The 144,179-nt window shown below is 36.8% G+C and overlaps 1 protein-coding gene across 1 annotated transcript; it reads left to right on the forward strand.

Moving 5' to 3' along the window:
* The first annotated feature begins 23,296 nt into the window (after window positions 1–23,296).
* On the forward strand, window positions 23,297–73,413 carry LURAP1L (leucine rich adaptor protein 1 like). Its single transcript, XM_036079439.2, has 2 exons — window positions 23,297–24,393; window positions 71,725–73,413. The coding sequence occupies exons 1-2, from the start codon at window positions 24,091–24,093 to the stop codon at window positions 72,097–72,099; spliced, it is 678 nt and encodes a 225-aa protein (XP_035935332.1). The 5' UTR covers window positions 23,297–24,090; the 3' UTR covers window positions 72,100–73,413.
* The last annotated feature ends 70,766 nt before the right edge of the window (window positions 73,414–144,179 follow it).

Genomic DNA, 144,179 nt, shown 5'->3' on the forward strand with positions numbered 1-144,179 from the left:
ATAATCTTCAATTAGGAAGAGAATCTGGAATAGTGTTTGGCAAAAGTAATTCGATCTACCAAATAAGGGGTAATCTTGAGGAAAACATATAGTCTGTCTGTATCTCAGTTTCCTCATCTATAAAATGATAATGCAGTGATAATAGTGATTACTACAGAGGGTTATATGGATTAATGGAAATAATGATACAAAACACTTAGCATAGTACCTGGCATATAATTATTACTCAACAAATGTTTGTTTATAAAATTGAAAAGAAAGAACCTCAGTTTCTCTGTAAAATAAGTAATAGACTAATAGAGCTCCATGATATCTGGAGTTTTACCTGGATGGTTTGAATAGCTAGAGATGACTGGGATGATGGCTTAATTTGGGACATATGCTTAGGGTCCTAGTGGAGTTTTCGGGCTAAAATATGCAAGATAACTCCTTCACTCACATGTCTAAACCTAGGCTAGGACAGCTGTAACTTCTCGGGGCTGGTCACCATCACCCTCTAGCCACACATGGTAAACTCAAGTAGCCTTACAAGTTAGGTGACAGCTGGCTTCTCACTGAACAAAAATGACAAAAGTGTATATTTTAGATTCAGTTTATCTAAAGGTACAAAAACCATGTTGGTATTTTGATTTGTATTGCATTAAAACTATAAATCAATCTGGGAAGAATTGGTATCTTAACTATGTTGAATATTCTAATCCATGAACCATAAATGTCTCCCTATTTATTTGGGTGGGTTTTTTTTCTTCTTTTTAAAAATCAGTATTTTGTAGTTTTTGGCATACAGGTCCTGCACATTTTGTTAGATTTATCCTTGAGTATTTTCCTACTTGGAGATACCACATAAGGTATTTTTTATTGTAATTGTCAATTATTCATTGACAGTTATAAAGAAATATGATTGATTTTTTTATGTTGACAGTGCATAATAAGACTTGTTAAATTTGGGGCACCTGGGTGGCTCAGATGGTTAAGGGTCTGCCTTTGGCTCAGGTCATGATCTCAGGGTCCTGGGATCGAGTCCCGCATCAGGGTCCCTGCTCCTTGGGAGCCTGCTTCTCCCTCTGCCTCTCTCTCTCTCTCTGTCTCTCATGAATAAATAAATAAAATCTTTAAAAAAAAAAAAAAAAAGACTTGTTAAATTCACTTATTAGTTCCAGGAGTTTTATTGTGGATTCTTTGGGATTTTCTATGTAGACCATCATGAAAAGAAGAACTATTTTAATTTTCCCTTCCTGTGTGCATCTTTCTTTTTCTTTTTCTTTTTTTCTTTCTTTCTTTCTTTCTTTTTTCTTTCTTTCTTTCTTTCTTTCTTTCTTTCTTTCTTTCTTTCTTTCTTTCTTTCTTTCTTTCTTTCTTTCTTTCTTCCTCTCTTTGTTTCTTGTCCCAATGCACTAGCTAAGACTTCTGGCACAATGCTAAACAGCCACGGAAAGGGTGGACATCCTACCTTGTTCAATATCTAAGTAATTTGGCCTTTCATCATGAAGTTAGTCAAGGGCTTTTTTTAATAGATGCCCTTTATTAGCTTAAAGAAGTTCCTTTCTGGGGCACCTGGGTGGCTCATTCAGTTGAGAGTCAACTCTTGATTTCAGATCAGGTCATGATCTTGGAGTCCTGAGATTGAGCCCCATATCAAGCTCCGTGCCTAGGGGGGAGTCTGTTTCAGATTCTCTTTCTCCCTCTCCCTCTGCCCCCTCCTGCTCCAGAGCTTGCTCTTTCTCTCTAAAGTAGGTAATAAATCTTTTTTAAAAAAAAGAAGTTCCAGGGGCACCTGGCTGGCTCAGATGGTTAAGTGTTTGCCTTCACCTCAGGTCATGATCTCAGGGTCCTGGGATTGAGCCCTGCATTGGGCTCCCTGCTCAGCAGGGAGCCCCCTTCTCCATCTCCCTCTGCCCTTCCCCTCGCTCCTGCTTTCTCTCTCTCTCAAATAAGTAAGTAATCTTAAAAAAAAAAGTTCCCTTCTTTTCCTAGTTTCCTCAGTTTTTTTCATGAATACATGTTAAATTTTGTCAAATGCTGTTTCTGCATGACAAATAGTTATAAACGTGTGGTTTACCTCTTTAGTCTATTAATATGGTTAATTACATAAAATGTTTTTCAAATGTTGAATTAGTCTTAGATCCCAGGATAAAGCTCACTTGGTTGTTACCTACTATTCTTTTTATATGTGCTAAATTTGAATTGCTAATATTGTAAGGATTTTTGTGACTAAGTTCAAGAGGGAAATGGGTCTCTAGTTTTCTTTTTTTATACTGTCTTTTGGCGTCAGGGTAATTCTGTCCTCATAAAATAAGTTGGGAAGTATTTCCTCTTCCTTAATTTCCTAGAAAATACTGTTGTAGAATTGGTGCTATTCTTTCTTCAGAAGTTTGGTAGAATTCACCACTGAAACCATCTGGGACTGGAGATTTCCTTTTTGGAAAATGTTATACCATAAATTCAATTTCTCTAATAGACATAGATTTATTCGTGTTATCTACTTTGTTGGTGAATTCAGTGTTTTCTGGCTTTCAAGGAATTGATCCACTTCATCCTCATTGTTGAATGTATGTTCTTGGTATTTCCTTATTACCATTTTAATGTCTGTAATAACATTCCTCTTTTTGTTGCTGATAGTGATAATTTTGTCTCTTTTCTTACTGGGTCATTTCAGATGGAGGTTTAACAACTTTCTTAATCCTTTATAAGAAACAGCTTTTGATTTCATTGATCTTCCTCTATATTTTTTTGTTTTCTATTTATTTATTTCTGACCTTACCTTTATTATTTATTTCTTTATGATTTCTTTGGACTAATATTGCTCTTCATTTTCTAGTTTTTTAAGGTTAAACTTAAATTGTTGACTAAAGACTTTTCTTCTTTTTTAATATAAGCATTTATTGCTATAAATTTCCTTCAGAGTACTTGATATAGCTTCATTCCATACATTTTCACCTATAATATTTACATTTTAGTTCAGGCCAAAACATTTTCTAATTTCCGTTAAGCCTTCATCTTTGATCTCATGAATTATTTATAAGAATGTTTTTGTTTGGGGATTTTCCAGATTTTCTGTTATTGATCTCTAGTTTAATCATATTGTCAGAGTATATACCCTGTATGAATTCAATCCTTTAACATTTGTTAAGGTTTATTTTATGACATGGGCTTTGGTCTACCTTGATGAATGTTTCATGGACACTTAAAAAAAGAACGTATATTCTAATGTTGGGTAGAACATCATGACTATCGAGTACCTCCAACTGGATGATTGCATTGTTCAGTTTTTTATACTTGCTGATTTACTGTTAACTTTTTTCATCAAACACTGAGAAAAGTATTGAAATCTTGGATTTGTCTATTTCTTGTTTCAGTTCTATCAGTTTTTGCCTCGTGTATCTGTAAGTTTTATTAAGACCATACACATTTAGAACTGTTAGGCCTTCTTGGTGAATTGACCCTTTTATCATTACATCATACCCCTCTTTATTCTTGGCACTTTTCCTTGCTCTGAAGCCTATTTCGTCTGATATAATATATCCCCTCCAGCTTTTTTTATTGGTGTTTGAATTGCATCTTTCTCTCTCCTTTTACTTTTAACCTATATTATCTGCTTAAGTCCGCTGGAGAATGTTGATTTGTTGCAGTTGTTTGTGCTGTTGTTTAATAGACCAGCTAGATTCTTTGCATATTTTTACTCACATTCTGTGGACTATGGTTCCAATATCAGTTCACCATCCAAAACCTTTACCATGCCATCTATACTTTTCCTGTGACACCATCACCCAGGAGCCACTCTGGGACCTGGGTTATTGTCTACCCTGTAAGTTTAGTTCTCAAAGTATTTGATATGCTGTTTAGGATCAAATCCATGCCTGGTTTAGGATTGAACCCAAGAGTTCATATCCATTTTATGGGATTGTTTTCACAGGCTGTCTCCTCCATTCAGTCTCTGCACTGCTCTCCTGCTCTCAGAGGCACTCCTCTCTGGTCTTGTGCCTACAGAGTCAGGGCTGGACTTCCCCTGCTCTACTGCACACTTCCCATGACTGAGTCAGTTGTCAGGACCTGGTTCTTTGAAATATATATACACACACACACACACACATTACATCATTTTCTTTTTTCTTTCTTTGTATTTTTTTTTTTTTTTTGGATGAGTGCCCCCTTATAATCATCAACTTTGTGTCACCAGGGATCCAAAGAGTATTAAGAATCTTCTATCAGAGACAACATAGAATAGAGGCAGGAACACAGACAGAGACTTTTTTTCCTGGCTCAACTGTCCATGTAGCTTTAGACAAGTTGTCTTTCTAGGCTCCCAGTTTCTCTTCTGGAAGACCTGAAAATCTCCGATTCTGTGGTTCCGATACTTTACCTATTTTCAGTCTTCTCTGTCCAAACTAGGACCTGTAGCCGATCCTTTGAACCTTATTTTTGCCAATACTCCTAACTTCTTTACTTATTTCTTGAAATTTAATCCCACCAAACAGGCAAAACATCAAACTAACCATCCTTGTTCCTCACTCAACTTTACTTCTACCGAGGCTGTTAGATAAAGTCACCCAAACTCCTAGATCTGTGCTTCATGGTCTCCCACTCAATTCCACCCTCACTGTCTCTTCGGGATTTATTAAATGTTTCCTCTTTCCATTTCTCACTCCAGAAATGTCCAAACAAGACAAGACATTTCTCTCCTGGCCCAGTGACTATTCTTTATCTATTATCTATCTATCTTCTGACAATAGTGATTATTGTCTAACTATGCTTTGATCTTGCTTTCTAAATCAAGTTCATCAGAGGAAAATGACTTAAACACTCAACTGGACAGCCTTTCACCTTTTCATAAACAGTGAGCTATGTTATTCTTTGTCCACATTATAACTGAAGAGCCCACCATCTGAATACTAGAACTGGTCTGGTCCTAAATCAGTGTTTAAGTAGAAGATGTATCTTCAGTTGCCTGCCTCACTCTGCCTCTGAGGGCAGGTCCTCTTCCTGTCCTCTTCAACACTTAGTTCAAGCTATTTAACTGACCAGAATTCTCAGATCCTCGGGTTGTGGGCTCTCTTGCATTAGTGGGTGGGGGGTCATTAGGAAAAATGAAATCATACTGAACTGCTAAAGTCATTCTCCTTCAGGGAGCATTCGCATTTAAATAAGCTTGTCAAAACAGGTTGCTCCTTTATCTTAATTCTAGATTTTCTAGCATGCTGACACTTGAAAGGAAGGACTAGTATGAGGCAGAGGCACCCCTAAGAAAATCCCTTCTGCTAATATAAAGGACTGAAAGTGAGACAGTATTTTGTCTTAATTGGGGAAGGGGCCTGCATGAGTGTGTGACAGACAAAATTTGTACATTTTGTTGCTGCCCACATATTTTAAGCTTCAAGCTGCTTATAAAATCAGAGAAATGAGTGACAAAAGATTTATTACAAAAAAAGATTTATTACATTTCCTTAAAATGCATCTCTGATTTACCTACTCAAACTGAATACACAGAAACTCTACACAAACTGTGTGTAATGATAATATAATAATGATATTCAATATTTTGTAAAACATTTCCTATTCTTCAGTCATATTAATAGTCTTACAAGTACACAGAAAAGATCCATTTCACCCACATATAGCAATCATAACTGATTACATATGAGTGTTATACATTTTTACTTCAACTTTAGAAAAGTATTTCACAAAGTGTTTTATGTACAATAATAGTCTTACAAAGGTTTCTTTTATTTAATTTTTTGTTGTTATGTTAATCACCATACATTACATCATTAGTTTTTGATGTAGTGTTCCATGATTCATTGTTTGTGCAGAACACCCAGTGCTCCATGCAGAACGTGCCCTCTTTAATACCCATCACCAGGCTAACCCATCCCCCCAACCCCCTCCCCTCTAGAACCCTCAGTTTGTTTTTCAGAAAAGAGAGCCCATGGTGATATAAGTTTAGGAAAAGCTATAAACTATATCCCCCTTGGAAATTTAAAATGTATTTAACCACATAAAAGGCTCTGAGTAGCTCTGCAGTAAGGAAATCTAACTATTTTAAGCAAAATTTTCCCCAAATTGAGTAGACTACTAAACTCTTCTTTTCACATAATACCCATTAATATTGTGAGCTAGTGTACTGCACAGCATATTTTGGGAAACATTTTAGTGGATTCTTGTCAGTTGGGAGAGATATATTCTGTAGCTTTTATAAATCCTCACATACACGAATACCATTGTATCATATAATTTCTGTCATAAAATGCACAAACATTGATCCTTATTGTAAAAGGCACTGGAAGAGTTTGTTGAATCATTTTTCCTATTCCTGTGAGGAGTACATGGTAAATTCATTTGTGTCATAAATTCCAAATACCTTCCACAGAATTAGGCTTTAAACTGCATTTACCTCAAACTTTTTTTGTTTAAAAACACCTCTTTTTAAAACTCCTTTATTCTTTTCTTCACTTCTATCACAAGGATAGCAGAGGATAATTTTGGGGACAATTTCTGTCTCTCTCCATCCTCTGTTCACACACATATATACATACACACAATTTTTGTGTTTTTATTTTGTTTTGTATTCTGTGGAGTAATAAAGAGTGGAATAAACTGTGGCCTTACATACTACATGTATATAAGCAGAAAAAATATGTAAGCAAATATATATAATCAGCCTTACTCTTTAAGCAATATGACCTACCCATAAAACAGGAATTTGGGGGAACCATTTGTGTCATATTTGAGATGGTTTTGGATTCAAACAGAACTGGTTGGATTCTAGGTGACCCTCTTCAAGTTACTTTATCTCTCTGGGATGTGCTGTTCCCATTTGTTAAACGGTATTATAATAACTATTTGAAGAACAATTGGGATAAGATATGTAAATGTCTGGAACCTTGTAAGTTATCATAAGGCAGTAGCAATCATGTGAGGAAAAGCCTCATGGCAGAAATGTCATTAAAATCTAAGTCTTTAAAAAATACACGTATGCCGTGTGTATAGAAATCAAGGCTAAGAGCACATTTGATTTTTTTTAAGATCTTTTTTTTTTTATTATTATGTTATGTTAATCACCATACATTACATCATTAGTTTTTGACATAATGTTCCATGATTCATTGTTTGCGTATAACACCCAGTGCTCCATGCAGAACGTGCCCTCTTTAATACCCATCACCAGGCTAACCCATCCCCCACCCCCCTCCCCTCTAGAACCCTCAGTTTGTTTCTCAGAGTCCATAGTCTCTCATGGTTCGTCTCCCCCTCCGATTTCCCCCTCTTCATTCTTCCCCTCCTGCTATCTTCTTCTTTTTTTTTTTTTGTACCTCTGAAACAAATAATACGTTAAATGTTAAAAAAAAAAAAAAAAAAAGCACGTTTGATTTTGTCAATATGTTTTGCAAGCTAGTTCAGATTTATGCTTATTGAAGATTCAATAAAAATCTACTGGAACACTCTTTTCCATCCCTAAATAGAGAGGATTATATTCTTTGACACAAATTCTGGAAGTAAATAACCTCCCATACCAGTCTTCCTTTCTGAAACATGACTTTTCTGAGTAGCTGCAAATTGGACACTAATTTTATTTATTTATTATTTATTGATTTATTTACTTTATCTATCTATCTTTCTATCTAATTGAGAGACAGAGAGGGAGAGAGTACGAGTGGTGGGGGTGGGGAGGCAGAGGGAGAAGGAGAGAGAATCTTAAGCAGGCTCCACACTGAGGGCAGACCTGAGATCATGACCTGAGCTGAAATCAAGAATAGGATGCTTAACCGAATGAGCCACTCAGACCCACTGGACACTGATTTTACATACATCTCCGTAGCTTGTATTTCTCCAGGATTTAGTAATCTTTTTCTTTGCAAAGATACTCAGATGCCAACTTTTCTACCTATTCCTCTTCAGGTCAGCACTCAGTATATTTTTAGTAAAGAAATGAATAATAGATAAAATTACTAACTATAAAGAGCAAGGATGACTGACTGAGGAAGAAAAAAATCATACCCATATACCCATTTTCCTAAATACAAGTTATTCTTTTTTTTTTTCTTTTCATATCCTCTATTTTACCTCTCAAACACTCTCTATATAACCTGAAACAAAACAAGGTGTGAATTAAAGCATGATAGTAGAAAACCTTCATATTTAATCTCCTTCTGTTTAATTTCCCAATCCTGTGGCAGTGAAATGGGACGGAATCTCTCTGACGCAGTGTCACAAACGGCCGAAATATAATGCTTAATGCACTATCATTTCTCTCAGTCTTACATACACATACACACGGAAACTCATCGCATGGTAGATAGTTCGTCTGACTGAAATCAAACAAAACACAAACAGTGGCTAGATTACTATGACAACAGAGTTCATGCCATGGTTTCTGAGAACCTTTGGCAACTGTCTTCAATTTTAAGTATTTGCTCTGCTACCTTATATCATGTTATCAGCTCTATGGGACTCAGACTGTGTGCCTTGCCCATTTAAAGAAGTTTCATTCATTCTGTGTGTTTCTAAAAATACAGAAATAAGACCAGAGCAAATGAGTCATATTATGAGCGAGCCACTTCCCAAACCTCACTCAAAGAGAACCTAGAAGTTCTTCTTATTGTCCTTTACATTGTGGAAAAACTGCAGTGGTGAGACTGTGTTTGTCATATTTTTTTTTAAATTAATTACCACAGAATTCCTAATTTCAGAGGGGTACAGTGGGGGTTTTACGTGTTATTATCTTTTCTTTCATGGAGAAAAAACATTCTGATATGACATAAGAAGTCACCTTTCTTAAACAAGATCATTAAGTAAAATCAATTTAACTCTCCAAACAATCCTATAAGGTAGGTATTATTAGCTTGATTTTATGAATAATGAAAATTGGATTCAGAGATGTTAAAAAATTTGTAACAAACCCACAGTTTAAAAACAAGAGAGCCTAAGTTAAAACATAGTTACTCTGAAATCCTATTCGATTCTTTCCAATTTGGACCTTTCTCTTCCTTTTACTGCGTTCGTGAGCATTGCTCAGACAATAACGTTTCAGGACCATCTTTGCCTAAGAAATATTTAATGAAGGCAAACAGTGCAACCAAGAATAGCGCTATTGTTTTCAGCCTCCACTAGGTCTGCATGTATATGTGAGGAGGAAAAAAAAAAAATTCAGTGAATGCTTTTGAAAGCTGATAGATGTATTTAAAAAACAAATAATAATCTTTTTTCACAGACATCTCCAAAGAATCTTAATGGAAAATAGGAAGATGTGAGTGTTTTGATCCTAGGTCACATTGAGAATTCTTCTAACATTACCAAATGATAGTTGATAGGTTATTTTATTCATTTACCCATTGGTCGTCCCAACTGTACACTCAAAATTGTACAACTTGGGTGAGATGTAAAAAGAATGAGTAACTCGGTGGTGATAAACTTAATTTCACAATATTATTGCCTGTATAATACAATGCTTATACACAATCTACTTTCAATCCTTTATTGCCCAAGTTATTCTATATGCTGTAGGAGATATTAACAAACACAGGACACACACACCATCCTGGAGGAGCCTACCAGGAAGTTGGTGAGTCAGAATTCACAGACATAAAGGAATTAGAATGCCCTGGAAGACAATACAGAATCAAATGATATGAAACATCTTGCTCCCATCGAGCTACTATTGTTCGTCGCATTTTTTTTTTCAAAACAAACAAACAAACTGAAGCCCCATTTATTCTGTGAAGTCTTCCCTGAATTTTCTTTTTTTTAATTTTTTAATTTTTTAAAAAACAATTTTTAAAGATTTTATTTATTTACTTGACAGAGAGAGAGAGAGAACACAAGCAGGGGGAGGAGCAGAGAGAGAGGGAGAAGTAGGCTTCCCACTGAGCAGGGAGCGCAACCATGCAGGGCTCGATCCCAGGACCCCAGGATCATGACTCCAGCCAAAGACAGACACTGAACCGACTGAGCCACCCAGGCACCCCCTTCCCGAATTTTCTAGCCCATAGTTTCCTCCCTTGATCACTTTTAATTTGAGTCACATTTTGTCAATTATCATATATATGTTTGAATTTCAAAATTTGTTAAGATATTACCTGCTTTCCCAAATAAATTGTAAGTGATCAGGAATGATCAGGAATCATATGTGATTCTCTCTTAGATTTTCAAAGCCAGACACTTTGTTTTGCACAAATGGACAATCAGTTTAGATTCAGCTGTGATAATGTAACCATGGAATGATTTGTTTTCCTGATTATCATTAAAATTATGACAATCGTTAGTGGAGTATGAATTCACAGAATGGAGCAACCACAGGGCAACACTTGTATGAGGCTATGGTGCAGGCATTCTGGATGCACTTGACTATGAGTTCCTTAAGCACAAGGATTATGTCTTTTTCACATATGCCCCTTGTGTTTGTCCTAGCATGATACCTAACACAGAAATAGCAATGTTTGATGAAGGAAAGTAGAAAAGGAAGGTGAATTGAAAGGAGGGAGGGATGGCTCTAGATATTGAAGAATGGACTCATATATAAGAAAAAAGTGGGGAATTCTAGACAAGAAGGGCATCATCAGCAAAGGCAGAGTGGTTGAAATTGGTGGTGTGTGAGTATGTGTATGTGTGTGAAACTATGTGGAAGCTATTCTAACTGGAACAAGAAATTTGCTTTACGATGGCACAAGACATTATGTTGAATAGGAAAGATATTTTTCATGCTGTGGAGGTCATAGTGTGAAAAGTTAGAATGAATAATTTAGAATTGGGATGGAAGCAATGGAGCCATTTCAGGTTCCTAAGATGATGAAAAGCATTTTTAGGAAAACTACTTGGAAAGAGCATCATGCAAGGCAGATGAGAAAGGAAACATAAGGAAAATCAGTTTAGATTCAACTGTGATAATGTAACCATGGAATGATGAATCCTAACAATATAGCAGTTTTACCAAAATACAACATATTTTTATTGAAAAAAAAAATCGGTGGGCTTTGATGATTAACTTAACTTAGAAGTGAAAAAGATAGAGGCATAGTAAATATTCCTAAACTTCTAACTAGTGAGGGAGGTTGACCTTACAAGTTGTGGTGCCATAAATTAAAATAAGGAAGTACGGAAAATAGCTATTTGAGGAAAATGTCAAATTTAATTTTAGACATGATTTTATGTAGCATGAAGTTGTAAAAAGAACCTTATATTGGAGATAAGCAAACCTTGAGTTCTATTCAGAGCATAGGAAAGGTACTTAAGATGTTGAATTATTATTTTCTTTTTTCTTTTAAGTTTTTATTTATTTATTTGACAGAGAGAGACACAGCGAGAGAGGGAACACAAGCAGGGGGAGTGGGAGGGGTAGAAGCAGGCTTCCCGCCAAGCAGGGAGCCCGATGCGGGGCTCGATTCCAGGACCCTAGGACCATGGCCTGAGCCGAAGGCAGACGCTTAATGACTGAGCCACCCAGGCGCCCGAATTATTATTTTCATTAAGTCCCTTAACATCTTTAGGTACTTAGGTTTCCTAAATGCTAAAAGGGCACATAAACTCCTGGTATAATTACTACCACATTGTGAGAATAAAATAAGATGGTGGTTGTTAGAATTTTTGGTTATTGTCAAATCTTACATTAAGTTATAAATTGGCGATCAGAGGCAGAGGTATACATTTTTGCCTGATCCATATAGAGGTGGTTTATCTGCTCGTTTTAGGATCTTACAGAAGGCTAGGGGAAGATTACCTATATCCACTTTCACATGGATGGAAGATAACAAAACTGGAGAGAACAGAGGATTTAATTTCTGAAAAATAAATCCTAGGATTGGCTGAGCTTTCTTCTGTCAATGAAGAGCCTCTATTTTCCTTACTATAAAATAAGAATAAGACATCCCCTATTTGATTTAACTGATTTGTTCTACAAGCTTCAGCAAACACAAGAGCAGGACTCTGAATAGGTAGAAAAGGGAGAAAGTCATGCTGAGTGACAAGGATATATGGCTCTCTGGATTATAGCAGATCAGCAAAGAGCTAGAACCAAGTAGAAGGAAAGGACCTGATCACAGGGACTTTAATTGGGGGCGGGGGGAGAAAATATTTGATAATGATTAAGCATCTGGACTCCAGGGTCAGACAGAAAAGTGTTTATCTTGAGATAAAACACAACTCCTAGCTGTGTGGCCATGGGAAAATTGCTGAAGTTAGCTAAGCCACAAATTGTAATATGAGCACGTTGAGAGGACCCACCTCCTAGAGTTGTGAAGACATGATGACATGCAGAGTAAGTACTAACATTATTTTATTTTATTTTATTTTAGCTAACATTATTAAAAGGAAGCAGCATTAAATCTACTTTAGTCAGCACAAGGACACCACTCATTTCTAGAACAAAAAAAAGAGAGAGATAGAAAATGGAGGAAGGGAAGGGAAGAGAGAAAATGGAGGAAGGGAAGCAGCAAAAATAGTTCAAGAAGGAGAAATGGGACAAAAATGAAGGGAAAAAGTGATAGGAAAAATTTTGTTAGAAGAGTGATGGCAAAGGGAACAGGGAAAGGATTCTTAAAATTAATACTTACGTCTGAAATTTCCATATATTGTTCCTTTATCATTGAAATAGAAGCAGAACAAAATAAAATACAATTCTGAATGGAACTGGAAACAAATGTGCACAGGAAACTCATTGGAAAGCTTAGTTGGAGAGCAGAAGTGTAAGGAAGGAAGGAGCCCTGGTGTTGGACAGAGAGAGATGGAATAAAAGCATGAAATATGACTTTATCTAATCCTTTTCTGTGTCTTGTTTTTCTTATTTCTGTAGCTATATATAAAAATGCTTGTTTAAATGACGTGCAACGTCAGCCTTCTTAGTCAAATATGGCTTGGCCTTTATACACTGTTTTAAACAAATTACGCTTATATAATTAGGAATGGTGCTATAATACAAAGCAAAGATACTGCATTACACGAGGTAACTTAAGTTCTATAAAACGCAGGCTACATTCCAGCCAACTAGCAAACCTTTTTTTATAATCCCTATTCATACCCAGTTCAGAATGATGTAATGCCAGGTTATAGATCAACTAAACCTTTCTTTTACTGAATCTCTGACCCCAAATGCCTGAAAAATCTGTCTGGCATTATGGCATGTTGAAGAAATGAATTAACTCTGTGGTCTATCTATTATATATCACTATAGTTCTTACACAAGGACCAAAAATAATCCAATTTAAGATGCTCTTATAATGCTTAGGAAATGAATATTAACAAGGGATACAAGTTCACTGAGTTAGGACTTAATGCAATTTTCTTGTGGGTTAAGAAATCCTTCATACAAACTGGAATATCGAGATTTAGTCACCAAGAGATTTTTGGCAAAATTTTCATGTGTAAGACATGTACATTTAGGGTTGACCACAGGGAAAATTATGTAGTACCTGCAGTTATATTTAATGATCCACCACCTCTAAACCTTGTCTCCCTCCCACACATACACAAGCCCAGATACACATAGCCAGAGACTCGTCTCTCCCTACACAGGGCTTCCAACTGAGTCCCTACACTCTAGCTTTGGCTTTGACCCCTTCCCATAATACTGTCTTTTATCTCAGTACCCCTACCCAGTTATTTGCGATCCAACATGGCATAACACAAATCAGGCTAAAGTGTTCCTGAACATTCATCTATTGAATTCTTTTCTAGTTAATATATTTGAAATTGAAAGGTAAAGTTTAAAAAATAAAGAAGTTCAGCAGTAGTGCTGTGGAGAAGATAATTTTGCTAGATCATTTATGAAAAATATAGAGGACTCATTTCATAAAAGTCACATGTAGTTTGCTTTGACTATTTTATTCCACGTTGCATCAGGCAATAATTCTGCCCAGTCTTTAGAGTTAGTCTTTGCTCTCTGCTTAAAGGCATTATTCTAAAATTATATGTGCCACATACTTCATTATGGGGGAAGTATAACACAAATCTGCCACAAGTTAGCCAGAGAATGATAATATTATGGGCATTATATAGAGATTATATAGGTTTTAATATTTAGTATTCACAAAGGCTCCTTAGAAAATTCCCTATAATGAAGATACAGACATACTCAGTAAATGACGTTTTTACTTCTTAAAACACCCAGGATTCTGCTTCAAAAATATTCTTAATTTCTTTCTTTAGGGTTAAAAAGACCCTACTTGTTATAAATAGTTTGCATAAACAGTTAAGAATAAAATGGAAAGTACTGAAAAGAAATTTTAAAAGCAATATTCTGAGTTATTTTTATAATTAATTAAGGTTAATAGAAATGCATAGACATTAAATTAAAACCCCTCACAATCTCATTCCACAGTATAGCTTCATCATTTGATAATTATACATATATATTTTATAACTAGTATATATATATATCTATACATGTATATGCATGCATATGTATATACATATATGTGTATATACAAATATTTTTTTGCTGAAACCTGCATTTTTTAGCTTATTTTTTTCAGTTAACAATATATTGGCAATATTACCCTCTCCACTAAGTATTCTTCTATCACCTCTCTTTTATTGATTGCAGAGTTGTCCAAGCATGGCTATACATAATTTATTTAACTAGTTCCTTATCACCAGACTTTTATGTAGCATCTTTTGCTTGCTTGGTTGTTTTCTCTTTGGATTTTGTATTGAACATAATTATAAATAAATCTTTCCGCATATTGCTGATTACCTTTTTAGAGATAAATTCCTAGAAAATTAATTGCTGAGTCTAATGTATGCCTAATTTTAAAACGTCATCACTGGCCCTCTAAAATGTTACCAATTCACAGATACGCCAACAGGATATTTAATTCACCCCAGATGTAATCACATCAGGTGTTTTGAAATTTGAGGTAAGTTAGTAAAGGAACACTTTGCTTTCTGTTTTTCTTGCAAAGGAGTTGTAACAACCTGCATAGAAATGATCAAAATTCATCTTTTCAGGATCCCACTATTCCCACAAATCATCACTAGCACAAAACCAAAATGGACCGAGAAAATGAGAATGAGAATAAGAGGTGTTTCTGCTCCAAATTTCTACACAGCTGTCAAGTGAAATTGCTGTTTAGCAGTGACCACACCCATCTGGGTATGCTCTTGCATCTCATATTTACGATCACATCTCTTCAACTGACCCCTCAGAGCCAGCATCGACTCACAAACTCAAAACAAACATGGAAGGTTTCTCATAGAACATGATGAAATTTAAGTAGAATTAGCAATGTCCTTAAAACACACACTGAAGTGTTTGAACTACCACAGCCAAAGGTTATTATGGAACTGCGGGTCAGCTACCATGAAATCAGCTCTCACACATGCTTGGGTATAGGAAAATCACAAAAAGAGAGAAGAGGTTGCGCAATTGCACTTTCAGCCCAGCTGCTTTTTATCTTCTGGAATGGCAGGTTGTGTTGGGCTTTTTGCCCCAGTGAATTTGCCATGCACTTGGCACTGGCATGGAGCAGTCTCACTGGCCAAGAGGTCATAAACCTTTCTGCCCAGCCCTGATTATTGCACAAACTTTCATACAGCCCCCTTTCGTGACTGCTTTGCTCCCCCATTTCCACTATGTTTTTTAGAACCATCACCTTGTGAACCAAAGAATAAATTTCCACTTCTTTTCAGATCTGGGCTCCACCAAGGGCCAGATTCAGTCTCAAATACCGGCCCCATGCTGGAGGGGAGTGATAATTCACACGAAACCAAAGGCAGAGAATGGGACCTGCCTTCTAGAACATCCTAATGTCCCTTAATGATTTATTGTGAATGAATCCTCCTTGAATGCATTTATCTTCTTTTTTTAAAAAAAGAAAAACCTCTATTTTATTTTTTTATCACTACCTCACTTGCAGTTGAATTTCCCAAAAACATCAGAAGCAGTAACTCAGTGTTGGCTTATCAAAAATATATGTTCTTCAGTGAAAACTCTTAACAGCCCATCTATAAGTATGAAACAATAGGACTTGGGGGCAAAATATAACTCCCTCTCTCTCTATATCATATATATATATATAATATAATATATATAATATATAACATATATAATATATAATATATAACACATGTAATATGTAATATATAACATATATAATATATGATATTATAATGTTATATAACTGTATAACTATAACTATATGAAGATATATGTGAATATATAACTATAACTGGCAAACCCCAGGTTCCCCACTTGATGCCAGCAGAACATTAGGCAAGCAGCTTCACTTCTTGGAGCTTCAAATTAATCCCGTGAGAGCAGGACCAGTAACATTTGTTTCTCTGGGCTGTTATGAGGATTCAGTGATATAAAACATGTAAAGAATCCGTCATAAAATAATGTTTAATACATAACAGGTCCCCTTGTAGCCAGCGTTTTCAGAGTTTCCCCCACTTTATTTTATCACTCTGATTTGTGCTGTTCTGATTTAAAAGTGTTTTTCTGTTTCAAAAGTGTTCTTGCTGATTCATCAAATGGATATAATAACCAGTAACTATCTGCCTTAATATTCTGAGGACATCATTATAGTATTTATCTTTTATATAAGGTGCACATACTCAATATGTCTCATTATGGTCACAAAAGTATTCTTATGGAGTCATACCTACTTCTGAAAGAAAATCACATTCTCAATCTCTCTCTTCCACTCTCTCTCTCTCCAATGCAGCAATGCTAGTTATTAGCTTAAGAAGGCTAACTTTCAACTGTACAGTAATGCTCTTAAGTCATAAGATTAAGATCTACAATTCTAATAAGGGCAGTTCTTGAGTTTTAATGCCCAAATAATGCTAACTAATTCATGTGTGCCTTTACATAGAATCTTTGTGATCTTTTTAAAATTAAAAAACATATAAAAACTTTCCTTCCTCATTCTCTGCCTCCCAAGACTTCTGAAAGGCAGTTCAACCTTTCCTTCTATACCTATAACACCAAGAATAAGGAGGAATTAGAAGCCTAACATATGGACAGGAAAGGAGCTATTCATAAGACATCACCAGAGGGGCGCCTGGGTGGCTCAGTCGTTAAGCGTCTGCCTTCGGCTCAGGTCATGATCCCAGGGTCCTGGGATCGAGCCCCGCATCGGGCTCCCTGCTCCGCGGGAAGCCTGCTTCTCCCTCTCTCACTCCCCCTGCTGGTGTTCCCTCTCTCGCTGTGTCTCTCTCTGTCAAATAAATAAATAAAATCTTTAAAAAAAAAAAAAAAAAGACATCACCAGAAATGGGCATTGATCACGAAGCCATGATATTCAGGTGGGAATCCTACAGCATATGCTATATCTGTCTGTCAAAACCCTTGTGGAAAATCATAGTTCTCTCTATCCTCCTTAGGTACTATCTTCTCTGTGAGTCTTCAACCTTGCTTTCCCCTACCCTCACTGGGGTTATAGTTCAATATGCTTGGTTTCCACGCTGTCTAAAAACTAATACTTCAAGTAAAATCTGTCAGATCTTCTTCAAAGCAAATTCGTAAGATTACCTCTAAACCAAGACATAGAAATAGCATATTCCTTTGGGCTTTTCATGTTTGTCTTAATGTTATATATATATATATAGATAGATAGATAGATAGATAGATAGATAGATAGATAGACAGATAGATAGATAGATAGACAGGGCAATCTACACGGCATACACATGTAAAAGTTTCTCTAGTTGGTAACAAACTAGATGATTTTACTTAGTAAAATAGATCCAACCCACCTACAAAATTATAGGTGAATTAAATGACTATAAACAGTATATATATATATATATATACACACTATATATCATTAGAACCCACCACAAATTCAATTTTAGAAATCATCAGGATATTTGGTGAAAGATATCAAAGGTTGATTATATGAATTATGTCCATGACTATGCCCCTGGATTGCAGGATAAGGGTGTTTCTGTGATCAAAGTTTTCTAGGCTATAAAAACATACTTTAAAAAAAAAAAAGCTAACATCTAGTATCATATAACTCACAGGTGATTATTAATAAAGGGGTAAACTAGACTGTCATTTTTAATACATGTTGCCTGATTGAGACAGTCTGTTGTCTATTTCTTCTCTGTGGCTTTAAGCCTTCAAGCCTACCTCTATAGCTCACTGTTAAATATAAAAAGAGTAACAACCAAAAAGAAGATGCCAATTCTCTCCTTTTATTCACAGCCTCATGTCTGGGTGAGCCCCCAAGACCGAACACCAGTCCACAATGTTATGAGTTGAATTGTCCCTATGCAGAAAGATATGTTGAAATCCTAACTCTATGCTCCCTCAGAATGTGACTTCATTTGGGAATGGGGTTCTTGTTGTTTTAATATGTTAAGTTAAACTATATTGGAGTAGGGATGGCCTTAACATAATACGACTACTGTCCTTAGGAGAAGAGGAAAATCTGAACTCAGACACAGAGGGAAGACAGCCATGTGAGGACACAAGCAGAGGCTGGAACTATGCTGCCACAAGCCAAGGAACACTTGGGCAACGAAAGCTGGAAGGGGTAAGGCAGGATCCTTCCCTAAGGCTTTCGAGAGAGCTTGGCCCTGTCAACATCTTGATTTTGGACTTCTCATCTTCAGAACTGCATTTCTGTTGTTTTAAGTCACTCAGTTTGTGGTATTTTGTTATGACGGCCCCCAGAAAATGACCACACACTTTCATGAGTTCCCTAATCTTCCTGCTTCTGACTTTGGAACTCATTTCCCCAAGCATCACTTTGCCCAACCTTTAGACCTTAACCTGCATGCTTTTTCTGACTTTGAATTTTTTGTTTCCTTTCTTAACTATAATTAATGATCATCCTCCAATATTTTATGAACCAGACATGCACTGGAAGCATCCCATACCAGTTTGCAGGAGCAGATTGTTAAATTCTTAGGAATTTTGCAACTTGATTGCTAGACACAGCCATTATTTCAAAAACTACACTGTATAAGCTTTAAATTAGGTAACTTACTCTAAAACAAAGGCAATAAGTAATCAAAATGCATCACTTCCTAATTATTTGACTACATTTTACTACGATCTGTGCTCTTGAAGCTACTTATGTCTAATGTATCTATATGGTGGGAATACTGTTATAATGCTGGGCTAGTGCCCATCCTTTCTCAACTCATACTGGAAATTTGAAATCAGCCATGGTGGGAATATTTACACCATGAAAACTGTCAAAAGCTATAAATCAGTTATTTTTATGTTTTCAGAGAGGCAGTTGCAAACAAGTACCAGCACACCATTGAAATAACCTCTAAGCCCATTCCATGAGCCAAACTGGAATGGCTACAGAGGAACTGACCAAGGTTAACTTCACCTAAGAGATCACTTTTCTGAGCCTTGCTCTGCACCTTTCAGTAGGAATTCAGAAAAGCAAGTAAAAGCAAATAAAGGACTCTATTACAAATAATGAAGACAGAGAGATTTGACAGGGATTGTGAAGAGGGGATAAGGCAGACTTAGATGCTGGTGACCTACTTTTAGTATTGTCTACTAAATCTCCCAGGGAAGTGTTTAGCTGTGATTATAAATATTAATTAGATTCCAATCAGGGTACTATTTAAAGGATCTGTGCTCCTTAGGGAGAGACATTTCAGATAGATAGATGATAGATGAATAGATAGATAGATAGATAGATAGATAGATAGATAGATAGATAGGGCAATCTACACGGCATACACATGTAAATGTTTCTCTAGTTGGTAACAAACTAGATGATTTTACTTAGTAAAACAGATCCAACCCACCTACAAAATTATGGGTGAATTAAATGACTATAAACAGGCAGGGTAAAGTCTTCCTAGCTTTAGCACATCTATAATTCTACTCTGTATGGATAGGATCAACATTCTTTAGTTTTGCGATGACATCGTTCTTGTCAAGCAGTTCATCAGATGAACAAAAACATTTATAGGAACAGCAGCTCTACACATTTAAAACGCAAATTCAAAGAATCTGATACCCATGAAATAGTTACTTCCTAAAATTCTTAGGCGTAATTTGAGGCTGTGAGCTGCTTGCTATTATTCTGCACTGTGGGAAGTGCAGTCTCAGATTAGAGACTCTGCCCTCGTGCTTGAACTCTCTGCCCGCCAGAGTTGGGAATGCTGCAAACTTTCAACCAGGGCCAGAGGGAAGGTGGAAGGCCTTTCTTCTTTTAACCACAATGCCAGCAGCAGATTAAGCAGGGGCATGACTCACGCCACACAGAGTCTTGCTGAGTCTACTTTTGCTGAAAGTACTGTATCTCATACCAGGAAGCGTTCTAAGGGTGGAATGTGTGAAGTGTGCATCACATCAACTGTTTCTGCGACTGAGGCATTCTTTTCAAACCTGTCATCTGAGTCCAACCATGTTCCTGTTTAATTAGCCACTATGTTTCTTTTTTAGTTTTGTTTTGTTTTTTGTAATGATAAGTAAGAGGCTCTCTTGCCTTTTCTGTGAACACAGTCCAACTGGGAAGGAAAATCAGTCTCTTATTCTCCATAGTTGAACACTCATGCTTAGATTTCTTAGGCATTCTAAATAGAAAAATAAAGGGCAAATCCAGTTCACAGTTGAGGCAGTCAGAAAAGGAAGCAGATAATAAAGTAGTCTGGATCTAAAAAGTTATAGCACAAACAAATAATATAAGAACTATTTTTTATAATTTTACTTTTCAATAGGTTAGTCTTGGGGAAACAGGAGGTGTTTGGAGATGGACAAGAAGGGTAGGAGCAGGGAGGGAATGCTGTTAAGAGTGAGAGCTGGGGAAATAGGAAAAGGTTATTGAGAAGAGTTTTTCCCTATTTCTCTCTGTTCTTCCTCTTTCTTATTTGTGATGACCTCACTCTCACCCCAGACCCCCATCTTAAACCCACTACTACAAGTTCTTGACAGCTAATTTCCCAAATCAAGATGTGTAATTAATATAAAGGCTAACATACAAGGTTAGCAAGCGGTTAAATCTCTCACACTTTTTTTTTTTTTTTTTTTTTAAATGACAGGAGAAGTATTCTCAAGACTCAAAGGTAAAAAACAATAGACCCTTATTTTTTAACATTTTGGGTAAGGAATGTCCTAGACCAGACCATATAAAGCATTAATGACAGAGTTAACACAATCTATAAGAAGCCTAATAACAGTTCTGTGATTCTAATATGTTTTGAAAATTAACATTTGGCATTCAAAATGTCTCTACTTTATTTTTTAAAGATTTGATTGATTGATTGATTGACTGATTGATTTGAGAGAGAGAGAGAGAAATAGCATGAGCAGGTCCAGGGGGTGGGGGGGTGGGGATGGGCAGAGGGAGAGGGAGAAGCCATGTCGGGCTCAATCCCAGGACCCTGAGATCATGACCTGAGCCGAAGGCAGAACTTAACCAACTGAGCCACCCAGGTGCCCCCAAATGTCTCTACTTTTAAATGACATAAACCATTAAACTGAGAAATTTTGAAAGGCTCAACATAACAGTTTTTCTTAAAATTTTTGCATTTGTTTTATATTGCACTGGCACAGTGTTACTTTACATACAGGCCTTTTTCTTAATGAGACCAGATCTATTTTGTAAACAAGAATCAAAAAGGAGGGTGACTAAGGAAAGAAATTTCATGTTTTATAAACTATAGGAAATATTTATGTTTCATAAATTACAAGAAAACTCCAGCCTACCTTTGTGAGTTATCAGATTCTGGTCCTGCTCTTCGTCTTTGAGGGTTTTTATCTATCTGTAAACTGGATCCTGCTGCCTTTCATATTTTGTCGGTCCTTACCAAAGTTTCAATTCTTCCAGTTCCTCCAGTATCTGGCTCTAACTCTCCAAATCAATGTTTTCAATTTTTCTCCCACCCTCCTGCCTTCAAGGTACTGAGAACAAAAAGCTGACCACCCAGATCCTTAAGGGCATTCTAGGTTATCTTGAATCTAACAAAGCCCTGTAAGCTGACGCTGGATACATTGGGGCTTTATTTTTATTTTCTGAGGAGTTTTCTCAGCAGACATTCAAAATGAAAAAAAAAAAACTTTTATATTTTTGAGTTCTCAACTTCAGTATCAAGTACTAACTTTACTGTCTGTGACTCACAGCAAAGGAGGTATTCCCTTTTTAGACATTTATACTGATAATTTGACAATACACTTTTTTTTTATTGACCAAGTGCAAGCCAGCTATTGTGTTTGTGAGCTCCTCTTCTCAGCCAGCCCTATGCTGAACTTTGTAAGGGTTTAAAACACACACACACACACACACACACACACACACACACACAACCTGTTCTTGACTGAAATGCAAGCCTTCCATGTTATATGTCACAGAGTGATTCTTATCCAATGAGTTTGTGGTTTTTCCAAATTTAGGACAAAGCATGTTTTATCAGTGAGTTGAGATTAAAATGGGCCACTTAATTTACAACTATTTTCTTCATTAATTTCTAAGAGTGAGAAATAACACACAAATTTCTGGCATGTTGATAAGAGAACTTTAGCAATTTTCTCCCTGACATGAAACATTTCATTCTGAAGGCCTATATTCTCTATCCTTATAATTCTTAGATGAGGCTATACTAAGAACAGACTCTGAAATGTATTTGCCCATGTGCTCAGTATAAAACCTGAGTGATGTTTGGGAATGGAGCCGAGGAAGGAACAAGAACACAAATATTTATTTGTCCCAAAAATAGAGGAGCCCGTATTTTCAAACATTCCAATGGAACCCCAAAATGAGAGTTTACTGAATTGAAAACAGTATCCTCTACTTGAAGATTATTAACACAAATTCAATGTTGAGTCAAACCTATAATCCGTGTAGCTCATAGTAACTTACTTGGTAAAAGTATCTCATAAATTGTATGCTTTAAGTCTCTTCCAAATAGTTAAAAAATATATAGATAAATTATCAAAGACAACTTTTTCACTAGCTCCGTTCAATATTTTTTTCTCCATAATGAAAAGTAGCTCAGCAACTTCCTTCCTTTAAAACCCACTCCTACCTCAGTAGTCATATAAATTATTCTGACTATATAATTCTTCACTTCTTGCAGTGAAGTACTGTAACATTTGGTAAGATAATTCATTCTAGCTATACATTACTACTGAACTTTTGGTGAAATAATTTCATTTTTTACTAGTGTAAAAGTTGGAAAGCCTTCTAAAGCTAGACTTTTGCTTTATAGGAAGATAGGGGGTGGGGAATGACACTACATTTAAAGTCAATCTTCTTCCTCCAACTTCTGTTCACTGTTTTAAAGGTTGTGGCTATCATTGGGCAATTTCGCTGGGAAAACTGAAACTCTATCACCCATATTAGCGTACTTCCAACTAAAGCAGTTCGCCGAACTGGGCTAGCAACAGGGTGGGAAAATTTCTGTTGCTCTTCTTTCCTATGACATACGGTAGAAGGGTTGGCCCTGGTTTGGTCCACCTGCCAGCGGAGTTTAAAGTTTCCAAGGCTCGGAGGAACACAATGACTTGGATCAAACTCCCTAAATGAGAAGAAGGGCATTTCTGCTACAACAAGGAAGCCGTTAAACTCCTGCTAAGCTAACCATCTCTTTTATGCGTCCATGCACACGACCGACCTCCTCTATCACTGACCAGGGATTATTTCTGACAATCCAGAATATTCCGAAAGCTTGGAGACATATGGCTGGAAAATGAAACGACCCTGGAGTGTGGCCACATCATTACTTTGTGTCGCGTGGTACCAGATGGGCAACCAGTGAATGATGCAGAGATGTGAACGGACAGTTTTATAGTGTGAATTTTCCCCCCATAAAGCCAAAGCAGACTTCATTTCCCTCTCTTTTCTTTTGGTTTGTAATACTCGGATTTTGTCCTCTCTGCAATATCAATTAACTCCGTTTGGCAGTGGGGTAGCCAAAAAGGAAGAGGATGAAGCGATCTCTAAAATCTTAATAAGTGTCGAAGGAGCCACAGCACCCAGGAAACTGCGGCTGTGAGCCGCCTCGTCCTGCGCGGATTTCAGGGTTGAGAACAGCGCAAGCGGTTATGGAGCGGACGGTGCACTCCATCCGCCGAGAATAGAGACCCCGGCGCCGGGAGGGGTCCGCTCATTTCGCCGCAGCCTTGGAGGCCGCGGCTGCCTCGCATCCGCTGCGTCTCATTACCATTATCCTCGTTCTTGAAAAGTCATGGAAGACGGCCCGCTGCCAGACCTCAGAGACATCGAGCTGAAGCTGGGGCGCAAAGTACCCGAGAGCCTAGTGCGCTCGCTCCGTGGGGAGGAGCCGGTTCCCCTGGAAAGGGACAGGGACCCCTGCGGGGGGAGCGGCGGCGGTGGAGGCGGCTGCAGTGGTAGCAGCAGCAGCTGCAGCTTCCCTCCCTCCTTGTCGTCCTCCTCTTCGTCCTCTCCAACCTCTGGCTCCCCACGTCGTAGCCACTGCAGCGCCCTGGAGAGGCTGGAAACCAAGCTGCACTTCCTCAGGCAAGAAATGGTGAGTGCGGTGCGCCCGCTGTGGGAATGAGGGCCCTGCCGAAAGGTGGGGCGATCGGAAGATGGGCCCGCAGAGACAGGGCGGCTGAGGCTGCAGAGCTGAGAGCGGGGCGCGTGGGAAATGCGGGGTAGGGAAAGCGCGCGTCTGGAGGCTGCTTTACCCCGGACTTTGCTCGGTCAGGGTTTGCCAGGATAGCAGAGCCTGTTTTACTCTGTGTACTTTCTGATAGCGCCGACTCGGTGCTTCCGACTCTGACCATTTAGCTGCCAGCCCGCAGCCCCCTCCCCCCCCCGCCCGGGCACCCTGCCCGCCGAGGGTTTGCAGTCAGTAAGCCCATCTGGGGCCTGCTGTGTGCCGTTCACACTTTCGGTTCAAAAGGCGGCTCAGTCCTTTGCACTTAAGCAGAACTACTTCCTGGTTTGCCGAGAGGTGGCGAGGCAGGGTCCCTGCCAGCGATCCTTCCTAGCTCACTCTTCCACCACTACCGCCCCCGCCCCTTGGTGCAGCCGCCGCAGCTGTTCCGAGGCCACTCTTAGGCTGATTCTCCACAGCTGGTTCTGAAAACAATGGCCCACTCGTCCTTGAGGTCCTTAGGAATAGCTGGTTTCAGTGTTTTGATCCTAGCGAGCAGGTGACCCCCAGGCCCAGGGATTTGCTAATGACCACTTCCTACCCTTCCCCCCTCAGTCCTCAATCTGCAGTTGTTTTCTGTGTCGCTGGTAAACATTACCTTAAGGGTAGGACAATGAGACTAGTACAGGGTCTGAGAATCCTTGTTATTCCGGATGTACTTAAACGGAAAAACTTATTTACTGGCCATGAGTTCTGGGGCAAGTCACTTGGCCTCTGTGAACCTCAGTTTATTTGCACAGTGGACTAGGGGGAGGAAATAATTCCTTCCTAAATCCTTTGAAGAAACTCACCGCAAAGCACCAGGATTTTCAACCGCCTGGAGCAGAGGAAAGTTGCAACGGTGGTCTCAGTCAACCCAGAGGATGGTGAGGATTTTCTACATACTAAAGGATCCTGTCTACTAGGGTTTTGCATTAAAAAGAAGTAACCAGAGGTGTTTCCCTAGTTCCCCTCTTTCTGCATTTGGAACACTTGGGAGGTAATAAATTCCACAGCATAATCTTGGCAAATATGTAAGTGTAAAAAACCGGTCTTCAGTGATCATGTCCTGTGTTCAGAATTTTCACTGTGTTATCTACAAAAAGGTCCCAGGATATCACCCTAAAAAACCTATCTCAAGATCTTTAAAGTTGGTCTACCTAAGGACTTTAGTTTTATATCTCAAGGATCTATTTTCTTCCTACTTGGAATGTTCAGATGTTGAAAGCAAATTACACACACATGGCACCTCTACATGTATGGGTCTATATATACGTGTGCACATGTGCATTTGTGTGTATATATTCATGCACCGTGTATATTGCAAATTATTTTATTCATGTTTCACTGTCTAAATACACACAGGTTATATATCTTAGTTATTCAAAAAGTACTTATTAAGCATTTACTATGGGTGCTGAAAATACAAAATGAAAAAGGCAAGAAGTTTGTTTAGGGCTCTCCAGTCTCTTGCACTCATTTGCCATTTATTATTTGTAGTAAATCAAACCAAGTGTGTTGAAGAACTCCATGGGGGGGGTGGAAACTGGTTCTTTTCAACTAAGGACACTTTCTAGACTTATCTGTTTTTCTTAATGAAAATATCATAGACGTAATAAAACTCTGTCTCCCCTAGCCAGATCTTGCTGTGTGTGATTAGGGCATATTAATAAATACATTTTTAAAAAACAAACAGAAACCCCAACAACAGCAGCCGCAAATTGCTAAATTGACTGTTTGTTATATCTTCTATATGAAGCATCAGTAGCTCCAGGAGAATTTATGCCAGAACAGATGTTTTGTATTACAACTTTGTGCTCCACTGAAGGTCTCCAGGAAGAAAATAAGAACATTAGCCATGAGACATTAGAGAAGAGATGAAGACAGGTATATTCCCCTGCCAGTGAGACCCGTTTACCCCATTTTACACAACTCTTTTGGGTGCTAAAACCCCCAGCTTCAGCATGACTGGGAAGCAACAGATTTGTTTTTATGTAGACTTGGCAGTTTTGTTATAAACACTGAACAGATGCAGTTCTTCCTGTCCCCTCCTCGGCTCCCCATGTAGAGAAGTAAGAGAACCAGAGTGGAATAGGACTTCTTCATTGTGAGTTTCCTGTTCTTCTCTGCCCTATACTATGGGCACTGAGTTAACCTCCTCTGTATTATGCATGACCCCACATTTCATGTTTATTACTTTTAGTTGTCCACAGATTGTTCTTCTGGATTGTCTGGAATTACCAGGCTTTGGGCTTGCCCTCGGAACTCCTTCCTAAGAAACACCTGAGCCAGGCACAAACCTTTCTAGAGACTTCCAGGAATTAAGCCTCCCTTCTTTTCCTCTGAGATGGATGTGTATACCATTGACACAGGATTGCATAGACTTGCAGGGAGGCAGTCTTAACACAAACTTCTTTACATACGCATGATTTCATCATTGTCTCTCATCTCCTTTTATGCCTTCATGGAGAATTCCCTTCACTCTTTTTTTTTTCCCCCTCCCTACTATCTTCTTCTTTTTTTTTTTTTTTTTAACATATAATGTATTATTTGTTTCAGAGGCACAGGTCTGTGATTCATCAGTCTTACACAATTCACAGCACTCACCATAGCACATACCCTCCCCAATGTCTATCACCCTGCCACCCCATCCCTCCCACCCCTTCACTCTTATTTGTGATGTTACAATCAGTGCTCTTAGAGGTCTGAGAGATGCAGTTGTAAAAAAGGCAACTTGAAAGAGATTGAAGAGTGGGGAGAAACTGTTTCTGTTGCCAGACGTCTTAATGGTGAAACCCTTATTAACAACATAAATAGCACCACGCATAATAAAGCTTGTGGGAGGGAAAATATTAGAAAAGACAATTTGCAGGCATGCATTTGGTACAGGAGGCCAATTTAAGGTAATGATCGGGATGTTTGGGGGAGGAGGCAGATTTTCCCAGTATGTAAGCATTTTTATTTTGAATTTAGAGATAAGGAAATTTGATAATACAATAAACAGACGCAGAGATGTACATATGAAATTTATAATGAAATCAGAAAGAGATGTCAGGCCCAGTACGTGTTCACTACTTTTCTGTTCAGAGTGTTTTAATAACTGTCATCATTTGAGTCTAAAGTCACACTGGGAAAGAGGAAGTATTTTCATCTACGTTTTGCAAATGAGATCATTGTGGCTTAGCCGGCCAAGGTCACGCAGCTAATTAGTGAATAGAATCACAACTTGAACTCTTATCTGACTCCCTGTACTGTACTTTCCCCCTCATTCCAGTCTGCATATGAGCTGTGATAGCTCAGCACCCCCTAGAGTACTAAGGGATGAAGAAAGGAATGCATGTGAGGGGTTGTTTCAGATATAGGTTCGTTCAATAATCAGTGATATATTGAGTACCTACAATATGCCAGATCTATCTCCAGACCTTGGTAATATACAACAAAATGGCTACTTTAAAAGTCAATTTTTTTATCCCATGTTCCCAATAGCTTTCATCCATGCAAAGACTCCTTTTACAAATGTTCTTAAGAATGGGACTTTCAGGGCGCCTGGGTGGCTCAGTTGGTTAAGCGACTGCCTTCGGCTCAGGTCATGATCCTGGAGTCCCGGGATCGAGTCCCACATCGGGCTCCCTGCTCAGCAGGGGGTCTGCTTCTCCCTCTGCCCTCTTCCCTCTCGTGCTCTCTGTCTCTCATTCTCTCTCTCTCAAATAAATAAATAAAATCTTTAAAAATAAAAAAAAAATAAAAAAAAAAAAGAATGGGACTTTCAGCATTGCTTATGAAAAATTACTCTAAGTTTTCTAATATCTCCAAAATATATCCAAAATATCCAAATATTTTCCAATAAATGTAAATAATCTCTGTCAAAACCATTTAGTAATAGTTTTACACTGCACTTTTACAAGATGTTCAAAGAGTTTTACTGTTATATCAGTATATCTGTGAAAATTATTTTTATCAGTTTTTCTCTGAGAGAAATTTCAAATTTGCCTAAGACAGAAGCAATCACTAAAGAATCAAAATCTGGAATTGGAAGGGGTCTAATGCACCCTCTCTAGTTTGCCTTCCCAGATAATTATTGTTCAAAAAATCAAAGAGTAGTTTGGAATGAAGTATATACTACCTGTCGATGCCACATTGTGGTTCCAATCAGTTCTGTATTATGTCGGGATGATTACTAATCTTTAGGTAATACAATGCCATTATGAAAACTACCATGGAAATACTATGTTCTGATTTCCATATTTTTGGCAATTGTTTGCACAGAAGCTGTATAATATATCTAATAGAATAAACAATCTCAAGCTAGTTACTCATCCTTTCTTACTATTAATGCATTCAAATACCCCACCCTGTTCCTCAACTCTTGCTTTAAAAAAGTTTTCTAGGCAATTCCCAAGATGAGACACAAACACACATACCCTCAGACAAGTACGTATATGATACTAACAACATAAATCAAAATGTCACAGTTTTTATGAGTGGTAGATTTATACTTGGTTTTTGGTACTTTCTCTCATTGATCTTTTCTATATTTTGCCCCCATGTTAAATGGCTTGCTGACTTTGTAATAAAAATAAAAGTTATTTTAAATTCCCTCAAAAAATAATTTTAACTTCACAGTTGCTTTGGATATGCTTCAGAATAGGCTAGGAGATTTCTATCACTTGTTCTATCATTCATTCATTTTTCATAACTAGATAGTTTCAATAATATTTTTACTATTTTATCATTTAGCGATTTCTTTTTAAGTTGGACAAAAATCTAAGAAAAACCCTTAGGCATATAATTGAGAAGCTATAAAGCGGAAAGTACCTTCTTTGATGAGTTCACAAGATAGTGGAAAAGATAAAATGGGAATATAATTTGGCCAGAGAAAGATTACAAACTAACACATCAGCAGGTGCGCAATGTCGTAGCAGAGATCAGACATCAGTGTTGAGACGAACAGGTAAAGCTGAGGAAATTTTTGACAGCGCCCTGGACAAGGACTTAAAAGTGCTGATAATGATGCAAAGTAAGAGCTTAATATTAGTGATAAAGACATCAAGGGGATGAGGAAACGGATTCCTAATAATGGTTTCTTCTGTTATTACACACATGGAGTGTTATTATGCTTACTTAAATCTGACAAAAATCTTGTTGAAACAGGTTTCCTTGCACAGTGGCTCAAGAATTGGGGGTAGTGCACACAAAGGTAGTAATGTCATTTTGCTAGAAGCACAGAGACACAATTTAAGAATTTATACCTAACTTGAAAACAGTGACATTTCCAAAACCTTATGGAGCCCTGCCCTGTACCTAGGAATGTACATTGAACTATCGTATCGGTACATACTTGAAGAACACTTCTTGACGAAAAAGAATTCCCTTCCATTCCAGTCAAGTTGCACAACCATGCTGGCCTGATCTTGAGAGGCCACAAATATTGTGAGACTTTTTTAGACTGATTATGTTCATTTCCATGACAGCACAAAAAAACATATCTTTAACCTTCCATTTTGTAGATAATAAATCACAAACGAATTTGTCACATGTTAAGACTTTAGGTTTTGTTTGTTTGTTTGTTTGTTTTTAATACTACTTCTGAAACTGGGATTTATGGCTAGAGTCTCTGGAGTCCCTGAGAACTTGTTATTTTTTGTTGTTGTTGTTTTTCTTTGAAGGATGGTCCTTTTGTTCTTCTTTAAAGGTTATTCTTCACTACTCAAGGGGCAGGCTTCTGGTTTGGTGGAACCTTCATGGGTTTGGAGCTAGACAAGCTGAGATTCCAGTCAGGTCTAGAGCAAGTCAAGATGCAAACCAGCAGGGCCCGGTGCCCCCTCCCTATGGAGACTCTTAGCCCACCTTCCTGACAGGAGGCCTACCTGGCTCTCAGTGGCCCTCTTTCTAATCTTGGCTCCCTCACTCCCCACTGTCTGGCATTGAGCAAGTTATATAACTGCTCTAGGACTCAGCTTTCTTGTTAACATAGGGATACAAGCATCTCTGTTAAGGCATTGTAAGCATTCAGTGAAATTATATAAGAAAATCGACTATTACATGGGCATTCGGGAATAGTAAGGACAATGGCAATAAGAGGTGTTATGTCAATGACATGGCTGTTCTTTGATCTTACATGAGTAGCCACAGATGGGCAATGTGGTTTTGGGACTGATTCAGATTTAAGCATTTCCTCTACTTGACTATCCTAGCACCTCCCATGTGATCACATGTTCTACAGAGACTATGTTTCTATACAAAAGTAAAAAAAAAATATTCATGGGTTTTGCCTAGCTTCAGTGCAACTGGAAATCTTGATTTTGATTTCAGGCTTCGCATTTATGAAGCAGATACTATGAGCTAAGCATTCTGCAGAGTATAGTAGCCTAGATTAAAGAGCTGTGGAACCAAATTTTGGGTTTAGCCTAGGAAGTCTGCCAACTGAGACTAGTATTTAGGTGTTTTTTTTGTTTTTTTTTTACAATGAAAGCTTTCTATGGGAAAAGCACTATGTTAGTTAAACATTTCAGTGCATTATCCTACTGAAACCTTAAAATAATCTTAACTAAATATAATTTTAATATCTCCTTTATAGATAAAACATTGCAGGTTATTGTTAATGCTCAAGACTACCTACACAGTAAGGGCATGAGTGAAGTTGAAGTCAGAATCTGAGCTTTCAACCGTGACTGTACAATTACTTCTCATGCTTTAGAATATCTTGATGCACATGTTGACACCCAAGATTAAAGGTATATATCTGCTCTTCCAGATTTTCAAAACATTAAACATGTTAAACTGTATGTTTATTTACTATAAACCATCCAGGAGGAAAAGGATCTAAAGATAATCTTGTCTTAGGAACACTCAAGATGTGAATGAACGTATCCAAAAGTCACCTGGTCCCCAGCAATTGTACCCTTTCTTTTTTGCCACTGTCATCAAGATCTTCATAAATACTGGCCGCCTGGGTGGCTCAGTCATTAAGCGTCTGCCTTCAGCTCAGGTCATGATCCCGGGGTCCTGGAATCAAGCCCTGCTCCCCGCTCAGCGGGAAGCCTGCTTCTCCCTCTCCCACTCCCCCTGCTTGTGTTCCTTCTCTCGCTTTGTCTCTCTCTGTCAAATAAAAAATAATAATAAAGATCTTCATAAATACTTTTTCCCACTCCACAAAAGCTGCTGATGAAGGATTCTCTGCCCAGACCGGCTCAAGGCTCAGAACTCAGGACTGGAGCTCAGTAGTGTTCATGACCCAGAGTTTTACAAGCTTGCAACTGGTAGCATTTTGTTCCCTGAGAAATTCTGTTCCAGATAAGCTTGGAACTTAGATAACTCATAGAACTAGAAAACTGGGAATCTGACACCATCTTGTATCCATTTTAACAGCACCTTCAAGTTGCCGTTCTTCTAACAAAAGCTCTATTATCTTATTTTTCGGTGCTGATACCAGTTGCATAGTACTGTGCTGGGACTTCCCAGATTGTGTGGTTGAAACACATTGATTCAAATTGAGCCCAATGTAAATTGTATTTCTCGAATTCACAAAAAAATTTAAATTTTCAAACATACATTTCAAACATCTCAGTCTAAGCATTAAAAATAAAATCTCAATAATTCATTATTTTTAAAGATTTTATTTATTTGACAGAGAGAGAGAGAGACAGAGAGGGAACACAAGCAGGGGGAGTGGGAGAGGGAGAAGCAGGCTTCCCGCTGAGCAGGGAGCCCGATGTGAGGCTCGATCCCAGGACCCTGGGATCGTGACCTGAGCCAAAGGCAGACGCTCAACGACTGAGCCACCCAGGCACCCCTAATTCATTTTTTAAAGGGATTAAACAAGGGCGCCTGGGTGGCTCAGTTGTTAAGCGTCTGCCTTTGGCTCAGGTCATGATCCCGGGGTCCTGGGATCAAGCCCCGCATCGGGCTCCCTTCTTCTCCCTCTCCCACTCCCCCTGCTTGTGTTCCCTCTCTCACTGTCTCTCTCTGTCAAATAAATAAATAAAATCTTTTAAAAAAATAAAGGAATTAAACATTGAGCTAGATTTTTATACATAGCTATTATTTTGTTCATCTTACAGATAAGAAAACTATGGCTTATAGGGGTTAGATAATTTGACTGTCTCTGTAAGTGGTTTCCCAACTATTCATTCAAACAACAACTTCTGTGAGCCTGGCTATATGCTGGATCCAATTCACTCCCAAACCGTACTACATGGACATACCATGGGGCATACCCAGTTATTATGAATGAACATTTTTACAGTAATTTCATCACACTTACCAGTGGATCTTTTGGTATTCCTTTAAAAACGTTATTGTTTTCTTTTTAGAAGTTAAACATATGCTTTCTCATTATAAAACTTCCAGAAATGTAGACCTACTATAAAAAGAAAAACAAAAGTCCCCCTTCACCTACTCCTGACACCACCCCTGCTCCATATTACTCCGTACCCCAAAGGACTCATTTGCTGACAGTTTGGTGTGAATCCTGTGAGGTCTTTTGCTGCATTTTGCTGGCCTATATATGGCACATACACATTTACGTAAATTGGGCATGTTTGGATTTCATTTTCCTTATTTTACACAATAACATTTTATTTGTTACCTGACAATTATTAGATTGTCATGCCAGTTAGTATCCTAAACAGTTTTCATGTATTACTTCTTTCTCCCTCCTCACCCACTTATGACATAGGCGCTATGGGATGTTGGGTTATATAAACAGATTCCTGATATATCTTGAGAAATGTTTACCTAGTCCATTTTTATCTTATTCTGTCACTTTTCCTATGTGCAGCCTAATTAGTTACCAATTAAAAAGAAAGGTGATTACTTCACTTTTCATAATAAGAGATTGTCCAACTTTTAACAGTTCTTTTAGAAAGTAAATTCTGTTCATAAATATTGGACTTAATCAGACCATTCTTCAATTCAAGAAATAACTAAGTCTTCAAATTGGAATATGCTCTTCCTCATTCACATACCACTTTAACATAATCTTCTTATTGAGTTTTTTTTTTTCTGGTAATAATAATATAAATAAAAACAGAAAGTTGGACCAAAAGGCTAACATGGCACAAGGTGATCCATGCCATGTGGAGAAGGCAGAATGGCACCCCACGGATTTAGTGTGCCTTCAGTCTTCATGGCTCAAAAACATCTTAGATTTTCAGATTTTGGAATGCTCATGATCACAAAACAGCTTCTGTTCCTAGAGATTAGACGTAATCAGATTGTTTGAGCTTTCAATTAAAGAAATATTATCTTCCAAATTGACTCTTACAAGAAAACGATGTATAAAAGTAGAACTATAATATATCACTGACGAATAAGTCCTCTCTCTGTGGGTCTATGCAGTGGGAAGCTAGAAGACTGGAGAAGCAAGGAATCAGGACAGGAGTGAGATGAGAATTTGATTGTGTCGTGGTTCTGCTGGACCCAGCGCTTCATTTGGCAGCTTCCGGACAGTGTCCTCTTTTAACTGCCTTAGTTGCGTCGACCAGCATGGCCATTGCAGTTCAGCCTATGTTCTGATACATTTTATTATTCAAAATGTTAATTCCTTTCAATCAGGAGGGAGTCATATTGGACTGATTTTAGGGTATGAGTTCTCGACCTGACCTCTGATGTCTTATAATTGACTTCAGATTTTTAGAGAATGATCATTTCCCTCATTTCTAAGTTCTAGGTGGCATGTCACATTCACAGGCATGTCCCCACCCCTCTACCATCAGCGTAGCATTGCTTTTGTAGAATAATTTTTATTTATTTTTAAAGATTTTATTTATTTGAGAGTGAGAGAGAGAGGGAGCCTGAGCGGGTGTGGGGGGGTGGGCAGAGGGAGAAGCAGGGAGCCTGACATGGGACTTGAACCCAGGACCCCGGGATCATGATCTGAGCCAAAGGCAGGCACTTAACCCACTGAGCCACCCAGGTGCCCTGTAGAATTATTTTGAATTAAAACATTTTTGCTAGATAATATGGCTTGCTCATGTGTGAACTAAAACTTACTAGCATTACTACTTTTTTTTAAGATTGATTGATTGATTGATTGATTGATTTAACAGACAGAGAGAGCTAGCACAGGCAGGGGGAGTGGCAGAAGGAGAAGCACGCTCCCCATGGAGCAGGGAGCCAGATGCGGGACTTGATCCCAGGACCCTGTGATCACGACCTGAGCCAAAAGCAGACCCTTAACCGACTGAGCCACCCAGGCGCCCCAGCATTACTACTTGTAATTAAAATTATGGAATGTTCTTTTTTTCCTTTGTATTTTAAATTAGGCCACCTGAAGTGAGCTAGAATTAAGTCTTTGACTTTCCATATATTTGATGAGCAGAATAAAATTATTGCTATATTAATACCCAACCATCAGTAAATTCATAAAAATATTGTAATACCAGCATCCCAAACAGTGAGCTATGTCTGTTACAACTCTGATTTCTGGCACAGGCTATTATTCTAACAGGTTCCCTGATCTTCTTCTGTTGCAAAACTTGTCTACATCATTGTTGTTTTAGTGTCAACTAAACAAAGCTTGAGATCAAAGTTGAGAAGGAAATTTCTCTCCTCATGGTGATGAAGTTCAACTTTCAAGGCTGCTTAATTCAGAGAGCTACCTCCCCTTTGCCAATTTTCACTCCCTAAAGATGACTACTATGAATATTTTATGTATCCTAAGAATTTTCTCAACATATGTGAGCATACCTAGAGTTTCTTTAATACCTTTAGCTGTAACTATAGACATATATTTGGAAAATGTGTGTAGAATTTTAAAATTGAGACTCTTAGGAGCTCATGTTGCAGCTAGTTTTCTAGATACAGCATTGGTATATATATATATATGTACTATATATGATACATTGATATATCTATGTACTATATATGATATATATATAATATATATGTATACACACAAACACACACACACACACACACACACACACACACACACTGCTTGAAAGGACAATTTACTGTGCTGCCACTTTGGACGGATTACTGGCAAAGACAGAAGTTAGAGTTACTCTATTTGTATAAAAAGATGGCTGTTGATGAGGTAGAGGCAAAGTCAATAATCTCTAGAAATAGAAGAGAGCATCGTAGCATCCTAGGGTGGGAAGAAACTTCAGAGGTCCTCTGGACCAATTCCAGATGTCCTCCTAGCTAGCTGATCATGCATCCTTTGCTTAAATTTCCCCAGCGGTGCGTCCTTCACTGGATCCCAAGGCAGAACATTCCATTTTCAGACATGTCTATTCATTTATATTTGTTAATTGACAATTCCAGTTATTCATCAAAAGACACTCTATAATCATTCACCATGGGGAGAAATGCACCAGCATGTCTGCCTACAAGCCATGGATTTATAATTTAAGATGAAAGCTCTATCAGGTATGAAGTACAACAAAAGGTCAGTGGATTTCTCATAGGTTTATATGCATGTGGCTAAAATAAAAGACTTTCTTGCCTTTCTTGCAAAATGAAAAAACAGCAATGCAGAGCATTGGTGAGGCAGGAGAGAAACGGGACTCTCTTGCATGGCAGGTGGGAGTGGATGTTGAAGGAACCTTTAGAGGTAAACTTGATGCCATATTAAAAGAAGAAGAAAACAGATTCTTCTTGACATGGCAGTTCTGATGCCGGTAATACTTAGGATAGATATAGAAATCTACTGCAAGGAAACAATGAATTTGTACAAAAATTTAAGTTTATACATTTGGTATTATGTATGACTGAAAAAACTGGAATAATCAGAATGACAAATAATGACGGGTTATTTATGTGCGAATGATAGAACTTTTTGTAGCTTCAAAATTATGTTGCAAAAATATTTACGGAAGAGAGAAAATGGTTATGGATATATTCACGTATGGAACAAAAGGCTGAAATAAAAAAAAATAACACAGTGTTAACAGTGGTATCATATGATAGTAGGGTTATACGTGGCTTTTTCTGTTTCTCTGTTGAGATCTTTTGTTTTATCCAGTTTCTCTGCACGAAGTATATATTGTGTTTTGATAAGAAAAAAATTATAGGTAGATTGAACTTTTTAAAAACTAAAAGTCAAAGAGTATGGGCTTTAGAATAAGGTAGAGCTGAATTCAAGGAATCACAGATCTTCCTTTAACCAGCATTGTGTCTTTAAGCACATAATAAGTTTAATATATGGAAACTAGCTGGGATTCTGCCTGCTAAATAGTAGGCACTTGTTAAACATTGATTTTTTTTTTTTGTCCTTCCATTTGATTAATGACTTAACTCTTTGATTCTTTGAGGAAAGGATGAGACTAGAATTTTTCCTGCTATTCATCATTCTTTTTCTTCCTTTTATTCTATTTCATAGAAGAAGGAACATGGCAATATGTAAAATATCTTCTTATCTTGCATATACTACATCCGAGTTGCTAAATTTGGCATTAGTCATCCCTGCACAGAAATAATACCCAGAATGATTAGTGCCCATGTAAGAACCGGCCACTTCAAACTCTGGTACATCCTCTCTGCAGAGTAAGGTGAATTACTAACCAACTGATGGCTAATCATGGACAAGTCCACATTAAGAAGGTAATGGAATTGACAGCTCCTTTCAGAAATATTCGCAAAGCATTCCTCAGTCTCTTCATATGAGCTTACAGGAATTTTATGCTTCTTGCCAGAAATAAGTGGGTAGCACTCAGATGTTCACATAGGTTTTCAGAGAGCCAAATTGTCCAGAATGCAGAAAAGGATGAGAAATAACTGATTATAGACAAAGACCTTTAAAAAAAAAAAAACAAAAAACAAAGACCTTTTTAGGATTTCACAGGAACCACAGGCAAGAACCTGAAACCATACTTTAATCTTCTACCATTCAAAAATCTGATGAGGGGACCTGGGTGGCTCAGTCGATTTAAGTGTCTGCCTTCGGCTCACGTTATAATCCCGGGGTCCTGGGATCTAGTCCCGTATCGGGCTCCCTGCTCTGCAGGGAGCCGCTTCTCCCTCTCCCTCTGCCTGCCTCTTTCTCTGTCTCTCATGAATAAATGAGGGAAATCTTTAAAAAAAATCTGATGATAAAATTGTGAGGAAATAATACAAAAGGAGCCACCAAGTATAACTTAATTTAATCACTTAGATCAGTGATTTTTAGGCACACTATAAAACTTAATGATTTAATGGTAGACGAAATATTGTGCATTGACAAAAATCTTTCTGTAGTGAAAGCACACTATTATTTAAAATATATTTATACAAAATAAAATATATTTCTAAGTCTCTGGGGCTAAAGATTTCCAAGGGTGAAAGTCTTGACAAAATTCTATATACATGACTTCACTTGTCACTTTCCTAAACTTTAGGCTTTATATTTCAACTTGGTTAATACTATTGTTCACTGTCTTTTTCCCCCTCACTATAATCACCATGTGAACAGAGACTCTGACTAATCAATGCTTGTATTTCCCTAATGTCCAGCCAATTATTTAGGGACCCCCATTTGTTAAATGTGTGAATTAAAGTACACTTTAGGCCTGCTTCTAATTTTTGTGTTTGGAATGCACTAGCAACCTTTCCTTCTTGGACTTGAACATAGGACCTCAGTCCCTCCTCTGCATCCCAACAGCTAAACCCAGTCACATGGAGTGTAGGTTCTTGGTTAAAAAAAAAGATTAAAATACTTTTCTTCAATCTGTTATTGTGACACTTGACTAAAAAAAAGAATTTTCTGCCTGCTTAGAGATGGAACAGCAAAATTTCTTCTTGGTTGCAGGAAGATATCTTAGATATAGTCAGTCTCAGGAAACATTGTTCCCAGGAGTGCCAGCAGAACATAAAAATAAGAAGAGTTGTTTTTCTTCTCTGATAAGTTAACAAAGGACGTACACATTTTAGGTTTTGTCATCCTCTTTTCCTGCTCTAGAGTGAGATTTTGAAGTTTCAGAGTGAAAAGAAAGAACTTAAAAGAAAAAAAAAGACATTATCATAACATTGTAGTATAGTATTTTATGTATACTGTATTGATATATGGTATGGTCCTATATGGTTTTGGTTGAAAATAATAATCTTTGAATTTGGCAGCCTAATTTAGTACATGGATAGCATTAATCACTAGGGCATTAACTCTCTATCCTTGGCGCAGCCCTTCATATAGCCTCGAAAACTTATGAGTACAATGTGACTTGTATCTACGGTGTTTAATCCAGATTGGTACTGTCCAGATGGATAAACTGGATGAACAGAATGAGGAAGACTAGGTTTCTTGAGTAGCCTTATAAGATTCTAGAATTGAAAGGAATTTCAAGGAACCGACCCATTTTTCTATTTTTAATTTGGAACTAGAATCAAAAGATAAAAAATGGCCACCAAATATTCTGGCATTGCTACTAAATCAGCAACTAGATGGGTGGGTTTTCTTTTGGATTGTTGTGTCCTTACAAGAACTTTTCAAATATTCTCGTCCTGGGGCACCTGGGTGGCTCCGTCAGTTAAGTATCTGCCTTCCCCTCAGGTCATGATCTCAGGGTCCTGGGATTGAGCCTGGTGGTGGTGGTGGTGGTGGTGGCAGCGGGCGGAGTCAGCTCCCTCTTCCTCGGCCCTCTGCCTCTCTGCACCCCCCCCCCCCCCGCCCACCGCCACCCCTGCTTGGGCTCTCTCTTACTCACTTTCTCTCTCAAATAAATAAAATCTTTAAAAAATAAAAAAAATAATTAAATAAAATACTCTCCCCAAAGGTATTCGTTTTATCACCTTCCAAGAAGCTACACTACATGAGCTTTTGCTGCTTTTAAGCTTGGTCTTTCTTATTTATATCATCCACAGCAGGAGTTCCAAATATGTGGCAAGCATTTTTTAAAAACTTTTTATTTCAAAATAATTGGAGGGGTGCCTGGGTGTCTCAATCCTTAAGTGTCTGCCTTGGACTCAGGTCATGATCCCGGGTCCTGGGATTGAACCCCACATTGGGCTCCCTGCTCCGCGGGAAGCCTGCTTCTCCCTCTCCCACTCCCCCTACTTGCATTCCCTCTCTCGCTGTGTCTCTCTCTTTCAAATAAATAAATAAAATCTTTAAAAAAATAAAACAAATAAAATAATTGGAGACTTTGCATAAAAGCTACAAAAATCACTATATACCCCTCACCCAGATTCTCCCACATGTTAATATCTTACATGTCTTTTCATTCACTCTTCCTCCCCTCTCCTTCTTCTTCCCCTCCCCTCCCTGCTGTCTCTCCACACACATATTCTTAAACATTCTTAATTTAGAAGTTGCAGAAATGATATTACTTTACTTCTAAATACTTCAGTGACCATTTCTCAAAATCAAGAACAGTTGTGGGGCTTAAGTGGTAGCCTTCCTCCCTCCTGTATACGGTGTAGTCATAATAACTGACATCACTGCTGAGTTCAGACATGTCCTGAGAATATTTTCCAACAGAACCCTGTAAGTGGCCACTCCGCATCAGTCGGAAACCTGCCAGAGGCTAGTATTCAGTTAGACCATAGAAGTGGCTTTACCAGAAGCAGAGCAGGAGCAATCAGAAGAGCATGCCCTCAATTTCTCACTTTCCTATTGACTTAATGCTAGAAATCCTGTTCTCACAAAATCGTCTTTCAGCCAGAGCTCCGGATCCATATGAAAATATGAAGTAATAAGCGGAAGATTTGGGACTAGAGGCGGTATTTAGTAAATATATTTTAAATGTTGGATGTAGTTATAATACGATTGCCTTTTATTTAAACTGTGTGCAAGTAAGGATTTGAGAGCCAGGTTTTTTAAGTAAGGAAAAAGAGAAGGACACAGGAGAAGGAGATAATATTTGGGCATTTTTGTCTAAGAAGATATTTCTCCTGTGAGTGATTATCTTGCACTGTACACCATTGTTTACAAAGCATTTGCATATATGCTATCCTCAGTACTGGGGTTATGAGGTTACGGTGATAACGCATCGGTATAGCATTTGCTGTATATGTTTCAATACAGTGTTTATAGTAATATTTTCTAGAATACAGTATTTGCCCAATAAATGTGACTATTAATAGTAGCCACCTGGGACGCCTGGGTGGCTCAGTCGTTAAGCGTCTGCCTTTGGCTCAGGTCATGATCCCAGAGTCCTGGGATCGAGTCCCACATCGGGCTCCTTGCTCAGTGAGGAGCCTGCTTCTCCCTCTCCCTCTGCTGCTCCCCCTGCTTGTGCTCTCTCTCTCTCTCTCTGACAAATAAATAAAAAGAAATCTTTAAAAAAAAAAAAATAGTAGCCTCCTGCCTGATATTATAGTTACTCGGTCAAGGACGTAATGAATCAAGCTATACTATTACCATGTGCTGTATTAAATTCAGTTTAAAAAACTCAGACAAACTCCTTTTGGGGATTATATTTAATAGTAAAATCCATATGTTGAATTAACTCGTGAAAAATATCCACTTCTTTTCTTTTAGTCTGGCTATGTTCAGAATTTGCCAGGAACTATGACCTGGACAACCCTGATGAAATGAAATAGAATTTTAACTTTTCTATTCTGCCTCTAAACTTTGAGTTTATTTACTTCATTTTTAAAATTCATTGTGTGTGTGTGTGTGTGTATGTTTTGGTAATGTAATACTTGTTTCAATTATTCCTTATTTGGAAGTTTCAAAAATTAGTTTGGAAATGCCAGAGTAAATATGGGAGAGGAAAGTCTGGATAAGTAAGAGATTTATGGTGTTCTCTATATGTGTGTTTTTGTCAGAGGGGGAAAATGAACTAGTATGTGACAAGGATTATTTTAGTATACATTGGACACATGATGAATCCAGATTACATGTTATTTTATTTTATTTTAAAGATTTTATTCATTTGTCAGAGAGAGAGCACAAGCAGGGGGAGCAGAGGCAGAGGGAGAAGCAGGCTTCCCACCGAGCAAGGAGCCCAATGTGGGACTCGATCCCAGGACCCTGGGATCATGACCTGAGCTGAAGGCAGACGCTTAACTGGCTGAGCCACCCAGGCGTCCCTATGTGTTATTTTAATAAGGAACAAATTTAAGGACTTAGAAATGGATCTTGAAATTTCCCCCACTCTGTCTAGTTCCCCTTCCTCTTATCACCATCCACCAGTAGGCTGGAAATTATATAAATTACCACTGTGTGTACCAGCATGCATCCTGCTGGAAGGTTAGTCTAGTGCCATGGGGAGATAAAATCTGGATTCTCCACACAGTATGCTTAATAAAAAATGAAACAGTTTTCTTAGATGTTCATTTTGGTATCATTTCTTTGGGTTGTCAATCAAGTTGATTTTTATCAGCATATGTATTTGCTGTCTATGACCTTGATCTGTACTTTGGAGGAGAGTTAGACTGATGAATATCCTATATGTTCTGCTAGACAGTTTTTAAACGTGTTTGGTTACTCAATGACAGTACTTTTTAATTGCCTTTCTTTTCCAACCATGTTATAATTAACATAAGTTGGATTTAGAGATTAATTTTATAGAAGCAACTACTTCCACTCTGTGAAATTGAAATCTTAAATGGATTCATATATGATAAGATCAGGAATTTTGAGATGCTCTTAATGGTTGTCATGTATTGTATTGATATATACTATAACTTTAAAAGACAATTTAAAAGACAGGGTGAAAAAGCTTCTTCAAGCAGTGTTCCTTCCAGTTATGATACAAAGCAATCTTTAATGAACCATATCTTTACTTGGCACCAAACATAGAAAATCAACATGCTTTGAAGGGCAGTACCAGAACAAGGAGCTGCCCAAACATTTTGACTTAATTAGTAAATAAAATGAGTTCGGAATATGGTTATTAGCCATCAGTAAATAAATAACAAGGCTGAACTCATAAGTGGATACTACTTTCTGTGTTGGAGACTTTTAAATAATCGTAGCTAACCATCTTACCTTATTGGCATTAGTAAGCAAGTGGGTTGAAACGATTATTGTTGGAGTCTGTATACTGTTTTATTCAAAACCCTAACCATTAATTAGGCCTCCTAGGAGCACTATCAAATGCTCACAGTGCTGAGTTGGAAATGGAGATATAGAGACTGAATGATTTACAGTAGATCAAGACAAGGCCAGATTTACCCCTTTCCAAACTGGTTGTTCAGGATACCATGGAGCGGCCACTGTAAACAGGGGAAATGCATTTCCAGTTCAACTTTAATTCCAAACTTTAAAAATCCAGACATCATTACTGAGAATGCTCAGCAATTTCATAACATTAAGTGTTAGGTTATTTTTGTTTGCTTTCAGTCTTAAGACAAATTGATTCTATTTCAATTTCACCCAAAATTCTTTAAGGAGAAAAACACTTTTACTTTTTTTTTTTTTTTAACATCATTGAGTTGATTTTGTGCAATAGGATCAAATAACTTGAAAAACTTATCCTCTACATGGAAATAACCCAATGCCTTTTTGTAAGCAGAATTCGGTGCTGCTCAAATGTTCTAACTCTTTTGAGAACAAATAAAATAAGTTAAATATACACTAAGAATGTCACATTGATTCACACACTTGGAAATGAGTCTAATAAGAATCTATTTGCCATCTTGACCTTACACATAAATTAAATTTGCTTTATCAAAAGTCTTGGTTGCTTGAATTAAATACTGATGATGAATAAATACAAGCGTCCAAATCCTCACTCCTTGTTGGGCCTTAAAGACAAATGGAAACTCTCAGCTGCACACTATTTGACTATGTAAATATCCACCCTGGACAGTGCTTCAGGGGAGCACTGTCCTTCATTCTTCCTATGAAAGAAAGAAATATTTCTTTCAAAGGAATGAAGTAAATGCAACACATAACTTTAAGAATCATCTATATCCCATTCCTGTATAAGCTCCAGAAGAAATACAAATGAAGTTGAAGACATGGATCTCAGGTTATTGACAAACACATCAGGTAAGGCATGAGATTACTACTAAAACAGTAATATGTAACCTCCATGGTATTGAAAATTGTGGTTTAATCCCAAAGTTCCATAACCTTAATAAAATGTAATTTTTATAAGAAACGAATTATATCATAACTATTTAATACTGTGCCTAGGAACTGCTCATCTACATCTTGATGTACAAACCCAGCCCCATTTCAGATGTGTCTTGTATGTATTATTGACTCTCAACATGTATACATGCTATTCCTTTTGCCTCTATCTTTCTTCCTTTCCCACCCCTATGCCTCACATCTCATCCAGTTAGCTCTACCTTGAGATCCTTCAAGTCATCTATTGATAACATAGTATTTTGTTTTCGCTTTTTATTGTTTACTCTTTTATATCCCTCACTAGACTATATGTTCTCTCCTGGGTAGAATCATGTCCAACATATATCCTCTCTAGAATTTAGCAGAGTGTAAGCGCTCGGTATTGGAGGAATAAATTAATAAAGCTATCTAGGAAGTGACCTTCAAAGAAGTGATTAGAGAGGGGGGAAACAGTAGGTAGAGATAATAGCTTGAGCAAATTTGGGGATACTGTAAGCACTTACTGCCTAGGAAACCATAATGAGAATGATTGAAGTAGATGGAGGGTTATGTTGGAGTTAATGAAAATAAGATTGAAAAGGTAAAATAATCCCAATTAATGAGAATACTAAGCTGAGAAATTTGAGTATGGTTTGATAGGCAATAAGGACCAATTGTAGTTATTATTTTAGGGAAGTTATGTAATGAAAGCTGTTATATTTTCATACACTTAACATATTTTTTTCTTACAATTCTCTTCTTGAGAACTAAACAGTTTCCATGTGTTTTATATTATGGGATCCTTAAAGTATGTTGTACTTTTGAAATGCTTATAAACAAGAAAGCTCACTGAAAACTCACTGATTGCTGAGGAGTGAAAGTTTGCAATAGAATAAAAATGATAAAAATATTTTTGGAACAAGGAATGAAAGATTATACTGGTACAAGATATAAATATTTCAATAATGTTTGTTTTCTTCCTATCAGGTATAATTCCATAATTACATAGGTATTATTGATTACAAAATATGCCCTCAATAAATTTAGGTTGCCTTTGTTAGTATGGTGACATTTTCTAAATGAAAAAAATTTAAATGTTTTAATCATCCAAATGACATTTATCCATGATTGGCTATTTATATAATTCTGTTTATGACTCTTTGATTTATTTTGTAATTAATGGTTTTCTGATTATAACATACGCTCCTGAATGATATTTTAGAAAGTACATAAAATATAAGGAAGGAGGGGGACAAAAAACATGATTACATCACTCTGAGGCTGTTATTATAACATTTTTGTCTTATTTTATTCAAATATTTTTCTTCTGTAATTTTTCCTTTACATTGTTGAAGTTATAATACATACTTTATATCTTTTTATAGTATCTTTTTTGCTTTACACTATATCATAAATCTTTTCCTATATGATTTTCCTAAACCTAATTTGCACTGCATGAGAAATACTCTTTTATGTTCATTTCCTTAATATTGGGTAACTTGTTTCTTATATTTTTGTTGTGATGTTATAGTATTTAAGGTTATTTCTTTAATAATTCTTAAGTTGGGGGGATAAGTGTCTTTCCTTTTGCAACATGATTTTCCAACTCTTGATCTCTTTTTCCTTTGTCACACTGAATATTTGAGTAGTTTGGGTTTTTTTAAAGAGATGCATGAATGCTGGGTTTTTGAGCTCTTGCATAGGGAAAAGGAAGCAGGTAAGCACATGGGCTTCAGAGCCAGAGAGATCTAAGTCTGAATCCCAGCTCCATCACTTTCTAATTGTATGATGCTGGGAAGTTATAGATCCTCTCTGGGTTGCAATTTGAAGATAGTAATATTTGCCATTTAGAGTTTTTATGAAGACTAGGTGAAAAAATACATATAGGATACTTATCATGGTATCTGGAACTAGTGCTTTTTTTTTTTTTTTTTTTTTTGTTTGCATTACATGTCTTTATTCTGTAGTTTTTAACCTATATTATTTCTCTTTTTTTAAATTTTTTATTGTTATGTTAATCCCCATACATTACATCATTAGTTTTAGATATAGTGTTCCATGATTCATCAAACTCAACACCAAAAGAACAAAGAATCCAATCAAGAAATGGGCAGAAGACATGAACAGACATTTTTCCAAAGAAGACATCCAAATGGCCAACAGACACATGAAAAAGTGTTCAGTATCGCTCGGCATCAGGGAAATCCAAATCAAAACCTCAATGAGATACCACCTCACACCAGTCAGAATGGCTAAAATTAACAAGTCAGGAAATGACAGATGTTGGCGGGGATGTGGAACTAGTGCTTTATTAAAGGCTAGCTCTTACCATTTTTGTTATCATTATTGTTGGTATTCTTTGTTGTCACTTTGGAAGTTAACAAGTTAATGGGTTTAAATTTCTATGTGGCATTACAAAAATAATAAGAAAATATTCAAAATAATAAATGCATTATCAACAACAAAAACCTACACTACCTTGAAACTACATTGCTCCCGGGACTCTTCCTATTTCTGCCTTCAGCCAGAGGGCTTTACTTAAGGGTACCATGCTTATTTCCCAGAATTCAACATACTACCTCCACCTGCTCTTTATCCTACTTCCTGAGCAATGAATTCTGATAATTGCAAAACTAGCCTAAAAAGATGCTATTGCTACTACTGAAGAGTGGCAATGGGAATCACACTCAGATTAATTCATAAAAGCAGCACATATAGAGTGTTAGGAGGGACCCATTACAAGTTTCAGTTGATTGCAAAAATTACGTTTCTGAATGAGGAAATAGACAGTGGGGAAGGAAAACAGCCCTTTTTTCATGACTTTTAGAGGAGCCTAGGTACAACATAGATTATATCTTTAAGTTGCATCTTTGAGGATTTTAGTTAGTAGAAAATAATCTCAAATTCTAGTGATAGTTTGAAAGTTTAAGCTTTTATTGTGGTAATGTTGTCTTTTTTTCTGTATAACAATTTAGGATGAGGTTTTGAGTTTTGTATGAATTTCAGAAAATTCCTTAGGGATTTTATTTGAATGAGAACTATATATTTTCTTTAATATATTTCAAATCCAATCCAAACATAGCCTTATTTAGAAAATTCACACTCAAAGGAAAATATGACTTGGCATCATCTTTGCTACTTATACAGCAAACAGCTATATCTATTAAAATCCATCTATTTTTTGGTATAACCTGCATGAATATACTTTTTTTCTTTTTTAACATTGGAGTTCATGAATTATATTTATGAAACCAACTCCAAAAGGATAAAGGAATATCAAAGTTTTATCATAAGCATCATTCTTGTTTCTAATTTATAATTAAAAGCATGCATAATTATAAAATTATAAATTATTCACAGATGAAATTTTTAGTGTAATGTTAGGATAAAGTGTCATGTGAGCAAAAATAGTAAAAAAAAAAAAAAAAAACCTGGTATGATTATGAAACTGAGTGCTGGGACATATCCTGATGAATTCATCATGTACCATCTGCTCCAATAATTCTTGCCACTAGCAGCCATATTTTGCCAGTGGGTATTGTAGGTCCTTACTATATTTGCTTGACTCTCTATTATGGATTTTTCTACATGGTTATTATAACAGTACTATGACATGAAACTTACTAGCAAACTGCAAGTCCTGTATTTTAATAGGACACTTAAAAACCATAGGAAAATTAGGACCTAATTAAGTCTATATTGTTTTGATTATTTCTTCTCCATCCTTTTTACCTTATGTGATAAGAATTGAGAAAAGTGAACCATCCTATTCCCAGTAGCTCTTTTTAAATGTTGTGACCCATCTGTTGCCATATGCCAGGCATCTGCTTTTATCACTCTCATTTGTGGTCCTTCGGTGCTAGAAGTGATGAATTAACTTTGAATTTATGCTAATTTTTACTACAAGAGAACAGCTTATTTGCAAACCGTTTAATCTGGCAGCAGTGATTTTCAGATGTAAGTGAATACAAGAAGATAAAAATAGGAATCAGCAATGTATACTTATTCCCAGCTACCTTTTTTGAATAGGTGTATAACTTTTAGGTAATTGTAATACCTCTAGAGCTCCATTTCTTTAATAAAAAATGTGAGGAGTGATCCTTGATTATAAAATATGTATTGCATTTACATCAAAGAAAATATGACATCAGATATAACAGGTTAGAATTGTTCATGGATGCTTATTCAGTTCAGTGCGTGTTTAATCCAAGTTGTTGAATTCTTTCTTTTTTTTCTTTTTTAAAGATTATTTACTTTTATCCAATCCTAAACTATTATCAGAAAATGGTGATGTAATATTAAAGGCTGATACCACACTGATAGATCTTAATGTAATATTTCTCAATTCTTTAGTTTTGTGGAAATATCAGTGAATTGGAATCAGATAAGGTGTCAGTCCTCTTTCTTCCACTAAGTAGTGATAAACTTGGGGCAAGTCATCAATCCTGAGTCTGCATGTCTCATAGAATGGTCACCTGACTTGGTTATTAACTATGTTATCTTTTAGCACTAACAATTCTTATGCCTGTCTTTAGGACATATATTTCTTTATTGAATGGAATTAATCACATATGAATTCATCCATCTAGTTTTTCATGTATACACTTAATTCTGAATGCAATAGATAGGATATCAATGATATTAGATATTTAGATTAAAATGGCATTATCTTTAAAAGATGAAAATAAATAGGTTGGCTGGGTGGCTCAGTCAGTTAAGCATCCAAGTCTTGATTTTGACTCAGGTCACAATCTCAGGGTCATGAGATTGAGCCACGCCCAGCATGGAGCCTGCTTAGGATTCTCTCTCTCCCTTTCCCTCTGTCCCTCCCTGGCCACCCTCCCCACCGCCATCACCACTCATGCACTCTCTCTCTCTCTCTCTCTCAAAAAAAAAAAAAAAGAAAAGAAAAGAAGATGAAAATAAAAATGACTTAACTAATGTGTATTGTGCAGGTTTTCTAAGCAGAATCCAACATATAAATAATCTTTTTAAACAAGGGAACAACCAGACTTACTAGAAACCAATTCAGTTTCATTGGTCTGCTTAATTACATTGAATTTTAGAATCATCTAATGGGGCAGGCGTTTTTTTTGTTGTTGTTGTTTTTCTTTCAATTTAGGTTATTTATTTATTTATTTTTTTTACTTTGTATTTTTTTTGTTGTTGAGAAATAATTGACATACATCGCTGTATAAGTCATACAGCATGATTGTTTGATTCACATAATGTATTATGAAATGGTTACCACAATAGGTTCAGCTAATAACCATCTTCTCGTATAGATACAATAAAAAAAAGAAAAGAAAGGAGGAAGGAAAAAAGGAAAAACATTTTCTCCTTGTGATAAGAACTCTTAGGATTTACTCTAGCAACTTCCTATATATTATACAGCAGTGTTCACTCCAGTCATCAGCTTATACATTATTCCCTAGCATTTATTTATCTTATGACTGGAAGTTTGTACCATCTTTGGGCCACCTTCCTCCAGTTCCCCTTCCTACCACCCTCCAACTCTGGTAACATAACTCTGATCTCTTTTTCTGTGAGTTTGGGGTTTTTTGTTTGTTTGGTTATTTATTTGTTTAAGATTCCACAACGAAGTAAGATCATACAGTATTTTTCTTTCTCTCTCTGATTTATTTCACTTAGCATTATGCCTTCAAGTTCCATTCATGTTGTTGCAAATGGCAGGATTTCCTTGTTTATTTTTATGGCTTATTCACAGCATATTATAATCTAATATATATATTTCAACTTCTTTATCCACTCATCCATCAGTGGACACTTAGGTTGTTTCCAAGTCTTGGCTAAGTTATACTGCTGTGAATAAGGGGGTTAAATATCTTTTGAGTTGGTGTATTCATTATTTTGGGATATATTTATTTCCAAAAGTGGAAATGCTGGATCATATGGTAGTTCTATTTTTGATTTTTCAAGGATCCTCCATACTATTTTCCATAGTGGCTATACTAATTTGCATTCCCACCAATAGTGAACAAGGGTTCTCTTTTCTCCCCATCCACACTAGCATTTGTTATCTCTTGTCGTTTTGATAATGGCCATTCCAGATGGCCAGATGTGAAGTGATATCTCATTGTAGTTTAATTTGCCTTTCCGTAACGACTAGTGATATATTTCATCTTTTCATGTGCTTGTTGCACTGTCATATTTCTTTTTTGGAGAAATGTCTCTTCAGATCCTTTGTTCATTTTTTTTTTAATTGGGTCATTTTATTTTATTTGCTAATGAGTTGTATGAGTTCTTTATATGTTTTGGACATTAACCCCTTATCAGATACATGGTTTGCAAATACTTTTTTTCCCATTCCATAGATTGTCTTTGTTGATGTCTTCCTTTGCTCTGTAGGTTTTTAGTTTCATTTAGTCTCACCTTCAGTTTTTTATTTTGTTGCTTGTGCTCACGGTGTCATAGCCAAGAAATCATTACCAGGACCCATGTCAGGGAGCTTTGTTCCTTTGTTTTCTTCTAGGAGTTTCATGTTTTCAGGCCTTATGTTTAAGTCTTTAATCCATTTCAAGTTACTTTCCATGAGCGTTATAAGATATGGGTGGGTCCAGTTTCATTCTTTTATATGTGAATATCCAATATACCAACACCATTTATTGAAAAGACTGTCCTTTCTCTATGAGTATTCTCGGCTCTCTTGTCAAATAGTAGTTGACTCTATATGCTTGGGTTTATTTCTGGTCCCTCAATTCTGTTCCATTGATCTATTTCTCTGTTTTTATGCCAGTACTATACTGTTTGATTGCTATAGTTTTATTGTATAGTTTAAAATCAGGAAGTGTGATACCTCCTGCTTGTTCTTTCTCAGGATTTCTTCGGCTTTTTGGGGTCTTTTGTGGTTCCATATAAATTTTAGGAGTGTTTTTTTCTATTTCTGTAAAAAATGCCATCGAAATGTGGATTGCATTGAATCTATAGATGGCTTTTGGTAATATTGATACTTTAACAATATTAATTCTTTTGTTCCTTAAACATGGGGTGTCTTTCCATTTAGTTATTTTCTTTGGTTTCTTTCACTGATGTCTTACAGTTTTCAATGTAGTGATCATTCACCTCCTTAGTTAAGTTTATTCCTAAGTATTGTTTTTAATGCTATTGTAGAGGGATCTATTTCTTTATTTCTTTTTCAGAATATTTGTCATTAGTGTATTGAAACGCTACTGATTTTTTGTGTTAATTTTGTATCTCACAACTTTCTGAATTTATTGATTAGATCTAACAACCTTTTAGTTGAGTCCTTAGGAATATATATATAAAATCATGGCTATTTTAACATTAGTAAGTCTTGCAATCCATAAACACAGACTGTCTTTTCATTTATTTGTTTCTTCTTCAATTTCTTCCAACCTTTTTTAAGGTTTTCAGTGTACAAGTCTTTTACCTCTTTGGTTAAGTTTATTCCTAAGTATTTTATCCTTTTTCATGCCACTATAAATGGAGTTGTTTTTTTAGTTTCATTTCAGATTGTTCATTGTTACTGTATAAAAATGCAACTGATTTTTGCATGTTGATTTTGTATCCTTTGACTTTGCTGAATTTATTAGTTCTAACAGGATTTTATTTTTGTAGAATTTTTAGAGTTTTCTACATGTAAGATTATGTCATCTGTGAGTGGAGATATTTTACTTCTTCCTTTCCAATTGAGATGTCTTTTCTTTCTTTTAATTGCTCTGGCTAGAACCTTCAGTACTGTGCTGAATAGAAATGGTGATACAGAAGGCATCCTCCCCTTGTTCTTGATCTGAAAGGGAAAGCTTTCAGCTTTTTAGTACTATGAGGTGGGCTTTTCATTTATAGCCTTTATTACATTGAGGTAATTTTCTTCTCATCCTAGTTTGTTGAGTGTTTTTATCATGAAACGGTGTTAAATTTTGTCAAATGCCTTTTCTGCATCAATTGAGATGATCTAGTGGTTTTTGACCTTCAATCTGTAATGTGGTATATTTGATTGGTTTTCCTGTCAAACTATCCTTGCATTCCAGGAATAATTCCTACTTGGTCCTTTTGAATGCATTTTTGAATCTATTTGATAGTATTTAATTGAGGATTTTTGCATCAGTAATCAGAGTTAGTAGTTTATAATTTTATTTTCCTGTAGTATCTTTGATTTTGGTATCAGGGTAATGCTGTCTCATAAAATGACTCTGGAAGTGTTCCCTCCTCTTCAATTTTTTGGAAGAGTTGAAAAGAATTGGTGTTAATTCTTTTTCAAATGTTTGGGACAATTCTTCAGTGAAGCCATTTATTCCTGGACTTTCTTGTTTTGGGGAGGTTTCTGATCGCTGATTGAAATTTTCTAATAGTTCTAGGTATAGGGGAAGAAAAAGTTTTCCTCAACACTCTTACATCCCCAGCTGTGTCTGAAAATTATATTGACAAAAACATATTTACAGGAGTAAAGCATACAAATTTATCTACCATAAGCTTTGCATGACATGGGAGCCTACATAAAGAAATGGGGAGAGCTGAAGAAATGGCTAAACCTGAGTATTTTTATTGTTAGGTTTGATGAAGAGTGGACAGTCATGGAGAAATATGACAGGTCAAAGGGTATGACCTAAGTGTAATAAACTGGGGAAACCTAACAAGGCCTGTTTGTTCAGATTCTTCTCAGCGTTCCCTTGTCTTTGGAGATAAGAATGCTTTCCTCTGGAGACAGGGAGGGCACCTCTCACATGAAAGTTTATGACCTGTTTCAGGAGAAGAATGAAGGAAGGTGAACAGAGTGACCTTTCTGCTTCTGCTGTTTTCTCAAACTAACTTCTTCAGCTTAAAATATTCAATAAACCAAGGTGCCGGGTTGGGGGGCAGCCTGTCCTAAATGCCATCATAGGTCTGTTCACATTTTTTCTTTCTTTTTTTTTTAAATTTTATTGTATTATGTTATGTTAATCACCATACATTACATCATTAGTTTTTGATGTAGTGTTCCCTACTTCATTGTTTGCGTATAACACCCAGTCCTACATTCAATATGTGCCCTCTTTAATACCCATCACCAGGCTAACCCATCCCCCCACCCCCTCCCCTCTAGAACCCTCAGTTTGTTTCTCAGAGTCCATAGTCTCTCATGGTTCATCTCCCCCTCTGATTCCGCCCCCCTTCATTTTTCCCTTATTTCATTATGATCCAGTCTTGGTGGGTTTTGTGTTTCTAGAAGTTTGCCCATTCCATGCAGATTATCCAATTTGTTGGTATCTAATTATTCACAGTAGCCTCTTACAATCCTTTTTATTTCTGCAGTATCAGTTGTAATATCACCTCTTTAATATCTGATTTTTGATATTTAAGTTTTTTTTCTTTTTTCCTTAGCCCAGCCAACGGTTTGTTACCTTTTTTTTTTTATCTTTTCAGAAAACCAACTATTAGTTTCATTGATTTTATTTTCTATTCTCTATTTCATATATTTCTGTTCTTTTTTCAAATGCCCTCTTTTCTGCTAACTTTTGATTTGTTTTTCTTTTTCTAGTTCCTTGAGTTATACAATTAGGTTGTTGATTTGAAATCCTTTTTCCTCCTCTGATGTAGGTGTTTTTACTGCTATAAACCTCAGGGGTAAACTGAATTTTATTGAGCACCTTTGAGCCAGGCTTTATGCTATACGTATATACTTTATCTCATACAGTTGTTCCAACCATACTACCCTACTAATTGAGTAGATAATAAACACTATTTTATGGATTCGAAAATTGATGTAGAGAAAATATTAAGTTATATGTCCAACTGATCAAAATACAAATTAAGGGAAGAATTATATTTTATCCCTTGTCTTTTTTTTTTTAAGATTTTATTTATTTGACAGAGGGAGAGAGAGGGAGAGTGCACAAGCTGGGAGAGCACCAGGCAGAGGGAGAGAGAGAAGCAGCCTCCCTGCTGAGCAAGGAGCAGATGTGGGACTTGATCCCAGGACTCTGGGATCATGACCTGAGCCGAAGGCAGACACTTAACTGACTGAGACACCCAGGCACCCCTTATCCCTTGTCTTTCAAGATGAAACCCATGTTCTCTCTAGGGTACCAGTCTGTCTGGGAGACCATTTTCCTACAGTGTGTCATTTGGAACTTCATAAGGATATAACAAAGAAATTCCCAAACATGCCCAAAGGAAAAAAAATATACAAAATAAAACAAAATCTATTGTTCCTTAGTTGATTTTAGAGAAAGCATATAGGTAAAATCTTTCTATAAAGTGGTGTAATCAATGTGTGAGCAACAATCTGTTAAAATCATCTGAATGGCTGATTCTTTGTAATTTTTACAATGGAAAAGAAATAGTGTCTCTCTTCACAAGCTAAAACAGAAACTGGTACCACTAATTTTCTTTCAGACTAGGCATAAAATTAATTGGGAAACTTAAGGGGTGAAGGGAACTGAAAATATTTAGGGCTTTTACATAATAAGAATCACATTCTTATTCTTCGTACAAAAATATTCTCCCCAGGAGTTGCATAAGCTGAGATGTGATGTCCTAATTATAATAATCACATGGTAGTTCCACATAGCCCCTTTCATCCAAGAATATCTTTGATCCAAGAACATCTAATCACTCCACAGTCTATAACTAATTGAGTTTAGCTACATCTCTCTGAAGTAGAATCAGGATGTTATTTTAAAGGTGGTTAAGTATATTAATGATGGCTAAAGCTGTTAAGAAACCTGCTTCTGGTGAAGTGAATTAGGAATTATTGGAAGTATTTCTTAGAAATCTGTGTTCTTGTTCCTTAGAATGGAGCAGCAGGCTTTTTTTTTTTTTTTTCGAAAAGGAAACATGAGATTTTCAAATCATCTATCATTTTAAGAAATTTTTACTACATTAACTTCATTAAACTGATAATAAGGATATAATTTAAAAAGGAAATCCTGCTTTAACATTTTTGAATAGACTCATTCAAAACAAAGTGTGTTCAGTAATTAAGTTAGGAACATTTAATGTTACTGCCCTGGAAAGTCATGTAACAAATTTCCTTTGTGTCCATCTAAAAAAAAAGGCAGAATAAACACACACTTTAGAAAAACTTAAGTATGTCCCCAGATAGGGAGAACAAGTCAAAACTCAAGAGGAAAAACATATTTGTCATGAGAATTTTAAAAACAGTAAGACTGAGTTTATGGGTGGAAATGAGAGATCAGAAGAAGAATTTGGAGTCAAGACCTCTGGGCCTTTCTGTGTCATATACTTGAAAAGCACTTCACTCTATCTTTGCTTCTGATTGAAAAAAATGCAAAGCAGCCTTGCTTCACATATACAGATGAACTCTGAATTCTCATCCCGATTCCCCCTAAAACTGAATCTATCACTTTGGATTCAGGAGAATGAAATAGTACTTCAGCCAAATTAATCCATTCCACGAAGAGCTGAACATAAAGTTGGCCTGATGTCAAGAACATGTACTCCTTATCTAACTTCACTATACAGTCAAGTTATGTTTTCTTTAATATTCTTTGCTGTTTGCAATTAATAAATTTTTGCCCACACTAAAGAACAGGCCCAAGATGCTCATGAAACCCCTTCAGGTTCTTTGGAGGGCAGCTCAAAGTCAGTACCCACAGCACAGCAATGAGGTAACCGTCTCATCAAGAGCTTCCGTTCAAGACTATGGGATGGACTGTCACAGCATTTCTCAGACTTATCCTTGCTCAGCATTCCAACCAGAATTTGCCTCCAAATTACCTCTCCACCTTCACCTCCCACCACATTCTAGGCCCTCAGCCCTTCTGATTGGTTTGCCACTTCCTGAGCATGAAATGAACTTTTACATCTCTAGATCTTTCCTTATTTTTCCCCATCACAGGCTCAGATTATAACATCCTTCTTGGTATAGCCCACCTATACCCATCTCTCTATATCCAAACTATCTTATTTTTTTGTTATTTAACTGGCATATCTTCCCAAAAGCAAATTAATCCATACTCATTCTCTGCCACATTATCATATATGTATGTCCCTGTTTTTTTTCCCTTTCATAAATTTTCTCATTCAATGTGTTCATTGATTTGCCACATACTGATAAGCAGTTAGAAATTAGGATTAATGGACAGGATAGACCCATTGCACTGGAGGAGTTCATGCTTACTACTTCTTTGTTATTTTTCTATTCTGTTGCCACGGATGTGTTTGTTTCTCCCATATCTTGAAAAATTCTCTATCTTGAAAAATCCACTTGTTAATGTGTAAACTCTTTCTACCAATGCAGCCATCTCCCAGACTCAAACTGAGATCATTCCAACAGTACTCTATTGGGCATCATGGAGGAGCCTTCACCTTTCCTTGCAAACTGTATACTCATCATACACTATATTGGAGGGACGCCTGGATGGCTCAGTCAGTTGAGTATCTGACTCTTGATTTCAGCTCAGGTGTTGATCTCAGGGTCCTGAGTTCAAGCCCCATGTTGGGCTCCACGCTGGGCATAGAGGCTACTTTAAAAAAAAAAAAAAATGCACTGTATGGAGAATCAGGACATTTTAGGGCTGGAAGGAATTTTAAAGATAGTCTCCAATATTCTCATCTAACAGACAGGAAAATGGAGACATGGGAAGGCTAGGTTACTTGTTACAAATCACAGGTTATTAAGGGAACCAAGACTTGAACAGAAGTTTTAGGGATCCTTGCCATTGTCACTAACACATGCCATCAATGGGTAATTAGGTCAGAGGGCATCATAGATGTGAATAAAAAACAAATCAGCCATCACCTCTTTGTTAAATTTTTTTGTATATAATTTTTGCTGGAAATGGATCGGTGTAGATATAAACATGACAAATTACATCACATTCAAAGGAGAACAAAGTCTCAAATATCCAGGTGAAATCATCCACATTAATTAGCGTAAAATTCTAGGAGAAGCCTACATTGGATAAATGAGCACATTTTAGGCGACATTATTTCAATGACTGTAACTAATCTCATTTAAAATAAATGAAACAATTTTTCAGAGTGGTATCATGCAAAGGGACAATTTAAATCCTATAATTTCTGAAAGACTAAAGTTAGAAGTACATAAATTTAGTTACTGGTAATCTGCTGTGCCAGAGATATCATTAAACTAATTGTAGAAAATAAAATGAACAGCTCAGTAAGATTCTGAGCACTAAATCATCACAATACTTGGTGCATGCTGAATCAAAGATAATCAGATAATTCCATTGGAAATAAAGAGCAAATCCATTCCTTCTTCATGGAATTCACCTTGGTTCACACTGAAAAGACAAAGATTATTTAGTCTAATTTGAAGTATTAAATTCAGGGTATGAGTGTTCTCTTATGCAATAAGGGTAACTTTTTTCCTAATAAATAGGAGATAAGAAGTGATTAAATAAAAGTAAAAAGGAGTTGAAAACCTAGGGATGGATATTTAACAGAAACTTGCTCACACAGAGTCACATTTTTAAGTTGCTTTGCATTTATCTGCATTATCTGTACTGTTTGGGACCCATCTGTATTTATGCCAGTTCTAACAAGATTTCTGTCTGTGGCGCTGTTATTTGATTCTTTCCAAGTACACTTTTCAGGAAAAAAAGTAAAAAAAAAAAAAAAAAAATGACTCATACCAATACAAAACAAGCATATGGCAAAGATTTATTTAACTCTTTAATGAGGAGAACCATCACGATGGATAAGGTGGATAAACAGAGGAGCAGAAAAGGCAAATAGTCCATTAGGAAAGATATGCTGAGTTAGATTCACCAGGAATTGTCTTTTTTTTTTTTTTTTTACTACCTGTAATACTGGGACCCTGACCACCCACTGCCTAAATTCAGCTTGCCTGTTTTTGTAAAACTGACTGGAACCCAGGCACGCCCACTCACTTATTATGGCTACTGTCCAACGGGCTTTATTTAAGGCAACGGCCCCGGGGCCTCTGCAGAGACCCCCCAAGAATAGCTTGGGTATAAAATACATCTCAAATTTTTCCCTTTGAATTTAGGTTCTTCTTTTGGGAAGGCAAAATTAAAAGGGTTTAAGTTTCATTAGAATAGATTATTTGATTAAAACACTATCACCTGTGCCTAGAAACAATAAATGGTTATAGTTTGGAATAAGAATACAACACAATTCTAAGTAACTCCCTTGTTATTGGGTCAAGGACGTGCCAAAGTCAACACAAAGTACAGAAATTTTTCAGGTTAGATAAGGAATCTCTACTATCTGAGCAGATTACATAGAAGAATAACCTTTTACAATTTCTTGGTAAGAGCAAACTAAATTCCTTCCTACTAATTTTTCATTCCAACAGAGAAAAAAAAACAAAATTAGTTCTAGCTTTGCATTAATATGATAAGCAGTAATTTATTTACAAGCTCTTTCCAAAATTTATCTTCTAATGAATCCATTCAAAACTCAGCAAAGTTTACCAACATTTTACACATTTTACTGCTTTTCGGAATCATTCTTTGTAGATGATATAATTCAGGGCAAATAAAGAGGGTTTTTTTTGTTGTTGTTGTTTTTGTATTTGACATCAGTTTTCTATATCAAGGTAAGTTCTATCCTTCACTATTTCCTGTCACATTCTGGAACAAATAATTTTGACAAGAAAAATATTCCCCTCTTTAAAAAACAAAACCACATTTTAGTTACAGTTCTTTGCCATGATTATTTCTAGAGTAGTCTCAACCATCCATATAAGCCATAATTTTTAATCAAATTTACTAATCTTTTAGAGAAAACTGGAAAGAGAGTGATCACTGCTTGCCATAAACAAGCATTTTAGTAGATGAGCAAAGCTTACACAACTACATTATAAAATCTCCACAGCAAAAAACATAACCTTTCACACCTTTGTAGGATCGCAAAATTAATAACGTTCATTAAAATGACACCAAAATATAGTCGCTTTATTACTGTTAAAATGAAAAGCAGATGGGGCGCCTGGGTGGCTCAGATGTTTAAGCGTCTTGCCTTCGGCTCAGGTCATGATCCCTGGAGCCTGGGATCGAGTCCCACATCGGGATCCCTGCTCAGCGGGGAAGCCTGCTTCTCCCTCTCCCTCTACTGTGCCCCCTGCTTGTGCTGTCTCTCTCTGTCAAATAAATATAGAAAATCTTAATAAATAAATAAAAAGCAGATATTCATAACAATTGGTGACCCATCTTTCATTTTCTGTCTTCCTTACAAATTATACAGATGTTAAAATTTTTATTAATTTGATTTAATATTAGTCTAAGTTCTAAAATTAGTAAATATCTTGCAAATTATGTTCAAGATGACACAGAAGGAATATAATTACAGTTGAATTAAAACTATTAAGAATTCTAGGGGTGCCTGGGTTGCTCAGTCGGTTAAATGTCTGACCCTTGATTTCGACTCAGGTCATGATCTCAGGGTCCTGAGATTGAGCCGAACATCAGGCTCCATGCTAGGCATGGAGCCTGCTTAAGATTCTCTCTCCCTTTCCCTCTGCCCCTTTGTGTCCCCCATTGTGTCCACTCTCTCTCTCTTTCTTTCTCTCAAAAAAAAAAAAAATCAAGAATTCTAATTTAATATAGAAAATATACAATATTTTCTTAATCTTAAACAATATATGGAAGAAACATTAGCCTATCTCATCAATAAACCAGTACAACAGATTTAGGAAGTTATTAACCTAGTCTCTTTCACTAGAAAATAATTCAAATCTTAAAAAATTAAATTAAATTACAGTTGACCCTTGAACAACACAGATTTGAACTGCAGAGGTCTATTTAATATGCAGAGTTTTTACAGGACAGTACTGTAAATGTATTTTGTCTTCCTTATCATTTTCCTAATAACATTTTCTATTCTCTAGCTGACTTTATTGTAAGAATACGGTATATATTACATACGTATAATATGTGTTAATTGTGTTACCAACAAGGCTTCTCAATAGTAGGCTATGCATAGTTAAGTTTTTGGGGAGTCAATGTATACATGAATTTCCAACTGTGCAGGAGTCAACACCCCCAAACCCCCTCACTGTTCGGGGGTCAACTATATATGTTTATTCTCCGTACTGACAAAAGCAAGGAAAAGAAATTTATCTATTTATGACCTAAAATTACCAAACCAGTTAGTGTCTAAATCACTTGGATTCTGCTATAAATATGCTCCTGAGTTAGCAGTATCTATGAGAGATGTTTTTGTTTGGTGGTTTTTCTCCCTTAAAAAGGTCAGTACAGGGGCACCTGGGTGGCTCAGTTGTTGGGCGTCTGCCTTCAGCTCGGGTCATGGTCCTGGGGTCCTGGGATTGAGCCCCGTGTCGGGCTCCCTGCTCGGTGGGGGGCCTGCTTCTCCCTCTCCCACTCACACACTGTTCCCTCTCTAGCTGTCTCTCTCTGTCAAATGAATAAATAAAAAAAAAATCTAAAAAAAAAAAAAGGTCAGTACATTCAGTGTATCAGAGTTCAGTTTCTTTATTTCCCTGAAATTCTGGGAATATTAAATTTTTGCAAGTATTTATTAGCCTCTGTATTTAGAAAAGTCTCCTTTTTCTTAAGGGACTTTAAAATAATCAATATACTCTAGAAATGGGAAAATACATTATTTTCTTATCAACAAGCAGTAAAATGGTTTTTTCTCAATTAGATGCACAGCCTCCCACAGGACTTGAAACTTCAATTCTACCACCTCAGGCACAGAGCATGTTTTAGAAAACACAGAACACCCATTCTCAAAGGGTTATCTTTCTCTTCAGTGGAAATGGAGTATCTTCTACATGGATTTGAGCACACCAATAGACAAACAATATAGCCCAGCCATATTCTGTGTTGTCTCTCATCCAACAGAGAACAGATTCACATCATCCTAATAGAGATCACCTAGTGATCCCATCATGAAATCAGGTTGCCCATTATTGCCACCCCAAATGGGGAATAACTTATAGATTATGTGACCTTGACTGACCTAGTGGTTCAGTACCCATCAGTCCCTGGAACTGGCTGTTTGCACACATTTTATACATGAGGATTCAGTATCCAGTTGTGGAAATGGACATGACTTAAGCAATGAATTAAACAAAACTCATAACTATTGGCTAAGGATCTGAAACAACAGCAACAACAAAGCAAACAAACCAGAGCAGAAAGTACCAAATCAGAAGAAGAAAACAGAGTCAGAAAAGGTAAAGTTCTATTGCTATTTGTGACTGACTCCGGAAGCCTGGGCAACTTCATTTAACTAGTTCTAGCAGGTAAGCCCCTCGGCCTCCAAATCTATCAAAGTATAATTTTCAAGGAATTTTAAACATGGCTCTCATATAAACATAGAGGGAACACATGTTGAAGATTTATTTAGCTCATTTAATGAGAGAACCAGCAAGATGATATCAACTGTCTCAAAAGAATTGTGGGAATGGTTCACCAATTTTCTCAGAAAAGACATGAAATCATTTTAAGTTAGAGACAAATTGTTTAATGTCCAGTAGGACAATAAAACCATAACCTTTGAATTTTTTTTCAACTGGAGAGAAGTCATTTTCATGTCTTCCAGACACAAATCTACAAGTCAGCTAACAACTTTATGAGTCTGGGCCAAAGTAGTAGTAAATACCAGGTCACACAAGGTGTATCCACATAGATAATTAAATAATGCTTTGGCTATGATTCAGCATATCTTTGAAGAGCCATTCAAACTGTTTATATATCTTCAAGTTTACTGACTCTTTCCTTGGCTTTGTCCAGTCTACTGATAAATTCATCAAAGGCTTTCTTTACTTATATCGCAGTGTTTTTGATTTACACCATTTTCCTTTGATTCTTCCTTCAAGTTTTCATTTCTCTGCTTACATTACCCGCCTGTTCTTGCATGATGTCCACTTTTTTCAGTAGACCCCTTAGCATATTAATCATAGTTATTTTAAATTCCCAGTCTAATAATTCCAAAACCTGTATCATATCTGAGTCTGGTTCTGATACTCTCTTTGTCTCTTCAGACTTTGCTTTTGCTTTTTAGTATGCCTTGTAATTCTTTGTTGAAAGCTGAATATGATGTAAAGTAACTGGAATAGGTAGGCCTTTAGGGTGAGGTGTTATATTTATCTGACTAGGAGTTAGACTGTTTATTGTTTGCTGTAGCAGTAGGTGTCAGAGACTAAAATTTTCTCTAGTATCTTTGTTTTTGTCTATTCTGCTATCTTTGGGTTTTCCTAGAGACTCCTGAAGTAGAGTCTGAAGCCTGTGATACTTCCAGCTGAAATCCCCTGTTAGTACCCAGGAGCCCTATGACGTGGTAAGTTGTGGGGAAGGAGAAGCCTTCTATCGTCCATGATTAGGTCTCAATTAATGGGTATTTCCCTTCCCCCACATAGGTTAGGCTCTGGTAAAATAGTTTCCCTTGATGACAGGCCTCGTTAAGGGAACAGGAAGCTCTGGGCATATTTCAGAATGGTAACTTGTCCCCTTCCCCTGTCAGAAGCATAGGGGACAGTGAGAACCTGATGGGGCTCCTGAAGGTGACACTCATGAACATGTAGAAGTTCCCCCTGAAACTGGGCCTTTTGGAGTTTTTAACTCTCAGTCCAGTCTATACTGAACCTCCAGCAATTCATCAGAGTTCAAAGTGTTTCTACTGATACCAGTTCCACCTGGGGCCTTCTGATTCCGGACTTAGGATCTCAGTAAGCCATGAGTCTCTGTGTCTACCTGTTTATCTCCCAGGGGCAGCCGTTTGCCCCATGACCTCAGTTGTTTGCTGAATCTAAGAAGAGTTGTTGATTTTCAGTTTGTTTAGCTTTTTTTCTTATTGTGAAGATAGGAATGATAATTTCCAAGTACTTAACATGTCAGACTGGAACCATAATGAGAATAATCGGCCTCATCATATATTTGTTGTAACAATGACATTAAATTTATTAGACACATTAATGTGTAAGGCCGTGGCACATAGAAAGCATTCAATAAATGGCAGATGTGTCTAATTCTTAAAACTAATGAAGCAAAATTAGTGAGACAAAATAAATCCCTAGACAATCCCTGACTGCAGTGTATCATCAGCAAATGTTGAAATAGTGGCAGGTGTTTCTCACTGGCCACTCTTTAGGATGTGAGATCACTGCTCTAACCGGTCATCTGGAAAGCCCCACCCAAAGTTCCCCAAATGAAAATAGTCAGTGTTTAAGCATCATTTACAAAACAAAATGATCTTCAGCATCATGAAGTGAAACATTTCAAACATTACCAAATTATCAACGTTGGTTAAAAATGAATGATTGTAACAAAATGCCAGTGTCTCAGTTATGTTTCCTACACAAAAGAACCTTTCTACAGAAGACCTTTTCTTTTTTTTTTTAAGATTTTACTTATCTATTTGAGAGAGAGAGAGCATGAGTGGGGTGAGGGGCAGAGACAGAGGGGGGAGCAGGCTCCCCACTGAGCAGGGAGCCCGACACAGGGCTTAATCACAGGACCCCAGGATCATGACCTGAGCCAAAGGCAGACACTTAACCAACTGAGCCACCCAGGCGCCCCCAGAAGACTCTTTCTAAAGAAAATTGGGTTAATGTGTGAAAAACAAAATCTGGCTCATAAGAGGCACTGAATAAATCGACTTTAATCCCTACCCTAATCTCCTCCTCCTGGCTTTCCTCTGGGGAGGCCAAATCAAAGGGAATTCTTCAATTTAAATGGAGAATTATGAAAAGCAAGATTACTACTTGGTAGATACCTCGGTATTGAAAATTCAGTGATACCAGCTTCGTTAATCTCTTATTATATTCTAAACTCTTAAAATTATATCTGAATGCTATTATGTAAGTTTAGTTGATTATTTTATCATTGTATACACTACTTTTTATGACTCTCAAGTTATAGGAAATATATTTATAAGTACCTCCATTGAAAGCATCATGTGTCACATACCAGAGGTATGAAATGTTGTTTCTCCTTCAAAGTAATAAATCACCTTTTCTTTTGGGAAAAAGGGTTATCCTGTGGGAGATGCAGATGGCCCTCTCTTGAAGACCTTAACTTCCTTGGACATTTTCTGTCTCCATCAATAAATATTTAGCTACTCTGCTTTTTTTTTTACTTTTTTTTTTTCAAACTATAAAACAGTGAATCAGTAGAGTAGCATTCCACGGACACTGTGGTCCAGCATCCATCACCCAAAATCATCCACAAGTAGAAAGATCTGTAGGCCCTTGCTACTCAAAGTGGCCATAATCCCAACAGCACTGGTGTATTAGTTGGTTCATGCTGAATAATAAATACCCCAAAACTTAGCAATGTGAACAACAGACATGTTTTATGTCACAGCTTCTGTGAGTCAGAAGCCTGGGCACGGGTGAACTGAGTGTCTGTGGCTCAGGCTCCCCTCACAAGTCTGCAACCAACATGTTGGCTGGGGATGTGGTCATCTCAGGGCTCAATTCGGGGAAGATCTATGTCAATCATATCTCAAAAAACCTTAAATTATGCATAGAAACCTACAAATTAAGAAGTTATATGAAAAAACGAAGATTATAAATGCTCAAAACTCATCACTTTTTATTTTACTATATTTTACTATTAATAATTTTAACGGGCCACAGGCTTTTCTCCAGGGCGCCTGGGTGGCTCAGATGGTTAAGCGTCTGCCTTCGGCTCAGGTCATGATACCAGGGTCCTGGGATTGAGCCCCACATCGGGCTTCTGGCTCAGCGAGGAGCCTGCTTCTCCCTCTCCCTCTGCCTCTCTCCTTGCTCGTGCTTTCTCTCTCTCTCTGTATCTCTGTGTCTCAGTGAATAAGTAAAATCTTAAAAAAAATAATTTTCTTGAGGTTATTTAAAATATGTACTGTATCCCTAGGGTGACAATGTTACATAATGCTGGGCTACTGAGCATCTCTTCTCAAACTCAGGTTTAGTGACATCACATTGGTAGCTTGAAATTAGCCATGGTAAGAGTATTTACAGCACAGAAATTAGAAAACGCTGTAAATCAGAGCTTGATTTTTATTTTGTTGACTGTCTTAAGACAGTGATGGAGAAAATGTTAATATTGCAGATTAAATTTAAAAGTGTGTCACGGGGTCCCTGGGTGACTCAGTCGGTTAAGAGTCTGAATCTTGATTTCGGCTCAGGTCATGATCTCAGGGTGGTGGGCTCAGGCCCCCGAGTTGGGGGAGATCCTCTCTCTCCCTCTGCCTCTCCCCGCTGTGCTCTCTCTCTCTCTCTCTCAAATAAATAAATCTTTTAAAAAAAAAATTCAGCAAAAATGAACAAAGAGCATTCTCTGAGGGCGCCTGGGTGGCTCAGTCGTTAAGCGTCTGCCTTCAGCTCAGGTCATGATCCCAGGGTCCTGGGATCGAGTCCCACATCGGGCTCCCTGCTCGGCGGGAAGCCTGCTTCTCCTTCCGCTCCCCCTGCTTGTGTTCCCTCTCTCGCTCTCTCTCTCTCTGTCAAATAAATAAATAAAATCTTTAATAAAAAAAAAAAGAGCATTCTCTGAGAATCAATGAGTTATATAAAATTTATAATAAAAGGTAACATGTATTTTAGTATTTGTAAGGTGTGTACTACACATCTATCAGCACGATTCCTATTGCATGTATGTGTGTGTGTGCGTGTATAGTGTTCCCAGGGAACCGGTTGTTAAACATGTATCAGCACGCCACCCTGCATCCCCTGCCTTCCCAGCATAAACACAGCTACTACATACCACAGAGGAGCGCATCATCGTACCCTCATCTTCCGTATAAAAATCCCACCTTAAGCTCTAAATTGGAAAAATGTACATGCAGAAAGAATATTCGTTATAACTTAGTGGAAACACTTCTTGTCGGGTCTTTGTTCTCTTCATGTGATCTGACCTCCTACAAATGTCTGAAGTCCATGCTTTTGTTCAGTCTTTCCAAATGCATTTCTCCTCAGGTCATTTATAGTCTCTTGCGTTAGCCAGTGACCCTTGGCATATACATACCGAGAGCTCTCAGGGAGACGATTTTCACCATATTAGAGTGCGGACAAGAAACTGCCATCACAGGCCTGAGTACCGACTGGACCAGCACCTGTGGGATGGGACTGAAAAGCTCCCCGGTCTTATTTTGGCCATCAGAGGAGTCATCAGCAGGAACTGCGTCGAACCCAGGGGCAGGCGTGGTGGCAAGAATTTATGTCTAAGATTCAGGGGAGTCACCTGTGCCCCTTTCAAATAAACCAGGTGCAGCTTTCTAATTTATCAAGACATCAGTTAGCTGTGCTGATGCCAGTGTTTTTATGTATGGAGCTCGGTCTTGGGGGAAATTACTCTTCTAGCTATAAGTTTTGGGAAAAGAGAGAACTGTTGTCTTCGTTATTGTTCAGTTCCACATATAAACAATACAAATGGAGGAAGACAAAGCTGACTGATAGAAAAATGGAATCCTCTGTTGCCCAATTAGAAAGAAATTTTGTTGTAAATTTTGAGCTGCCTGAGAAAGCAGAGACAAGCTCTGGCCGAACAGCACTTGTAACGGGCCACAGGCTTTTCTCCAGAAGCATTTGAAACCAAGAGCAGTGGGTGGAAATGTTGTACCATGTCTTCTCTGACTGCAAAGGGACAATAATATCCTTATGGATCCTCTGAGAATATAGTGAGAGAAGTGCTTTATAAATACAGCTCTTAATAAAACTGCTGGAAATTTTAAGGATGGGTGGGCAGAAAATCTGTATCATCAGATTGAGGATGTGGTGAATTTGGACAGGGAGCAGATTTGGACTCAATTCAGTTATGCAAAAGGAACACACAAATAAACTGGGATAAACTGCTAGAAAAACAATATTCCAAGCATTGTTATAGCAGCCTTTTAAGAAGGTGTAAGTTGATATGTTAATTTATTTGTAAATTTGGAAATAAATATGACTAGAAAAAAAAGGCTTTCCATCAATTACAAATTTGAAAAATTTGTCCCTCTGAATTAGGAACTAGGATTAGAGCCTCACATTAAAAGGCAAATCTAGGGATGCCTGGGTGGTTCAGTCGTTAAGCGTCTGTCTTCAGCTCAGGTCATGATCCCAGGGTCCTGGGATCAAGTCCTGCATCGGGCTCCCTGCTCGGCAGGGAGCCTGCTTCTCCCTCGGCCTACCACTCCTCCTGCTTGTGCTCTCTGTCTCTGACAAATAAATAAATAAAATCTTTAAAAAAAAAACAAAAAAAGGCAAATCTAATCTGTTTTCCTTCATGTACATGATTATGGATTTATAAAGTAGTCTTTCTCCCTTCTAATTCATATTATAGCTTGCTGGACATTTGGGATTTAGGTCATGGATATTGTGGATTTTACATTAGAAGTACATAATAACTAGGAGATGGCTGGCGTTTATCTGACTAGTTGATTCTCTTAAACAAAAGGATAAAAATAGTGAAGGAGAGGTTTATGAGAGACAAGAGTACATGGTGCTGTCCAAGCTTCCCGTATGCCAAGATAGAGTGAACACTGCCCCTATTTGGAAGATACATTCCGCAGCTCATGTACACATTTCAGTTAATAAATAGGCATATGAATGATGATACGTATGTTTATCCCGGAGCAGAACACAAATAAGATTTTATGTAAACCCAAATAGCAAGAGCCAAAATTAAAAATTACCATTACCACACAATTTCCAATAAGAAGATTAAAATTCACAAAGAGCTCAAAGTGCTGGCTTTGGCCATGAGATTTTCCTAGCTAAAGATTTTGCTGGAGCTGTTGAGTAGCAAAATTGATTGTTCTGTCTCATCTATATATAGCCCACATGGTTTTCTCAAAGCAGAGACAATTTGGTAATCAAACGGTCACCAGAATGACGAAAGAATCAGAGACTATGTCAAAGTGGAGGGAAATCCTGAGCCAATCTGATCTGCAGATTCTTTGCATCAAATAACATCCTAAATAAATCCTCAGTATGAAAAGCAGACAGAAGTGATAGGAGGTCCCTCAGTCGAATTAAATCTTCAATACTGGCAGAAATGAGCCTTTGTTCACAGACTGCTTTACCACGTCCACTGAGGCCTGTGGTTCACTGGAGCGGAGAATAAAACCTCATCCTTTGTCTTCATGAATGCAGAGGCAGAGATCCCGTGTGCCAAACCACTTTGCCAAAGGTCACACAGGTAGACAGTGACAGTGGCAGGCTAGAACCCTGTACCATGTTCCTCGGACAGTGCTACAAAAAAAGTTGACTTGTTCAACAACTCCCTGATTAATTGAAAATTTGACCACCTCCTCTCCTTCCTGGATTCCATTGTGCTAATTTATAATGTTTGTCTTCTTTCAGCATTAAAATGATAGCCAGGAGGAAAACACAGATCTGGGAAAGTTTATTATTAAGATTATTTGCTCTTTCAGGATCCCTCATTTCCATTTCTGCCACAGACCCAGTTCACTACTTGTCCAAAAATGATAGGAAATTTCAGCATTTACCAAGTCTGGAGACCTATGTTACAATCCTAAAGCATGAGAGACCTCAGTTAAGTATGAAGGTGAACCACATTGCAATAATGCAAGGACCGGAGTGGGGGGTGGGACGGGTAGGGTGAGGTAGGGGAAAAGAGGGAAGGACATTCACATCTCTTTCGATCAATCTGTGCAAAACTTTTTTTTTCTTCCTTTCTTTCTTTTCTTTCTTTTTCTTTCTTTCTTCCTTCTTTCCTTCCTTCCTTCCCTCCTTCCTTTTCTTTCCTTTCTTTTTTCTTTTCCTTTTCTTTTCTTTCTTTTTTTTTAATAAATGTCCTGTTTGTTTGTTCCCTTTGTTTAAATCATTTCATCGAGTATTTACAGAACCCTGTGCCTGTGCTAAGACCAGAACCAGTTATCACCTCGGAACAAACAGAATAATGTTTGGAGTATGATTCACACCTTGAAGTCCATTTCCTTTCAGAGATACTATCTCGATAATCTGTACATTCAAGCTAGGAATACCGTGTTTGAATCCTGTGAATGAATCAGAATGGGTTGCATGCTGGCAATGCTCCAGCTCTGAAATGCTCTTTCCAGAGCCTTTCCAAGCTGCCGCTTTCTTCCTCTCAAGTCACATATCACTGACCCACCGCAAAGCCCAAGGGAGGGGTGTTCTTGACAGATGGTGCAATCTGAAACAATCAGTCAGCCCTTGAAGAAATACGAATTGAGCCCCTACTATGTGCCAAGCACTCTTGCAGGCCTTGGGCACAGAGTGGTGAACAGAATAGACCAAATCCCGTGCATTCTGTGGTGCTTACATGCTTATGAGGAACACAAAAAGTACACACACGAACAATAAGCAGGATGATTTCCACTAGCCATAAATACCGAGAAGGGAACAAAAAAAACAGAAATGTAGTATTCAACTAGGCATGGAGACTGGATACCATGATGGATCAGGAAGGAGTTCTCCAAGAAGGGGAACTTAAACTCAGACCATGAAAAGGGCCTCCCAACTCTCTATAGCTTTAAAGTCACAAGACTTTGTAAGACTTTAGGTGAAAGAACCGGACACTTTCCTACCGACGGGGTAGGCGACTGTCTCCTTAATAGATGGCCCCACTTCATAAACACTGACATGAATAACAGGGAGGAAAGGCGGGGCAGCAACCAGAGACAGAAGCAACATTGTGATTTCGTCCTGTGGTGGATTGCTCAGACTTTCAGGGTTCATTGGCAACAGCATAACCACACTTCAGTTCCAGGAGCGAGCAGTGTGGGGCAGCCTGGAGCACCAGGTATGGGACAGGCAGCCGTGTGAACGGGCGGCCCTGCGCTCCCACAGAGCAGCTGTTTACTTTCTCCCCAGCAGGACAGAGTTAGAAGTTAGGTCTGTCATCATTAGCAGCCAGATCAACGCGTTCTATCTGACTCGCTTTCGTCATTTTCCCCCCCAGCGGTGGTTCAATGGCCTGTGAATGTTTGCCTTCAGAAGAAAAAGATGGTTTCTAAATAAATCATTTCATGGTCAAAGGAAGCTTTTGTTACTTCATAGTCTATTCCTCTGATTTGCATTGCTCAATAAGATTGAAAAAATTGTGTTTGAGGCAGCCACGGTGTAACTCAGACAAAAATTGCCGGAAAAAATTTGTCCTGAGTATGTTTTAACCGCAGAGTGACACAGTCGTTGGGAGTGTGCATTATTACTGCCTTAAGAGCTGAACGTCCACAGATCTAAATTTATGCCAGTTAAAAAAAAAAAAGAATCAATCAGTGCTTACCTAGGTCAGGCCTTAAGATATGGAAAAATTGTAAGACATTTTGTACATGGGCCAGCAGAGGAGGCTGGAATCAGCAAGTAGTGCTTAGAGGACTTTAGGAATGGGGGGGAGTGTTGAAGAGGAAGAGAGAAGTATTTCAAGTGAGGAGACTAACAGGGAACACACCCACAGCTGGGCGCAGACCAGAATGTTTTCATGCGACAGGGCGGGGATGTGAACAAATGCAGCTGTGGTTCATTTGGGGCGCTGACAGGAAATGGTCCCATTTATATGGCACCAGGCCGACAATGGGCACAGCATGTCTCATCGGCTACAGACGCCTCACAGAAGAATTTTGTAAGACTTTGGCTCATATTGATTTTCTAGGCTCTTCAGTGGACCAGGACAAGTTGTTGATTTATAAATATTTGTTGTGTTACATGTAACCTGAACAGTATGTTGATGGCTCATGGGGTGTGGGGGTGAATTTGAACATAAAGACTGCCAGAAAGCCTCCTTTCTCGATGCAACATCACTGCAAGGTCACTGAGACACTGTGTAACTGAAAAACATCTCAAAACTTAATAAGTTAACATTTTTCTGCTCACGGACACCCCAGAGACAAATGATTTTCACAGTTACCTTGTATACAGTTTGTTTTTGGTGCTTTCCTCAGAGAAGATAAGGAAGTCACTCATGTCACTTTATGTGATAGCCTAGCAAAATTAAGAGTTTTAAAATCATACCTTATGCTTTTTTAATGTGTATTCATACATGACCTGTAATCTTACATCTTTGAAGTCATTGGTAGAAATTCCATCTTCTCCTAATGTTTGTTCATCACATTCACTCAACCCAAAGTTCACCTTTGGTTATGGATTAACTCCTAACCAGGAAATATTTTTATAATATGAATGCATACATTTGAAGACAATAGCTCCTTTCTCCTTAAAGGCTTGAGTCATTCATGACTGAATGCCTTTAATAATTCTAGAAACCCACAAATCTGAATTAGCCTTGGATCTTAAAGAAACAATTAGCAAGGCCCAGCCTCTTGGGTTAAAGACCCCAACTGAAAAAAAAAAAAAAAAAAAGGAAATCTATTTCAAACCATAACGAATGTGACCTCTGGTGGCCAAATGTATCCCTGACTCCCAGTCCAGGTGCTAGAAGCTTTATAGGAGCCACATCTCTTCACTTACAACAAGAACGTGGGCAGTCATGAGAGTTCGTGCAGCCTGCCTCTCTCCACCTTCCACAGAAACACCACACTCTTGATGTTAGCAAACGTTCCCATTTAACTATAGGACCTACAAAGAAATTCTGCTTTGTGCTGTGAGGACAGGTTTCTTTGAAGTAATTTAGAACTATCAGAAGGACTACACACCTAGAAGGTATCTGAGGGAGTTCTAGAACTTTTTCAGAGTTCTATATACCAATTTTGATTGAGGCTTCCCCTGACCTATCTGAGGCAAATAATCAGATCTATAGAAGACATCTGAATGCTTCATCTTGTAAAGTGGATGGCATCCTTTTGGATTCAAGGAATTGTAAAGCAATTTGATTCTTAAAAATAAAAGCATTATTTAGAACTAGATATATTTCCATATAGTCATAGAGAGTGCAGACCTCTTCCATACTCCTTTCTGTGGATTTCAGTTTCTTCACCAGTATAATGGGGATAAAAGTAATACCCATGGTCCAAGGTTGCTACAATATAATGAAGGTTGGAATTTGCATAATGATGTCTGGTACATCATCACTCAAAAACTAGGAGCAGCTACAATGATGGTGATGCTGATAATTGCTTAATTACCACACATTTCTCTTCTCCCCACCTCACAGCATCTACATGCATATTCCCAAGTAAACATGGATTAACTATTAATCTGGCCAGAGAGAGAATGCATTTCTTAGCAGAGAACCTGACAGTCAATATGTTATTTCCAGGCAGCTGAGTTAGGGTCAGGGATGCAGTGCGAGTTTTACTGTCCCCTTTGGAGCCTGATGCATGGAGGGCAGGAAGTGAGTTGGTTGACTCTGCCTTTTGCCATTGGCCAGCAGTTTTCAAAAGGTCATGAGATCAAGTGAATTTATATTTTATTCTGTGCATATAAAGTTATGGCCTGCAGAAGACAGAACCCAAATGAATTTTGAGTCTTTCAAAAATGTAGAATAACCGGCATGTCTTTGCTCTTTCCGCCCTCCGCACAGGTTAACCTCCGAGCCACAGACGTCAGGCTCATGCGCCAGTTGCTTGTTATCAATGAGAGCATTGAGTCCATCAAGTGGATGATTGAAGAGAAAGCCACCATCACCAGCCGAGGCAGCAGTCTCAGTGGCAGCCTGTGCAGTTTATTGGAGAGTCAGAGCACCTCCTTACGTGGCAGCTACAATAGTCTTCATGATGGCAGCGATGGGCTGGATGGCATATCCGTGGGGAGCTTTCTGGACACTTTGGCGGATGATGTCCCAGGCCATCAGACCCCATCGGACTTGGACCAATTCAGCGACAGCTCCATAATAGAGGACTCACAAGCCCTGCACAAGCACCCCAAACTGGATTCTGAATACTACTGCTTTGGCTAATGACCCAGTTTTTTGCATGGGATTGGTGTGCAATTAACTTGTATTTATCCTTCTCCGCTGCTATATTTTTGGTGTGATTTTTTTTTTTTTTTTATATGACAACCTTTTTAAAAGAAGCTTATTTTGAAACTGCTTAATGATAATTCTGTTGCTCCTAATCTTTCTTATCTGGACTGATTTATCTTTCTCTCTTACATCTCTATTTTTATTTATTACAGTGATTTTTCTCCCCTCTTTTACAGTGGAACAAATAAAGTAGGGGGAAAAAGAATAAGCAATAATCATGTTTTTGCTTTTGTTTTCAGAGCAAGGGGTCAGGGATTACCAAAAAAAAATCTTTGCTAAATTTTACAATAAACCAAAGTCTGATAACAGTACATTTTGTTGTTTGTATTCTTAAATGATTCAAAGTTTCACTTTCCAGAAGATACTGAGGTTTATTATGGTTTGTATAGTAGGTTGAACGAAATAGTTGCAACAGACTTAGGCATTATTTCTAGGCAAAAATTCCTGGTGTAAAGTCAACAGTACTGTTAGTCACACACTTCTACATGACTATTATTTGGAAGTCACAACTATATGCAATCTGCTCACTTCAGCTTTGAGGTCATACTTTAGATCGTACTTTTGTCATTAGTGATTCTAACTCAAATTTTATAGGGTTAGTTGTGTGATAATATATATGATTCTCCCAAATTTCAAAGAATAACTGAGATTAGGTATATATAGGTGATTAGAGGTTAAGGTCTCCTAAATTGTATTTTGAGATTTTGTTGATATTTATTTGTAGATATTTATAATTCTGATATGACATATAAACACATAAATGCATATATACAGATGGATGGATGGATGGATGGATGGATGGATGGATGGATGGATGGATGGGGTGGAAAGTAGAATCACTATTCATTTATGAAGTCTAACATGATATCCTTTCATCCTGGGGTAGATAAATAATCTCTTAGTTCTTTGAAATGACGTCTGACAATATAACTCTTATAGTAAATAAACATTTCATTTCGATGTGATATTATTAATCCTCCACATTTCTTTTACTTTAGTGATTCCTGGTGAGTGAATCTATTGAGCTTTCAAACCATTCTTTGTAACTGATATATGTTTCTGCACTAAACACTTTATAATATGAATCAAAAAGTCTTCCTATTTATAACTGAAAAATTTCCACACCCAAGAAATGGTTTCCCCAATATTTCCTTTGTTAATATATACCTGTTACACTCTTGTCAGATGTATTGTTTGTTTCCAGAACATATGTTATTCAATTTCCAATTAAAATCTACAGGGTCTGTATTTTACACTAGTCTTTTTTTCATGAATTGCTTGCTATAATCCTCATCACAACAGTTTCATGATGTGAGGATTGTCTCCCTTCTGTGTTTGAGGAAACTGAGGCACATGGAATGTAGGTAGCTGGATCAAATCTCCCAGTAAGTGTCAAAACTGGGATTTGAACTTGGGTCTGTCTTATCCATAACATTAACACTCAATATCCCCTTTGGTACATATTGAAATTAAAAAATGAAGTATAGATAAAAAAGCAAATGTAAGCCCATTACCAAAAAAAAAAAAAAAAAAAAAAAGTGACTAATATTTTCCTTCCAATCAGTGAGAATCCACATTTCCCAATATTGAGCTTTCCAAGCCCTTTCCTGAATTCACATGTCCAGAGTCAGTTTTGTGCCTATAGATGAACTGGGGTGTTGGCCACTTGCCAACTGTCATTAATATATTTCCCCCTTTCTGCTTATTTTTACTTTCAAGTTAGTAAAGGCTAGTTGGTTGGCTATTTTGTCACTTTTGATCTAGAATTAAGCCAAGCAATTTTTAGCACAGATCATTTACCACCTTAAAATCTAAGAGTGTGCAGAGAAAACATCTGTAAGAGAAAACATCTGTAGAACCAAGATGGATGGATTTCAAGCAGAAGATAATGAAATATGTAATTATATGTCTACAGCACTGCAAAAAGAACATCCTCAGTAAGAGGGAAGTAGGCAGACAGCAAGAGTATAAGAGGTATCAAGGGCAAATTCTCACCCCATCAAAACCCGACATTTGCCTAGAACAAGCCAGGTACATGAATGATGATTTCTGTCCTCAGATCACAGTTAAAGGCTGTAAATTCAATGTAGCAAACTTCTTTCACATTCTCCCTTTCCTAATCAGCCTTCCCTGCTATTTGTCAATCCCTTGCCAACTATAACTGTCCCATCTGTAAAAAGGAAATAAAAAAGCAAAAGAGTGTAATACGGGAGAAGCCTGTGGAATAGTTTTTATTTATGCATTGTATTTTAAGGAATCTAATGAACATTGGCAGAATACTTCAGAATTTTATTGGCTCTATGAGTTTCAATATTCTATGTGCTTTACAGTTATTCCTATTTATTTTATCTAGTTTTTGCACAATATACCAAATATAAACTCTGTGATTTAGATATTAGAGTCATATATAAGCCAACAATGTTTTGATAGTTGATTTTACTAAGAGGAAGGGAATATGCAGTTAAACAACACTAATTACTAACATATTTATTGGTCTCAAAAGAATGAATGCACTTTCAACTAAAGAATCCCCATAACTAATCTCTGACCTGGAACATTTGATATTTGACCTCTGTCAGCACCATGAAGAAATGGGGTAAAAAGTTAAAGCAAAAGTGCCTTTCAAACTATTCTGCCTGCACTCAGTTGTTGCTGTCCCAGAAAAATGGAAATTGTCCTAGTTATATAAATCTCTCCATTTTATGGACTCATCGGTCTTATAATGGAAAGGAGATTAATTGAAGTTAATAGTAAGTTTAAAGCTTACACATTTTAAGGGTATTGCAAATAGAGATATGCTAGATGACCAACTTAGAAACCTTTTTTAAAATTTTTTAAGTTATCTCTACACCCAACATGGGGCTCGAACTCGTGACCCCAAGATCAAAAGTCACATGCTGTACCGGCTGAGACAGCCAAGTGTCCTGACCAACTTAGAAATTTTAATTAAACTTCAAAAAACTCCAATAATTGTACTACCGGTCAGCCCCAAATCACATAACATAAAGTTTTAAGTACTTGTCAACATTTAGAAATACAACAAGGATCCTCTTCTGTTGCGTGAATATAAAGGCACTTGAAGCTCCATGAATAACTTCAATTAGGCATTCGTATTCCCAGCTCTATCAAAACACAATCATGTTAAAAATTGGCTATTTTGAGGTCCTCATCTTACACCTCAGCAGCAGCTGACACATTTGATTACTCCTTACTTGAAAATTTGTCTTCATTTCATCAAGACAGGACATCACTCTGTCTTGGATCCTATCATTCTTCACTTGCCTGCTTGTTAGCGCACTCTGTTGCTGGTATCTCTTCACAGTCCTGACCTCCAAACAGAAGAATACCTCTTTGCTCAATTCTGGTGCCACCTCTTTTCTAAAATGGCTCCCCTGGGGATTTCATCCAGTTCTACAGCTTTAAATGGCATCCACATGCTGATTCCCAAAAGCGTAACTTTTGCCCCAATTCCTCCCCTGAACGCCAGTCTCCCCATGTCTATCCACAGCATTTTGACTTAATGTCTGATGAACATCAATCTAAACATATACAAAACTGAAAGTTTGTCCTTGTTTTATAATCATCTCCAATTCAGTAAACAGTGCCTCCACTCATCAGATGCTCAGCCTCATCCAAGAAAGATAATTGCTTTCTTTCTCTCAGACCATAGCCAATCCATCATGCAAATCATACAAGCCTGATCTTTTTTTTAAAGTATGTTCAATTAGCCAACATATAGTACATCATTAGTTTTTGACACAGTGTTCAATAATTCATTAGTTGCCTGTAACACCCAGTGCTCATCACAACACGTGCCCTCCTTAATACTCATCACCCAGTTACCCCATACCCCACCCCCTCCCTTCTGTAACCCTCAGTTTGTTTCCCGGCGTCCAGAGGCTCTCATTGTTTGTCTCCCTCTCTGATTTCTTCCCATTCAGTTTTCCCTCCCTTCCCCTGAGGTCCTCCACACTATTCCTTATGTTCCACATATGAGTGAAACCATATGATAATTGTCTTTCTCTGCTTGACTTATTTCACTTAGCATAATACCCTCCATTTCCATCCACATCGATGCAAATGGTGGGTATTCATCTTTTTGATGGCTGAGTAATATTCCATTGTATATATGAACCACATCTTCTTTATCCACTCATCTGTTGAAGGACATCTTCGCTCCTTCCACAGTTTGGCTATTGTGGATGTTGCTGCTATGAACATTGGGGTTCATGTGCCCCTTATTTTCACTACATCTGTATCTTTGACCCCATCTTAAAAATATGTCCAGAATGAGCTACAAATTCTTACCCCTACCACTGCTACCAAATTAATCCAGGTCACCATCACGTCTCTGTCTGGTTTTCTTGCTTCCTCCATTAACCTTCCCACAGCTGGTATTCAACATAGCAGCCAGACTAGTCTTTTAAGATATAAGTCAGATATTTGCCAGCCTCTGTTCCAACCCATAATGTACCTCCATCTCTCTCTGAGTATAATCCAAATCTTCACCACAGACTACAAAATCCTATGCATTCTGTCATCTGTCTACCTGTCTGACTTCATCTTATACCATTCTCTCCCTCTTTCATTATAAGCCTCATTTGCATCCTTACTATTCCTTAAAAATCTCAAAATCCAAGCATGTTCCTAACTCAATCTTTGCACATATCATTTCATCTTTCTAAAATATTCTTATCCCAAATATTCATAAACCTGGTTCCCCAGTTCTTTTTAGTCTTTAGTCAAATGGCACCCTGTCTAAGAGGACTTCTTACATAGCACAACTAGCACATTCTGTCTCTATCCTGGTTTGTTTTTCTTCATAGCATCACCTAATACAGGTTTTTGGTGTGTACTTTCTGCTTCCCCACACTAGAATGTATGGTCTATAAAAACTAGAACCGTGTTTTGTTCACCACCATTTCTCCCAGCACCTAGAAGAGTGTCTGTCACATAGCAAATACAAAATACTTTTTTTCTCAATCAAAGCAATTATTAAACATTTGCTGAGTGCTTTCTAGGTGCCAGGCAATGAATGTGCTAGGTTCTGATAATGCAGAAAGGAGAAGGGCATGAACTTTGATCTCAAGGAACTCATTTTTATAGTATCTTTCCCTGGTATGAAAAGTAATGCCCCATCCTCCTAAAGATGTCCATGTCCTAATCCCTAGAACCTGTGAATGCCTTACATGGTAAAAGGGACTTTGCAGATGTAATTAAGTTAAGCATATTGAGATGGAAAGATGACCCTAGATTATCTGGGTGGACCCGATGTCGTTATAAGAGTCCTTATGGGAGTGAGGCAGAAGTGTCAGTGGGAGAGGTATAAGTATGTCATACTTCTGGCTGTGAGAGTAGAAGAGCCATGAGAAAAGAAGTCTTGCACTTCTAGAAGCTGAAAAAGGCAAAAGAATAGATATCCCTTAGAGGCTTATTGACATCGTAGCCATGTAAGACTTATTTTGAATGTCTGCTCTTCAGAATTGTAAGATAATAAATTAGTGTTTTAAGCCACGACATTTGCAGTCATTTATTAAAGTACCAATAGGAAATTAATACAAAGCTTGGTACCTGGAAGTGGAAGGCCCCTATAACAAATGGCTAAAACTGTGGAGGTGGCTTTGGAATTAAATAAAGAGTAGATACTGGAGCATCCTGAGGAGCATGAGAGGAAAAGCCTAGACTCCTTTGAATAGACTGTGAGTAAAAAGATGGATTTTAATGACTCTGCTTATAAGGACTCAGAAGGAAGGAACACAGTAGAGAAAACCTATATTGTTTTAGAGAATACTTAAATCATCATTAAGCTGACGAATGGTAGAAAGGATAGTAAATGCACTGCTGGTAAGGGCTCAAAAGGAAATGAGAAACCTATTATTGGAAACTGGAAGAAAGAGAATTCTTGTTATATAGTGGTAGAAAGTTTAGTGGAACTGTGTCCTACAGTTACATGGAACACAGAATTTGTAAGTGATGAACTTGGATTTTTCTGAGGAAATTCTCAAAGTGTGGAAAATGTGGCTTGGTTTCTTCTTGCTTCTTAAAATAAATGCAAGGGGAAAGAGATAAGGAAGGGGGAACTACTTAATCAAAAAGGAACTGGGACTTGATGAAATGGGAAATGCTCAGCTACCCAGATTGCAGAAGACTCTAAAACCACAGGATTCACTGTCAAGAGTGTTCTGGAAAGGCAGCCAAGAGTGTGACTGGACAACCATCTTCTAATGCCTCAGAAGGGACAAAAGGTCAGTGTATTTAGTCACAAAGACAGGTCTCTTTGAAGAGATTAAGACTGAGACTCATGGATCCCCTCAACCATTTCAGTGGAAGCCAAAAATAGAGATGAGGTTATCTAAGGAAGGCCTGTGAAGGGGCTTCTTTTCTAATGGAGTGAATCCTTGTACATACATAGGAGACTCATAAAGTTTGTGGTGATTTTATGCCAGCAGAAACACTGCCAATTTGGACTAAAAGGGATAAAGAGGTCAAAATGAAAGAAAGGCTGTAGGGCCCCCAGAATTCCATAGGGAAAAGACAGGCTGGTAAAACTATTCAGCTGCAAATACATGTTATACCCAAGATAAGAAAAAAACGGGGGGGGGGGGGGGGAGATTACTCCAAGCGTGGAGATTCAACTTCAGAGGAATGAGTTCTAAGTCCAGAGGGCAGAGCTGAAAGCTATAGAGGACTATTCCAGGCCTTGAAACCTAATGTTGGTGTCTCAACTGCATTTTGAAATTTCTTGGGACTCTGACCCGTTTTCCTTCCCTCTTCTCTCTTTTTGAACTGAGATGTCTGTTCCTGATCGCTATGCCTCTCCCACCATTGTATTTTGGGAGCAGATAACCTGTTTCTTGAATTTCACAGATTTCAACATGGAGAGAAACTGTGTCTCAGAATGGATAATACCCAGAACCTCACCCTTACCTGATTTAGATTATTTAGATGAAGAAATGTGAGACTTTGGAGGTGATGAGATTTCAATGAGACTTTGTATTTGTTACAGTTAAATGTATGACTCTTGATTTTGGCGCAGGTCATGATCTCTCCCCACCCCAGTTCATGTAGTCTCTCTCTCTCTCTCTCTTTCTAAAATAAGCAAAAAAAAAGTACTTCTAGATATTAGTTTCAACAAAATGCATTTTTAACCAGTAACACTGCTTCCTTTTCTCCCTATTTTAAATAACACCTGAACCACAGGCAAAATATCAAAAATTTTCTAAAATACTTTTAGTCATTTATTTTGAAGAGACTCACAATCTAAGGAAGAATGAAAATAATTATAATACAATATGATAGTTGCTGAGTAAGAAGCATGGTTTAATGTGGACAGAGGTATTACTGAATTAGGGCAAAATCACTGCGTAAGTGCTGACAATACCGCCTCCGTATCCGGGCCCCCATCTTGTTTGTGCTCCCTCAAGACCTCTCTTAGGGTTACGTGTTTCCGGGCTGCATGGAGATTAATATTCATACTTCAGAAATGCCCACCAAGAGATGCCTGCTAGAATGAAGGGAAGCTTGTTTTGGCCTCCCACGGATCTATTAGAGATAACATAGTCTTTCTCCTTCTTGACCCAGAGGTGGTCCCGCCACAAGACCTAATTAAAGGTTAGCTGTCAGGTGCATGCAGACCCTCTGAGGTGTATGTAAGCCCTTTGATATCACTACAATACCCTTCTGTGTGTCCCCTTGCTCTATAAAATCTGTGGACTAAACTCTGGACTTTGAGGAGAATAACCATGCAGAGGCCATGATCATCTTCCACCTGATCCACATCTGCCTCCCCCATCAGCAAGCTATCCTGAACAAAACTGTAAATTGTATGGAGTCTCCTGCTTTGTTTTCTGGTCTCAATTTACCTTCTCAGTTTGAGGGATACTTTATTGTCCCACTCACCTTCTAACAATCAGTAAACTATATCCTTGAGAAATGCTAAAACCATATCTTAAGGGGGTTTATTTTATTAGTTATTTAATTATTAAGATACATACTTTAATAAATTATCTCTGCATAAATCCTACCATCATTAATTTGTGTTCTAATCAGGGATAATTTTCTGAGAGAACTATTTAAGATAATGCTAATAAATTGATGACTTAGAGTTTGTTAATAGATTCCTTGCTAAGATAGCACATATTTGTTACCTATTCCAAAGGATGTATTTATTGACTACAACAATATAAGGACAAAAGTGAATAAAAAATAGCTATTTCCTTGATTAATATCAGATTCTGAATACCAAAAACTGCATTACATGGAATTGAGAACACTATTCTGCTAGAGGAGTCTGATGACCTCAGGGATAGTGGCAAATCTGTGCTATTTCTATCCTAAATTTCAAAGTAAATTACTCAGGTTTATTCAAATAGTAATGGTCAGATTTCAGATTCTAACTTAAGCTTTGCAGACTCCAAAACTTCTTACAGCATGCAGATTATAGCACAAAAATATTATACTCAACTCACAGTGTCTTTTCTTGGCCTGAGATGAACCAAGAGAAAACTTGTCAGCATGTAGTCATATTTATAACCAACATACTTTTGCAGTGGTTCAATGTCATGCTATCTAAGTGCAGTTTTGAAAAGCAGAAGAAGGATTTCTCTGGGTAAGTGTGGAGATACAGTAGAAGTACCGTAGAAGGAGAGAGAAGGAAGTAGACAGAATTGGTTTTGCACAAGGTTTGAACTCCCTGCACAGCAAGATATAGTTTCTATTTGGATGTTATTGACTAGAGCATCAATCTTACACTATTTCTATGTAATCACTGTTATCATTGTCTAAATGTTTAGGAGAGCATTCCCTTTAAACACAAACAATACTCTTTCAAATCTTCTCACCTATCATTCTGGATTATTGTTGCATAGCATGCTTAACCCAACGTCTGGTTGAATCAAGCCAAAGCCGGTGTTGGGATCACATCTACCTGTATTTATGAGTGCTAGTTAAATTCCAAACATTGCCCAAAGTTGGCATTCTTTCAAGTCATTAACATCATGCACAGGGCCTGTTTGTCCAGTGTGGGAGGAAGAATTGTCAGAGCCTGCATTATTTCATTCCTTACTAATGAGGGATCATGTACCGATAATGCTGCATTCTTGATGATTTTAGATTATCCTTAGAATAATTTACTGCAATCATTTTTACATCAGCCAAATCCACCTATAAATCAAATATAGTTCTAGTTATCAGCTCTGCATTTTTTTCCTTTCATGCAAAGGAATATATGTGAAAAGTCATAATATCTCTTATTCCTTTAGTGTTGATGCATTCCAGCTTGTCACTTTGCCTTCCCCTCAAAGCATTATCTTTGCATTTTTTATTGAAGATTCTTTGCAAACTTATTAGCAATGACTCTCTTAAGCAATCAGAAAATTTGGTCCACCATAAAAAATAGGCTGTGCTGGACCCTAAAAGATCTAAATTTTTTAAATTCAGAGATTATACGGTATTAGGTTTTTAAGATCTGCTAAAGGACATGTAGAATAATCCATCATTCTGCAAATAAGAAAAATGAGACATTCTTGGGCAACTTGTACTATATGATAAACAATGCAGCCAAGTTGTCTTTCTAAATTATGTTTCAGAAAATGACCTGATGCACACTTGCATATTGAGTGAACAGCTCGTTTTTTGATGCAAAACAAACAAAAATAATGAATTCCATCTGAAATATAAATAATGCAATATAAAAAAGAAAAAGAAAGACAGTGAGACGTGAAATGTCATAGCCATTAACCTATAACTGAGGGGTGGTATAAAGTGTAATGTCACTTGTTTCAGAGTGTCTCTGTTCTGCCTGTTAGTAGATGCATAAACTTGAAATCAGTAACTTTACTTCTTGGTGTCTTAGTTTTCTCATTTGTAAAATGAGTGTAATGAAACCTGCCTTGTAGAATTGTTGAAGAATTAACGAATATTTGGAAAGTGCTTGAAATACTACCTAGTACGGGGAAATGCTTAATAAATAATGTAACTATCATTACAATAAATAATTAAGTAAGGGAATCTGTTTTATATCTAAGAAGGAAGAAATGAAGACTGGCCCATCATTGTGCATATAATTTAGGTATATGTACAGTTGAATGACCAATCCAATAGTTATTTCTAGCCATCTTCTCTATTGTTTATCTCCTCTAAAGAGGCTGTAGAAGTTAGTTACGTTTGAAGCCACTCTTGTAGTTAGCCATGGTTAGGAAACAAAATTTGGGCCAATAAACTGTAAGTAGAAATCTGACAAGGGTTTCTGGAAAACCTTTTGCTGACTCTGAGCTGTTTATATAAACCATTCCTGAACTCAGAATATTTTGAGCCTCTCACATCCTTATTTCCTATGGCAGTTGTAAAACTCTTGAAAGAAAAGGCATTAAAAGGACAACTTGCATTTTAGGACTGTTAGGACACAGTGCCAGAAGTGAATTAAATAAACTAAACACAGTTGTTTTTCTTCTGTCCTCAGGGTCACCATAATATAGCTAATAAATCTGGGGATTTTTTTAAAGCAAAACAAGTTTTTGTCTTTACAGTACATGCTTTAGAATAATAGTCATATCTCCAGAATAATGCGAAGATGCTAAGTTCAGATTCTGTCTTCTCAAATTTAGTGTCTGGAAACCAGCATAGGTGCATAAAGAATTCTTCAGACGTCAAGACTTTCTAAAACATTGTTAATTTGCTGTTTCAAATTTCACTTGGAGCTACGTTTAAAATAATGGGAAAAAATATGTATATAATATGGCTCTTTCTTCTTTTAGGTCGCTTACAGATACAATACCAGATAAATGACTTACTTTGGTAGATTTATTACAGACTGAAAAACAAAGCCAATGTAAAAAAAGAGTTGAGTTAAAAATGTAGCTATACATGACCTACTTTTCCTACTAGGTTTGTGAAATCAGTGAGAACATAATAGGTGACAAAATGATGGCTGGTGAATTTGCAACGACGTGGATGGAACTGGAGGGTATTATGCTGAGCGAAATAAGTCAAACAGAGAAAGACATGTATCATATGACCTCACTGATATGAGGAATTCTTAATCTCAGGAAACAAACTGAGGGTTGCTGGAGTGGGGGGTGGGGTGGGAGGGATGGGGTGACTGGGTGATGGACACTGGGGAGGGTATGTGTTCTGGTAAGCGCTGTGAATTGTGCAAGACTGTTGAATCTCAGATCTGTACCTCTGAAACAAATAATGCAATATATGTTAAGAAAGAAAAAAAGAAGAAGAATGTAGCAGGAGGGGAAGAATGAAGGGGGGGAAATCGGAGGGGGAGAAGAACCATGAGAGACAATGGACTCTGAAAAACAAACTGAGGGTTCTAGAGGGGAGGGGGTTGGGAGGATGGGTTAGCCTGGTGATGGGTATTGAGGAGGGCACGTTCTGCATGGAGCACTGGGTGTTATGCACAAACAATGAATCATGGAACACTATATCTAAAACTAATGATGTAATGTATGGGGATTAACATAACAATAAAAAATTTAAAAAAAAATGATGGCTGGTGATATCATTTATTATGACAGATACCATTTAACACAGACATCATTTTAATTCAATAGAAGTTTACCAAATAATTTATCAAAAATCCATCATGACTCTACCTTCTTCCAAATTTTTGCTACTTATGGAACTTTGGAACATTAAAATTCTTGTGGATTTTCACTGGCATGATTCTAGGCTTAAATATTTGCCAGCAGAGCAAATTGTTGTTTGAAGGAATATATTTGCCAGCAGTTAGAGTGAAAGACCTCATCAAATTGATGACTAAGGGCTTCCTCTTGAGTTTATGATAGTCACAATGCAAATCCTGCAAATTCCAAACAACTGGCAGGTCTATGAAAATGGCTGAAATCTCATATAGTGCATTCTAAGAAGGCTGACTAATTAGGAAATATAAAACCTGAGTCTCTCAAAGAATTTGCAAAGTTAGACAAGTTGGGCCTGCTGAATGCTATTTTGGAAAAATGAAAATATCACCGTAAAAAAAGTCTTTCTTTTTCTATTTTAGGTACTATGTTTGATGAGTAACATATATGAACTCCACAGGTTTTGAAAGCCTGAAGAATTCAATTTCAAGGTTTTGCTCAGGAATTTGGAAATGAAAAACAAACAATATGTACTTTTCTCTACAAGATTATATCTCAAGTGTGCTACAGTGAAATCCACATTATTAATTACTGTTGTCATTGTGATTTGGTAACTGGGAATTACTGGGTTTGTTTTAAGTTAAACAAATCACTTTTAAATAAATACTGTGATCCATTCTTTCTTTTAGTGATGCAAATGCTTCCACATTCTTACAGAGGCTTGTGTTCCTAATTATAAAAGTCTACCCTATTTCACATCTCACACAGCTTCATTTTGAACAAATAACTGTAAAACATTTTTATTTAAAACTTCATCATTGTTACTCTGTAATTCTGTACTCTAATATACTCCCTTCAAGAGCCTTCTATTGCAGAATTACTTCCTTATTTTGGCATTCAAACCTAGAGCTTTATCTGCCTGATATTAGCTTCACAATATAAGAGCATTCTTTCTTCCCAATGGGAGGAACAAAAAGACTAAAAATATCATGAAGATCTAAAGATAAACCAGATGATAAAATCTTCACTAAAGATCTTCTTAACAATAAAATTCAATAATAAAGCCAATGATAAAAATTGCGAGAAATTATTCTCAACAGCCAAGGTCTAGAGGCCAGGGAGATCAATAGAAAGAGACACATTAGAGAGTTAATCTAGATACAAAGCTAACAGTATTAGCTCTAGAGAGCTAATCAAGATACAGTGCAAACTTTTGACAAAAGGAAACCAGTGAGAGAGGTTTGGGTTCAGATGGGTAAACTCTCATCCACTATCAAAGACATTAGGCAGTTCTAAAGACCAGCAAAGGCATGGCTCATGGGTTAGTCAGCTAGATAAATGAGCCAGGGAAAAGCAAACAAACCCCCGTTCTCTCCTTGAACATGAATCTGCCTATTTCCAGATGCTTTGAGAATATTATATTCATGTCTTTCCTTTTTATTTTTCGTGTTCAAGAATGCCTTTCCCAAAAGACAGTCTCTTCAACAAATGGTGTTGGGAAAACTGGACAGAAGAATTAAACTGGACTACTTTCTTACATCATACACAAACATAAACTCAAAATGGATGAAAGACCTAAGTGTGAGACAGGAATCTATCAAAATCCTGGAGAAGAACACAGGCAGCAACCTCTTTGACCTCAGCCACAGCAACTTCTTGCTAGACACATCTCCAGAGGCAAGGAAAATGAAAGCAAAAATGAACTTTTGGGACTTCATCAGGATAAAATCTTTTGCACAGCAAAGGAAACAATCAACAAAACTAAAAGGCAACCTATGGAATGGGAGAAGATATTCGCAAATGGCATATAAGATAAAGGGCTAGTATCCGAAATCTATAAAGAACTTATCAAACTCAGCACCCCAAAAAACAAAAAATCTGTTCAAGAAATGGGCAGAAGACATGAACAGACATTTCTCCAAGGAAGACATACAAATGGCTAACAGACACATGAAAAAATGCTCCACATCACTCATCATCAAGGAAATCCAAATCAAAACCACAATGAGATACCACTCACACCAGTCAGAATGGCTAATATTAACAACTCAGGAAACAACAGATGTTGGCGAGGACACGGAGTAATGGGAACCCTCTTACACTGTTGGTGGGAATGCAAACTGGTGCAGTCACTCTGAAAAAAGTATGGAAGTTCCCCCAAAAGTTAAAAATAGAATACCCTATGACTCAGCATTGCACTCCTAGGTATTTATCTAAAGGATACAAACATAGTGATTCAAAGAGGCACATACACCCCAATGTTTATAGCAACAATGTCCACAGTAGCCAAAGTATGGAAAGAGCTCAGATGTCCATCAACAGATGAATGGACAAACAAGAAGTGGAATATTATTCAGCCATCAAAAAAGAATGAAATCTAGCCATTTGCAATGACGTGGATGGAACTAGAGGGTATAATGCTAAATGAAATAAGTCAGTCAGAGAAAGACAAATACCACATGATTTTGGTCATATGTGGAATTTAAGAAATGAAACAGATGAACATAGGGGAAGGGAAGGAAAAATAAAATAGGATAAAAACAGAGAGGGAGGCAAACCATTAAGAGACTCGTAACCATAAGAAACAAACTGAGGGTTACTGAAGGGGAGATAGGTGTGGGGATGGAATAATTGGGTGATGGGCATTAAGGAGGGCACATGATGTAATAAGCACTGGGTGGTATACACAACTGATGAATCATAAATTCTACCCCTAAAACTAATAATACACTATATGTTAACTAAATTGAATTTAAATAAAAAAATTTAAAAAAGAATATCTTTCCCTCTGTTCTCTACCCATCCAAATCCATTCATCTTTGCTTATTTGTTTATTTATTTTTATTCTTTAAGTAGTCTCTACATCCAACCTGGGGCTCGAACTCACAACCCCAAGATCAAGAGTTGTATGCTCTACCAACTAAGCTAGCCAGGTGCCCCCAAATCCATTCATCTTTGAAGATCTATCTTCTCCAGGTAGTAGTCAGCTTTTCTGTAAACCTGTAGCATTCATTGACCATACTACATGTTTTGGTACTTAAGAATTTCTTGTAATATGATGCGAGTATATGTATATATAAATAATTTAAAGGGGGAAACACAAATGTTCAATTCCTTATTGCTTATAATGTTATATATTTCATAATATTCTTTCTCAGTAAGTGTTCAACAGATAGTTCTAGAAGCAAACTAGTTGAATTTCATTTTAAGCCCTGCCAAATAAATAAAAGTAATTTCACAGCCATTAAAATCAATAGAAAAAAAGTATTCATACCGTCAACATACCATTATCATTACTATTCATACCACCAACATATTACAATAGTAATATTGAGGTTAGAAAAGCGAAAACTGGGGCACCTGGGTGGCTCAGTCGGTTAATCGTTTGCCTTTGGCTCAGGTCATGATCTCAGGGTCCTGGGATTGAGCCCCCCATTGGGCTCCCTGCTCAATAGGGAGTCTGCTTCTCCCTCCACCCCTCACCCCGCTCGTGTTCTCTCCCTCACTCTCTCTCACTTTCTCTCACTCTCTCTCTCAAATAAATAAATAAAATCTTTAAAAAATTAAAAAAAAAGAAAAGCCAAAACTGCCAAATTAAATTTTTTAAATTAATAAGAGTTAGTAAAATGAATAGATCATTGTTTTCAAATAATATTGTTTTGTTATATGCCAAAATCATTTGAAAGATATGCCAGGAGATACCATTCACAATAAGAAAAAATATATAAAATATTTAAGAATAATCTTAATGAGAAATGATTTGACCTATGTGGAAAAAAACAAACAAACTATGAACCTTTCAGAAAGATCTGATATAAAACTTAGGAAAATAGATATTATAAATGTGTAAATTTTTCCAATTAATTTAGTTTATTGAACTAAATAAGAAGGTGATATAGATTGCTATAGAGAAAAAGAAAAGAATTAGATCTAAACATCTAAGGGAAAGACTGAGGACATTATATGGAAGAATATATTCAGTAAGGAAGAATAAAAGGAAAAAAAATCTCTACTGCATAATAACCTTTTTAGAGCTATAATAATTAAAACAATGTGTTGCTGATACATAAAAGAACTCCTGGAATAGAATAGATAAAATTATACATAAAGATGTAATATTTATAAAAGGAGCATCTGAAAACAATAGGGAAATAGTTTATTTAATCAATGACACTGAGGTAACATGTTTGGAATTCGAAGACAAAAATCTGTTTTAGACCTACAATTCACATTATAAACCAAAATAAATCCCATGTGTATTAGAGTGTTGGTTTTTGAAATAATCCTGAGAGCTAGAGAAGAAAACGTCTTAAATAATAAACATATTGGGATGAAAATCAGATATTGAAACAATGAAAATTTTTTTATGTTAAAGTTAAAACTCTGAAATTCAGAAAAAAAAGATAAGTAGATTGACAAAAATAATTGTAGTGAATGGAATGATAAAAATAATATAATTAGAAAGAAAATCAACATTCCAATATAAATGACATAAAAATTTCAAAAAAGAGGAGTTCAGTTAATAAAATAGGAAAGTGGTGTTCCTGGGTGGCTCAGTCATTAAGTGTCTGCCTTCGGCTCAGGTCGTGATCCCAGGATCCTGGGATCGAGTCCCACATCGGGTTCCCTGCTCTGCGGGAAGCTTGCTTCTCCCTCTCCCACTCCCCCTGCTTGTGTTCCCTCTCTGGCTGTGTCTCTCTGTCACATAAATAAATAAAATCTTTAAAAATAATAAAATAAAATAAAATAGGAAAGTAATCTTGGTAGTAATTAAATAATGACCCAAAATAAAGTTTTATTTTGCTTATTAAATTCCAAAAATCTTCAAAAATATATCGGTACACATAAATTCCTGATATGCAAGTAAGGCTGTATTATTCTTTACAATTTGAAAGTATTTAAATTTGAAAGTTTTGACAGCAAGAAGTACAGAAGTAATCCCAAAGGAGGAAAAAGCCATATATACAAAAATATTTATCATTACATTAGTTAAACTAGTGAGGTAGAAATAACCTAAATATCTAGCAATATAGAAAATGTTAATACTACCTGCACTGGAACTGACATAGGTACGATCATTAATACAAGTATTTATAATGATAATTACGACGTTTACACAGCAAAATAAAAAAATTTTATGAAATATAAAGTAACAAATACTCAAAATTTTCATGAAAAATGACTGCAACTTTCTAAAATATGTGCATTTGTGAAATTTATATTCATTATGGTGGTATTTTTTTTTCCATTTGTAGTATGAAACTATAATATTGCACTTACTTTTTTTTTATAATTAAAGACAACGTTAAACTAAGGTGTACCAATTAATTAGTATTCATTTAAGGGCCCATTTTTCAGCACTTTCACCATCTTTAGATATTACATTACTCTTTAAACTTTACTGGTTTAGTTTAAAATTTTTTTTCAATTATTTTTTATTCTGTTTCTTTAATATTTAATGTGGTTGGGCATCTGTTCATCCTAACTGGCCATTCATTTTTCTTCTATGACTGGACTGTTTATTTTTTGTTCATTTTTATTGACATTTTTTTATAGCTAAGTAGATGATTTTCTATATTAATGGTAAAAATAACTTGAAATCTCTATTTTAAAAGGCTATTTTAAGTGTGAAGGCTTTTAGATTCTTTGTATGTTGATATCTTGATCATTGATTCACATATAGAAATGAATGTCTCTAATGTTTATAGTTTATAAAGCATTTCACATACATAATTTAATTTTAATTTTACAGGTTAGAGTTCATGAATTTAAGCTTTAGGTTTCTTGTTATTGGAAATGTCAAATTCACATTGTTTTAAGGGTGAGGTTCCTATTCTCTAGTGAGAAGTTCCTTAGGCTCATAGTCAACTGTACTGGTTTCAAGGTGGAGTTTCCACTTAGAAACTATATGATCATTTGTAAAACTGTTTTCTCAGGCATTATATTGAAAATTTATCTTTGAAAGCGGTGTGTGAAGTAAATCAGACAGAATTATTTAACTGTAAATCCTCTACAAATGTTAGGGAACATACCTCTTGCTTTACTTACGACGTGGTTCTACAGTATTCCATAAAAGGCAGCTTACAAGGAAGCTCTTATCAGTTATTTACTGTTTGGTGATTGTGATGTTCATGATTCACTTGAAAGTCTTCTATATGAAATATTCTATAAAGCAAGATTACCTTGAAAATGCCACAATTTCATAAAAACTAGATAAGATAACCAGCTATTATTGAAATCTAAGGTGTTGGTTTCATGCCCTGAGATTGTCACAAAAGAGTATCTGATCTCTACCCATGAAAAAACTTTTAAAAAACTAGTCAAAGCTATTAGCACTAAGAACTGTTATCTATCAGAACTAAGAATTATTGAATCTGTTTAACTTAGTGCCAAATACATTGTAGATACTCGATAACTATGTATTATATGATCAATACCAAAAAAATATCCCACTCACTAGTCATTTTCCAGAAAGCCTTTTAATGTTGGGTTAGTTTCAAAACAAATTTATAATTTGATTTTGTATAATTCACTTTTATAATAATGTGTTTTACTTCTTAGACTGGCACAATTACCTTCTTGATTTGTACATTATTCATGTGTGGCTCTGTTTGGTTTACTAATTAAACTCTGAGTAAGATGCATCTCACTGAAATTGTACTCAAATGAGACTGCCTATATCCCACCGTTGATGCATGCTTTCTTTCTTCTCTTAACTTACCAAGTTAACTGCTATTTTAGTTTCTAGTTTAGGCTAGGATTTAGTCTGAATCAAATTTTCACAGAAGAATTGAAAACTTCATTTTAAACCCAAGAGCTTAGTAGAATTCCTTGAATTTGTGAGGAGGAAATTATGTTTATTTACATATAAAAGAAACTGTCAGAAGCTGATCCATGTGTGCTTTTATCAATTAAAATGTTACACTATTTTAAGATTTCTAATGAAACATAGAATACACAACTGACCTACACTTACATGTTTGGAAGAATAGTGAGATAACATGAGAAGATGAGAAACAGTTTTTATGAAGATGAATCTAATCTTTCAAGTGGTCATTCCCCCAACAAACACATTCATGATGTGCTCTACATTAGATAGGTGTTGTCTTGGAGGCAAAGTTAAAAAGAAAAAGATTTAATTTGATTTTAAGTAGTTCACAGCCACATAAAGAAGAACAAAGACAAAGGATGATAAGTATGATAAAGATATGGATTGATAACTATGATAAAGAATATTATTTGTAAGCAAAGCCTGATTACATAGCTACCACTTTTCTAAAAAGAATCATGGCTGGACTGAAAACTGGTGAGTAAAGAGGCATTAACTAGCTATGAGGTTAAGATACAATAAACTGGGGAAAATATTTAAAAATTGGTTGGAAGTTTGGAGGATTGGTGACAATGAGAGAAGAGAGACATGAGAAATGAATAGTCAAATAGCAATGCAACAAAGAAATGTGGAGAAAGAGTGAGAGATGAAGAAGCTGCTATGAAGACTGGAGCATTAATTTGGTAAAGAAAGGGAAAATCTACATCAGACTGCTAGAAAGTATTATTGGGTTCTATGTGGTGCAAGTCTTCCTCTGTGATATCAAAAGTCCTTCTGTATAAATGAAGGGTGATCTTAAAAATGTTTTCTTTTTTAGAAGGATTTGTGTGCTTCTCCACATGCATCTATATTTGAGATTGGATTTAGGTTTGGCTGAGGAGTTCATGAAGGCCCACAACATTTGGTTGGAAATTATATTTGAAGTCTTATGGGAAAAGAGATAAAAGAGTTGCTTATTCTGAAAATAGGTGAGTAGTATTAGGGAAAGACTTCACAAATTATTTTGGGTTGAACGAAAACTTAAAGATGTCAAGAAAAGAGGACATATATAAAGGAAGCCTGATGAGTTTTCAGTTTAAAAGAAATGGATAAAATTAGAAAAATCAGATGTTATGAACCTGATGATAGCATGCAATAGGAAGTGAATAAAGTCATCTAAGTTTTAATACCTACAAAGGCAGGAACCATTGTATTCTAACTAAACCTCTAGATTTAACTGCCAGATTATAAGAAATACACAAGAGATAGACAAACAAGTTAAGGTACACAAAAAAGCAATCACCCAAAATCAGGATATGGACTTTCATTTTTTTTCTTTTTAAAGATTTTATTTATTTATTTGACAGAGAGAGACACAGTGAGAGAGGGATCACAAGCAGGGGGAGTAGAAGAGGGAGAAGCAGGTTTCCTGCAGAGCAGGGAGCCTGATGCTGGGCTCGATCCCGGGATCCTGGGATCATGACCTGAGCCGAAGGCAGATGCTTAACGACTGAGCCACCCAGGTGCCCAGGATACGGACTTTCTATAAAACACAAGGCCAGGTTTCTCCAGACAAGGAAAGGAGGGGGGATTTTTAGTGAAAAAAATAAATAAATAAAAGGCTTAGGATACCTAACAGCCAAATACATTATGTGGACCTTGCTGAAGCTAAATTGAAACAAACCAACTAGAAAAAAAGCTTTCCTTGAGACAATTAAGAAAATTTGAATATATCATTGATACTAGATAATACTAAAGAATTAATGAGAATTCTCTTAGGTGTAAACATAGGTACCTTTTAAAAAATTCCTTACCAGAGATGCATACTGAAGTATTTATGGATGAAATGACATGAATTTACTTTAAACTATCTGGTTAAAAATGTAGGAGGCAGAGAATAAAATGAAATGAAAAAAATTAGTTAATGACTTTTTTCTGAAATTGGGTGACAAGTGGTACATGGTTGCTCATTATATAGTTTTTACCTTTTGTACAGTTTTTAAATTTTTCATGATAAAAGGTTAAAAAATAAAATAAAAACAATAAAGTTCTCCCTGCTCCTTTTTAGCTGTCTGAAATCTCAGTTTTAGAATTTCTAGTTGATTCTTATTAATATTTTCTATTTCTCTATTAGTAGTTTCTACCTCTACATTAACATATTATCCTTTATATCTTTAAACACCAAAGGAATAGCTGCTTTAAAATTCTTGAGAATTCCAACATCTCTGTTACCTCAGAGTTGGTCTCTATCATTTTGTTCTGTTTTGTTTAGTTTTCTGGAGAATGGGTCAAATTTTCCAGTGTTTTGTATGTCAGGTACCTTTGAATTTTATGCTGGGCTTTGTCAATGTTACTTTGTAAAGATACTAGCTTCTGTTATATTCTTCTGAAGAATCCATTCGTTTATTAGTTTCAGCAAATAATTTGGTTGGACTCCAAAAGCAAACTTTGTCCTTTTAGCTACTCCAATTAATTGCATGACAGCTTTTTATCCTTAGCAGGATTTTGTTCTTTGCCTGGTTCAAAGACATGGGCATAGTTTTACATGCCATTTGGGAAAACTGCTCCCTCACACTCTTCTTTCTAGAGTCCTCCCTCACTTTTTAGTCATCTTGGTTGCCTTAAACTCAGTGTTCTGGTTCTTCAGGACTGTAAGCCTTATTAGAGTTTTAGCCACTTCATATATAATCAACTTCAACCTGCTTTCAGGCTAAACGTCATTAAAGTGGCAAAATCTCCATGTACTATTTCCTTCTTCCAAATATCAACTTACCTCTAAAATCTGCCTGCTGTTATTTTCTATTCAGTGCTTCACATCATTTAAAAACCTTTCCATTTGCTGTTGTTATCCATTGTAGTGCCAGGTTTGCTTGGAGCTTTAGTTGACATAGTGTACACACGCGTGTGCTCACATCCACACACACATACACAATTACTTAAGACTGAAACAAAGTAGTGAGGGGTAAGAATATTAAAATGTGTTAAGAATAACATTAGAGGAACTGAAAAAAAAACATAATAAAATAACATTGTAGTGGTGAAGCATGGATGTGGGAAGAAAGAAAAATATTACAAGAGTTTGTATTTGTTACAGATGTGATATTAATCCTAAAAATAATAACATAGTCAATATTCTAGGGTGAATAATACGTGGATTAGTGGGTGGGGATATTGTAGAGTAGCTGAAGATAAATTTCATAAAGTGGGCTAGTATCAGAGTGTGATGAGCTTCAAGTGACCTACTAACATGCTTGAACTTTCTCCTACAGAGAGAAAAGAAAGCAAGTTCCATGGGCAATGGGAAAAGCTATTCATATAACAATTAGAGTTCACTGGGAGAAGATCTGCAGAAGCCCAAAAATGTATGTAATGTATTTTCCTTAAAATAGAAACAGAGTGAAATTTATATCCAAAGTAAATTTGTAAATTTATGTAGACAAACCAAGGGTTGGTGCTTCATGATCCATGTCTTTTAAGCAAGCAAAAGGAAAAATGTACCCCTAACATATTGGACCCATCTATCACCAGTGAGCCTGAGAATAAATTGCCATTTATTAGGAACTTTGTTCATTTTAAAAATAAAACTAAATGTAACTGAGATATTAAAAGTGTGACTTTCTCAAGATAGTTTTGGATTTACTATAGCAACAGTGTGCTGCAAACACTCTCCCACAAAACAAAGAGCCATCCCACAAATGGCTAGGAATTTTAAAAAAGTGAGATTAGTATTGCCCTTACTAAGCTTTCTTTAAATAAGTTTTGACATGTACCTTTAAAAAATGAGTAATAAAAAGGAATAGTTTACCTCTAAAAGGAAATACAATTATAAAAATATAGAATTGTGACTACAGAGAATATATTATCTGGAGACCATGACAAAAATTGACATAGAGTAAGTACCTATAGACTTGTTACAACAGGCATTGCTGTTAACCCTTCCCTCTGTACTTTCCCATGAATCCATTTTAAATCCTATTCTCCATAAATAATAGCAATAATTTTAATAGCTACCATTATTGAACACTAATTATGTATTAGAAGCCATATGTGGTATATTATTAATTTTATTTAATTCTTAACAGACATCTCTAACTTAGATAACAATGTCTCATTTTACAGATGAGAAAATTATTGGGGGTGGGGAGGAAGAGGTATATCATTGTGTAACCAAGATCATATAGCCAGTAGGCAAAAGACCTGGGAATAGGTATCAGCTCAGTTTAGCATGAAAGTCTTCTATGTCCTTTACATTATATTGTGCTGCTATCCAAGCTATAACACTACTCTAACACTGTCTGCATCATTAGCTGGCAGTCACTATTACCAGTACCAATTCAGTATCTGTGTACCAGGTTCATCACCATCATCCAAACAGCACATAGCCTTCAACCATCCATCCTGCTATGTTGCTAGCTGTATGAGCAACTGGGAGACTAAAAATATATATGATTCACCTTTCCATTGGTGGTTTACTGCAGCAAGGCAGATAAAATAAACTCATAGTTTAGGTATCAAAATAAACGGATGTTTAAAAAGCTATATGCAGAGAACTGTGTATTCTGCAATGTCAGTATTCTGAAAAGAGAATCATATTCATTAATTTATCTATTTTGTAAATCAGAAATTTGAAGTTATAGCCTTCCTTTCTTTTATTAATATATATTTTTTTATTATGTTAACCACCGTACATTACATCATTAGTTTTTGATGTAGTGTTCCATGATTCATTGTTTGTGTATAGCTCCCAGAGCTCCAGGCAAAACGTGCCCTCTTTAATACCCATCACTAGGCTAACCCATCGACCCACCCACCTCCCATCTAGAACCCTCAGTTTGTTTTTCAGAGTCCATCGTCTCTCATGGTTCGTCTCCCCCTCCGATTTCCCCCCCCTTCATTCTTCCCCTTCTGCTATCTTCTTCTTTTTTTTTTTTAACATATATTGTATTATTTGTTTCAGAAGTACAGATCTGTGATTAAACAGTCTTGCACAATTCACAGCGCTCACTATAGCACATACCCTCCCCAATGTCTATCACCCAGACACCCCGTGCCTCCCAACCCCCACCACTCCAGCAACCCTCAGTTTGTTTCCTGAGATTAAGAATTCCTCATATCAGTGAGGTAATATGATACGTGTTTTTCTGATTGATTCATTTTGTTCAGCATAACACCCTCTAGTTCCATCCACGTCATTGCAAATGCCAAGAGCTCATTCCTTTTGATGGCTGCATAATATTCCTTTGTATATATATAGAACCTCTTCTTTATCCATTCATCTGTTGATGGACATCTTGGCTCTTTCCACAGTTTGGCTATTGTGGACATTGCTGCTATAAACATCAGGGTGCGCATACCCCTTCGGATCCCTACATTTGTATCTTTGGGGTAAATACCCAGTAGTGCAAGTGCTGGCTCATAGGGAAGCTCTATTTTCAACTTTTTGAGGAATCTCCATAGAGTTTCCTGAGTGGCTGCACCAGCTTGCATTCCCACCAACAGTGTAGGAGGGTTCCCCTTTCTCTGCATCCCTGCCAACATCTGTCGTTTCCTGACTTGTTAATTTTAGCCACTCTGACTGGTGTGAGGTGGTATCTCATTGAGGTTTTGATTTGGATTTCCCTGATGCTGAACGATGTCGAGCACATTTTCATGTGTCTGTTGGCCATTTGGATGTCTTCTTTGGAAAAATGTCTGTTCATGTCTTCTGCCCATTTCTTGATTGGATTCTTTGTTCTTTGGGTGTTGAGTTTGATAAGTTCTTTATAGATTTTGGATACTAGCCCTTTATCTGATATGTCATTTGCAAATATCTTCTCCCATTCTGTCAGTTGTCTTTTGGTTTTGTTGACTGTTTCTTTGCTGTGCAAAAGCTTTTTATCTTGATGAAGTCCCAATAGTTCATTTTTGCCTTTGCTTCCCTTGCCTTTGGCGATGTTTCTAGGAAGAAGTTGCTGTGGCTGAGGTCAAAGAGGTTGCTGCCTGTGTTCTCCTTTAGGATTTTGATGGACTCCTGTCTCACATTGAGGTTTTTCAACCATTTTGAGTCTATTTTTATGTGCAGTGTAAGGAAATGGTCCAGTTTCATTCTTCGGCATGTGGCTGTCCAATTTTCCCAACACCATTTGTTGAAGAGACTGTCTTTTTTCCATTGGACATTCTTTCTTGCTTTGTCAAAGATTAGTTGACCAGAGAGTTGAGGGTCCATTTCTGGGCTGTCTATTCTGTTCCATTGATCTATGTGTCTGTTTTTGTGCCAGTACCATACTGTCTTGATGATGACAGCTTTGTAATAGAGCTTGAAGTCCAGAATGGTGATGCCGCCAGCTTTGCTTTTCTTTTTCAACATTCCTCTGGCTATTCGGGGTCTTTTTGGGTTCCATACAAATTTTAGGATTATTTGTTCCATTTCTTTGAAAAAAGTGGATGGTATTTTGATGGGGATTGCATTGAATGTGTAGATTCCTCTAGGTAGCATTGACATCTTCACAATATTTGTTCTTCCAATCCATGAGCATGGAACGTTTTTCCATTTCTTTGTGTCTTCCTCAATTTCTTTCATGAGTATTTTATAGTTTTCTGAATACAGATCTTTTGCCTCTTTGGTTAGATTTATTCCTAGGTATCGTATGGTTGGGTGCAATTGTAAACGGGATTAACTCCTTAATTTCTCTTTCTTCTGTCTTGTTGTTGCTGTATAGGAATGCCAATGATTTCTGTGCATTGATTTTATATCCTGCCACTTTACTGAATTCCTGTATGAGTTCTAGCAGTTTTGGGGTGGAATCTTTTGGGTTTTCCACATAGAGTATCATATCATCTGCAAAGAGTGAGGGTTTGACTTCTTCTTTGCCAATTTGGATGCCCTTTATATCCTTTTGTTGTCTGATTGCTGTGGCTAGGACTTCTAGTACTATGTTGAATAGCAGTGGTGATAGTGAATATCCCTGCCATTTTCCTGACCTTAGGGGGAAAGCTCTCAGTTTTTCACCATTGAGAATGATATTTGCTGTGGCTTTTTCATAGATGGCTTTTATGATATTGAGGTATGTACCCTGTATCCCTATACTCTGAAGAGTTTTGATCAAGAAAGGACGTTGTACTTTGTCAAATGCTTTTTCTGCATCTATTGAGAGGATCATATGATTCTTGTTCTTTCTTTTGTTAATGTATTGTATCACGTTGATTGATTTGCGGATGTTGAACCAACCTTGCAGCCCAGGGATAAATCCCACTTGGTCGTGGTGAATAATCCTTTTAATGTACTGTTGGATCCTATTCGCTAGTATTTTGGTGAGAATTTTTGCATCCATGTTCATCAGGGATATTGGTCTGTAATTCTCCTTTTTGATGGGGTCTTTGTCTGGTTTTGGGATCAACGTAATGCTGGCCTCATAAAATGAGTTTGGAAGTTTTCCTTCCATTTCTATTTTTTGGAACAGTTTCAGAAGGATAGGTATTAAGTCTTCTTGAAATGTTTGGTAGAATTCCCCTCGAAGCCATCTGGCCCTGGGCTTTTGTGTTTTGGGAGATTTTTGATGACTGCTTCAATTTCCTTAGTGGTTATAGGTCTGTTCAGGTTTTCTATTTCTTCCTGGTTCAGTTTTGGTAGTTGATACATCTCTAGGAATGCATCCATTTCTTCCAGGTTATCTAATTTGCTGGCATAGAGTTGCTCATAATATGTTCTTATAATTGTTTGTATTTCTTTGGTGTTGGTTGTGATTTCTCCTCTTTCATTCATGATTTTGTTGATTTGGGTCTTTCTCTTTTCTTTTTGATAAGTCTGGCCAGGGGCTTATCAATCTTGTTAATTCTTTCAAAGAACCAGCTCCTAGTTTCGTTGATCTGTTCTACTGTTCTTTTGGTTTCTATTTCATTGATTTCTGCTCTGATCTTTATTATTTCCCTTCTCCTGCTGGGTTTAGGCTTTATTTGCTGTTCTTTCTCCAGCTCCTTTAGGTGTAGGGTTAGGTTGTGTACTTGAGACCTTTCTTGTTTCTTGAGAAAGGCTTCTATTGCTATATACTTTCCTTTTAGGACTGCCTTTGCTGTATCCCAAAGATTTTGAACAGTTGTGTTTTCATTGTCATTTCTTTCCATGATTTTTTTTAATTCTTCTTTAATTTCCTGGTTGACCCATTCATTCTTTAGTAGGATGCTCTTTAGCCTCCATGTATTTGAGTTCTTTCCGACTTTCCTCTTGTGATTGAGTTCTAGTTTCAAAGCATTGTGGTCCGAAAATATGCAGGGAATGATCCCAGTCTTTTGGTACCAGTTGAGACCTGATTTGTGACCTAGGATGTGATCTATTCTGGAGACTGTTCCATGGGCATTAGAGAAGAATGTGTATTCTGTTGCTTTGGGATGGAATGTTCTGAATATATCTGTGAAGTCCATTTCGTCCAGTGTGTCATTTAAAGTCTTTATTTCCTTGTTGATCTTTTGCTTAGATGATCTGTTCATTTCTGTGAGGGGTGTGTTAAAGTCCCCCACTATAATTGTATTGTTGTCGATGTGTTTCTTTGCTTTTGTAATTAATTGGCTTATATAATTGGTTGCTCCCATGTTAGGGGCATAGATATTTACAATTGTTAGATCTTCTTGGATAGACCTTTTAAGTAGGATATAGTGTACTTCCTCATCTCTTATTACAGTCTCTGGTTTAAAATTTAATTTGCCTGATATAAGGATTGCCACCCCAGCTTTCTTTTGGTGTCCATTAGCATGGTAAATGGTTTTCCACCCCCTCACTTTCAATCTGGGGGTGTCTTTGGGTCTAAAATGAGTCTCTTGCAGACAGTGTATCGATGGGTCTTGTTTTTTTATCCAATCTGATAGCCTGTGTCTTTTGATTGAGGCATTTAGCCCATTTACATTCAGGGTAACTATTGAAAGATAGGAATTTAGTGCCATTGTATTGCCTTTAAGGTGACTGTTACTGTATATTGTCTGTGTTCCTTTCTGGTCTATGTTGCTTTTAGGCTCTCTCTTTGCTTAGAGGACCCCTTTCAATATTTCTTGCAGGGCAGGTTTCGTGTTTGCAAATTCCTTTAGTTTTTGTTTGTCCTGGAAGCTTTTTATCTCTCCTTCTATTTTCAATGACAGCCTAGCTGGATATAGTATTCTTGGCTGCCTATTTTTCTCATTTAGTGCTCTGAATATATCATGCCAGTCCTTTCTGGTCTATCAGATCTCTGTGGATAGGTCTGTTGCCAATCTAATGTTTCTACCATTGTAGGTTACATATCTCTTCTCCTGAGCTGCTTTCAGGATTTTCTCTTTGTCTCTGAGACTTGTAAGTTGTACTATTAGATGTCAGGGTATTGACCTATTTTTATTGATTTTGAGAGGGGTTCTCTCTGCCTTCTGGATTTTGATGCCTGTTTCCTTCCCCAAATTAGGGAAGTTCTCTGCTATAATTTGCTCCAATATACCTTCTGCCCCTCTTTCTCTTTCTTCTTCTGGGATCCCAATTATTCTAATGTTGTCTTGTCTTATGGTATCGCTTATCTCTTGAATTCTGCCCTCATGATCCAGTAGTTGTTTATCTCTCTTTTTCTCAGCTTCTTTATTTTCCATCATTTGGTCTTCTATATCACTATTCTCTCTTCTGCCTCATTTATTCTAGCAGTTAGCCCCCCCATTTTTTATTGCACCTCATTAAAAGCCTTTTTGATTTTGACTTGGTTAGATTTTAGTTCTTTTATTTCTCCAGAAAGGGTTTCTCTAATAGCTTCCATGCTTTTTTCAAGCCCAGCTAGTATCTTTAAAATCATCAGTCTGAACTCTAGTCCGACATCTTACTAATGTCTGTTTTGAGTAGGTCCTTGGCAGTCAGTACTGCCTCTTGTTCTTTTTGTTGAGGTGATTTTTTTCTGTCTTGTCATTTTGTCCAGAGGAAAATAGATTAATGAGAGAACAAAATGCTAACAGGGTAACAATGTCCCCAGAAAATATACTGTAAACAAATCAGAAGAGACCTGAAGCTGGGGGAAAAGAAAGGGAAAGAAAGAAAAAAGAAAAGGAAAAAAAAGAAAAAGAAAGAGATAAAAACAAACAAATACAGAACAAAACAAAAAAAAACAGAATATGATCAAATATGATCAGGCTGGTGCATAGATCAGTGCCACACACTAGACTTTGGGTGTATTTTGGTCTGTTAGAAGAAAGTGCCTCCCAAAATTTTAAAGAAAGTAAAACTTATATATGTACAAAAATAAGGGTTAATACAATGAAGGGATGGATTATGACTGTAAAGATCAAAATTATAAAAAATTTTATAAAAGGAATTGATAAGATAAGAAGTTGTTTGAAAAAAGAAAGAAGAGGATTTAAAAAAAAAAAAAGAAAAAAAACGGAGAATGTGATCAGGCGGGAGACTAGAAAAAAGCCATACACTAGAGATTTAGGGTATATTTTGATCTGTTAGAAGAATCTGTATCTCTGAATTTTAAAGAAAGAACAACTTATATATATATATGCCAAATATAAGGGTAACTACTATGAAGGGATAGAATATGACTCTAAAAATGAAAAATAAAAACGTTTTTTAAAAAAGGGATTGCTAAGATGTTGATTGAAAAAGGGAAAAAGAAAAATTCAAAAAAAAAAAAAGACTGTTTAAAAAAAATTAACTTTGAAAGACTAAAGAATCATGGTAAAAAAGCCATGAATTCTATGCGCAGTATTCCCCTAGCACTGGAGTTCTGCCGTTCTCACTGATCGGTAAACTTGGTCTTGGCAGGCTGTTCTTGCTGATCTTCTGGGGGAGGGGCCTGTTGCCATGGTTCTCAGGTGTCTTTGCTGGAGGCGGAATTGCCCCGCCCTTGCCCGGTCCGGGCTAAGTAATCTGCTCGGGTTTGCTCTTGGGAGCTTTTGTTCCCTGCAAGCTTTCCATACAGCTTTGGAGACCAAGAGGGAAAATGTCGGCCTCCCAATCTCTGCCCCAGAGGAGCCGAGAACTCAGGGCCCTGCTCCTCAGTGCGCCCCCAGAGAAAAGCAGTCAATCACTCCCGTCACCCCAGTCTCCGGCCGCACTCTGTGCTCACTCAGCCTGTGACCCAGCATTTCTCTCTGTCACCCAACCTGGTGTGGAGTCTCCAAACCCAGCAAATCCCTGCAGTGCGCTCTTGCGCCACTTCTCCCAGCAGAGGAAGAGGAGTCCCCCCGGATCTGCTGTTTGTTGGGTCCCTGCTTCCAGAAAGTGGTCGCTTTTCTGTTCAGAGAGTTGTTGCTACTCTTTTCTTCAATCTCCTGTTGAGTTCATAGGTGTTCAGAATGGTTTGATCCCTATCCAGCTGAATTCTTGGGACCAGATGAAATCCAGGTCTCCTACTCCTCCACCATCTTGCTCCTTGACATCTGGCCAAAGCAAATTCTTAATAATATTGTGGCTTAAATAAAGTTGGTGCTATTGCAGGCTTATCTGTTTTCAGTAGCACCAGTTACTTTTTTACAGTTAGTACCCTGGTACCGCTGTAGCACAGTTTCTCCTGCAAGGTTCCATGGGACTTTGTCTTCCCACTCCCAGGGATGCATACTTTTAGACCAGAGATTCTTTTGTTTTTAAAATAAATACAGGGGTGCCTAGGTGGCTCAGTCGTTAAGCGTCTGCCTTTGGCTCAGGTCATGATCCTGGGGTCCTGGGATCGAGCCCCGCATCGGGCTCCCTGCTCTGCAGGAAGCCTGCTTCTCCCTCTTCCATTCCCCCTGCTTGTGTTCCCTCTCTCGCTGTCTCTCTCTCTGTCAAATAAATAAAATAAAATAAAATAAAATAAAATAAAATAAAATAAAATAAATACAAGGTTTATTTTTGGTTCAAATTCACATACAAAAACTGCACCCTTTTTAAGTGTACAGTTTGAGTTTTAATAGATGTATACACTACATAACTACCATCACAATCAAGATGCACATCATTTCCATCACCCCTAATATTTTCTTCATTCCCTTGTGCAGTCAATCCCCACTACCATAACCATAACTGGCAACCACTTTCCTGCTTTCTATCACAATGGATTAGAGAATATTTTCTTGAATTTTATATAAATGAAATTAAAAAATATATAGGTGATCCTTGGACAACACAGGGGTTGGGGTGCTAGAACACCACACAGTCAAATGTCAGTTTATAATTTTGTAATCCTCCAAAACTTAACTACTAATAGCTTGACCAGAAGTCTTACCAATAATATGAACAATGAACAGTCAATTAACACATATTTTATATGTTATATATATTATGTGCTGTATTATTACAATAAACTAAGCTGGAAAAAAGAAAACACCATTTAGAAAATCATAAGGAAGAAAAATACATTTATAGCACTGTGCTCTATTTATTTTTAAAATAGCCACATATAAGTGGACCTGCACAGTTCAAACCTATGTTGTTCAAGCATCAACTGTATCTGTTTTTTAAGTTTTTATTTAAATTCCATTTAGTTAACATACAGTGTAATATTAGATTCAGGTGTAGAATTTAGTGATTCAACACTTCCATACAACGCCTGGTGCTCATGACAAGTGCACTCCTTAATCCCCATCACCTGTTTCACTCATTCCCCCACCTAGCTCCCATCTCGTAACCATCAGTTTGTTCCCTATAGTTAAGAATCTGTTTCTTTTTGAGGAACCTCCATACTGTTTTCCAGAGTGGCTGCACCAGCTTGCATTCCCGCCAACAGTGTAGGAGGGTTCCCCTTTCTCCACATCCCTGCCAACATCTGTCATTTCCTGACTTGTTAATTTTAGCCATTCTGACTGGTGTGAGGTGGTATCTCATTGAGGTTTTGATTTGGATTTCCCTGATGCTGAGCGATATTGAACACTTTTTCATGTGTCTGTTGGCCATTTGGATGTCTTCTTTGGAAAAATGTCTGTTCATGTCTTCTGCCCATTTCTTGATTGGATTCTTTGTTCTTTGGGTGTTGAGTTTGATAAGTTCTTTATAGATTTTGGATACTAGCCCTTTATCTGATATGTCATTTGCAAATATCTTCTCCCATTCTGTCAGTTGTCTTTTGGTTTTGTTGACTGTTTCTTTGCTGTGCAAAAGCTTTTTATCTTGATGAAGTCCCAATAGTTCATTTTTGCCCTTGCTTCCCTTGCCATTGGCGATGTTTCTAGGAAGAAGTTGCTGCAGCTGAGGTCGAAGAGGTTGTTGCCTGTGTTCTCCTTTAGGATTTTGATGGACTCCTGTCTCACATTGAGGTCTTTCAACCATTTGGAGTCTATTTTTGTGTGTGGTGTAAGGAAATGGTCCAGTTTCATTCTTCTGCATGTGGCTGTCCAATTTTCCCAACACCATTTGTTGAAGAGACTGTCTTTTTTCCATTGGACACTCTTTCCTGCTTTGTCAAAGATTAGTTGACCATAGAGTTGAGGGTCCATTTCTGGGCTCTCTATTCTGTTCCATTGATCTATGTTCCTGTTTTTGTGCCAGTACCATACTGTCTTGATGATGACAGCTTTGTAGTAGAGCTGGAAGTCCGGAATTGTGATGCCGCCAGCTTTGCTTTTCTTTTTCAACATTCCTCGGGCTATGCGGGGTCTTTTCTGGTTCCATACAAATAGAGCTACCATATGATCCAGCAATTGCACTACTGGGTATTTACCCCAAAGATACAAAAGTAGGGATCCGAAAGGGTACGTGCATCTCGATGTTTATAGCAGCAATGTCCACAATAGCCAAACTGTGGAAAGAGCCAAGATGTCCATCAACAGATGAATGGATAAAGAAGAAGTGGTATATATATACAATGGAATATTATGCAGCCATCAAAAGGAATGAGATCTTGCCATTTGCAACGACGTGGATGGAACTGGAGGGTATTATGCTGAGCGAAATAAGTCAAACAGAGAAAGACATGTATCATATGACCTCACTGATATGAGGAATTCTTAATCTCAGGAAACAAACTGAGGGTTGCTGGAGTGGGGGGTGGGGTGGGAGGGATGGGGTGACTGGGTGATGGACACGGGGGAGGGTATGTGCTCTGGTAAGTGCTGTGAACTGTGCAAGACTGTTGAATCTCAGATCTGTACCTCTGAAACAAATAATGCAATATATGTTAAGAAAGAAAAAAAGAAGAAGAAGAATGTAGCAGGAGGGGAAGAATGAAGGGGGGGAAATCGGAGGGGGAGAAGAACCATGAGAGACGATGGACTCTGAAAAACAAACTGAGGGTTCTAGAGGGGAGGGGAGTGGGAGGATGGGTTAGCCTGGTGATGGGTATTGGGGAGGGCACGTTCTGCATGGAGCACTGGGTGTTATGCACAAACAATGAATCATGGAACACTATATCTAAAACTAATGATGTAATGTATGGGGATTAACATAACAATAAAAAAATTAAAAAAAAAAAGGAATCTGTTTCTTGGGGGTGCCTGGGTGGTTCAGTCGTTAAGCGTCTGCTTCAGCTCAGGTCATGATCCTGTGGTCCTAGGATCAAGCCCCACATCGGGCTCCCTGCTCAGCCAGGAGCCTACTTCTCCCTCTCCCGTTCCCTCCACTTGTGTTCCCTCTCTAGCTGTGTATGTCTCTCTCTCTCTCTCTCTGTGTCAAATAAATAAATAAATTTTTTTTAAAAAAAGAATCTGTTTCTTGGTTTGCCTGTCTCTCTTTTTCTTTTCCCTTTCTCCTTTGTTTTGTTTCTTTATTCCACATATGAGTGACATCATATGGTATTTGTCTTTCTCTGACTGACTTACTTTGCTTAGCATTATATTCTCTAGCTCCATCCAGGTGGTTGCAAATGACAAGATTTCATTCATTTTTATGGCCGAATTGTGTGTGTGTGTGTGTGTGTGTGTGTGTGTGCACGTACTACATCTTCTTCATTCATAAGTGGATGGACACTTAGGCTGCTTCCATAATTGGCTATTGTAAATAATACTGTACAAACACAGGGGTACATGAATCCTTTGAATTAGTGTTTTTGTATTTTGGGGGTAAGTACCCAGTAGTGCGATTACTGAATCATAGAGTAATTCTATTTTTAATGTTTCGAAGAACCTCCATGGTGTTTTCCACAGTGGCTGCACCAGTTTGCATTCTCACCAATAGTGCAAGAGAATTCCTTTTACTCCACATCCTTGCCAACACCTGTTGTTTCTTGTGTTGTTGATTTAAATCCTTCTGACATGTGGGAGGTGATATCTCAATGTAATTTTGATTTCCATTTCCTTGATGATGAATAATGTTGAGCACCTTCTCATGTGTCTGTTGAACATCTGGATGTTTTCTTTGGGAAAATGTCTGTTCAAGTCTTCTAAGCATTCTTATTTGGATTTTTCATTTTTGGGGTGTTGATTTTTATCAGTTCTTTATATATTTTGGTTTTCTTCTTTGTATTTCTTTTTTTTTAATTTAATTATATTATGTTATGTTAATCACCATACATTACATCATTAGTTTTTGATGTAGTGTCCATGATTCATTGTTTGGGTGTAACACCCAGTGCTCCATTCAGTACGTGCCCTCTTTAATACCTATTACCAGGCTAACCCATCCTCCCAATCCCCTCTCCTCTAGAACCTCAGTTTGTTTTTCAGAGTCCATAGTCTGTCATGGTTTGTCTCCTCCTCTGATTCCTCCCCCTTCGTTTTTCCCTTCCTTCTATCTTCTTTTTTTTTTTATTAACATATAATGTATTATTTGTTTCAGAGGTACAGGTCTGTGATTCAACAGTCTTACACAATTACAGCGCTCACCATAACACACATCCTCCCCAATGTCCATCACCCAGCCACCCCATGCCTCCCACCCCCCACCACTCCAGCAACCCTCAGTTTGTTTCCTGAGATTAAGAATCCCAAAATCAGACAAAGATCCCATCAAAAAGGAGAATTACAGACAAATATCCCTGATGAACATGGATGCAAAAATTCTCACCAAAGAACTAGCCAATAGGATCCAACAGTACATTAAAAGGATTATTCACCCAAGTGGGATTTATTCCTGGGCTGCAAGTTTAGTTCAACATCCACAAATCAATCAATGTGATACCATACATTAATAAAAGAAAGAACAAGAATCATATGATCCTCTCAATAGATGCAGAAAAAGCATTTGACAAAGTATGGCATCTTGATCAAAACTCTTCAGAGTATAGGGATAGAGGGTACGTACCTCAATATCATAAAAGCCATCTATGAAAAAGCCACAGTGAATATCATTCTCAATGGGGAAAAACTGAGAGCTTTCCCCCTAAGGTCAGGAATGTGGCAGGGATGTCCACTATCACCACTGCTATTCAACATAGTATTAGAAGTCCTAGCCACAGCAATCAGACAACAAAAAGAAATAAAAGGCATCCGAATCAGCAAAGAGGAAGTCAAACTCACTCTTTGCAGATGCTATGACACTTTATGTGGAAAGCCCAAAAGTCTCCACCCCAAAACTGCTAGAACTCATACAGGAATTCAGTAAGTGGCAGGATATAAAATCAATGCACAGGCAGGATATAAAATCAATGCACAGGCAGGATATAAAATCAGTGGCCTTCCTTTACACCAACAACAAGACAGAAGAAGGAGAAATTAAGGAGTCAATCCCATTTACAGTTGCACCCAAACCATAAGATACCTAGAATAAATCTAACCAAAGAGGCAAAGAATCTATACTCAGAAAACTATAAAATACTCATGAAAGAAATTGAGGACACAAAGAAATGGAAAAATGTTGCATGCTCATGGATTGGAAGAACAAATATTGTGAAGATGTCAATCCTACCTAGAGCAATCTATACATTCAATGCATCCCTATCAAAATACCATCCACTTTTTTCAAAGAAATGGAACAAATAATCCTAAAATTTGTATGGAACCAGAAAAGACCCCGAATAGCCAGAGGAATGTTGAAAAAGTAAAGCAAAGCTGGCGGCGTCACAATTCCGGACTTCCAGCTCTATTACAAAGCTGTCATCATCAAGACAGTATGGTACTGGCACAAAAACAGACACATAGATCAATGGAACAGAATAGAGAGCCCAGAAATGGACCCTCAACTCTATGGTCAACTAATCCTCAACAAAGCAGGAAAGAATGCCCAATGGAAAAAAAGACAATCTCTTCAACAAATGGTGTTGCGAAAATTGGACAGCCACATGCAGAAGAATGAAACTGGACCATTTCCTTACAGCACACACAAAAATAGACTCAAAATGGTTGAAAGACCTAAATGTGAGACAGGAGTCCATCAAAATCCTAAAGGAGAACACAGGTAGCAACCTCTTCAACCTTGGCCACAGCAACTTCTTCCTAGAAACATTGCCAAAGGCAAGGGAAGCAAGGGCAAAAATGAACTATTGGGACTTCATCAAGATAAAAAGCTTTTGCACAGCAAAAGAAACAGTCAACAAAACCAAAAGACAACTGACAGAATGGGAGAAGATATTTGCAAGTGATACATCAGATAAAGGACTAGTATCCAAAATCTATAAAGAACTTATCAAACTCAACACCCAAAGAACAAATGATCCAATCAAGAAATGGGCAGAAGACATGAACAGACATTTTTCCAAAGAAGACATCCAAATGGCCAACAGACACATGAAAATGTGCTCAAAATTGCTTGGCATCAGGGAAATCCAAATCAAAACCTCAATGAGATACCACCTCACACCAGTCAGAATGGCTAAAATTAACAAGTCAGGAAATGACAGATGTTGGCAGGGATGCGGAGAAAGGGGAACCCTCCTACACTGTTGGTGGGAATGCAAGCTGCTGCAGCCACTCTGGAAAACAGTATGGAGGTTCCTCAAAAAGTTGAAAATAGAGCTTCCCTATGAGCCAGCACTTGCACTACTGGGTATTTACCCCAAAGATACAAATGTAGGGATCGAAGGGGTACGTGCACCCTGATGTTTACAGCAGCCATATCCACAATAGCCAAACTGTGGAAAGAGCCAAGATGTCCATCGACAGATGAATGGATAAAGAATAGGTGGTATATATATACAATGGAATATTATGGAGCCATCAAAAACAAAACAAAACAAAACGAAATCTTACCATTTGCAGTGATGTGGATGGAACTAGAGGGTATTATGCTAAGCAAAATAAGTCAATCAGAGAAAGACATGTATCATATTATCTCACTGATATGAATTCTTTGTATATTTTGGATACTAACCTTTTATCAGATATGTCATTTGCAAATATCTTCTCCTATTCTGTAGGTTTTTAGTTTTGTTGACTATTTTAGTTTTGTTAATTGTTTCCTTTGCTGTGCAGAACCTTTTTATTTTGATGTAGTCCCAGTAGTTTATTTTTGCTTTTGTTTCTCTTGCCTCAAGAAACATATCTAGAAAGTAGTTGCTAAGGCCAATGTCAGAGAGGTTTTTGCCTCTTCTAGGATTCTGTGGTTTCAGGTCTCACATTTAGGTCTTTCATCCATTTTGAATTTATTTTTGTGTATGGTGTAAGAAAGTGGTCCAGTTTCATTCTTTTGCATGTTGCTGTCCATTTCTCCCAACACCATTTGTTGAAGAGACATTCTTTTTCCCATTGGATATTCTTTCCTGCTTTGTTGAAGATTAATTGATCATATAGTTCTGGGTTCATTTCTGGAATTTCTATTCTGTTCTACTGATCTATGGGTCTATTTTTGTGCCACTACCACAATGTTTTGATTACTACACTTTTGTAATATAACTTGGGAGTCATGAATTGTGATGCCTTCAGCTTTGCTTTGCTTTTTCAAAGTTGTTTTGACTATTCAGGGTCTTTTGTGGTTCCATACATATTTTAGGATTGTTTGTTCTAGTTCTGTGAAAAATGCTGTTGGTATTTTGATAGGGATTACATTAAATGTGTAGATTGCTTTGAGTGGTATAGACATTTTAACAGTATTTGTTCTTCTACTCCATGACTATGGAATGTCTTTCCATTTCTTTCCATCATCTTCAATTTCTTTAAGCATGTTTTATAGTTTTCAGAATACAAGTCTTTCACCTCTTTGGTTAGGTTTATTTCTAGGTATCTTATTGGGTTTGGTGCAATTATAAATGGGATTGATTCCTTAACTTCTCTTTCTGCTGCTTCATTATTGGTGTATAGAAATGCAACAGATTTCTGTACATTGATTTTGTATACTGTGACTTTATTGAATTTGTCTATCAGTTCCAGCAGTATTTTGGTGAATTCTTTCAGGTTTCCTATCTACAGTATCATGTCATCCACAAATAGTGAAAGTTTTACTTCTTCTTTGCTGATCTGGATGCCTTTTATTTCTTTTGTCATCCGATTGCTGTGGCTAGGACTTCCAGTACTATGTTGAATAAAAGTGGTGAGAGTGGACATCCTTGTCTTGTCTCTGTAGAGGAAAAGCTGTCAGTTTTTCCCATTGATGATATTAGCTCTGAGTTTTCATATGTAGTCTTTATTTTGTTGACAGTTCCCTCTAAACCTACTTTGTTGAGGGTTTTTATCATGAATGGATATTCCCTCTAAACCTACTTTGTTGAGGGTTTTTATCATGAATGGATGATGCTTTTTCTGCATCTATTGAAATGATCATATGGCTCTTACCCTTATCCTTGATAGATTTGCAAATATTGAACCACCCTTGCAACCCAGGAATAAATCCCACTTGATCATAGTGAATGATTTTTTAATGCTTTGTTGGATTAGGTTTACTAGTATTTTATTAAGAAATTTTGCATCTAAGTTCATCAGGGATAGTGTCCTATGGTTCTTTTTTAGTGATGTCTTTATCTGATTTTGGTATCTGAGTAATGCTGGTGTCATAGAATGAATCTGGAAGTTTTCCTTACTTTTCTGTTTTTTGGAATCGTTTCAGAAGAATATTCTTCTTAAATGTTTGGTAGAATTTGCCTACGAAGCCATCTGATGCTGTACTTTTGTTGATTGGGATTTTTTTGATTACTGATTCCAACTTCTTTGCTATTTATTGGTCTGTTCAATTTTTCTAGTTCTTCTTGTTTCAGTTTTGGTAATTTATACATTTCTAGGAATTTATCCATTTCTTCCAGGTTGTCCAATTTATTGGCATACAGGTTTTTATAATATTCTCTTATAAATGTTTGTATTTCTTCTGTGTTGGTTGTTATTTCCCCTCTCTCATTTGTGATTTTATTTATTTGGGCCCTTTCTCTTTTCTTTTTGATAAGCCTGGCTAGAGGTTTATCAATTTTATTAATTTTTTTCAAGGAACCAGCTCCTGGTTTCATTGATCTGTTTTCTTTTTTTTGTAGTTTCTGTATTATTTCTGTCTGTTCTAATCTTTATTTTTCCATCCTTCAGCTGGTTTTAGGCTTCATTTGTTGTTCTTTTTCTAGCTCCATTAGATATAAAAATTTGAGATTTTTCTTGCTTCTGGAGGTAGGCGTGTATTGCTAAATACTTCCCTCTTAGAACTGCTTTTACTGCATCCCTCTATCTAGCCTTGAGGATTTTCCCTTGTAAGTTAAGAACTTCTTTTGTCTTGCAGCTTTTAAGAGTTTTTCTCTATCACTATATTTTGCAAATTTAATTACAATATATCTTGGTATTGGTCTGCTTTTGTTGTTTTTGATGGGAGTCTCTGTGCCTCCTGGATCTGGATGTTTGTTTCCTTCCCCAGCTTAGGGAAGTTTTCAGCTATGATTTCTTGAAATAAATTTTCTGCCCCCTTTTCTCTCTTCCTTTTTCTTCTTCTGGGACTCCTATAATATGAATGTTATTACATTTGATGGAGAAACTGTGTTCCCTACATATACTCTCATGTTGCATAATTCTTCTTTCACTCTTTTGTTCAGCTTCATTTCTTTCCATTACTTTGTCTTCTAAGTCATTAATTTGTTTCCCTGCTTCTTCAAGCCTGCTGTTCATTGCATCAAGCATGTTTCTAATCTCCTTTATTTCACTCTTCATCTCTGATTATATTTTAACTCTTTTATAACTCTGTGGTAAGCGTCTGACTGATATCTTCTATTTTTTTTCTAGTCCAGTGAGTATCCTTATGATCATTGCTTTACATTCTCCATTAGGCCTGTCACTTATATCTGTTTAACTCAGATCTCTGGCTGTGACCTTATCTTGTTCTTTCATTTGGGATAAATTCCTCTGTCTATATTTTGTCTAATTCTCTGCCTTCTTCTCTGTGTTAGAAAAGCCAGGTACAGGTTACAGGCGGGTTTTAACTAGGTGTGCCCTGGTCTGCTTGTGAAATGAGACCTGTCACCACCTTCACTGGAACTGAGGTCCTACAGAACTCTCTGGTCAGAAGATGTGATGTGGGCAGGAATTTGTGCTAATCTTTTGGGGGAGGGGCCCGCCGCACTGGGACTGAAACAAGCATGACTGAGAAGGACAGTCCCACAAGAGCACAGGGGCTGGAGCTTGGTGTATGCAAGTTAGGCACCAAGTGTCAGCACTACAAAGCTTCTTGGCTCTGTGTTTATGCTGAGAGGGAGAGGAGGGAAATGGTCCTGGCCAGCTCCTTTGTTCCCAGAGAGGTGTCTCCATGAAGTTGCCTCTCAGGGATGTACTCTAAGAGTGAATAATCTTCCCATTGTGTGCCCTAGGCACTCTTCAGGTCTGTTTCCATGCTGTCTGCTCCCACCCCTGGGGTTGCGTACCTGCCTTCTCTCCAGAAGCAAAACAGTGCCCTCTGGGCTGTAGCCCAGCCCAGCCCACTGACCTTTAAAACTGTAGGTGTTAAGCCCTGCTGGTTCCAAGAACTCAAGACATTCAGGCTCTTTCATTTTCCAAGCCAACTGCTTTGGGGAAATGTTCTCCTTGTGCATTCCCCTGTGTGCTTCTCTCTCTTGCCCTTCTCCATGACCACAGCTCCCTCCCCTCTGCAATACCCATGATTAGTTTGTCCCTTAAACCCCATCTCTGAACTTCCTACCTTCTTTGATGTGGCTTCTTCTCTCCCTTTAGTTGTGGAGTTTGTTCTGTCAGTCTTCAGGTCTATTCCTGGGGTATTTAGCATGATTTGATAGTTATCTAGTTGTGTTCACGGCATAAGGCAAGCCTAGGGTCCTCCTGCTCTACCACCATCTTCCTCTACCCTTTCAACTGTATCTTCAATATCACAATCTTACAGCTAATATTTAATGACTTCAGGTAATGTATAGGAATTGTGCAAAAGTATTTTTCTGTTGACTTCATACATCATTTTCTATTACTATTTATTCCTCTTTCTGTCTCCCTCCCTCCCTCTCTCTCTCTCTCACACACACACACACACACACATAAATTATAAGCCCAATTATACAGTGTTATAAACTTTGCTTTAAAAAGGAATATGTCTTTTAGAGAAATTTATAAAGAGGGCTTTGTATAATCTTAAATATTTACCATCTCCAGTGCTCTTTATTCCTTTTTGTGAATTCAAATTCCAGCTTATGTTATTTTTCCTCAGCTTAAATAAATTCTTTCAGTATTTATGTAGTTCTGGTTGCAGGTTATAAATTTTCTCAGATTTTGTTTAGTTAAAAAGTTTTTATTTCACATTATTTTTTAGGCATTATTTTGCCAGATATAAAATTTGTAATTTATACATTTTTTTTCTTTCCAGCACCAAGATTATGATCTTTCAATAGCTTCAATTGTTTCCAATGAGAAGTCAGATATTAATTGTACTGTTGCCTTTTTCCCCTCTGCCTGTTTTTAAGATTTTCTCATAATACTCTGGTGTATATATGAGGGTTTTCTTCATATTATACTTATTGGGGTTTGTCAAGATTCTTGAATCTGTAAGTTATTATTTCCAAACCTAAGTGAGAAGTTTTCAGCTATTACTCTAATACTTTTTGCCCCTTTTTCTCTCCCCTCTCCTACTGGAACCCCAATTACATGTATTGTCACACAGGTCTCCATGTCTGTGTTCATTTCACACCAATCATTTAACTCTCTGTACTTTGAATTTGATCATTGCTATCAATATATTTTCATGCACTGTTTCATTCAACTGGTGTATTCAATTTGATTTTGACCCCATCCACTAAATCCTTCGTTTCAGATACTGTACTTTTTAGCTCTAAGATTTGCATTTCTTATAGTTTTCATTTTTTTTCCATTGGAAATTTCTAACATTCCAACTCAGTAAGATCATTTCTTTAAAATTCTCTTAACATATTTTCTTTAAATCTTTGGATATGTTTTTTAGTAGCAGCTTTGAAATTTTTTTTTTAATTATTATTATGTTATGTTAATCACCATACATTACATCATTAGTTTTTGATGTAGTGTTCCATGATTCATTGTTTGCGTATAACACCCAGTGCTCCAACCAGAACGTGCCCTCTTTAATACCCATCACCAGGCTAACCCATCCCCCCAAACCCCTCCCCTCTAGAACCCTCAGTTTGTTTTTCAGAGTCATCGTCTCTCATGGTTCTTCTCCCCCTCCGATTTCCCCCACTTCATTCTTCCCCTCCTGCTACATTCTTCTTCTTCTTCTTCTTTTTAACATATAATGTATTATTTGTTTCAGAGGTACAGGTCTGTGATTCAACAGTCTTGCACACTTCACAGAACTCACCATAGCACATACCCTCCCCAATGTCTATCACCCAGCCACCCCATCCCTCCCACCCCCCACCACTACAGCAACCCTCAGTTTCCTGAGATTAAGAATTCCTCATATCAGTGAGATCATATGATACATGTCTTTCTCTGATTGACTTATTTCGCTCAGCATAATACCCTCCAGTTCCATCCATGTCATTGCAAATGGCAAGATCTCATTCCTTTTGATGGCTGCATAATATTCCATTGTATATATATACCACCTCTTCTTTATCCACTCATCTGTCGATGGACATCTTGGCTCTTTCCACAGTTTGGCTATTGTGGACATTGCTGCTATAAACATCGGGGTGCACGTACCCCTTCGGATCCCTACATTTGTATCTTTGGGGTAAATACCCAGTAGTGCAAGTGCTGGCTCATAGGGAAGCTCTATTTTCAACTTTTTGAAGAACCTCCATACTGTTTTCCAGAGTGGCTGCACCAGCTTGCATTCCCACCAACAGTGTAGGAGAGTTCCCCTTTCTCTGCATCCCTGCCAACATCTGTCGTTTCCTGACTTGTTAATTTTAGCCATTCTGACTGGTGTGAGGTGGTATCTCATTGAGGTTTTGATTTGGATTTCCCTGATGCCGAGCGATGTTGAGCACATTTTCATGTGTCTGTTGGCCATTTGGATGTCTTCTTTGGAAAAATGTCTGTTCATGTCTTCTGTCCATTTCTTGATTGGATCATTTGTTCTTTGGGTGTTGAGTTTGATGAGTTCTTTATAGATTTTGGATACTAGCCCTTTATCTGATATGTCATTTGCAAATATCTTCTCCCATTCTGTCGGTTGTCTTTTTCTTCCACTAAATACAATATCTACACCTACTCTGAGTTAATTTATAGTTACTGATTTTTATTTTTCCTGAGCTTGTATCACAGTCTCCTCTTTCTTTGTATGTCCAATTATGTTTAGTTGAAAATTGGACATCATATATAATTCTTTGTAGCAACTTTGGATTCTCCTGCATTCTTTTGAATATTGTTCACTTTTTTTTTTTTTTCATTTGAGTAGGGTGTTAACGTGCTTAGACTTAAAATGTAAACTGCATCTCTTCTGTTGTGTACAGTAGCTGACTTATCTGTTTCAATTTCTGTGTTGTTTTTCTTTTTTAGTTTCCTGGTGATCTCTCCTGGGTTTGCATACTTTAGCATGCAGCCAAGGATTTGGCCAGAATTTACATTAGATTTGGGGGTTCATTTTCTCTGTGGGTCATTTTCTAGGAAATGTCCCCTACAGTTTTCAATTCTCACTATTCTTGATTTCTGCCTTTGGACATCTAAAAATTTTATGGCATTAGCTTTGTGCCATTTGACCTGCAGAGTCTGAGACATGCACTCAATTAAATTAGTAAAAATTTTTTTAAAAAAATTACTTGGTGCAGCAATCTCTTTCAGGGTTAGGTTCCTCTCTGGTCTCTGTCTTTTCTTCTGGGTCTCTTTGATTCTTAACCCACACTACAAGGTTACCAGTCAGCTAGAGTTTTGTATAGATTATATTCCGATTTGGGGTTTCATTTTTTGGTTCTCTTGCTTCCAGGATTCTCTCTTAATTTTGTAGCTAATTTTTCAATATTGGCCTTGTTCTTTGCTACAATGAGCTAAAAAAGTAAAGCTGAAGTTTTCATCCACTGTAGCCATGTGAGTATGACAGTCTTCTTGGGCAAGAAGGTCAAACACTCATAATTATTATTCCTTCCAGTTTCAAGTTTTTAAGGGTGCACTCTGTTCAGCTTCTGTCTGATGTTAGACTCTTTCCAATACCTTTTAATAGTTGTATTTAATATTTAATAATTTAATATTTAATAGTTGTATTTAATATTTAATATAATACTACTATATGTGGGGGGGTGTCCACAACTTTCCATCACCATTACCAGATGTTGTTTTGATCAAAGTCTTAATATGAGACACAAAGAGGAGTCATGTGTTGGCTTGGAGGACAGTAGGTTTGTGAATTTTTTTAATTGATGAAAATTATGTGTAATCACATTAAGAGGAGAGGGACCACTATTTCCTTCAGATTCTCAGTGAGGTTTGTGACACAGAGAAAGATTAAGAACCATAGCCTTACCAAGAGTTAGATTCTAGATATGCTTTCACATTTCATTAAAATGATGCTGCTCAAGTAGCTTTAGTTGTTCATTTACAGATAATTCAAGAGGATTTAAAACTATTTTTAACTGACAAATTTCCCTAAAATTTTAAACCAAATGAGGGGAAAAGCATAATTGTCCTCAAAGTTGTGATCTCTCCTTATTTTTTATTATCTGAATGTCAATATGTATATTTTTATTCATCTCTGTTCCAAGAATGTGTATGGAAAAAAAATACACAAGTTTGGATTCTGCATCCTAGTCTCCTATGCTCAAAAAAAAAAAAAAAAAAGAAATGGTCAGAGTTCTACATTAAAAGATATGAGAATCTCCTTTATGTACATGGTGACATAGTGGTAATAAAATCTAAGTTTTACTAGTTGACTTTAGGTCTTATATGTAATATGTTTAGTCTGATTCACCAGAATGGAATGGAACATATTTAGTGTTTCCTTCGAAGATTATGTATAAGATTCATTATAATCTCCCTAGACAAGACCTCTCAATTCCATTTTAAAACTTGAAAGAATCAGTCCAGGTTTAGAACTAGTTATATAGACAGCTCACATTAAATCCATATTATTTAGTAATTGGATTTTAAAGAGTTTACTTAATTATAAACAGGCAAACAAATGTATTGGTTCTTTGTTTTCAAACTATCTAGCCCTATACCATAAATTGTGAGGTTAGAGCTATATATTCTATCATATTGTGGCTGGCAACTTTTATTCATTTATGTATTTTATGATTTTCAACACCCATTCTGAAATGTCAGAAATTCTTCAATCTAGTGTAGTATTTAAGCAACAAGAAAAAGACAGATGACCAAATACACTGTGACAATTATATCATATGTGCTATATTTACAAGCACAGGGAATGTGGGATAACATTAAAAAGATAGTTAAAAGTATTAGAGATAACATCTAAGATGGAGATTACCCCTGAAATGACTATTACATGGTTACAAATAGGTGATAAGGCATTTATTCTTGCATGATTAGGAATGGATGTTAGGGTCTGTCAGAATGAATTTGAGCAGAATAAGATGACAATTTTAGTGAAATGGGAGACATTCGATATGTTTAGGTACTGTCTTGAGGTACAAGTGGTGGGAGGCTGAAGAATTTGGCTGGAACAAGATTATGAAAAGTATTACAGCCTAATGGGGGTCCATGACCATTAAGAATTTGAGATATTGAAATAATAATAAAACAGTAAAACAATTAGAGTCTCATCTTCCATACAATTTGAAGAGTGGCTTGTATGAAGTGAAGAGGATCATACAATCTTTAACCTAAAATGCCACTACTAACAATTTATGGGCCATATTAAAGATAGTATTTGAGGAATCAAAGAGTTAATCCATATTTAAATGTGACTCAAGTGGGTTTTCTGATCCACCAAGTGGCTTTAAATATATGTAATATTCTTATTTAATCCCCCCTAATTCCTTTGATTCTTGTCCTCAGGTGAGACAAGGAAGAGAACTGTTAAAACCACAAGAGAATCTAGAAGTTGTCCTGAAAAGAAGAAAGGAGAAAAACAAATCATTCATAGCCTCTACTGGGATGAGAGTAGTGTCAAGATAATGACTCCTGATTTTACAATTTAGAAAGCCTATCTACAGTCCTATGAGCCCCTTACCTCCCAGGAACTCCAAGAAGCCCCTATGGAAATAACCAAGCTACATTCTTCATTGAAAAAAGCCATACCAGTTGTGTGAGAAGTGAAGAGCTCCAGATATAAGACTGAAGGTTTCATTTGTGAGAAAGAATCCCTTTTAAGAAGCTAGGGGCACCTGGATGGCTCAGTTGTTAACAGTCTGCGTTCGGCTCAGGTCATGATCCCGGGGTCCTAGGATAGAGCCCCACATCAGGCTCCCTGCTCTGCGGGAAGCCTGTTTCTCCCTCTCTCCCACTCCCCCTGCTTGTGTTCCCTCGCTCGCTGTGTCTCTCTCTGTCAAATAAGTTAAAAAAAATCTTTAAAAAAAAAAAAGAAGCTAAAAGGGTGGAACTTGTGTTTTTAACATCAACTTATGAGTCTTAGAGGGTAGTATGCATGATGTTATGGTTAAAATTCACAAAAAACACATTTCCAAATTTTCAAAAAATGAAATCTTACTTGTATTATGTATTTTTAAAAAACTACCTGTACTTTGTATTATATATAAAAGTATATTTAAATATTTAATACAAAAGCATATATAAACGCATACATATTTAATGTATATTAATATTTGACATATGATTTAATATTAATAATATTTAATATTTATAAATATCAATAGTTGATATACATCAACACTTTTATATAGTACATATAAAAAGTATATATAAATATTTAATATTAAATATTAATAACAAATACAAAAATAAAATTAACATAAATATTTAGTATATGAATATTTATAAATATAATGAGTATATACTAACATATACTAATATAGAAAAATATATGAAAAGTATAGTATACTAAAAGTGCATACACACACACACACATTTTGTCCCTTTGCTAAAACAAGCAAAAGACAGAGTTAAAGATTTGTACAGAAAATAGGACATGCTTTAATTGGGAGGCACAAACATAAAATAAATGGGCTCTTCTTGTGTGAATCCTACAGAAGAGTTAGAGGCACAACTGCTGAACTCCCCCAGTTTGCCTTATTAGGAGTGGACTTGGCACTTCATTTTATAATTATTGTCTCATTGCCTCTCTCCACAAATATCACAGTTGCACAGATTCATGATACTCACAATTGTTTAATTTGGGGGAACAAGCAGAGCCATTCATCATCTTTTATTTTCACATATGACAACCACGGATTCCAATCACTGAGGGAAGTAAACAAGAAACATGGTCACAGTCAGGCTGAGAAGCCCAGTATATGATGCTGTAAACAGGCAAATGCATTTGGGAAGAATGTAATGAGGGTAAAAAGGGCAAAAAGACTCCAACTTCACATTAATTTTGAAACATTTGCCCACTTATGTTCTTTATGTATAATTGTGTGTGTGTGTGCGCGTGCGGGTGTATCAATCTGTAGCAAAAGTTCTGGTTTGGAGATAGTACTGAAAATAAAGTACATTTAATTGTTTAACAGACAATTGTCATATATACTTACACTAATACATTTTTTTCCTCACTCAGATCGTTAAATTATTAGGTGGCTACTATTTAATATCAATCTAATGTTCTTACCTTCCATCAAAAGCTGATTGTCATAAAATATTGAGGATAGCCTACCAAAATCTAGTCAGAGGTAGAAAATTAGGCAGTCTTTAGCAACCAAGAAGAAGAAAGAGTTATCTCTTTCCTGACTTGTGCAAGAAAGAACACATAGGTAAATGGTTATATGAAAATCATATCATCCTAATGTCAGAATATGTTGGGTCTTCCTTCCAAAAACAATTTTCTACTAAAAACAAGCAGTCAATATAAATGTGTGCAACAACTTTGGCAAGTCATTTGTCTCTTTTAAATCAAGAATCTTTAAATATTCATCCTCTTTGGAGAATCCCAATAGATGAATTTTTGTTTGTACAAATAACCTAATGTGGGGAGAAAATATATTTCTGAAAGTATTCCTGATAGTGTTATTTATAATAGAAATAAATTTGGAATAACCAAATAGTCTTAAAATAGAATAACAGTTATGTACACTTTGCTACAAGCACAACTAGAATAGTATACTATAATTGAAATTGTTTTCATGATAAAATTTTAAAAAATGGGATAAATATTAGCCCATAAAGTTAAACACAAATATACAGTTAAATAGTTAAAGAATTCACCCCATATGCACACTGGGAAACCTACATTAGAATGCTCATAATTCTCCGAAACTGAAAACAGCCCAAATGTCCATGAACAGTATAATGAATAAATAAATTGTGGCATATTTAGACAAGGGAATCATATACAAAAATGTAAACCAACTGTAGTTACAAGCAATAAAATAGATACAACTTACTAGTATAATGTTAAGCAAAAGAAGTACAAAATGCATACAGTAAGATGCAATTATATAAAGTTAAGCAACAATGTTACTTGGAGATTTGCCTAAACAGTAGGAGTCCAAATAAAAAGGTAAAAGGAAAGACATGATTATTACAATGTCGAGACCGTGATTACCGCCAAAGAAGATCAAAGAAGAAACAATCAAGGAGGTAAATCACATGAAGTTCTTCTAGTAGGTTAACAGTAGCCCATTTCTTCACCTGGGCTGTGGGTAAGTGACAGGTCTTTTTAAATTAATTGTTTTCCATACTTTTATATCTGATGTGATATATTTTATAGTAATAAGTGTTTTTAAAAGGAATTCAGAATACCTATTTTTTTTCAACCCTAGGGGATTAGCAGAAAATAAAAATTGAACTGGGACTTGAAGAATAGATAGAATTAACACAAGTAAAGATGGGATGAAAGGAATTTCCAAAGATATGAAACTGAATGGCCAAAAAGGAAGATGTAGGGTAACAAAACAGACAAGATTGGCTATATTGATGAGTATATGAAGGAGAATAGAGAAATTAAGCGGAAGCATGACAGGCTCAAGAAGCCCCTGAATAGGGACGCCTGGGTGGCTCAGTCGTTGGGTGTCTGCCTTCGGCTCAGGTCATGATCCCAGAGTCCTGGGATCAAGCCTTGTAACCACCTCCCGGCTCAGTGGGGAACCTGCTTCTCCCTCTGCCTGCCATTCCCCCTACTTGTGCACACTCTCTCTCTCTCTGTCAAATAAATAAAATCTTAAAAAAAAAAAAAAAAAAAAAAAAAAGAAGCAGTCCCTGAACACTAAGCAAATTGGTTACAACAATGGGAATAAGGTAATGGTGTTTTATGTGAGTAACAAACCTGGATTAATCCTTTGCTTTCCTTCTGCCCCATATGCAAAATCAGTATCATCCCAATAACCCTGAACCATCGGGATGTAGAGCAGGCAGGGTTGAACCAACTTCAGTAATTGCCTGCTTCCAGGACTGAGAGCAGTTTCATAAATCCACTTTCCAGCCCCACAGAATTTTCAATCCACCAACTCCTATCTATTCTGGTTGCTAAGACTAGAGTCCTGCTTTGGTCCCTGTGTGCTGTTGTTTTCTTTGTTCCTATCCCAGCAAAAGCCCTAAGGTAGTTGAGCCTTTCATATTACAACTGCATAATTCAGATTTCCTGCCTCCACATTCCATCCCCAGTTCCGTGTCCCTAATAGGACCCATGGAATCCAACACTGAATATAGTTTGCCTTTCAGGACAATATGTCCTCATCCCCCTGACCACCCTGTGATCTAGGCCTGCGCTCCAGCTAATATGTGCCGTGCCTTCTCCTCAGTAAGCCTGGCTGTGCGAAGTGTGGACAAGTTTCATGATTTATTTGTACCTGCATTTCCAACTTTAAGAATAGAAATGATACTTATTTAACAAATAAACATGGAGATGAAAATCAGCTGCTATATATGTAAAGAATTAATATAATCAGTTTTCTTTCCCAGTTTTATGTTAAAAATATTAACATCATTATTCCTAGAAGTGATGGAAAATGAAATAAATATGTGTTGGAATTACCAAGTATTGAGTAATTTTTAAATAAAAAAATCCATTTTCATTTTTCAGGAGAAACGAAATCATACTTGCCTAGATATTTAATAAAACTTATCTTTGAAATACACCATTGGAGTATAATTGCTTGACAAGAGATGAGAAAAATCAGAGTAATTTCCAATGGCCTAAAATGTTCTATTCATTAGTTGTGATGACTCATAGATATCATTTTCCTTTCCCTTAAGAATGAAGAGACTCAGCCATCAGAAAGGATGAATACTTGCCATTTGTATCAACATGGAACTGGAGGGTATTATGCTAAGTGAAATAAGTCAATCAGAGAAAGACAATTATCATATGGTTTCACTCATATGTGGAACATAAGGAATAGCGTGGAGGACCACAGGGGAAGGGAGGGAAAACTGAATGGAAAGAAATCAGAGAGGGACACAAACCATGAGACACTCTTAACTATGGGGAACAAACTGAGAGTTGCTGAAGGGGAGGTGGGGTGGGGGGATGGGGTAACTGGGTGATGGGCATTAAGGAGGGCACGTGATGTGATGAGCACTGGGAGTTATATGCAACTGATAAATTGTTGAACACTGCATCTGAAACTAATTGTGTGCTCTGTGTTGGCTAATTGAATTGAAAGAAAGAAAGAAAGAAAGAAAGAAAGAAAGAAAGAAAGAAAGAAGAAAGAAAGAAAAGAAAGAAAGAAAGAAAGAAAGAAAGAAAGAAAGAAAGAAAGAAAGAAAGAAAGAAAGAAAGACTCCACAGCACAAAGCAAAAACAAAAACAAAAAACTGTGAATACGTTTTCAAAATCTTGGGTATTTATATTTTAGCTACATAAATTTTTTATTGATTAAAAAAAGGAATAAAGAGTCTTTCATTTTCAGATACTTTGTTTTTAATATCTTTTCCCAGGAAAACAATCATAAAGGAGGTTGATGCAAAGCAATTAAAATTGCTTTGGTTATAAATTATCCCTCCAGAGACAATGCTTTGTAGAGATACATCTGTTTTCACAAATAATGATTGTAATAACATTGCATTACTGAATTTTCTTCTATGTAAATATTTGTTCCAACCCCTGAGTTACTCCCACTAAAGCTTCCATTGATGTGTGCTGCTTAGAAACTTCAGTTTTTGATATGTCTCTGTTCTCTAGGTCCCTGACTGTTGCATGAGCTAGTGCACAATCCAAGGGATTTGTCAATTCTCAATTATTGTGTTTCATCTGCTGTATATTATTAAAGTAGAATGCTTTGCCTCTGGCTGTTTTCTGTCCAAAGTTGTAAATCAATTCCAATCTCTAAATGGGAATATAAAAAAGTATCTACCTGGATTTACTTATGTATTAATATTAGCCCAGAGTCTTTGACTTCAAATAATTGGCAGTTATTCAGTCTAGCTCAAGCAAAGAAAAAAAAAAAGAAAAAAGAAAAAGGATTTCAGGCAATCCTCAGAGGACAGGAAAGACATCAAGAACTTTGATGGAATTCCTAACTTTCTTTAAGAACATCTCTCTGTGAAAACTGGCTTTCTGTGCTTCAAAATGCACATAAGAGAATATGGATACTCCTGAGGTCATGCAGAATTCAATTTATTGTTTCTTTGTTTCTATTCTCATTTTTCAAGAGAGGGAAAGTGGTTACCCCAATCCCTTCCCGGTGTTAAATGCTGGTCATTACACGGAGTCAAGACAAAACTTTGCTGTTGGAAAGCAATGGAAATGGTTTTGTAAAAAGGCCAAATACTTTATATATTTATTAAATATATTTAACTATAAGCTGCCTGACAGAAAATGGGCCTTTTGGTTCTTCAAATACATATCTGCACTGTTAGTACTACATTTGGCCTCAATTTGAATCCAGGTCTAGAGTCTGAGAAGAGGCCTGGGAGCCTAAATAGATGTATTTTGTAATAATTGGTTCCTTTAGGAGAAAATACAAAAGACTTTGTGATCCCTTCTGCGATTCGCTTCCCTCAGGTAACTTTGGCATGTACGACGGGTAGCTATTCAAGACTGCTGCTTCAATTCTCATGCACAAGCTCACTGAGCAGGGAGACAATTTGAAGCAAATGCCAAGAATGTATGTTACAAGAAAGCTGTGTGACTATTAGGCAAACACAATGTGCAATTCATTCCTCTTATTAATGAGGCATTTCCCCTTCAGGCAAATTATTTCACCAATGTATGATAATGAAGGGCTTCAATCAGACATTCTTGACAAATTGGACACATTGTTGGACAGGTGCCACCGTCTTAGAAACAAACACAAGGCTTTTTCAGGAGAGCTTTCTCACAAAGCAACCTGGAGAGAGAACACACAATTCCATCAGTCCCAGATTATCTGATGTGAAACTTCAGAAGATTTCCTTATGGGACCAAAAAGACAAGAAGGTATTTGGGCAGTAAAGGAAAACTAAGATTTACAGAGAAGAACAAAGCCAGAGATGAATTTAATTAGTGGCAAGAGTTATTGACAAGACATATAGTACAGAAAACAGACACTAGGAAGATTATCTTCTTGAAATTTTTCCTAATTTTTATAAAAATCTATAGTTAAAAGGTATAAAATTCAGAAAGATGATGTCAGTCATCAGTACAGAAAAGTAATCCTACCGAAAAAGCTTGGTTTTGTATCCACTGCTTAAAAAAACCCAGCACATTTAGAGCAAACATATTTTGATGGATTAAAATTTTTATGTCATATGAGCAACAGGATAAATTTAAGAAAATCAGCTCTCCTATGATTCCAAATTTACCAGACATTTTCCAGCAAAGTATTCTCTTTATTGTAGCACCATTTAGAAGATGGGGAATGGATGGCAGTAGGACAAAACTGAAAGAAATATCTGAAATTTTACCAATGGGGGAAGAAGATCACAGTATCATAATACTTTAAAAAGAGAAGGGGGAGGGCGCCTGGGTGGCTCTGTCGGTTGGACATTCAACTCATGATTTCAGCTCAGGTCATGATCTCATGGGTCATGGGACCAAGCCCGTGCTGGGCTCTGTGCTCAGCAGGGAGTTTGCTTGAGACTCTCTCTTTCTCTCTCTGCCTCTCCCCATGCAAATAAATAAACAGATCTTTAAAAAAAGAGAGAGAGAAGGAAAGGGAGATGAAAGGAGGGAGGGAGGGAGGGAGGAAGGAAAGGAGGAAGGAAAGGAGAATAGAAAGGACTTAAGGGAAGGAGAAAGGAGTAGTGAAAATTTTGCCTTATTGCTATGAGGAGTCCCACAACCAATATCAATTTGGCTGCTTCTACATTTACTCTGTCCCATTTTATAAGATTTTATGGCTTTAATCACTTTAGGGAAGGAAGCACAATAAAAAAGCAGTGTGATTTTCTAAATACACAGACTCCAGTAATTCCTATGAGATCTCTCTCAGGATTTTGGAATAGAGATCATAACTACTTTATGAAAAGTATCCACTAAAGAGAGTTCATTTGTTACTTTGATTATTATGACCAGCATTACATTGTGCCAGAAGGTATCAAGGTGCTAAACCACAAAATGAACAGTGTTTAATATGTGCTTTGGCAGTCACGCAGACTCAAATTAGGATATTTAATTCAAATTACATCCTACCCATGTCTTTCATCCTACAATTCTGTCACTGTCACCACTGAGGTATAAAATACCGATTTTTTAGCTCATAGGAAATTTCAGCTTTACATCAAGGACAATGTTTAAATATTTTAAAGTCCAGTGTAAAGAAGCTAATAGCCTTCCCTCTACCCGAATGACCTCACTCCTGGACAACATGAAGGAGAACTGACTCCGCTCTATCCTGGCACAGAGAATTAATTCCCAGTGAAACAATGGTAAAATGAGGTTTCAACAATAACATTTTATCTTTCTTCTATGTGGTGTTATTACTGCTGGGAGATCACATTGGATGCAATCTTCCCAAGCTCTGAAGAAAACATTCCGCCACAAAATCTGTACCATCTTCCTACCTGACCTGGATGTTTTAGAACCAGAATCCTTGTTATGGGCTATACCACTGCTTCAGTTGCAAATAGACTGTTCTCTTTTCCTAATGCACAAATTATTATGTAGATGGGAAATGTTAAGAAACGATTTTTAGAAGACTATTGGTATTTGTAGCAACTGGCTTCTGCACCGAATTAAGAGTACTTTGTGAGGGACAGTTATGTCTCATTTATTTTCGTATCTCCAACCTCTAGCCAAGCACTTGACATACAGTAAGAGCTCAACAAATACTGAAAACACAAATAGATACCAAATGAAGCATCATACGGGAAGAGGAAACCCTTTACTGTCTCCCGTTAAACAGTGACACCAGTTAGGAAGATAAAATCCAGTTTGAATTGAGTTTGGATTTTTCTATTTCAGCCACAGACCAAGACCACAAAGAAACAGCACACTTACAAGGGTACTTGAAGTCAAAATCCCAGAGCTAAGCCTGAGTTAAATATGAAGAATTAATAAGGCATTCAAGCTAAACTTAATTACCATAACAATATATTACTAATGAAAGAGAAATAACCTAATTGCTGAATAACTGGGAAATGTTTCACTAGATCGGGGTACATCAATGAAACAATGAAATGAAAAATTATATGTTATAGATCCATGGAACTGTTAAAGAGTCTTCAATAACATGATGTATCAAATTACTTCATGCCATACTTGAAGTCATATTCGCCTATTGCCTTTTTTCTAATTCGTCTCTGCTGTCATGACCAGCTTTGCCTAAATTCCAACTGATTCTCTTAAGCTCAAGTTAACACAGTTTGTTTCATGTCAGTACAGCACCTCTTTCCTTCTGCAAGAGACATGGCTCACCACAAGACCTGCTCACACTTCCACGTGTGCAAGGGAGTGACTATCCTGTAGGACAAACTGTGGACCTGGAGGAAGGAGTAGCTGCTGGATAAACTCTTTCCCCCTTCTCCCACATGATTAACAATCCCATGACATAGTTCATCAGCTCCTTGGCCAATGTTTCCATGAGACTAAATTGAAAATTTTATATTAGCTCCACCAGCTTCACTTTCTTTTCTCTTTATTCCTCGTCCCTGGAATTGTATTTCCTAATGAAAATAGTCCACACGAGACTTCGCCTCAAACTCTGTTTTCTGGAGAAACCAGGTAAGACATTTAAAATGGTCCTGAAAGAAGACTTCAAGGTCATGATTTTGGAGCTGGAATATCCAGTTTTTGGATGGTAGCAAACATTTTGGCTTCATATGCTGGGAATAACGTATACTTTCAAGATCTTTCCCCAGAGATGCATTACTCTTCTCTCCCCATTACCTTATAATCTGCCAGTTTTGTAAGGCAAAACCAGAAATACACAACAGCGATCCTAGAAGAATTTCCTGTTGCAATTTATTTTGAAAAATAAAGCTAGAAACTGCAAATGGTGTTAGGCTGGTCATCATCACTCAGAAGTTCATTCAAAGAATACAGTTTTAAAATCAAATAACAAGTACTCGGTGAAATTGATGTTGGTTTTACAAACAACATCAGACAAGACCACACAATTTTTTATTTCCATTTTTAACTTTCAGTGATTGATCTCAATTTGCCTGATACAGGAAATGGAAAAATTCATGGGGAAAGAAAATATGGTGCTGTCTGTCAGAGAGAGAAGGAAATAGGGGGTAGATAGAAGGAGACTGAGGAAAAGAAGGGGCAGAATAAAATTAAAGAGGGACAAGGCTAGATCTCTGGACATGTGCATTGTGCAGCTGCAAGGGCCTGCACTTAGAGAGATTCCAAGTTGGGTTTAATGCCCAGCTGTCAGGGGCTTAACATTTTTCATTTTGTAACGAAGGGCCCCCACTTTCATTTGCACTAAGCCCCACGAGTTATATAGCTGTTCCTGGGGCAGACAGATAAAGAAGAAAAGCTGGAATGGAAAGAAAGAAACATAAAATTTATTTTGCTCTAGTTAAGAATAAAGAAATTGGAGGTGAAATAGACTTCACATAGCAGGTGCTTGGTGGATATGGTGCAATACTGAGTTGTGTGTGATGGGGGGAGATGGAGAACCACAGGATATCTGATGCTATTTCATTGTCATTAATTAAGTACTCAATGAGGTTTATCTGTGACACTCTCCTAGTTCTTCCAGACCCCATGGCATAGAGAAAAATGTAAACAAATATGCAAAACCAATAAGGGAAATAAATGTGAACATTGAAGCTGGGAGAGTACATGTGTGAGGGACAGGGGTTTTCAGTGTTTCCTCCTTCAAAGAATGAGACCTGGGGCACCTATGGTACATCGGAATCAATGACCCGGATGAGTTCAGGGGAGGGGTGAAAGAGTAAATTAAAGCGTTTTTATATTACATAATGCTGCTGCATTAAAATGTCAAATATCCAACCTGAAATAAACCTACCACATGCAAATTTTTCTTAAAAACTGGGTTATATTATAACCTTTTCTTTGTGCCAGATACTGTCATAGACTCTGGGAATTTGGTGGTGAACAAGACAGAACATAGTACCAGTCCAAAGAGTGCCTACTTATACAAGTAACTACCCTATTAAAATTGTAGTAACTGCTTTGAAGAATATATAATGAGTTACAAAAATATATATATTGGAAGCCTAATCTACTAGGAGGCTTCCTAAATAAGTGGCATTCAGGTTGAGATGAATAGGGGTTAGCCAGGCATGAGGTAAAGGAATTAAGGAAGCATTTCAGGTACAGTTCTTTTGTTTCCTGTTGTATCTTACCACCTAGGATAGTGCCAGGCATATAGTAGATACTCAATAAATATTTACTGGATGAATGAATGATCGAATTATATGTTCTAGGATAGTTTGAAAAGCCCTAAGCCGAAAGGTTCATGTTAGAAACAAGCCTTCAAAGACTAAGCAGATTGTAGTCACTAACAAATACACGTGGAAATAAATTTCAAGAAATGGTGTGAAAAGCACCATTAATCAAGTACTAAGGTCTGAAACAGCTTGAACCATTCCTCTCATAACCACAATCTTCAGAGTCCAGCAGCTTTTCACAGCCCATACATTAAAGAAGTGAACAGTTTAAAAAGTTGTATATCACCCACATAGATGCTATGCAACTCTAAGTAATGGATCATCCTTTATATAAACCAGCTCAATCATAGTAATTCCATTTACCTCTGAGTAAACTGTATCAGGCACTGCTTATGAATGGTTAAGACTTAGATAGACATGTTTTTCTTTTATTTTCTTTCAGTCTAACGTAGGCTGACCACTGACCAAGACAGAGTTTTGGTATTGCATAATTCTTAAATCACTTTGCTGAATTGTTTAACTTGGACAGAAATTTAAAGCCTAACACAAACTCATGTTGATGAGTGATTCAGGATTGTCCCCTTTTCTTTTCTATGATTCCATTGTCTCCACTAAAGAATTGCCCCACCCACAGAGTCAATTTTCTGAGTGACTTCAGTCCTTGCAATTGAAAGAAAAGAGAAATTGGAACCCTATTTAAATTATTATTTGCTTTCAGACTTTATAATCACTTAAATGAGAATTTCCTGTTTGAACCATCCAATCTTGCTGTTTCTAAGTGAACACAGTATAATTTGAAATATTAATTTTGTTAAAAATAAATAAATAAAATAAAAACGTTTATTTTGTTAATTGGTATTCTTTGCTGCCTTTCATATATAATGAATAATAAATACCAGCAAGATCTATACAAAATCATAATGTCTTTTAATCATTTATTTGATGAATAAGTTATTAACAAATAGGTTATTTGTTATTACATGTACTGGGTGCTCCTGAAGACAAGAACTATGTCTTACACATTACTAAGTTATTTTAGATTCAGTTTTACTGTGTTTGATACACACTATTTCCTATCTACAGCCTATTTTCTCATTGAACAACTTTTTAAAATCTACTTTCAGGGGCACCTAGGTGGCTTAGTCAGCTAAGTGCCCAACTCTTGGTTTTGGCTCAGGTCATGATCTCAGGGTCCTAAGGTCTAGCCCAGCATTGGGCTCCATCGTCAGTGGAGAGTCTGCTTGAGATCCTCTCTCTCCTTCTCCTTCTGCCCTTACCCTCCCTCTAAAATAAATAAATAAATCTTTTTAAAAATCTACTTTTATTTACCCCCCCCTTTTTTTTTTGGTGCCAGGCACCACATTTGCATGAACTCACTGATTAAATGAGTCTATACAAATAAAGTTCTAAAAATTATATTGGGTATAGAATAAGCACTCAATAATATTGGCTATTAATTTCTCACTCAGGCTGCACATATATAATGGTATCCTACAAGGTAGGTATTATTATCCCACAGTGCAAAGGAGGACACAGTGCTCCATGAGGTGAAGTGTGAAGCAACTTGCCCAAAGGGACCCAGCCAGTATGTGTCTGAAATCAGGTGTGTCTCCTCTTGAGCAACTACCTCTCACCACACATGATTTCAGAATATTCTTGGACCAGGTTTTGCAGGTCATTAAACAAAATGTATGCACTGAAAATTCAGAAACCTAAGCCCAGTTCAGACATCGCATAATGTAAAGTCCGTGTGGACAGAATATTAACTTGTTCTTGAGGAAGTGAAGTCATCAGGATAAGGAACACAGTATGCAGAAACTGCCATAAAACCAAAGGAGAATCCAGCACGTGTGGCCCGTCTCATAGCACAAACCATTCGAGAGGGCTCATTCCTCCAGCGCATTTACTAAGTACTAGCTTCGTTCGAGGCCCTGTGCCGACACACAGGCAATCAGACAAAGTCAGGTATGATGGGGGTGCTAACTGCCCTTGTGAAGCAGGTACTAATAGCAAAACAGACCAAAATAAGCAAATAACTACAAACTGGGATATGTTGCGTGAAGAAAGCAAACAGGATGCTGAATAACACTTTGTTATGACTATAAATGTTCAGTCCTTGTAGCTTTCCAATTTGCATGTTAACTTTTCAAAGATAATTAATGCTGTTCACAACCACAAAAGGTATATCATAAGTGAGTAGAAACTGTCTCATAAGTACAATGATATTTTTAAATTATTTTTCAAAATAAATATAGGGCACCTGGGTGGCTCAGTCAGTTAAGCATCTGCTTTCGGCTCAGGTCATTCCCAGGGTCCTGGGATTGAGCCCCAAGTTGCGTTCCCTGCTCAAGGGGAACCACTTTCTCCCTCTCTCTCTGCCCCTACCCCCCCCGCTCATTCTCTCTCTCTCTCTCTCTCTCAAATAAATAAAATAAAATCTTTAAAAAAATCATTAATATAATCCATCTTATTCATGGGTTAAAAACAAAACACCATGTGATCTTAAGAGATTCAGAAAAAAATCCATAAAATATATCATCGCTACATAACAAAAACTCAGCTATATTTCAATAAATGACTTATCTTAACCTGATGAAAGATATACCTAGAGGAGTGGTTCTCAAACTATCATTTGAGAATAACCTGGGGGAGGGCCTATAAAAACGCAGATTTCTGGGATCGTCCCCTTTCCCTCAGTAGGGGAAAGGGCCCTGTGTGGAGCTCAGGAATTTGAATGTCTAACCAGTCCCCAGGTGATGTTGTTACTGTTGGTCCACACACTCACCATACACTTAGAGCCGCTAGCCCATACTCTTAATGATAAAAGAGCAGAAGCATTCAATATGAAGTCAGGATCAAAACAAGAATTCTCAATTCCATTTTATCATTTAGAGACTCTAAATAGAATGATAGGAAAAGGGGCACCTGGGTGGCTCAGTTGGTTAGGACTCTGCCTTCAGCTCAGGTCATGATCCCAGGGGCCTGGGATCAAGCTCGCTCAGGCTCCCTGCTCAGTGGAGAGTCTGCTTCTCCCTTTCTCTCTCCCTCTGCCTCTCCCCCTGCTCATGCTTGCTCTCTCTCAAATAAATAATTTTTTTTATTTTAAAAAGAATAAGAAAAGTAAAAGTATGAAGAAGTTCAAAAAATGAAAAACAAAAATGAAAACATCTGTCTTTATTTGCAGGCAATATGCTGAACCACATACACAATCCAAAATAGGCACTTAATAAATAAAACACTCAATGTGCGTGTGTGTGTGTGTGTGTGTGCTTCTATATACCAGCAAGAACCAATCAAAAAAGTAATTAAATATGTTTTATATAAAATTGCCTCAAAAATTAAACTACTTGGGGATATAGCAAAAAAAATGAGTGGAAAATCTATATGTAAAAGGTTTTAAAAATTTACTAAAGCATACAAAAGAGGACCTATCAAAGTGATGGAGACATAGGCAATATTAATGATGCTATTAATCTATGAATTTAATTAATCAAAATTTAAAGCAATACCAACCAATATCTCAATAGGGTTTTTCAAAGAATGTACAAGTTAACCTTAAAATCATTTGGAAGAATAAAGAAACCAAAATGTAAGAAAGTTTGGACAAGGAGTTAGAAGGAAATATATAAATTATAACCATGGTTATAAACAGATAGACCAATGGATCAAAATAGAGAGCCCAGACACACACACATACATAAATGAGAACTTTATATCTGAAAGAGTAGCATTAGAAAGTGCTGACTTTTTCAAAACATGATGGAAAAAAGCCTTCTTATAAGGAGTAAAATTTAAAACTTATGAAAGAAAAAAATAATACAATACTTTTATCAGCTTGGCTTAGGGAAAGATGTCCTACATAAGATACAAAAAATACTAATCACAAATTTAAAATGACATTTTCAGTAACATACATTTCAAACTTCAAAACAAAAGACCCATAAGCAAAATTAGGAGTCAAGCAAAAGTGGTGAGTCAAGATTATTTAAATAAATATAACTGACAAAAGTATTGCAACCAGAATTCTAACTAATCAACAAAAAGAAGACAAGCAACAAGAAAAATCATCAAAGGCTATGAACAGCCACTTGACAGAATAGGAAACCAAGATGGTCAATAAACTTGTGAAATGATATTTCCTGGTAGTGAGGGAAACAGAAATAAAATAACAAAAGATAATTTCCTACCTCTCCGATTTATGAAACTTTATAAAAAGCCTAGAAATCCCAGGTGTTGGAGAGGGTGTGAAGAAATGGTATCTCTCTCATCCTGGTAGAAGTATAAATTGGTCCAGACATTTTAAAGAGCAATTTGGTTTTATCTTTGTGCATATCCAAGAGAAATAAATTAATGCTGACATACATGTAAACAATGATAAACGTAAAGAATGTTCCATGCAGTACTAATAGCAATAGCAAATATAATGAAATAATTTGTTTTCATCGATAGGGGGATGGACAAATCATGGGGAAATCACATAATGAACAATTCAAATTGTTCTCCACTAAATATCCCTACTAGTATTGACAAATATGGTCTCGAGTCGGGGGGGAAGGTCACATTCCAAAATCAGAACATTGGGAGATGTTTTGAAAACCCATAAATTAATACAACATATTTAATGTAATAAAAATATGACAATCAGAACTAGAGGGTTACCCATCCACTTCAGAATAGTGGTACAATTTGGGAGAGGGAGGGTAAGCTCAGGCGTCCATCTGTATCCCCAATATAGGGCCTTATAAAGTTTGCATTTATCAGCCAGCTGACCATGAAGCGCGTTGGTAAAGACTGTAGTGACTCAAATAAATAAATAATTCCTTTCTGCTTTACTGATGATGGTGACTCGATACACTTTTAAAAAGATCTCAGCTCTTTTCCCTTAGAAGTTTCTTTGGGAAAATTCAGTGAAGCAGAACCCGTCCATAACCACTAAAGTTGGCATAGTGCCTTGATGAAAATTATTACCATATTGTGATGATGTGTTAATCTAATTGCAAGAAAATGTCATTCTCTTAAAGGAAATATTTGGTTTCACCAGCCTGTAAATTTGTATTAGCTATTCTAAGTCACTGGTTCAAACGGAACTCCAGTACCTGGTTCATAATAATTAACTGCAGATAAATCAGTTTGAATCACAGTCATTTGGCTATCCTCCCTAAGAGACACTGTTAATATTAAAATACTCAATGGTACCTGCTTAGCATGTTTGCCTTCATATGCTATTTCCAGTTTCTTTGTAAGTTTGCCAAATGTTTTCAAATGAGTCCCCTGGGAAAATGACCTATCAGTAATTTTTTCCTGCATTTTCTCAGGCTGATAGGAGAGCGGTTCTTTGATCGTGCTGAGGGTTGCACTTCTTAGTTTTCTAAGTACAGAGAAACCTTATGTTTGTGCAGCTAGGCAGAGCATGGTGCCAGCACTGGATATTTTTGGGTCTTACATAAAGCTGAAAAGCTGAAATCACGATCTGCAGGTTAGGGGAATAGAGAATGTCTCAATGTTTTAACTAAAATTATGCTAGGCTCTTTATTCTTCATCCTTTAGAATTTTATCCTTTCGTACTTTGCTCTCTTCCATTACTTTTCTCAACCAAACCTTCTTCCCTTCCCACACAATCCCTCCTCCCACCCACCCGCTTTCACAAAAGTACACAGAAAATCATTATGGGTCTTTCGCAGACAAGGGAATATTTTGTTTCCATTATCTGAGGTAAAAATCTGATAGTAATAAAGTCATCATTTTCAGTGAGCTAAGATAAAAGTCATCCTTTTTTCTTTGTTTCTTAGAGTGGTGGGAGAACAAATGTTATATAGAAGTGTCACACCCTTACAATGATGGAAAACATTAGAGGAATGGATTCCACATCAGGAAATCTAGAGAGGAAAAATCCCTTCCTTTGGGATGGTGTTAAGTTTCTTTTTCCAGAGAGGGCAAAAGATCCACTAATTAATATGAAAGCAAAGCCAGGATGCCTGTGACAGCAGTGAACTTCATCCATTTATTTTCTCCTAGGCAGAGAAAGAAATCTGACAAATTAATTCTAATGGGGGGGGTCAGATTTAATATTCTCAATGGATTTCCCTATAATTTGAGTATCTTTATATTTAGAAATAAAGCAATTTCAATTAAAAAGTTGTATAATTTTTTGACTCTGATCCCTCATAACGTCATTGAGAATTGGTTTCCCCACCTGTGAAATGTGGCTGGTTTTTCCTGCCTTAGAGAATCATTCCAAAGATCAGCTGTTGGGAGAAAAAGAGCTGATGTAGGAGAGGAAAATTCAAACATTTACAGGCATTTAGGAGGTCATTGAAATGTGATTATCAAGATGAGAGGAGGGTGGGCTCAGTTAGATTTGGGATGAGCAAGTATACTCACAAAGGTGTTTCATTTCATTTCTTAAAAAATTGTTAAGACTTTGCCAAAGGAAAAAAAAATACGTAAGTCTCTGACATTTCCCAAATGATACTCTGCAGCCCCTGCAGTAATAAAAGAGTGGGCTCTGGTTTCAGACAGCCTAAAGAGTTTGAAATTACCTTAAAATACAGGATTCTACCTGGTTCTTAAGTAACTTGGGGAAGTTACTTCATTTCTCCTTTTCCACAGCTTTATTGATACGTAATTGACACAGAACATTGTATGAGTCTGAGGTGTGCCAATGTGTTGATTTGATACATTTATAAATGGCAAAATGATTACCACCACGGCATTAGCTATCACCTCCATCCCATCGCATAGATACCACTTCTTTTTTTGTGGTGAGAACATTAAAGATCTACTCTTAGCAACATTCAAGTAGATGATACAACATCATTAGCTATAATCACCATGCTGTACATTAGATCCCCTAATTTGTTGATTTTTATAAATGGATTGTACCCTCTGACCAATATCTCCAATTTCCCCCACCTCCCTGGCCCTGGTAACTACCACTCCATTCTGTTTCTCTGAGTTTGTCTTTTTTAGATTCCACATATGAGTGATATCATACAGTATTTGTCTTTGGATGTCTGACTTGGGAAGTTACTTAATATCTTTCAGTCTTAATCTCCCCCAAATGATAACACTGTAACATAATGTCTCTACACTGAAATGGAATGGTAATAACACTATATCCCCCTAGAGTGCTTGTGAGACTACCACAGCACACCATGTACGCACATCTTAGCTCCTCAATAAATATTATTTGTTGTTCTCGCCTCATGAGAGTGCTTTGTACATAATAATGTTCCACACAGATGTAAGGAGTGTTTGGTTTGTTTAGCTATCATTCACTGTATGACATTTAAATAATAAATTACAAATATCAAATTTTCGAAGTTCACTTAAATCAACCACTTCTGGTGTAGAGATGGAGAGACTTTTTTTAACTGCTATAATTATCTTACATGCAGATAAATATTTATTTAATTATTATATTCTTGTGGGATACATTCTTGTGAATACTACCAACAAAAAGGTATTCTATTACGGCACAAGTAATTTCAGAACTACATAACAGAAATATTCATATGGACTCGTGTTATTTTCTATAAAAATATAAATAACTCATAACTCATATGTTAGTCATTTCTGCATTTTACATTGGTGTTATGGATTTTAATATTTAATACATTGTTTAGCTTTGCCTCTTTGGAACTTTAAAATGGAATCACATTGTATATATTTTCTATCTACTTCTCCCACTCAACACTATGTTGATAGAATTCCATGTGGATGTGTGTAGCTATAATTTCTTCATTTTCCTTGTAATACAGCATTGCAATGTATGCATATACCATGATTTATTTATCCAATCTGTATTAGAAGAACATTTGTCTTGTTTCCAGTTAGGGCTATTGTATCGGAGTTGCTCTGAAAATTTCTGCGTAAGTTTCCAGGTAAATGTGAATAAGAATTCCTCTAAAGTATGGCTCAAGAGTGGAATTCTAGGGTCATAAAGAATGCATATCTTCTAATTTGCTGGAAAATGTCAAACTATTTTCCAAACTGGCACTGCAGCAGATGAGAATTCTCCATCTTCCATTTCCTCAACAACATCTGATATGGTCAACCATTTTTTTATCCAGATCCATACCATGTCCATATCCAGATCCATGTAGTTAGAGGAATCTTTTCAGAACTTTAATTGGATCCCACCCTTGCTTTCAACTCTTCAGTGGATCCCCTTACTGTCAGAATAACATCGCAAATCTTTGGTCTAAACTACAGGGCCATGCTTTATCTGATGCCAGTTATTAGACATTTAAATTTTTCCAGCTCTATGGGTATATAGGTGTATGCTATAATGGTTTTTGATTTGCATCCCCTGATTACTAACTAACATGAATACCATTTCCTTAGTTTATTGGCTATTAGTACTTTCCCTTTTACAAAGTACCCGATTATATCTTTTGATTGGTTTTCTGTTGGGCTCTTTATCTGATTCTTATCCCTTTATATGAGTTCTTCTTTATATTTCAATAATTCATGGTTATAGATTATACATGGTTTTATATGGCTATATATGGTTGCGATAATCTCTTTGTGACTCTTATTTTCAGTTTCTTTATGGTTTCTTTGGTGAAGAGAAGTTTTTAATTTTGATGTAGTTAAATTTATTAGTCTTTCCTTTATTGTCTGGATTTTGTTTCAGAAATCATGAGGATATAAAAATATTCTTTTATAATAACTGCTAAAATTTTTATAATTTTGCTTTTCACATTTATAATTCAAAGTCACCTGGAATGGATTTTTTTGTGAGGTAGTGATCTAATTTTATTTTTTCTTATAGGTATAATCAATTGTTCCAGTTCCACTTATTGAAAAGTCCAGGTTTTCTCCACTGATCTACAGTACCTGCTCAGTGAAACTCCAAATGTCTCTTTTGCATCTAACTTTTATTGGGTTCAATTTTCCATTCATTTGACAATTTTTATATCCTTGCACCCATATATAGTCCTAATTACTAGGGCTTTCTTAAGTCTTCATGTGTGGTAGGGTCAGTTACCCAGTTTGGTCTTCAAGAGTGTCTTGATGTCTTCAGCCCTTTGTAGTTCCATAAGTGTTTCATTTATTTTGCCAAATTCCATTGAAAGGATAAAAATTTTAAATGCTTTTGCTCTATAGATCAACTAGGGAAAAACTGAAACAATATTGAGTCTTCCATTCCATGCATATGATACATCTATCTATTTTTTTTAAATGTATTTCAATAGAGTTCTGCAAGTCTTTCCATACAGAATTTGGAAATGTTTTGTTAGATTTATTTCCAGGTACTTTATGTTTTGATGATAATATAAATGGTATCTTTAAAAAATATATTCATTTTCACTCTGTTGCTACCATATTAGAAAAACAACAGATTCCTGTACATTGATTTTTTATCTACACATTTGAACATTTATTTCTAACAATTTATTCTTTAGGGATTTTTATTCTTTTGGACATACTATGTGTCGTCTGCAATTAATGATACCTTTGTTTCTTCTTTTTTTAAATTCTTGCATCTCTTATTTATTTTCTTTGCCTTACAGAACTGACTCAGACCTCCAGTACAATATTAAATATAAATAGTGATAAAAACCATCTTTGTCTTTTTTGGGTTCTAAAGAGAAGAGTTTGGGTTACTTACTATTAAATATCATGTTTGTATATGAATAGATGTTGAACTGTGTATGAAAGGCTTTGAAGGGCTAATATTAAGATGATATTTTTTACATCCAAACTGTTCATTTCTATTTCCTAATTTTATTTATTTTTTGTTTTTTTGGGAATCTCTGTTATTTATTTTTCTTATTGAGATATAATTGACATTGTGTAAGTTTAAGGTATACAATGCATTGATTTGATACATTTATATATTGCAATATGATTCCCTCCTTAGGTTTGTTAACCCCTCTCTCACATAACATAATTATTATTTCTTTTTTTTTTTGTGGTGAGAACATGGAAGGTCTAATCTTTTAGCAACTTTAAAGTATATAATACAATATTGTTGACTGTAACCACTAAACTATGTATTAGGTCCCCAGAATTTATTCTTCTTCTAGTTGCATGTTTGTATCCTTTGACCAGCTATGTTATTTTAAAATGCATGAAAAAATATTCATTTGTTCATTGAATAAATATTTATTGATGTCTAGCATGTGCCAATCACTATTTCCATGCTAGAAACACTGGCTAAAAAATAAAAACCTTGTTCTTAGGAAGTTCACATTCTAGTAGGAAAGACAGACAGATGACATTAGAAATAAATAATATTATGTTAAGTACTTTGAGAAAAAAAAAACAGTCAAGCTAAGTAAGGAGAAAGAGAGTAACAGGAATCTGCTTCAGAGACTGTGGTCAGGGAAAGCCTCTTTGAGGAGGTGACATTTGAATGAATGAGGGAGTGATCCCTGGGAAGATCCAGGGAAGGGCATTCCAGGTGAAGAGAATATCAGATGTAAAGGTTTGAAAAGGCCAGTTGGAGAAACGAATGCATTTGCACCAGAGTCCAAGGGTTGGGAGTGTAGTAGAGAATGGGACAAAGGCAGTCGGCACAGATTACATAAAGCTTTAAAAGTCATCATTTCCTAATTTTTGAATAAATTTTGTATTCTTGGGGAAAACACAACTTGGTCATAATGTATTATTACCTTTGTTCTACACTGCTGGATCCAGTTTGTTAATATTTCATTTCTGCATTTTACAATTATGTTCATTAGGGAATTGGACATGAACTTTTTTATTCATGCTCTCCTTGTTTGTTTTGGCATTAGTGTTCGGTATGCTAGCTTTAAAAAATGGATGGGGAGGAAAAGGATATTTCTGTCTTTCTCTATATTCTCAAATATTGAGATTCTTTCTTTCTTTAGCACATAACACAATGCTACGGCAGTCACATGACACTTGTGGCATCCACAGATCTCGTTTCCTTTTCTGCCTGGCACACAGCTAGGTTACATTTCCCTGCTTCCTCACAGTTATGTGGCGCCATGGGACTAAGTTCTGGCTGATGGACTGGGGTCTACGTTATGTGAGTAAATGAGATATTGTATATAAAAGTGTTTTCTTATAATGAGTATTCACATCTGAGACATCATTTTTTAAGAAAACCTTCCTCATTTTTTAGTGATGGATAATAATATAAACAATAAATGGTAGTTATGTGGGTTAAAATTTGTGTGTAAAGGACCTAGAACAATAGAAGCCAACTTTATGTTTAATAAATATAAATTGTGACTATCATGTAATACAATAATGATATTTTGATAACAATACTATTATACTTTTCAGAGATTTAACTCTGAATTTACATTCCATATTAAAAAAAAACAAATCCATAACGTCAGTTTCCAAAAGAAATAAAATGGAAATAAAGTAAGAGAAATTATGGAAAATCAAGTCTTTGGGATTAAAAGTTACTCTAGACAACTATCACCCAAATATTCCAAATATTTTGAATTGGGTAAAATGGACAAAAATGTGGTTGTGGAAGCACTCTTAGAACTTAAGAGCATTTTGTTCCATTCTTCTTCAGGCTCAAAATGGTCAAGAGCAATAGTAGAAAAAGTAAGGTGGTCAGCCTCTGCACCCTTCTGTGCAAGGTTCCCTTCTGTCCTGCTAAGATACCAAGGATCTGGGAAACTTCTGGATCTTTCACAGCCTGGAGGGTCTCCCAGATCTGGGAGTGGTCACCTCCTCTGTTCCATTCAGAGCAATACTAGGTTGGTTTAGGCAAGAACAATAACATTCTCTCTATATGTTCTGTTCTCCTGACATATAAAACCAGCCTACTTTGAGAACCTCAAAGATAGCCTTTGAAGAAAAAAAAAAAATGAGGTACAAATGAGGTAAATATGGTGACTATGTTTATATGAATCCCAGATACTGCAAGAACAATTTTTTTCATTCGTTTTCATAAGCCACTGCCCAGCTGGTTGTGTCTTTGGATAAAATAGAATCTGTGTTAGGCCACATGGTATATGAGCAGGTAGGATATGGGTCTGGCTTCCATGGTTTGGTCAACTAGATTGGTTTAATGAGAGTGATGATTATTGACATGATAGGAACATGATAAATGGTCAGGGAGGCAATGTGGACATTGGTAAAGAACACTAGGCTTGGAATTTGTGAAAATAAAATAAATAGATCCCATTCTTACTACATTTCATTGTAAACTTCTGTATAATTGTAATATTTCTTCACTCCTAAAATTGGGTCATTAGTAGGCCTCAGTACCTTACTGGTTTACAGCAAGGAGCAATAGGATAAAGAAAAGCTCTGTAACCTAGGAAGGCCCAGACACATTAGGGGACAAAGAAGGATCATGTGATAGCTGAAACCACCTGGACAAAGATCCAGCCTAGCAGAAAACTGGCTTTGTGAAACAATTAGCTTATGAGGTTTATATAAATATAAAAATATGCATAACATATTATACATAGTACCAGGGTGACACAAGTAAATAGGATTGGTTATTTTGTGGCAGTCAGCTATATAGTGTTCCAATATACTCTAAGTTCTGGGGCGAAAATCAATGTTCTTTTCAATGTGACCTGTTCCAAACAGCCTCTGATGTGAACACTCAGTGAAATGCTGATATTGATGTGCTTTGGTAATTTACTTACTGCTAAAAATAAAAATGCCTATTTTCCTTATCAATGATGAAAATGAGACAAAAGAGCCACAAGCCCTTTACTGTTAAGATGAGTTTACCCTTCGATGATGAAAAGACCTCTTAGTTTCCACTCATTTTAGAAATGTATGTAAAAAATATAGAAATGTATGTAAAGTAAATGGGAATCAGTACATGGGTTGGAGAAGACCAGAAAGGATGTTTCAAATCAAAAAAGAACCTAAACATCAGGAAGAACATAAAAATTTCTCATAACATATATAATATATTGTCACTGTAAGAAGACAAAAATATACAGAAGAAATATAAACTTATATATAATAATCACACTTTGCCCTCAGAGTTAGCTATTTCTTAATATTTTGAGCTATATCTTTCTAGACAGACAGTTGACAGAGGCCAATACAACTCAGCAGCCTTTCCTTCTGGAGGAAACAGGAGACCATGGAGCATGTGCCCAAGGTCCTGACTTTTCAGGACACTGCCCAAGGGACTGGTTTCCATTTCCCCAGTGGCAGAGTGCTGATGGCATTCTAAATGTCCTGGGCCGCTAAGAACAAAAAAGAACTGAGTGGTACTGCTCCAGAGGACCCACGGTACAGCACACAGACACCAACAGAACAAGAGATTACAAGATCCTGAAGAAAAAAAAAAAAAAAAACCAGAAACCAGAAAATCGCTCTAATTAGGAATCTGCATGCACAAGTGCAGAGAAGACATATCCACAGAAAAGGTTCGAGAGGTGCAAACATCAATAGCTGGGCATAATGTCTTTTTCCTTGTATGAAGCCCATCCCTAAAGACTGGGAGAGGTGGCTGGTTTTTTTTTCACATGTGTGGATACCAAATCCAAATTACAAGGAACACACACACACACACCAGGGGAAAATAGCCCAATCAAAAGGAATAAGACAATCCCCAGCAACCAACCAAAAGAAATTGAGGTATATGAACCACGTAAAAAGAATTAAAAATAACTGTCATAAACACGCTCAGAGAGCTCTGGAAAATGATACATGAACAAAATGAGAATTTCAACAAAGAGAGAGAAAATATATTTTTTAAAGAATCAAACAGAAATTCTGTAGTTGAAGAACACAATAAATGAACTGAAAAATTCATTAAAGGGGTACAACAGTAGACATGTTCAAGCAGAAAAACAAATCAGCAAATTTGAAGGTAAGTCATTTGAAATTATCCAGTAAGAGGAAGAAGAAGAAAAAAATAGAATGTCAGAGTGAAGAAAGGCTAAGAGATGAATGGAATACCATGATATAGACCAATATATACATTCTGGGCGTCTAAGAAAGAGCAAAGAGAGAGAGAAAGAGACAGAAACCTTATGTAAAGAAATAATGGCTAAAAACATCCCAAATCTAAAGAAGGATATGGACATAAGGATTTGAAAACTCCAACAAATCTCAAATAGGCTGATCCCAAAGACGTCCACACCAAAGCACATTATAACCAAATTGTCAGAATTATAAAAGCAAAATTATAAAAGAATCATAAAAATTATAAGAAAAAGGTGCATACTAGGGAACCCTATAAGATTATCAGTGGATTTCTCAGCAGCAACTTTACAGGTTAAGAGATAGTGGGATGAGGGGTTCCTAGGTGGCTCAGTCAGTTAAGTGGCTGCCTTCGGCTCAGGTCCTGATCTCGGGGTCCTGGGATTGGTCAGGCTCCTTGCTCAGTGGGAAGTCTGCTTCTCCCTCTGCTCCTCCCCCCTGTTCGTGCTCTCTCTTTCTCTGTCTGAAATAAAATCTTTAAAAAAAGAGAGAATGGGATGATATATTTGAAGTGCTGAAATTAAAAAAAAAAAAAAACTGCCAACTAACAATACTAGGTGGAGCTAAACTGTCCTTCAAAAATGAAGGCGAACTGGACTTTCTTAGATAAATAAAATCTAAAGGAGTTTACCACAACAACTTACAAGAAATGCTAAAGGGAGTCCAAGTTGAAATGAAAAGACGCTAAGCAGCAATACAAAGCATATGAAAGTATAAAGTTTGTACATAATACTAAATATATTTATATACATATTAATATAACATAAATATATTTAGTATATATTTAGCAATATAGTAAATATTTTGGTAAATATATACAGTAAAGGAAAATATAAAAATGTATTCTGACAAGTCAGAAAATTATATTATTGTAATGGTAGTGCATAAATCACTTTTTTCTTTCTTTTCTTTTTACTTTTTTATTTAAATTCATTTTAATTAACATATACTGTATTATTAGTTTCATAGGTATTATTATTAGTGATTCATCAGTTGCATAAAACACCCAGTGCTCATTACTTCCAGTGCCCTTCATAATGCCCATTACCCAGTTACCCCATCCCCCCAACCATCTCCCCTCCAGCAACCCTCAGTTTATTCTCTATAGTTAAGAGACTCTTATGGTTTGCCTCCCTCTCTATTTTCATCTTATTTTATTTTTCCTTCCCTTCCCCTATGTTCATCTGTTTTGTTTCTTAAATTCCACATATGAGTGAAATCATATGGTATTTGTCTTTCTCTGACTGACTTATTTCACTCAGCATAATACATTCTACCTCCATCCATGTCATTGCAATGGCAATATTTCATCCTTTTTGATTGCTGAGTAATATTCCATTGTGTGTGTGTGTGTGTGTGTGTGTGTGTGTGTGTGTGTGTGTGTGTATACACATACCACATCTTCTTTATCCATTCATCAGTTGATGTATATTTGGGCTCTTTTCATAATTTGGCTATTGTTGATAGTGCAGCTATAAACATTGTGGTGCGTGTGCCCCTTCGAATCACTATGTTTGTATCCTCTGGATAAATACCTAGTAGTGCAATTTCTGAATCATCAAGAAGCTCTATTTTTAACTTTTTGAGGAACCTCCATACTGTTTTTCAGAGTGGCTGTACCAGTTTGCATTCTCACCATCAGTGTAAGAGGGTTCCCCTTTTCTCTGTACCCTCATTAATATCTGTTGTTTCCTGAGTTGTTAATTTTAGCTATTCTGACTGGTGTGAGGTGGTATCTCATTGTGGTTTTGATTTGAATTTCTTTGATGCCAAGTAATGTTGAA

Source organism: Halichoerus grypus, chromosome 14 (genome assembly GCF_964656455.1).
Source record: "Halichoerus grypus chromosome 14, mHalGry1.hap1.1, whole genome shotgun sequence".
Lineage (NCBI taxonomy): Eukaryota > Metazoa > Chordata > Mammalia > Carnivora > Phocidae > Halichoerus > Halichoerus grypus.

Bases quoted from the DNA above. Each gene is read 5' to 3' on its own strand.
- LURAP1L (XM_036079439.2), top strand. From the start codon at position 24,091: ATGGAAGACGGCCCGCTGCCAGACCTCAGAGACATCGAGCTGAAGCTG. The intron at 24,394-71,724 runs GTGAGTGCGGTG...CCCTCCGCACAG, and splicing joins ACTTCCTCAGGCAAGAAATG to GTTAACCTCCGAGCCACAGA.